The 139180-nt window shown below is 49.2% G+C and overlaps 5 protein-coding genes and 1 long non-coding RNA gene across 15 annotated transcripts in view; 2 read left to right on the top strand and 4 right to left on the bottom strand.

The window, feature by feature from the left end:
- Positions 1 to 50917, top strand: part of YLPM1 (YLP motif containing 1) — a 56393-nt gene extending 5476 nt beyond the window's left edge. The window contains exons 2-21 of one of the 6 annotated variants that reach the window (XM_060181288.1): positions 3169 to 3402; positions 4646 to 4825; positions 6432 to 7411; positions 24282 to 26405; positions 28953 to 29070; positions 30322 to 30742; positions 30863 to 30955; positions 32155 to 32263; positions 33109 to 33227; positions 34164 to 34318; positions 36611 to 36673; positions 37092 to 37211; positions 37513 to 37689; positions 37848 to 37931; positions 38183 to 38266; positions 38721 to 38801; positions 42077 to 42128; positions 47931 to 48061; positions 50030 to 50212; positions 50533 to 50917. In XM_060181288.1, coding sequence (XP_060037271.1) covers positions 3169 to 3402; positions 4646 to 4825; positions 6432 to 7411; positions 24282 to 26405; positions 28953 to 29070; positions 30322 to 30742; positions 30863 to 30955; positions 32155 to 32263; positions 33109 to 33227; positions 34164 to 34318; positions 36611 to 36673; positions 37092 to 37211; positions 37513 to 37689; positions 37848 to 37931; positions 38183 to 38266; positions 38721 to 38801; positions 42077 to 42128; positions 47931 to 48061; positions 50030 to 50176 — 5472 coding nt within the window. In that variant the 3' untranslated portion in view covers positions 50177 to 50212; positions 50533 to 50917. Of the gene's footprint in view, positions 1 to 3168; positions 3403 to 4645; positions 4826 to 6431; positions 7412 to 24281; positions 26406 to 28952; positions 29071 to 30321; positions 30743 to 30862; positions 30956 to 32073; positions 32264 to 33108; positions 33228 to 34163; positions 34319 to 36610; positions 36674 to 37091; positions 37212 to 37512; positions 37690 to 37847; positions 37932 to 38182; positions 38267 to 38720; positions 38802 to 42076; positions 42129 to 47930; positions 48062 to 50029; positions 50213 to 50532 lie in introns of those variants that run through there. The other 5 variants (XM_060181287.1, XM_060181290.1, XM_060181291.1 and 2 more) reach the window with 5 other exon arrangements.
- Positions 50918 to 61495: 10578 nt separating this feature from the next.
- On the bottom strand, positions 61496 to 72174 carry PROX2 (prospero homeobox 2; the record flags this gene model as incomplete). The annotated part of the gene is made up of 4 exons (XM_060180903.1): positions 61496 to 62347; positions 63522 to 63716; positions 66665 to 66766; positions 71350 to 72174. Coding segments are annotated over 4 exons (1308 nt in total), but the record flags the coding sequence as incomplete, so codon positions are not given.
- A 31-nt stretch (positions 72175 to 72205) lies between these two features.
- On the bottom strand, positions 72206 to 81304 carry LOC132535455 (uncharacterized). Its single transcript, XR_009547267.1, has 3 exons — positions 81122 to 81304; positions 77630 to 77839; positions 72206 to 72432 (listed from the first exon to the last, which is right to left on the bottom strand). It is a non-coding gene; the product is annotated as an uncharacterized LOC132535455 (long non-coding RNA).
- Positions 81305 to 83239: 1935 nt separating this feature from the next.
- DLST (dihydrolipoamide S-succinyltransferase) lies at positions 83240 to 106887 on the top strand. Of its 2 annotated transcripts, none has more exons than XM_060181277.1 (15): positions 83240 to 83371; positions 83782 to 83815; positions 86228 to 86276; positions 90466 to 90518; positions 90639 to 90713; positions 91413 to 91468; positions 92095 to 92227; positions 93912 to 94064; positions 94394 to 94470; positions 95753 to 95850; positions 101378 to 101508; positions 102424 to 102497; positions 103430 to 103513; positions 103815 to 103982; positions 105511 to 106887. In XM_060181277.1, the coding sequence occupies exons 1-15, from the start codon at positions 83309 to 83311 to the stop codon at positions 105643 to 105645; spliced, it is 1383 nt and encodes a 460-aa protein (XP_060037260.1). In that variant the 5' UTR covers positions 83240 to 83308; the 3' UTR covers positions 105646 to 106887. The 2 variants fall into 2 exon arrangements, with proteins under 2 accessions (XP_060037260.1, XP_016048325.1); XM_016192839.2 differs by having other exon boundaries at positions 83242 to 83371; positions 92095 to 92206.
- A 1569-nt stretch (positions 106888 to 108456) lies between these two features.
- RPS6KL1 (ribosomal protein S6 kinase like 1) lies at positions 108457 to 120454 on the bottom strand. 2 transcript variants are annotated; one of them, XM_060181276.1, is made up of 9 exons: positions 119187 to 120454; positions 117456 to 117562; positions 116978 to 117070; positions 112997 to 113044; positions 112645 to 112777; positions 111591 to 111680; positions 111369 to 111451; positions 109522 to 109617; positions 108457 to 109356 (listed from the first exon to the last, which is right to left on the bottom strand). In XM_060181276.1, exons 1-9 carry the CDS (start codon positions 119464 to 119466, stop codon positions 109240 to 109242), a joined length of 1047 nt encoding a protein of 348 aa, XP_060037259.1. In that variant the 5' UTR covers positions 119467 to 120454; the 3' UTR covers positions 108457 to 109239. The 2 variants fall into 2 exon arrangements, with proteins under 2 accessions (XP_060037259.1, XP_060037258.1); XM_060181275.1 differs by lacking the exons at positions 108457 to 109356; positions 109522 to 109617; positions 111369 to 111451 and adding an exon at positions 111823 to 112158 and having other exon boundaries at positions 111529 to 111680.
- A 5284-nt stretch (positions 120455 to 125738) lies between these two features.
- Positions 125739 to 137277, bottom strand: PGF (placental growth factor). 3 transcript variants are annotated; one of them, XM_007533828.3, is made up of 7 exons: positions 137078 to 137275; positions 136060 to 136102; positions 132762 to 132958; positions 131772 to 131848; positions 130591 to 130620; positions 130444 to 130506; positions 125739 to 126259 (listed from the first exon to the last, which is right to left on the bottom strand). In XM_007533828.3, exons 1-7 carry the CDS (start codon positions 137207 to 137209, stop codon positions 126232 to 126234), a joined length of 570 nt encoding a protein of 189 aa, XP_007533890.3. In that variant the 5' UTR covers positions 137210 to 137275; the 3' UTR covers positions 125739 to 126231. The 3 variants fall into 3 exon arrangements, with proteins under 3 accessions (XP_007533890.3, XP_060037257.1, XP_060037256.1); XM_060181273.1 differs by lacking the exon at positions 125739 to 126259 and adding an exon at positions 126599 to 127037 and having other exon boundaries at positions 137078 to 137277; XM_060181274.1 differs by lacking the exon at positions 130444 to 130506.
- Positions 137278 to 139180: the final 1903 nt, after the last annotated feature.

Here is a 139180-nt window from a genome sequence, read left to right as displayed (position 1 = left end):
TTATTGATATCAAAGACTGAAGATATTTTAACGCCATTCTTGTAGAGTTTTAGAGTGTTTTGATATATGTTCTATTTGTGGTGGTCTGGTTGTTTATAGGAAACCTTTCAGAACTTCTTTCAAGGCAGGCTTGGTGATGGTTGCTTCCTTCAACTGTTGCTTGTCTGAGAAGGTTTTGATGCTTCCATCTAGTCTGAATGACAGTCTAGCAGGATATAGTATTCTTGGCTGAAAGCCTTTCTCATTGAGCACTCGATAGATATCTTGCCATTCTCTTCTGGCCTGTAGTGTTTGTATGGAGAAGTCTGCTGCTAATCTTATGGGTTTTCCTTTGTAGGTGACTCTTTGTTTTTCTCTTGCAGCCTTGAGGATCCTTTCTTTATCCTTATTCCTTTCCAATCTAAGTATGACATGTCTTGGTGTCTTTAGGTCTGGGTTAATTCTGTTTGGGACCCTCTGGGCTTCTTGAATCTTTATGTCTTTGGTGTTGTCTAGACTAGAGAAGTTTTCAGCTATTATGGCCTGGAGAACGCTTTCTTCCTCCCCTTCTCTTTTTTCCTCTGGTAAGCCAATAATGCGTATATTGTTTCTTTTGAAGTCATCCCATAGGACTCTGTTGTTGTTTTCAGCATCTCTTAATCTCTTTTTGAGATCTCTTACTTCTTCTTTAGTTGTCTCTAATTCATCCTCAATCTTGCTAATTCTGTCTTCAGCCTCATAGATTCTATTCTCTCTGCCCTCTACTGCTTTCTGGAGTTCATCTATTTTGTTGCCCTGCTCTGATACTGTTTTAGCTTGTTCAGCTAGTTGCCTTCTTAGCTCAGCAATTTCAGCTTTCAGCTCTCTAATAACCATGAGATTATTAGAATTTTCTTCCATATTCTCATTTGTTGTTCCTGCAGTTCTGATTACAATTTTTTCAAATTCTTTACTCACTCCTGTTATTATTTCCTTAGCTAATGTTTGGATGTTGAACTCGTTGTTTTGTGCTTTGCCCTCTGGAGGACTTTTAGCTGGACTCTTGTCCTGGTTCGAGTCTCCATTATTTTTTCTTGTTGTTTTAACCATTTTATATAAGTTAAGAGGTTTTTCAATCCCTGAGTTGGAGTTCAGTGGTGTAAAAGCCTTTTTTTTTCCCCTGTAGGCTATGGTAGCCTGAGGGCTTTTAAACTATCAATAGGCTTCTTGGCTTAATCAATGACTCCTGACCAAGAGATAAAGCAGGGTGTGGCAGAGATAATCCAGTGGTTATGCAAAGAGACTTTCACAGCCCTTCAGCTATGCCACCGAGGTATAGGTCTTCTCCTGAGTTTCCCGGTTAGATCTCTGTGCCCTGGTGTCCCTCCCTGTTGCTGCTCCAGATTCTGAGGGTAGTAGCAATAGAGACTCAGAGTTGTACTTGGTGAGTCTCTGGGGAGTCCTTTCCTCCCTTCAGCTGTCCCCTTGTTGGTGGAGCAGACTGGAGGTGGTGTCTCCACTGACAAACTGTCGAACTGTTAGCAGTCACTTAATCTCTCCTTAGGCCCCTCTCTCCTCTCTGTCACCAGCCACGCGTGTTTGTACTCATGGGTGATTTACTGGGTTTCTGTGGTCATTCTAGTCCTGTCTTGTTTCGGTCCGGGTGGTCTCCTTTGGTATTCCTAGTTGATCCGGGAGAGGAGAGGAGAGGAGAGAAAGCGATCTGCTGCTCGTAGCTCCGCCTCCGGAAGTCTAGCCTCTTTTTTTTTTTTTAATTGTTGTATTATTATCTTGATTTATTGGATAGAGACAGCTAGAAATCGAGAGGGAAGGGGAAGAGAGGCAGAGAGACCCCTGCAGCCCTGCTTCACCGCTCGCGAAGCTTTCTCCCTATAGGTGGGGACTGGGGGCTCAAACCTGGACCCTTGCACACTGTAACACATGCACTCAACCAGGTACGCCACCTGGTTTGTTTGGTAGGCTTTTATTTAGGAGCCAGGCAGCGGCGCAGCAGGTAGAGCACACCTAAACCCCAGGTTCAACCCCCTGCACTACCTTAAGCCAGAGCTGAGCAGTGCTCTGGTAAAAAAAAAAAAAAAAAAATGCAGGGAGAGGAGAATCTGAGTGGCCATACACTCATGATATTGCCCAGATGACCGTGTCAAGAACCTGGGTTCAAGCCCCAGCTCCCCACTTGTAGGGGGCAAGTGGTGAAGCAGGGCTGCAGGTGTCTTTCTCCTTATGTGGCCCTCCCCTCTCAATTTCTCGTTGTCCTATCAAGTTAAAAAAAGATAAAGTGGGGGGGGGGGGGCGATGGCTGCTGGAGCAGTGGATTCATAGTGCAAGCACCAAGCCCCAGCGACAACCTCAGTGACAGAAAGAAACGGGGCTGGGCGGTAGCGGGTAGCTGCAGGGGGTGGCTCCACAAACAGTGACGCAGGTCTGCAGGCGTCTGTCTTTCTCTCCCCCTCTGTCTTCCCTCCTCTCTCAGTTTCTCTCTGGATACAATAACAACAAGAGCAGCAGCAACAACAATAATGGGAAAAAATGGCCTCCAGGAGAGCAGTGGATTATCCGTGCAGGCACTGAGTCCCAGCAATAACCCTGGAGGAAAAGAAAGAGAAAGGAAAGGGAGAAGTGTGGGAGGAAGGAAGAAAAGAAGGAAAGGGAGGGTTTCGATGACCACCCCCCCCCCCCGTCTTGACTCTCCGTGAAAATGTTAAATATGATGAATTTAAGATACGTTCTTTGCGGAAATACAGATTGACACTTCACTGAGAGATGAGTTGGATTGCTGTTTCAGGTCTTGTCATGGCTGCTTTAGTATCCGCCTTGTCCTCTTGGTAGACAGCACTCTGCATGGGGGTGAGCACACACACACACATAGAAGTGATTTTCACCATTCGTGAGGCAGGGCTGCAGATGTCTCTCTGTCTCTCTCCTTCTCTGTCTCACCCTCCCGTCTCAATTTCCCTCTGGCTCTATCCAGTAGTAAATAAATAAAATGAGAAGCGCATTAGTCATACGGATGGCAAAATTTGAATGTACACATTTGGGGAGGAATAAAAAGACTGTGCTCAGCTGCCGTGTTCACATCAGCCTGGCCTTTCCTCGTATGCATACACGAACACCGCCTCAGAATGTGTCAGGACCACATTGCAGAGCTGTGGGAGTCTCAACTGCAAACCTTAAAAATGGTTTTTGTTGTAGGAGCAGCAGCAGTATTGGTATCGACAGCACTTGCTTAGTCTGCAACAGAGGACGAAAGTGCATTTACCAGGACACAAGAAGGGCCTCACGACAGCAAAGAGCTCCCCTGAGCCTGTGAAAGAAGAAGCTCCCATACCATCCAGCAGTAAAGTTCTAGAGGCCACTTCCTCCAAGGAGTCCCCCTTACCGCCACCTAGTGAGGACGTGCCTCCTGTCCCGCCGGAGGAGCCCAAGGTAACCGTTTCATCAGTCGCTTGGTGCTTGTTGGATTGTCCAATTCTTCTGCTCCAGTCATCTGTTCTGTAGTCATACATGGGTCTGCCTAGACTCACATGGTTTTTTCATTGTTGTTAATTTTATTTTTGGTGCTTCCAGAGTTATAGATGGGACTCAGTACCAGCCAGCACTAAGAATCTACTGATCCTGATAGCCATTTTTCTTTTCTTTTTTTTTTTTTGCCTCCAGGGTTATTGCTGGGGTTCAGTGCCTGCACTACGAATCCACTGCTCCTGGAGGCCATTTTTTTTTCCCTTTTCTTGCCCTTGTTGTTTATCGTTGTTGTTGTTGGATAGGACAGAGAAATGGAGAGAGGAAGGGAAGAGAAAGACAGACATCTGCAGATCTGCTTCACCACCTGTGAAGCGACTCCCTTGCAGGTGGGGAGCCTGGGGCTCGAACCGGAATCCTTACACCAGTCCTTGCACTTTGCACTACCTGTGCTTAACCCGCTGCGCTACCGCCCACCCCCCTCTTTTTTTTTTTTAATTGGATAGGACAGAGAGAAGTTGAGAGGGGAGGGGGAGATAGAGAGGGAGAGAGACATAGAGACACCTGCAGACCTGCTTCACCACTTGTGAAATGACCCCCCTCCCCGCAGGTGGGGAGCCAGGGGTTCGAACGGGGATCTTTAAGCCATCTTTGTGCTTCATACTCTGTGCACTTAACCTGGTGTGCCACTGCCCAAGCCCCCACCCCCACTTTTTTTTTTATTATCTTTATTTATTGGATAGAGGCAGCCAGAAATAGGGAAAGGGAAGATAGAGAGGTAGAGAGACAAAGACATCTACAGTACTGCTTCACCACTTGCAAAGTTCTCCCTCTACAAGTGGGGACTGGGGCTTGAACCCTGGTCTTTGCTCATTGTAACATGTGCTCTCAACCAGGTGTGCCACCATCTGGCCCCGACTTTTTTTTTTTTTTTGGGGCCCCGACTTTTATATATTTTTATTTATTTGTTTATTGAATAGAAACAGGGAGTGAGAAAGACATCTGTAGCTCACTTGTGAAGCTTCCCCTACAGGTGTGGGGGATTGAACCTGGGACTTTGGAGCCTCGGGCATGAGATTCTCTTTGCATAACCATTATGCTGTCTCTCCACATCCTAGGTCAGTTTTCTACAACATGTCTATAAATCGTTTTGGTTTTTATTAATCTAGCTGCTGTCTGTGGTTTAATAAATACCCTCTTTGCTCGGCAGTCTGAGGACCCTGAAGAAGACGCCAGGTTAAAACAGTTGCAGGCCGCAGCCGCGTACTGGCAGCAGCACCAGCAGCACCGCGTGGGCTTCCATTACCAGGGGATAATGCAGAAGCACACCCAGCTCCAGCAGATCCTGCAGCAGTACCAGCAAATCATCCAGCAGCCTCCCCACATGCAGGTGAGTGGTGGTCACAGCGATTCATGGAGACAAGATCCTGGCTCCACTCTGGCTTGTGCCGGTGCCAGGTCCTAGACCCGGGACCCTAGTGGCAGAGACATGAGTGTCTGGTGGCTGTCTGTCTGTCTTATCTCCCCAGTCATGCCGCCGAATGGTTAGAGGATTAGTTTGTCATTTATTCCTGCAAGAGGAAAGTGAAGATTGACGATTTGCTGTCTTCCTAAAGCGCTCCCTTGGAGTCCTTTGTCAGGTTACCTTGGGGCCCTGGAAAGAGTGGCATGAAAATCCTCTGGGGGAGGGGCTGCTGCTCAGCGTGCTGACCCAGATACTTGTTGGACTGCTGCTACTCAGGCATTTAAAATGCAGAAATTCTTTTTTCTTTCCTTTCACTTTTTCTTTTTTAAAGATTTTTATTTATCTACTAATGAGAAAGACAGGAGAGAAAGATCCAGAAATCACTGATTCATGTGCTGCTGGGGATTGAACTCGGGCCCTCATGCTTGAGAGTTCAGTGCTTTATCCACTGCACTACCTCTCAGACCACTTTCCTTTCCCTTTCTTCCCTTTTTCTTCATTTCTTCCCTTTTTCTTTTCTCTTCTTTTCTTTCCTTTCCTTTTCTTTTCATTGCTTTATCCACTGAGCCACCTCCTGGACCACGGGGCCAATTTTTTTTCCATTAAATTTTTAAAACACTTGGTACTGATTTATTATTTTTATCTTTGTATCTTTGAGTGCATAATAATAATAATGTTTTTCAAGTTTTATGAGTGAGTCAAGGTAATAATTGAAATTTTGAAAAATACACTATGATAAATACTTTAGTGTTTGACTTTTCTAACTCTTTGATAACTTATATACATAAGGCAAAAGAAGAAAAAAGAATGATTATCATTGAAAGCATTCACAAGCTTTTTAATTTTACTTTGTTGAAAAGCAAGAGAGAACATCAAAACATGGGGCCAGGCGGTTGGTGCATCTGGTTGAGCACACATGTTACAGTGCACAGGGACCCAGGTTCAAGCCCCTGGTCCCCACTTTAAGGGGGGGGAGTTTCACAAGTGGTGGAGCAAGGCTACAGGTGTCTCTCCATCTCTATCTTTTCCTCCTCCTCTCTCAACTTCTCTGTCTATCCAATATTAAATATTAAAAACATACAATAAAATAAAAATTGGGGATATCAGAACATCACTCTGACACATGTGACACTGGAATTGAACTCAGTACCTCATGCTACAAACTAGCCACTACTCCACCTGCTGGGTGGAGCTTATCCTTAGGTTCAAGCCCCAGTCCCCACCTACAGAGGGACACTTCATGAGCAGTCAAGTAGGTTTGCAGGTATCTCTCTTCTTTTCTTTCCCTTTCTCTCTGTGTATCAAAATAAAGAAAAAAAAAAAAAAAAACCCTCGGCCAGGAGCAGTGGATTAATAGTGCTGACACTGAGCCCCAGCAGTAACTCTGGCAAGAAAAAAAATTTTTTTTTTTCTAAAGTCATTAGTGTTTCAGTTTCCTAAGGCTCCAAATACCCTTGACTGATCAATGTTTTCCTTACGACTGGTTCTCTTCCTTGAACGTCTTGAAATAATTGTATCCCTTTATTTGTAGACCATGTCTATAGATTTACAATTACGACATTGTGAGATGCAGCAGCAACAGTTTCAACACCTTTACCAAGAATGGGATCAAGAGTTCCAGCTGTGGGAGGAACAGCTGCATTTGTATCCTCACAAAGATCAGCTGCAGGAGTATGAGAAGCAGTGGAGAACCTGGCAGGGCCATATGAAGGCCACACAGACCTATCTCCAGGAGAAAGTCAATTCATTTCAGAACCTGAAGAACCAGTACATGGGGAACATGTCAGTGCCGCCTCCTTTTGTCCCCTATTCTCAGCTGCCTCCCCCTCCACCCACCATGCCTCCTCCGGTCCTGCCCCCGTCACTGCCCCCACCTGTGATGCTCCCTGCCCTACCAGCGTCATTGCTACCACCTGGCATGCCCCCACCCGTGATGCCACCATCGTTACCGACCTCTGTGCCCCCACCGGTGATGCCACCGTCTCTCTCTTCAACAGGGCCACCACCGGTGCTCCCCCCACCTTCCCTGTCTTCTGCAGGTCCACCACCAGTTCTTCCTCCCCCATCTCTGTCTTCAACTGCACCTCCACCTGTCATGTCCCTCCCACCATTGTCTTCAGCCACACCTCCTCCCGGAATACCTCCCCCCGGGGTCCCGCAGGGGATCCCTCCTCAGTTAACAGCGGCCCCAGTTCCCCCAGCCTCCAGTTCTCAGAGCTCACAGGTTCCAGAGAAACCTAGACCACCACTGCTGCCCACTCCTGTGTCTTTTGGTTCAGCCCTACCCTCCACTTACCATCCTCCATTGCAGTCAGAGCAAGTGAATTCTAAAGCTTCTATGAGCAAATCTTCTCTGGCGTTCAGTCCATTCTCCTCAGAGCAAGGACTTGGGGAACCTTCAGCTGCTTCGTCTCAGCCAGTCACCGCGGTCAAGGACATGCCAGTGAGGTCAGGTGGACTGCTTCCAGACCCTCCTCGAAGCAGTTACTCAGAAGGTCCAAGAGGTCCAAGGTAGGTCCGCCTGATTATTTTCATTTTTGCTTTGCTTTGGTTTGACCTTTTGTTGATATATGCTAATTAGACCTTTACTGGTATGAAATGCTTTGATAGTCTCTTTGTAATACACACACATGGTCTTGGTTTATAATGACTGTTCCTACTATTGTTTGTTCCTAGTCATGGCAGTAAAATCTAGAAATGGCAATAGGCATCATGTAGCTTTCATTTTTTTAATTTTAAAAAAATATTTATTTATTTCCTTCTATTGCCCTTGTTCTTTTATTGTTGTAGTTATTGTTGTTGTTACTGCTGTCGTTGTTGGATAGGACAGAGAGAAATGGAGAGAGGAGGGGAAGACGAGGAGAGAAAGGCACCATGGGAGTCCAGCGGTAGCGCATCAGGTTAAGGGCACGTGGCGCAAAGAGCAAGGACCGGCTTAAGGATCCCAGTTCGAGCCCCCAGCTCCCCACCTACTGGGGAGTCCCTTCACAGGTGGTGAAGCAGGTCTGCAGGTGTCTTTCTCTCCCCTCCCTCTGTCTTCCCCATCTCTCTCCATTTCTCTCTGACCTAACAACAACGATAGCAATACAACAATAACTGCAACAACAATAAAAAATAAAAAACAAGGGCAACAGAAGGCAAACTAAATTAAAAAAAGTTTTTTAAAACTTAAAAAAAAGAAAAAGAAAGACAGACACCTTCAGACCTGCTTCACTGCCTGTGAAGTGACTCCCCTGCAGGTGGGAAGCCGGGGCTCAAACCGGGATCCTTATGCCGGTTCTTGCGCTTTGCCCCACCTGCACTTAACCTGCTGTGCTACCGCCCGACTCCCGTACTTTTTATTATTTTCTTTTAATCTTTTAAAATTTATTATTGGATAGAGACAGAAATTGGAGGGCGAGAAATAGAGAAGGAAAGAGACAAACACCAGTAGTTCTGCTTCACCAGTCATGAAACTTTCCCCCTGCAGGTGGGGACCAGGGGCTTGAACCTGAGTTCTTGCACACTGTGTGTGCTCTCAGCCAGGTGCACCACTACCTGGCCCCAACATCCGCCGTTTCTTTGATGTCATGAAACTTTTCTATGTAGGGCTCTAGTATGAAGTGATGTAGTATTATATAGAAAGGCTTATTTATTTCAGTTTCAAAAGTGATATTAAATATGTCTTTTCATTGGCCAGATAACTGACTTGGTAATTTTTTTTTGTTAAAGGCTAGCTCTTGGAGATACAGATGAATAAAGCGGTAGTCTAGTGAAATAAGGCAGTGATGTTTAGTATAAGCTGAATCTGAAATTATTCATTTGTGTAGCAAATACTAAGTTCTTGATCTGTGTTTGCTACAGTGAATATGACACAACAGATAAAATTCCTATTATCCTCTATTGGGTATTTTTGTTGTTGTTGTCTACCAGAGCACTGCTCAGCTCTGGTTTATGGTGGTGCAGGGGATTGAATCTGGGACTTGGGAGCCTCAGGCATAAGAGTCTCTTCTCATAATCATTATGCTATCTACCCTCTGCCAGTCATTTTTCTTTTATTTGAGCTACTTAGTGTCTTCTTTGATTTGCCTTTTAAAATGATTAAATTTATTTTTCCAAGTAATAGTCTATTTTCTCCCCCAAGTGACTTGAATGATCATTTTCCTATATAAACATTATTTTTAAAGATTTATAATCTGTTTGTATTGGGGGGGGTGGAGAACAAAAGAGACAGAGAGACCACTTGTAAAGCTTCCCCCTGCAGGTAGGGGTCAGGGCCTTGAACCTGGGTCCTGTGCACTGGTGTGTGTGTGTGTGTGTGTGTGTGAGAGAGAGAGAGAGAGAGAGAGGGAGAGAGACACCAGAGTACCCCTCTGTCATATGCAGTGATGAGGATCCAGTTCAGTGCAGTGGCATGTTAGACCTGCTGTCCACCTACTAAGCCATCTCTTAGCTGCAAGATGGAAGGAAGGAAGGAAGGAAGGAAGGAAGGAAGGAAAGAAGGAAGGAAGGAAGGGAGGGGAAGGAACTGTGAAAGGAAGACACCAAAGCACTGCTTCACTATTTTTGATGTTCTCTTTGTTGTTTTTATTTTAATGCAGTGCCAAGGCTCAGGCATGTATAAGTCACATGTATAAGGAAGACATGCTTTCTGTGACTGAGCCATCTCCGCAGTTCTAGAAAAACAATTGATTTTTTCATTACTTTTTTCTCAAACCCTTTAAGCACGATTTATGATAAACAGTATTCTACCAGGTTAGAGGCTAGAGTACCACCCAAGATGTTTGTCCTCCCCATCCGAACAGTAACCACCACAGTTCTCACAAAGCCAGAGTCATCTAGAAAAACATTTTAGTTAGAAATTTTTCACATGTATTGTTAAATGGGAAACTGGGGAATGTTATGCATGTACAAACTATTGTATTTACTGTTGAATGTAAAACATTAATTCCCCAATAAAGAAATAAATTTACAAAAAAAAAGAAAATTTTCACATGCAAATTATAAGAGAACTATTTATATAAAATGTAAAAATGACAGAAATGCCTTTGAAAAAAGTAAAATCCCCCAAATTTCAGCACTTTGAATTTTTCAAACATGTCCTAGAAATCATGCAGATTATATTGTTGTTAAACTTGTTTTTTTTGTTTTGTTTTGTTTTTCTACCAGAGCACTGCTTGGCTCTGGTTGATGGTGGTGCAAGGGATTGAACCTGGAGTTTTGGAACTCTCAGCATTGAGAGTCTCTTTGCACAACCATTATGCTATCTCCCCTGCTCCCCCTATGTTTATTCTTTATAAGCTACGACTGACGGGGTGGTGAAGCTTTCTTAGCTTCATTAGTTGGGAAAATAGAGCCCCACTCTACACACAGTGGGAGCCCAGGCCCGAGTCTTCCCCAGAGCAAAAGCATTTGTTGGCTGTGTGTGTGATGTCACGGTCGAAGGATATCGAGGACCAGTGATTATAGATGCTGCTGTGGGCTACTGTGGCGTATGTGCACCTTGATCAGACTCTCCTGGATTTCTCATTTTAGATCTGGTGGTTAAATTGCTATTAGAGAAGTACATTCCTGTTTGTTTGTGTTATTTATTTATTTGGAGACCTGCTCAGCTCTGGCTTATAATAATTTCTGGGATCTCTGGGGCCGCAGGCTAAAAATCTTTTTAAAAAATAATTATTTACTCCCTTTTGTTGCCCTTGTTGTTTTACTGTTGTAGTTACTATTGTTGTCGTCATTGTTGGATAGGACAGAGAGAAATGGAGAGAGGGGGAGAGAAAGACACCTGCAGACCTGCTTCGCCGCTTGTGAATAGACTCCCCTGCAGGTGGGGAGCCGGGGGCTCGAACTGGGATCCTTGTGCGGGTCCTTGCTTTTTGTGCCACCTGCGCTTAACCTCTGTGCTACCGCCTGACTCCGCAGTTTGTTTGCTTTATCTATTTATTACTTAAATCAGTTTTGAAAGGGATGCAGGTGGCACCACACTAGAGTTCTTTCAGGGTCTTAAAGATGAGTTGACTAGTTTTGTAAAAACTATTTCATTTATTTTTTAATGAGAGAAAGATTTTTTGTCCCTATGTGTTTCAATTCTATGTAGTTCATATGCGTGAAATATCTGGTTTTGTCTTTTTTTTTTAATCTTTATTTATTTGTTGTATAGAAATTAAGAGGGAAGAAATTAAGAGGGAAGGAGGAGACAGAGAGACACCTGCAGCACTGTTCACCACTTGTCCAACTTTCCCCCTGCAGGTGGGGACCAGGGGCTCGAACTTGGTCCTTGCGCACTGTGACGTGTGCTCACCCAGGTGCGCCACCACCCGGCCCTGGTCTTGTCTTTCCTTCACTTCCTTCGCTAAGCATAATCACTTCTAGGTCCATCCACTTTGTCCCAAAGGGCACAAAACTGGCTTTTTAATGGCTAAGTAGTATCCCATGGAGTATAAATCCCACACCTTCTTTATCCTGTCATCTGTCACTTAAACATTTTGACTATTGTGAACAATGCAGCTATCAGCACGGGGGTGCATATGTCCCTTCCAATTAGTGTTTTCATGTCTTTTGGATAAATGCCTAGGAATTGATTTGGTATTTGGTGGATTCTAAGGTATTTCCATTTTTTTGGTTTATGAATTCTCCATAATGGCTACACCAGCATGCATTTCCACCAGCAGTGGAGCAGAGTTCCTCTTTCTCCACATCATCACTGAAATTTATCGTTTCCCATTGTGTTGAAGACGACCAATTCAGATGTAAGGTTAATTCCATTGCTAGGCGGGTCTTAACAGTTATCTAGAGCAGAATCCTCTCTACAGCTCACACTTGAGGTGCATTTTATCTGTCATCTGAGGCTTGCGTTCCAACTTACCTTAGTTCTTCAACACCCTCTGCTGTCTTGTGAGGAAGTAAGAGATGCATTGTCCCACCTGGAGCATCTGTCACCACGAGTCTTGATTTTTATTATTATTATTATTTTTATATTATGAATGACAAGTCTGTTGGATAAGAGGGGTACAATGCCACACAATTTCCACCACCAGAGTTCTGTATCCCATCCCCTCCATTGGAAGCTTCCTATCCTTCTGGGAGTAATGTCCAGAGATCTTTATGGGGAGCAAAAGGTGGGAGTTCTGGCTTCTGTAGGGTGATGTGTGTGTTCACCACCCTCCTCCCCCATCCCCAGCCCAGTTTCTGTTCTGCATTTTTAGAGGGCAGAAATAGAGGGAGAAACATCAAAGCACCAGCCATGGGATGCCTCCTCGGTGCCCCTAGGTGGTGTCAGGGATTGAACCCCAGATCTTATGGTAAGCTTTCTGCTGATGTATTTCTTGGCCCACACATTGCTCTTAGGTACGGGAATTCCTTTCCCAGCCTTTTCACCTACAACAGGGTGGTGGGGTCAGGCTCAGACTGGGATTAATCACGTGGCAAGGCAGCACATGGTTCTTTCTTTCAAGAAAACTGTTATTTTTATTATCTTTATCTATTAGATAGAGACAGCCAGAAATTGAAAATGAATGGGGAGATAGAGAGAGAGAGAGAGAGAAACACCAGCAGCCCTGCTTCATCATTCTGTAGCTGGGGACTGGGGGTTTGAACCCGGGTCCTTGTGCACTGTAACATGTTCGCTCAACCAGGTGCGTAGCCCCGTGTCTTATTTTTTTAAAAAACAAAGCTGGATGGAAAAATGAAACTTGAAAATAACCTTTGGAGGTCTGGCCTTCCAGGATATCAGTCAGTGATGGAAAGCATTTTTAGCCCGTGTGTGAGGCCCAGGCTTGGATCCCGGCACTAGGACAGACAGGATGGGGCAGGTTGTTACAGGTGACAGCTGCATTATGTGTAGATAACAGCCCTTTCTTGAACATCTGGGGTAGCTGTTTTGAAATGGTTTATTTGTCTCATTAGTCTTAAAAGTACCACCCTAACAACAAGGGCAACAAAAAAGAAAATAAATAATAAAAAAAAAAGTTTGAGACATAAAAATAAAAAGTACCACCACCCTAGTAAACTGTCAACACCAGTGACTGCGGGCTCCCAGAACCCTTTATTTTCCAGAACAGTGCACAGCTTGGAGAGTTTTTACAAAGTGAACCCTCCCAGATGATCACTGTTTAAGTCCTCATGCGGATTTCTTGTGGATTTCTGTAAACCACTGACTTTACGCCACAGATGAGTCCTGCCTGCCTTTGAACCTTGTGCACATGGAATCAATCCCATTGCAGCCTGAGAGCTTGTTTCCACCCGGCACGTTCATCTTGATTGTGTAGTTGTAGTGTGTGATTCTTGTTCCTGTGGGCTTCTGCTGGGCGAAGTGTGTTCATGCAACCTAATACTGTGTGTCCATTTCTATGTGTGTGTACTTATGTACGTATGTATAATTACATTTATTTGCATGTATGCAAATACTTGGTGATAAGGTAGGTATATATTCTGCTTTGATCCATATTGTCAGATAGTTTTTACAAAGTGGCTGTTTCATTTTGTACTTTCATCCAGTGTGTGTGTTCTAGTTCTTTTGTATCCTCATGAACTCAACTTTAAAACGTTACCAATTGTGTGGTGGCTGCACCTGACTGAGTGCACACGTTGCAATGCACAAGGACTGGGGTTCAAGCCCCTAGTTCCCACCTGCCAGGGAAAAGCTTTGGGAGTGTGAAGCAGGGCTGCTGGTGTTTCTCTGTCTCTCTCCCTCCCTCCTCCTCTCTCTCTCCCTCCCCTCTGTATTTCTGGCTGTCTCTATCCAATAAATAAATAAAGATAATAAAAAATTTTTTTAATGTGATCAGTTGTAGTAGGAGTTTAGTGGTATTGCAGTGTGCTTTTGTTTGTCCCTGACAACAAGACGACAAGCACGGTTGGCTTCCTTTCCATTTCATTGATAAGTCGGGTTTTCTCTCTAATGAAATGCTGACAAGTCTTTTCCTGGCTTTTTTGTTCCTCTTTCCCTAATGATTTGTCAAAATTCTTTATATACTAGGTATTAGTTCCTCATCTGTCATGTATCCATTGCATGTCTACATTGTCTTGACTGTTCCTTCCTCTGTAGCACCATTTGCTTGCTTCAGTTAAGCAGGAAAGTAGTCCTTACTACTCTTGCAGTTTCCATGAGCCCTTTTTACTTATTTTGCTGCCAGAGCTTCACTGGGCTTTGCAGGAGTACAGTTCTGCTTTCTGCAGGCTTGCCCTTCTTTCCTTCTTTCCTTTCTTTTCCAGTGGGGGGCGGGAGGAGAGACACTAAAGCAAAAACACCTCTGCCGCTTATGAAGCTTCCTTTGTGTACAGCGCTCCCATGTGGTGGCCAGGGGCTTAGACCTAGGCCCTTGCATATGACAGTGCCCACTTAATTTTTTTTTAATATTTATTTATTCCCTATTGTTGCCCTTGTTGTTTTATTGTTGTGGTTATTATTGTTGTTATTGATGTCATTGTTATTGGATAGGACAGAGAGAAATGGAGAGATGGGGAAGACAGAGAGGGGGAGAGAAAGACAGACACCTGCAGACCTGCTTCACCACCTGGAAGCAACTCCCCTGCAGGTGGGGAGCCAGGGGCTCGAACCAGGATCCTTGTGCCAGTCCTTGCTCTTTGCACCACCTGTGTTTAACCCACTGTGCTACCGCCCGACTCCCCCCACTTAATTTTTTTAAAGATGTATTTATTCATTGAGAGCAAGAGTGAGAGAGACCAGAGCACCATTCCGTCACATATAGGGTTTAGGACTGGACCAGACAACATGCATGCAATTTTTGCACTTACTCAATGAATCATGATCCTAACCACTATTTTAATTTACTTAATTAATTAATCAATTAATTAATTTTTGTCTCCAGACTTATCACTGGGATTCAGTGCCAGCACTGCTCATGGCAGCTTTTTAATTTTTTTTATTTTTTTGCCTGAGCCTGATAGGCAAATTCATTAGTTTTTTTTTTAATTCATTAGTTTTTTTTTTTTTTTAAGGTTTTATTTATTTATGAGAAAGAGAGGAGAGAGAGAAAGAACCAGACATCACTCTGGTACATGTGCTGCCAGGGATTGAACTTGGGACCTCATGCTTAAGAATCCAGTGCTTCATCCATTGCACCACCTCCTGGACCACTCATGGCAGCTTTTTCCCCCCTCCTATTGTATAGGACAGAGAGAAATTGAGAGGGAGGGGATACAGAGAGGAAGAAAGACACCTGCAGGCCTGCTTCACCGCTCATGAGGTGTCCCTGCTGCAAGTGGGGAATGGGGGTTCCAGCCTGGAATCAAAGACTAAACCCAGAGACAGCAACGTTTCAGGGTATAATAAAGTCGCCAAGTTGGCCATCTAAGTGCAGTCTCCAACTAGGACTCCTCAGATGGCCATGGACTAGGCCATATTCTCAAAATCAAGATTCAAGTGGATACTTGTGTGTAGTTTAGCTGTGTGTGCTAAACTGGGTGTGCCACTGCACCCCCCCCCCACACACACACTTTTTAAATGCTGTGCCAGGGATCAAACCCCAAGGACTCACTCTACTGCTGGTAACTCTAGTTTCCTATATCATGTATCTGTGCCCCTAAAACATTTCCTCAGCTCAATTTTATTTTGCTTATATACTGTTTATTGCACCAGGGAATGAACTCAGATTCACGAGCATCCATGATATTTCTGAGTTTCCTCCCAGGCTCTTCACTCTCTGTATTTAGAGCACAGGAGAGCTAGGAGAGACGACGCAATAGCCTTCCTTCGTCTGTGGTGCTGTCCGTGGTGCTGTCCACGGTGCTCCCATGTGGTACCATAACTGCACTGAGGGCATTGCATTGGTGAGACACATACTCTACCAAGTGAGCCACTTCCCAGCCCTATTTGATTATGAGAGAGAGAGTGAGAGAAACAGCAAAACAATATTCCACCATCCGTGGAGCTCGGTTTGTTTAGTCTTGGTGCTGGACATCAAGCCCAGGCCCTCAAGAATGCAATGCACGTGCCCTACCACTGAGCCACCTCCCCCTTAATAAAAAAAATTAAAAGAGGAGACCTGGTTGGCACACATGTTGCAGTGCACAGGGACCCAGGTTCAAGTCCCTGGTCCCCACCTGCATGGGGAAAGCTTTGCGAGTGTTGAAGCAGTGTGGCAGGTGTCTGTCTTCCGTCTTCCTTCTCTTTCACCCCCTTCCCTCTTAATTTCTGGCTGTCTGTCCAATAAATTAGAAAAAAAAAAAAAAAGAGTGAAAGCGCTACATCAAGTAAATTCTTATATACAAACATCCTAAAAGATTAAGTTGTCATTTTTTTTTTTAAGATAAATTTATGGAAAGAGTGGGGCAGAACATTACACTGACATGTGATGTTGGGACTCAAAACTTTTTTTTTTTTTTAAAGATTTGATTTATTTGTTAAAGAGAAAGATAGGAGAAGAGAGAGTGAACCAGACATCACTCTAGTACATGGGCTGCTGGGGATTGAACTCAGGACCTCATGCTTGAGAGTCCAGTGCTTTATCCACTGCACCACCTCCCATGTGACAGAAGATGAAATCATTTCAGAAAAGTTAGGACAGCACATGTCAAAGTAGAATAGCGTCACTGCTTCTTGCCACAGAGTATCATGTGGTGAAGTTCTTCTTTAATAGCTAAGTGAATAATAAAGCTCTGTTGCCTTTGTGTTCTTTTTTTTGCCTTTGCGTTCTTACAAGTATCCACTTGAATCTTGATTTTGAGAATATGGCCTAGTCCATGGCCATCTGAGGAGTCCTAGTTGGAGACTGCACTTAGATGGCCAACTTGGTGACTTTATTATACCCTGGGTTTTTATACTCTGGGTTTAGTCTTTGATTCGTCTAATAATTTTGATATAACTTCTCCATCATTTTTCTCCTTTTTATTACTATAGCAGGAAATGAAAAATTCTGAATACTGTACTGTGGTCAATAAAGACTAAAAATTGACTGCATGTTTCAGCCAACGCATCCTTGTTTCATACTTGCGGACAAACCTATCATTCTTATTTTAATTTTAGCATATTGGAGATGATTGGTAAGCAGTGAGGAGTGATAATGAATTCTAGGATATGAAAACACAATGTTTCAAGTACTAGGAAAAAAAAAGCCTCTTAATATATCTTAGAACTAAGAAAGGATCTAATGAAACCATATAACTGCAAAATAATTGAAGTTTTATTCTGTTGTTTTTTTTTTCCCCACATAAAGTAACAAAGCTATTAACCATTGTTGGCCAGTGTTTACAGTAAACAGTATATAGTTGGATAGTGGTCTGATGACTAGCTATTGTTTTCCCTGGTTTCTACTGAACCGTTAACTCAGATACTGATAAAATTGCCTACAAGTAAGAAATGAGTTGGGTTAAAGAAAATGAGTGCAAGAGTTCATTCTCCCACCTGTACAGCAGGTCCAGAGTTGCTGGCTTCACTTAAGCCCTATGTGGTCTTTTAGTCAAGTGGCCCAGGGAATTTTTCAACTTTTTTGCAGGGACATGGTTCATTTAGGAGCCTGGAGAGATAACATAATGGTTCTGCAAAAAGAATTTTTCATGCCTGAGGCACTAAAGGTCCCAGATTCAATCCCCACCACCACTATTAGCCACAGCTGAGCAGTGCTCTGGGAAGGAAGGAAGGAAAAAAAGGAAGAAATTGAAAAAGAGAAAGATTCACTAAAAGGACTTTTAGTTGCTGTCTTAGCTAAGTTTTGTTTGACTGAATTAAAACCCACCAGGGTTCACGACCTGGGAGGTGGCACTGGGGCTTAGAGTTTTGGCTTTATGAGCATCAGGTCCCAAGTTCCATCTCATCTGTTCTCACGTAGGTGGCGAGGTTGGTGGTAATGGTGAAGTTTCCTCCCCGAGGCTTTGCAGCCAAACTTGTATTGACATGGTTGTAGATATGGATTCTGTTAGGGCTACACTGAATTTGTCTGAAAATTGTCCAGTTACAAAGCTGTTTAATTTAAAATTTTAAACTTCAAGAAAATTTTCAGTTTAACTTAATTAACCATTAGGTTGCTCAGGATTATTCATGATTGTAAAATGTTTTTTTTTTGATTCGTTGAATGTTTTAAAAAACAAAATAAAAACACATTTGTATTTTATGAATATACATACATACAAATCAAATGAGCGAAAACTCAAAAGGCCCTTAGGTATGTGAGGTTTTTTGTTTGTTTTTAATAACCAAAGCACTGCTCAGCTCTGGCTTGTGGTGGTGCAAGGGATTGAACCTGCGATTTTGGAGCCTCAGGCTTGAGAGTCTCTTTGTATAACCATTATGCTATTTCCTTCGCCTGGTATGTGAACGTTAAATGCAAATTCTGTTTGAGTCATGGCTCCAGAACTTTCCTTCAGTATTTAGAAAAGCTCTTCTAATTGAGAATAAATAACATGCCAGGGTATCAAGCGTTCTTATCTGATATGGGAATCCACTGCAGGAAGTGTTTATGGGCCTGGAAGGTTAGCTAGAGCCTGGGGTTAGAGCCCTGGTACCACTCAGAGCCCCACAGCACTGGGCTGCACTCTGCAGACAGTGTCGCCATGGTGAGTCAGTTTCTCTCTTTTGCAAAAAGAACAAGCAAGTTGGCCCAGGACTAGAAGAATCAGAATCATGAACATGGAACACCCCAGCATTTAAAAAAAAAAAAAAAAAAAAAAAGATCAGCCTTATTTATTCAGAGTATAGCCAATGTTATAAGCACAACACAACTCCCATCGCTAGTGCTTAAAATGAACAAATCAAACTTTATTTTAGTCTAATAAAAAACTTTGGTTGTCGTCCTTCACATTAAGAAACAAACAAAAGCTCAGTGGGTAGGGCACACACTCCAGGTTTGAGTCCTGGCCAGCTCCACACAAGAGTACCATGATGCACCTTCTGTGTCTCTTGGAATGAAAGTGTTAGCCCGGGGCAATGAAATCACACATCCACAAGACCCCAGCGTCAAAAAAATTATATCTGCACATCTCCAGGACCCATTTGTCCATCCATTCCTCCGTCCTTCCATCCAAAAGGAGATTGAACATCATCTGAACGTGGGTCTCAAGTTGTTTTTCCTAAGATGTCTAATTGTATAACTTCATTTTTGTTTCCTTTGCTAGCACTGAGTCTGCCTCATCTAAATCTCTTCTTTTTAAATATCTATTTCATCTTGGATAAGACAGAGAAATTGAGAGGTAAGAGGAGATAGAGGGAGACAGAGAGACACCTGCAACACTACGTCTCCACTTAAGCTTCTCTGCTGCGGGGGGGGAGGGCTGGGTGGCTTGAACCCAGGTCCTTGCGCGTGGTAATGCGTGTGCTCACCTGGGTGTACTGCCTGCTAGCCCTCACCCACCCCATCTGTTAGATCTTTGAATGCTGTGAGAAGCATTAGTTTTCCTCTGTGACACCAGCTACTTACTCAGTGTCAGAACTGCTGGCGAGGTTTCTTGCTTTGTCCACGGAATATCTGTTCTTCCTTCATCTGTTAGCCTAAGACCCCTGAATGAAGGATTTTTTTCTTGTGCCATCTTTTTCTAGACAGTATTTTGAGATCTAAGAGATGCTTTAATCAACTCTGAACATTATTTTTAATTATTTGGTTCTGGAATCAAACACAGGCCATCATGCATGGTAAGCATTATGATCTAATGAGCTACACCCCCAGCCCCAGGTCTGCCTCTGTTTGCTTTTTCTCCCCTGTCTTTTGGCCAGAACACACTGCTCAGCTCTGGCTTTGGTGGAGCCAAAAAGGTCTCAGACATGACAGTCTGTAGTGTAAACCTCTGTGCTATCTCCCTCGCCCCTGCTGTTTTAATTAAATAATTAATGCTTTGCCACTAGAGCTATCACTGGGACCTGCATAACTGCATTTGTTTTTCTCTTTTAGGCAGAGGGTGAAAGAGAGGAGACACCTGTAGCATCACTCCACACTTGTGAAGTGTCCCTTCTTGTGGTGGTCAGGGACTCGAACCTAGGCCCTCTTGCCTGTAATATAATGTGCGCACTCTACTGCACGAGCCAGCCTCTGGTCCCAGTAAGCGCTCTCTATTCTTGGCTGAAAAAAGTGGTTCTATCTAAGGAACTCTGGTGAATCACAAGGATTAATGGTGTCTTGATTATTAAAAGTTCTTGACTTCAGGGCCAGGTGGTGGTGCACCTGGTTAAGCACACACGTAATAGTTTGCAAGGACCCAGGTTCAAGCCCTTGATCCCCACCTGCAGGGGGAATGCTTCAGGGTGGTGAAACAGTGCTGCAGGTGTTTCTCTGCCTCTATCTCTGTCTCCTCACTCAGTTTCTCTCTGTCTCTAGCTAATAATAAAATTAATATTAGGGAGTTGGGTGGTAGTGCAGGGTGGTGCAAAATGCAAGGACCAGCGTAAGGATCCCGGTTTGAGCCCTTGCTCCCCACCTGAAGGGGAGTCACTTCACAGGCGGTGAAGCAGGTCTGCAGGTGTCTCTCTTTATCTCTCCCTCCCTGTTTTCCCCTCCTCTCTCCACTTCTCAGTCCTATCCAACAACAATAACATCAATAACTACAACAATAAAACAACAAGGGCAACAAAAGGGAATAAATAAATAAAATAAATATAAAAAAAAATTTAAAAAAAAGTTCTTGGGAGTCGGGCTGTAGTGCAGCGGGTTAAGCGCAGGTGGCGCAAAGCACAAGGACCGGCATAAGGATCCCGGTTCGAACCCCGGCTCCCCACCTGCAGGGGAGTGGCTTCACAGGTGGTGAAGCAGGTCTGCAGGTGTCTTTCTCTCCTCCTCTCTGTCTTCCCCTCCCTCTCTCCATTTCTCTCTGTCCTATCCAACAACGACAACAACAATAATAACTATAACAATAAAACAACAAAGGCAACAAAAGGGAATAAATAAATAAATATAAAAAAAATTTTAAAAAAAAGTTCTTGAATTTCATTAACTGTCCCAACTACTGGCCTTTTTTCTTTGGCTAATGCTATTTGTGTTCTGTTTGAGAACTCTTTATTTAATTTGACCTTGAAGGTCAAACACATTATCCTCATTTGTCACTTTTACTTTTTACTTTGAAATCAGTTATTCAGATAGAACTGAATTTGTGGTTACTGTGTGGAATGCAGAACAGGGCAAGGGCCATCATTTCCTCCTTTCAGTTGACACCACCGCCAGTATTTGCTCAGCCTTTGCCACCTTGAGATGTTTCCTTCATCACAGACAAGTGACTTGTTTTTATTCTGTGAAGCCAGGGCTTTGTGTATGGGTGATTTCACCACTCCCAGGCCACTCCTTAATTCAGATAGAGACAGATCACAGCCACCACCCTCCCCAAGTGGTGTTGGGCTCCATCCTGGGCTTCGTGAGCTTGTCAGTGCATGGATCCTGCCTAGTGGATTCTCTTCTCTCAACACCCCAGTCAAAGGGTTGTCTAGTTATTTTGTTTTAGTGTCCTTGCACTAGTGCCATCCTGTTTTGAATTAAATTTACAATCCATCCTGGTTATTTATTGGTGTGAAGTCTTAATTCTGTCTTAGAGGTTGGCAAATTTGGGGTGGCAGGAATCACTGGTAAATATCTCTTAGGCTTTGTGAACCATGCTTGAGCTCAAGTTTGATCTCTTCGTTAGCTCCTGATGTCCACTGCTTGACTGCTCAGATTCTTTTCATTTCCCAGAGACTTAGAATCAGCTCGTCAGTTTTCAGAAATTTGCTGGACTTTTGATGAACGCTGCATGGAATCTGAAGAAGCTAGCCTCTTTCCAGTAGCAAGACTCCCCGCCTCCGCCCGACCGGAGCCCTGCTCAGCTTGTGCCTTACAGTGGGGCTGGGGATTGAGCCTGGGCCCTCTGCCACCTCCGGTGTGGGTGCGTTGTGCTGCCGATGGTGCTGTCTCCCCAGCCCAGCACCAAGGCTTTTCATCCGTCCTGCTTGCTTGCTTTGTGGGCTTGAGATTGTGGAGCTCTTCCAATTTGTAGTCATCCCAGCAGGGTTGGAAAGCATCTGAAGGCTGTAGTTTGCCGTCACCCTGCAATTTGTCAAGCTTGACTTCTTCTCTTTGGGGACTTTTATTTTAGGATATTGGTTATATGTTTTTGTTTTTTTTTTCCTCCTCCAGGGTTATTGCTGGGCTCGGTGCCTGCACCATGAATCCACCGCTCCTGGAGGCCATTTTTCCCCCCTTTTATTGCCCTTGTTGTAGCTTCGTTGTGGTTATTATTATTGCCCTTGTTGATGCAATTCGTTGTTGGCTAGGACAGAGAGAAATGGAGAGAGGAGGGGAAGACAGAGAAGGGGAGAGAAAGATAGACACCTGCAGACCTGCTTCACCGCCTGTGAAGCGACTCCCCTGCAGGTGGGGAGCCGGGGGCTCGAACCGAGATCATTACACCGGTCCCTGCGCTTTGCGCCACATGCGCTTAACCCACTGCGCCACCGCCCGACCCCCTGGTTATATTTTTTTTTTTTTTTTTTTAAAAGCGTTATTTCACATCAAAACAAACACGTTGCAAGAGTTTGATTCTGAGATTTAATATATGTAATTCCCATTGTTCGGCTTGTTTATGTAAACATTGAGATATCAGACATTGCTTTGTTTAAGGGTCTGTTTATTTCTGCATGCCTCAATTGGAGGTCTTATACAAAGGTTTGAAATTGTTGGAGTAGCATTGGTATATAACATACATTGAGACTTTTATGTTTAATTCTAGTGATTTTATTTATTTATTTTAAGGATTTTTAAAAAGTATTCCCTTTTTGTTGCCCTTGTTGTTTTATTGTTGTAGTTATTATTGTTGTCATCGTTGTTGGACAGGACAGAGAGAAATGGATAGAAGAGGGGAAGACAGAGAGGGGGAGAGAAAGACAGACACCTGCAGACCTGCTTCACTGCTTGTGAAGCGACTCCCTGCAGGTGGGGAGCCGGGAGCTCGAACCGGGATCCTTACGCTGGTCCTTGCATTTTGTGCCACCTGCGCTTAACCCGCTGAGCTACAGCCCAACTCCCTATTTATTTATTTTTTTAATATTTCATTTACTTATTAATGAGAAAGATAGGAGAGAAAGAACCAGACATCACTGTGGTATGTTTGCTGCCGGGGATTGAACTCAGGACCTCATGCTTGAGTGTACAGTGAGTGCTTTATCCACTGCACCACTTCCTCGACCACAATTCTAGTGGTTTTAATGCATTGTTGTAGGATTTCTGTTTTTAGAGACTTACGAAATACTCAGCATGTAGATGAACAATTTCAAAATACTTAAGCACTAAGTGCTTGTTTTTCTTTTTCTCTAAGCAGTGCGCATCCTTTCCCTGTGGCTGTGTTTAGTGAATATTCACTGTGTGATTCATTCCAAGTGTCTGTTTTGAGGCCTTTGAAAGGCTGCAGATTGGTAGTGGTATTGCTGGGCGGTAGGGCGTTTGCTCTTTATTCCTGTTCTGTGTCTAAGGACTCCCCGTACTGTTTCCGTGGGGGCTGCCCCAGTTTGCTTCCCCACCACCTGTGTCTCAGTCCTTTTTACGCCACATCCCTGACAGTACTTGTTCCCAGTCTTTCCTGACATGGGCCGTTCTCAGACAGTTGCTGGGACTGGCGCTTTCCTCCACTGCTATGGTAACTCCCGGTGTGAGGGCTTAAACCCAGGCCACTATGAGGGAGCGCGTTGGCTCCCATAGCGAGCACACCCTCTTCTCCCCATACAGCCTGGCAGGTGTGGTGCTACATTAGACAGTGGGTCCTCAGCAGAAAACATCTATTTACACTTTTTTTAAAGACTAATTTTTTATTATCTTCATTTATTTATAATAAATAAATATCTCAGATAGCGACAGCCAGAAATCAAGAGGAAAGGTGGTTGATAGGCAGAGAGAGACACCAGTAACCTTGCTTCACCGCTCTTGAAGCTTTCCCCCTGCAGGTGGGGACTGGGGGCTCAAACCCAGGTCCTCGGGCATTGTAAAATGTGTGCTTAACCAGGTATGCCTCCACCTGGCCCCTGTGTTTGCACTTTAAAATGCCAGGACACAATATTAAACTGCCTGTTCATGTTAAAAAACAAAAAAAAAACTTCATCAAATCGTCAAGATATACTTAAAATCATCCTGCCATTCTTGTTTCATGTTTTGTTTTTAGTTATATTTTAATCCTAGCGTTAGCTGTAGAATTTGTCCCATTTAAAATGAGCGGACTTCTCTGTTTAACCAAGGCACAGCATTTATAACTGGTTTTGACAGTTCAGTGTATCAGTGGCTTGCTGCAGGAGATGTGAGCTAGATAATACTGACGTGACTTCCACAACCTGTCCTCCCCCCCCCACCCCCATACTGGTCTTGAGATCCAATGGCTCATGATTTGTTTAATGACAGAGTCCTTGTTATGAACAGATTCTAAGGCCAGAGTGCCTGAAATATTCTTACATGGCGAATTTTTTTTCCTGCTTTACTGTCTTGAGTAATATCTTTTGTTTTACTTGTAGATTTGATGGTCCTCGAAGATTTGAGGATTTAGGTTCAAGGTGTGAAGGACCGAGACCCAAAGGGCCTCGTTTTGAAGGAAATCGCCCCGATGGGCCGAGACCCAGATATGAAGGTCAGCCAGCAGAGGGCACTAAGAGCAAATGGGGGCTGATTCCCCGGGGGCCAGCGTCTCAGTTTTATATTACCCCCAATACATCTGTAAGTCCTCGACAGAGTGGACCTCAGTGGAAAGCCCCCAAAGCAGCATTTGGACAGCTACCGCAGCAGCAGCAGCCTGAGCCACAAGCAGAACCTCTTTCAGGAAACAAAGAGCCGTTAGCAGACACCACTAGTAACCAGCAGAAGACTTTAACCATGCAGTCAACTGCCTTTCCCAGTGCAGCAGATGCAAAGGAGGCCAAGGAGGCCAAGGAGGCCCAGTCAAATGAGAATCTAAGCGGCTCTCAGCAAGAGTCACCCAAAAGCAAAGTCTCCAAAGGTCCCATAAAACCTTCTAAGTGGGACCAGTGTCCCCAGAGTATGGCGATGGCAGCAATGGACAAAGCCCAAACTGTTACTCAGACTGTACCCCTTGCAAATAAACCTGTACTTACTCAGTCTTCTTTTTCCTCAAAAGCAGGGGGGATGGAGGGAGGACCAGCAGTGGCAACATCATCATCGTTAACTGCAGATAATGATTTCAAACCTTTGGGCCTGAGTAGTCTGCCCCATTCAGAAACCAACCAAGAAAAAGGGCCGCCCTGTCCAGATGACAGAGATAGTAGGGTAGATGGCAGTCGAGGCAGCAGCTCGTCTTACAGAGCTGCTGGGCAAAGCAGAGTGGAAGACTCACAGGACAAAGGACTAGCAGGTAGAGGGCGAGACCAGCCAGTCAGCCATGACCCAGGGCTGGTCAAACAAGAAGACTTCCAAGATACGATGGTGACTAGGAAAGAAGACAGTCGAGAGAAGATGAGCAGAGGGGAAGGTAGCCGGGACCGAGGGCTGGTGAGGTCAGGGAGCAGTCGGGAGAAAGTACCAGGTAGTCTGCAAGGCAGCCAGGACAGGGGGAGAGCTGGCAGCAGAGAAAGGGGCCCAACCAGGAGAGCTGGGAGCCAGGAGAGAGGACCCCCTCGAAGGGCCGGGAGCAGGGAAAGAGCACCAGCCCGGAGAGCTGGGAGCAGGGAGAGGGCACTGCCCCGTGGACCTGGCAGTCGGGAAAGAGGGCTGGGGAGACCTGATTTGGGCCGGGATAGAGGGCCGTTTAGACCAGAACCTGGGGATGGTGGGGAAAAGATGTATCCCTACCACCGAGATGAGCCTCCTTGTGCTCCATGGAGTCACGGAGAAGACAGAGGGCACGAAGAGTTCCCATTGGATGGCAGAAATGCTCCAGTGGAACGTGAAAGACTTGATGACTGGGATAGAGATAGATATTGGAGAGAATGTGAACGAGACTATCAAGACGACACCCTTGACCCATATAACAGAGAGGACAGGTTCTCAGCACCACCGGCCCGTTCTCACGATGGAGATAGACGAGGCCCTTGGTGGGATGACTGGGAGAGAGATCAGGATATGGATGATGACTACAACAGGGACATGGACAGGGACGTGGACCGGATCGGAAGACCCATGGATGTGTATGACAGAAATTTGGATAGTGAGTGGGACAGAGATTATGGGAGACCGATGGATGAACAAGAATCACAGTTTCGTGAACGGGACATTCCATCTCTTCCACCTCTGCCACCCCTTCCGCCTCTTCCACCTCTGGATAGATACCGAGACGACAGATGGAGAGAAGAAAGAAATCGAGACCATGGCTACGACCGAGATTTCCGTGATAGGGGTGAGTTGAGGATCCGAGAGTATCCAGAAAGAGGAGACACGTGGCGGGAAAAGCGCGACCACGTGCCCGACAGAATGGACTGGGAAAGAGAGCGGTTGTCAGACAGATGGTACCCGTCTGATGTGGACAGACATTCCCCCCTGGCGGAGCCCATGTCCTCACATCGTTCTTCTGAAATGATGGGGTCGGATGCAAACTTAGACTCTGACCAAGGCCTTGGAGGGGTAATGGTTCTCAGTCAGAGGCAGCACGAAATCATTTTGAAAGCTGCACAAGAACTGAAAATGCTTCGGTAAGTTGACCACTTCAGCTCGCTCCTTTTAGTCCAGACCACAAGTAGACTGCTCTTTGTAAAGTGCTGTGGTGTATGTGAGTGGAGTCATTTTCCTCCAGGCTCTTTCCACACAGCTTCTCTCTCTCGATGCTCAGTGCTGTTTGAAGTCAGAGATGGGTATTTAGGAACCAACCGTGTTCTGTTATAAACTGCCTCCTGCTGTGAGAAAATCGAGAGCCTTTCTTGACTCTTGTGGGTGTGTTACACACACACACACACACACACACACACACTCCCCACCTGTGCATGTTTCTGTTGTTAGGCTGTAGCTTTTCAATGCTGTGGATCTCACAGAGCTTGTCAATAACAGCCCCACCCTGCCCTGAAGTGGTTTGTTCTATGCTATTAGAGCCAATAGACTTCTGACCCACTAATCTTTGGTAGGATTTTGTAAAATACTCATTTCCTCTGTTGAAGCTAGGAATGATTTACCTGGAAGCGTCCTCAACGTTTGTCTAACCATTGATACATTGGGGGTTATCTTTCCTTACAACTAAAACTAGGTACTTGTATTTGAGGAGGCTGCATATTTCTCCATGATCAAGTATTTGTGAGAAGGGGAGTAGAAGGTGATTTTTTTTTTTTTTTTACTTAACTATGTGTAGCTGTCTGCGTGTCATACTTACCACGTAGTAGCAATAGTAACAAAAGCTAATGTTAATGCATGCTTGCTGTGTGCCAGGAACTGTAATAAGTGCTTTGTGTATGTTCATTTCATTCCTAAACACATCCTGCAGTAGGAATTGAAGGGTCAGTGACAGACTGCAAGTGCATTTGAGTAATCCCATGCATGGGAGCTAGCAATGATTTGAGCACATCAGTTAACTGGTTTTGATGCATTTCAGTGTATCGTGCTTCCCTTATTTTTTCCTTCTGGTCTGCATTTTTGGATCATGCCAACTAAAGTTCTAACGAAAGCTTCAGGACTAGAAAATACGGCGAGAAAAACCTGTAGGTAAATGTGAAACCTCAGGGGCCTCAGGCAGCAAATATTTCCGTGGTCTGTAGGAAGTAAGTCCTAGGAGATCTGATTTGTTTGAAAACACTTGTGAAGAAGCTGTGCAGAGCATGGCATAAAGCAATTAGTACTGTCTCGCTCACTTTTGAATTAACGGACACCTTCCACCTAACACTTGTTGTGTGCTGGGCACTGTGCTAATATTTCAGCATATGTTGTCTTCAACCTCCCCTCTCAAATCCTTGTATTTCAAAGTCTACAGAGATTATCCTCACCTCACAACGACACTAAGGCTTAGAGAGGTGGAGTCCACTTGGTCAGTGAGTGGCAAACGAAGAATTTGAAGCTAGTCTTCAAGTTCTAGTGTGTGTTTTGTTTTTGGAGAATGCCAAGCTGATTGGTGTTGCTATGTTGCCCAGGTTCCTTTTCCTTTACTTTAAAATGTTTTTCTTTCCATCCGTTGTTGTGTTGCACGGAAATGCTGGATAAAAGGTACTTGATCAGCCTTCATTTTTTTCTTGAAGTCTTTCAAGCAACAAATGACAGATAAGAGTGATCACAGTTGAATTCAAGTTAGTTGTGGTGTACAGTCACGATATGGTTCATATGACGCAGAAAATCATCTTTTTGTAGACTTTACCCTTATTATGTGTCCATCTAGTCGTTGTGCTTGACAGGATGTAGGGAGCAATGTATAAAAGTTCTGGGGTGTTCCAGTAGGTGTTCTGTATGTTTACTGAGCATCAGAAGGAACAGGAAAAGAAATTTGGCCAATGAGTTTATCCTCTTTGACCCAAGGAAAAACTTACGAAGTTTTACATAGTTACTCTTCAAGACTATGAAGTATTGTTTTTAATGGTATAAACTGGTTTGTTTTTTTTTTTTCACTGTGTATAGCAGGGACTGTAGCCCAGAATGCCTACAAGGCCCAGACAGATAACAAATGAGTGAGAGTGAGCCAGGTGTGACTCTCCTGGCAGACTTTATCTAAAGTGGATGCCCCTGCTCCACGCCAGCTGATTGGCATGAGGGAATGTAGGTCAGGTGGTGCCAGTTTCTTCATATGTGAAATATTTTGCTTTGGGCATAACAACAGCTAACTTAAAGACATAAAAATTGACATGAAAGCTAAGTTAAGAAGCACCCAGGCGATACGTGATTTATGGACCATCAGTTTTCAACCTCTAGTTTATAATGAATTGAGTAACATATACACAGAGAGGGGGAGGGAAGGAGAGAATGCTTACGCAAGAGCAAGAGAACGTGTTGAATGATAGAAAAACGGCAAATAGATGAGATATAAAAATAAACTGTTTGAGGCAACTTGTAGAACCGTCCCTTTGTGATCTTTAATAAATTTATAATTAGGTCTTAAATGGCAAATCAGTTAACTACTTACAAGCAGGAGGGGACGTTACCCCAGAGGAGCTCTGTGGAAACTGGAGTGTTTTTTTAATAAGACTTGGAGGTACTTTTTTCCTTCTGTATTGTCATGTAGAAATGGAGTAGACATGCTTTATATACGGCGACAATTTATTTGTTCACAGGGAACAGAAAGAACAGCTTCAGAAGATGAAAGATTTTGGATCTGAGCCCCAGATGCCCGACCATCTGCCACCCCAGGAGTCAAGATTCCAGAACACATCAAGACCCGCAGTGTATCTGGTATGGGGAAACGTGTGCTCTGAGCAAGAATAGTTTCTCCTGTGTCCAGAAGTGTGACAGAAATGCCTTCTCTCGAAGGTTTTGATAAGTACACAGTACACACCTGCACTGCATTGCTTTGTGTTTATAAACTTGTCGTTTTCCTAATAATTCTTTTGCTCACATGGTACCGTCTTTCCATTTGAGCAGTACACAGTTTGAGAAAATGTTATTTCCCAAAATGGCTATGCTATCTTCCCGTCTCAGTCGTGATCTGGGAGGGTTCTTACTTTTCTGTGTCCTGGCCATTATTTGTTACTGTCTATTGTCTTAATTGTTGGCTGAGAAATGGCATTCATTCTGGTCTTAATTTGTATTTACCTAATGATGCCATGTGTCTTTCATATGTTTATTGTACTCACTATACTTACTATTCTCATATCTTCTTTGAAGAAATAACTATTGAGACATTTTGTTCATGTTTAAAGCATTTTTGTTGTGTGTCTTGTTAGATTATATTATGTGATTTTGTTTTTGTTTCTGTTTTTTTTTTTGCCTCCAGGGTTATCTTTGGGGCTCAGTGACTCATTTTTCATTTTTATTGGCTAGGACAGAGAGAAATTAAAAAAGGAAGGGCAGGGGCTGGGTGGTGGCCGCACCTGGTTGAGCGCACATTACAACGCGCAAGGACCTGGGTTCAAGCCTCCAGTCCCCACCTGCAAGGGGAAAGCTTTGTGAGTGGTGAAGCAAGGCTATAGGTGTCTCTCTCCCACTCTATCACCCCCCCCTCTCTCAATTTCTGGTTGTCTCTATTAAATAAATACAGATAATAAAAAAAATCTTTAAACAAAAAAGGGAGAGAGAGAGGAGGGGGAGAGAGAGAAAGATAGATACCTGTAGACCTGCTTCACTGCTTGTGTAGCGACCACACACCCCCCTCACAGGTGGGGAGCCGGGAGCTCCAACTGGGATCCTGGCTCAGGTCCTCAACCTTATTAAGCCAGTGTGCCACTGCCCAGCCCCATACTGTGTGAATCTTTTAGTATCCTGACCATTCCTTTACCAAGGACAGGACTTTCATAAAGTCTCACCTGCTTTGTGACTTGTCTTTTCAGATTCCTAATGGTTTGACTTGGGGCACAAATGTTCTGAGTATTGAATAAGTACAATTGGTCAAGTGTTTTCTTATATAGAGTGAAAGCTGTGCTCCTATTGACGTGTGAGAATGTGCTGGTGAGCTTGTCTGCTGAGCCCTCTCCTCTTGTTTCCTAGCCTCCAGGGTCCTATAGGCCACCCCCTCCTCAGAGTAAGCCAAAGCGGCCAATCCTAAGGCCGTCCATCCTAGCAGCAAGATTGTCTGCGCCTGTGACCCGGCCGCCTCTCCCAATACCGCCACCCCTGCCCCCACCTCCCCCTCCTCCGCCTCCTCCAGCCATGATGAAGCCACCGGCATCAGGTATGGAACAGGAACGCTGGGATGAAGACTCTTTCTATGGCCTCTGGGATACAAATGAGGAACAAGGACTGAATTCAGAATTTAAAGCAGACGGTGCAGCCATCCCATCTGCGGCAGTGTTGCCACCCCCACCCATACACCCCTCCATCCCGCCTCCTGGCCCACTGCCCCTGGGCCTGCCGCCCATGTCCAAGCCGCCGCCAGTGCAGCAGACTGTGGACTACGGCCACGGCAGAGGTGGGTGGTGCGGCAGCTCATGTCTGGGTTTCTGAAGGAATTAGCAGCTTTAGCATTACTTCCTTACAGTTCATTCTTACAGTGTTTTTTGCCCTTAACTTCTGTTTTTCTTATTCCCAGACATGCCCACTAATAAAGTTGAACAGATACCCTATGGAGAAAGAATAACTCTGCGCCCAGATCCAATACCTGAAAGATCAGCTTTTGAGACAGGTAGGAGCCCCAGAGAGATTACTGTTGTTATTATTATTACTACTGCCACCAAAGCACTACTCAGTTCTGGTTTCTGGTGGTATGAGGGATTGAACCTGGGACTTTGGAGTGTTAGGCATGAGAGTCTCTTTGCATAACTGTTATGCTTCTCCCCTGCCCTTTATTTATTTATTTATTTTATTGAGTGGGAAAAACCAGAGCATTGCTCTGTTCTGACGTAACAGTGCCACAGATTGAATGTGGGGGCTCAGACATGCAAATGTTGTGTTTTAGGGGCAATCTCAGGTTGGCAAAATAGCCCACTTGGGGAGTGTGCAACTTCGCCATGAGCATGATCCAGGTTTGATCCCAACCTCCACCACACTGGAGGAAGCTGCTGTGCTGTGGTGCGCCCCCCCCTCCCCCCCTTGGAGAAAGTCAGCCCAGAATGCTAATGACAAGAAAACAAATAACTTTCTGAAAGATCAGTATTTTCAAACCTCTTAAGGCCTAATTATCGCATATTTCTCCTTAAATTTATTTTATTAATGATTTAATAATGAACAACAGGATTGTGGGATAAGAGGGGTACAGTTCCATATAATTCCCACCACCAGAGTTCTAGATCCCATCCCCCTTCATTGGAAGTTTTCCTATTCTTTTTCCATTTGGGAGTATGGGCCAAAGATCTTTATGGGGTGCAGAAGCTGGGAGGTCTGGCTTCTGGAATTGCTTTTCCACTGGACATGGGTCTTGGCAGGTAGATCCATATCCCCAGCCTGTTTCTATCTTTGATAGTTTTTTGCTTTGATGCAATACTCCAAACTCAAATTCTACTTTGCATTTCCCTTTCTGTTTTTCTTTCTCAACTTCTGTTTATGAGTGAAATCATCCCATATTCATCCTTCTCTTTTTGGCTGATCTCATTTCATATGATTTGATTCCTTCTAGCTCATCCAAGATGGGTCAGAGAAGATGGGTTCATTATTCTTAATAGCTGAGTAGTATTCCATTATGTATATATACCACAGCTTTCTCAGCTACACATCTGTTGTTGGGTACCTGGGTGTTTCCAGGTTTTGACTATTACAAACTGTGCTGCTGCTATGAACATAGGTATACACAAATTATTTTTGTAGAGCACATGGGTCAACGTGATCGTTACGATAGAGACAGAGATCGTGAGCCTTACTTTGATCGTCCAAGTAATGTCATGTCAGATCATAGAGATTTCAAAAGAGATCGAGAGACACATAGAGATCGAGATCGTGGTGTTATCGACTATGACCGGGATCGATTTGACAGAGAACGCCGGCCTCGAGATGATAGGTATGCTATGAAAAGTATCTTTGCAGTGGTCTTGGAGGTGGTGCAGTGGATAAAATGTTGGACTCTCAAGCACGAGGTCCTAAGTTAAGTCCCCGGCAACACATGTGCCAGAGTGATGTCTGATTCTTTCTCTTTCTCCTCCTATCCCTCATTAATAAATAAATAAAATATTTAAAAAGAAAAATATCTTTGCCAGTTGCACAAATTATTGTATCGAAGTTCAGCAAAATCAGTATCTAGAGAGATTCAATAAATAATATATTAGGCGTGCCTGTGTGTGTGTGTTTTGGAGAAAGGAAACTATTCCTGGACCAATTTCTAGGGAAGTGGTTTTATCTGCTTGGATTTCAGAGAATTAAATGGGAGATAGAGCTAGCCATAAAAGAAAATAGAGCATTACTAGTAATAAAAGCATGGTCATTAGTAATCACTAGGTTAACAACTGATTTTTGCCAATTATTGAGTTCTTTAAATTTGTATTTACGAAGATCTAAATGGAAAAGTAAAATAAAAATGTAGGAAAAAAAGGTGCCTGGTCTGTGGCGCACCTGGTTAAGTGCACGTATTACAGTAGTGCACAGGGACCTGGGTTCAAGCCCCCAGTCCCCAGCTGCAAAGGGGAAAGCTTTGCAAGTGGTGAAGCAGGGCTGTAGGTGTCTCTTTTTCTCTCCCTCTCTATCTCCCCCCTTCCCTCTTGATTTCTGGCTGTCTCTATCCAATAAATAAGCCAATAAAAAAAAGTAAGCAATGACTGTGTGCAAAACCACCCATAAAGAAAATCGGGAAGCTAACATGTTGTTATAAGGTGGAGACCTTACCAAAACACTCCCTGGTACATCTTTTAGGACTCAGTCATATCGAGACAAAAAAGATCATTCCTCATCTAGAAGAGGGGGCTTTGAGAGACCATCTTATGACCGGAAGTCTGACCGACCAGCTTACGAAGGACCGTCCATGTTTGGAGGTAGCATAGCGTCTCATTACCTGTTAAGGGTGTTGGGAATGTAAGCAGTGGGAGAGGATTTCTGTTGGAGCTATGAAATGAAACTCTTACCCGTATCCAGCTTTTGTAATCCTTACTTTGTCTGACAAGGTTAGCCTTGGAGTGATTGAAGGAAATGAAATAGGAAGTAGGGGAGGGAGGGCTACTCAGTTCTGACATTTGGCAGTTCTGGCAATTGAACCTGGAACCTTTGGTGCCTCAGGCATCAAAGGCTTTTTTGCATAACCACTGTGCTGTCTCCACAGCCCTCTTTCCAAAAAAAAAAAAAAAAAGAAAGAAAGAAAGAAAGAATGGTGTCACATGGAAGAGTAGTGGCACCAAATGAAATTCTGATGCTGTAGTCAGTCCCTCTCCCCACCCACCCCCTTTTTTTTCAAGTAAAAGGAATGAAAAAGTTAACCCAGAATGCCAGGCGTGCACATAGCCCAGCACAGCAGACACAAATAAATACCTTTATTGGACATTGACATTTATTTGCTTGTAGGCTTTCACTGCTACAGATTGCACGAACACTTGAAGCTCATGACTGTTTCAGAAGCTTTCCTTACTGGTGACTCTTGTTCTTAAAACCATAAAAGGGATATTACAGAACTGACCATAAATCATAATTGGGACCACCCAGTAAAGTATAAATGGGTCTTTTCTGTCCTGTGCTTAACCTTTCCCCTCCATTTCTACAAAAAAGGGACACACTTAATATTTTTCAGAACATTCTTGCCTAAAATTACACATTTTCATTTCAATTTATATTACCCTAAGCTTTCTCTACTTAGGGTTTAAAAATGACCCCCCAAGTCATCTGAATTATATTACCCAAGGATGGAGGAGCAAAGAAGCTAATCTTTGAAATAGCTGCTATATAAATAATAATTTTTTTCCCAATTGCTGGACCCCTAGGAGAACGAAGAGCATATCCTGAAGAGCGAATGCCCTTACCTGCTCCCTCACTGAGCCACCAGCCCCCTCCAGCTCCACGCGGTGAGAAAAAGCCTGAATCTAAGAATGTGGATGATATTCTGAAACCACCTGGCCGAGAGAGCAGACCTGAGAGAGTAAGTCCTATGTAGTCAACTTGTTTTCTTTTTTCTTTTTTTTATATTTATTTATTTTCCCCTTTGTTGTTTTTTATTGTTGTAGTTATTATTGTTGATGATATCATTGTTGTTGGATAGTACAGAGAGAAATGGAGAGAGATGGGGAAGGCAGAGGGAGAGAGAAAAATACCTGTAGACCTGCTTCACCATCTGAAGCAACTCCCCTGCAGGTGGGGAGCCAGGGGCTCGAACTGGGATCCTTGTGCTTTGCGCCACCTGTGCTTAACCCGCTGCGCTACTGCCTGACTCCCTCGACTTGTTTTCTTTCAGCTCAGCAGCAAATCAAAAATCTTTTCAATGTCCTGAGCAGAATTTGTGTTGTTTTGTTTTTAAAATATTACTTCACAAGAGAGACACAGAAAGAGATAGGTCAAGAGAGCCAGAGTAGAGAGTGGGGGTAGATAGCATAATGGTTATGCAGAGAGACTGTCATGCTTGAGGTTCCCAAGTCCCAGGTTCAGTCCCCCACACCACCATAAGCCAAAGCTGAGCAGTGCTCTGGTTAAAAAAAAAAAAAAAAAAGCCAGAGTAGCACCTTTGGCATATTTGATGCCAGAAATTGAACTCAGGACTTCATGTATGCAAGTCCAGAATATTATCACCACTTAAAGACAATTTCTTAACTTTCTGAACATAGTAACATCAGATTCTAGACATCTTTTTTGTTTCATAAGACTACAGTGGAAATTTATTATAAGTAACTTAGATGTGTAAGTGGTAGCAGCCTAACATTTGAAGTTGAAAATGCTCAGTGAACAGGTTGCTGTGATTGGGGCCTCTTACTGTAGTTGTGACCGCTCTGCATGTGCTCTGGGACTAGCAGGTAAACAGGATCTTTGTGTGGTCAACATGGAATCCTCCCCCCAGGGTCTGTCACTATGGAAACTGAATTCCAAGGGGCTGGGCAGTGGTATACCTGGCAAAGCGCTCACAGTACACAGGGACACAGGTTCAAGCCCCTGGTCCCCACCTGCAGGAGGAAAGCTTCATGAGTGGTGAAGCAGGCCTGCAGATATTTCTCTCTATCCTCCACCCCTCTCAATTTCAGTCTCTCTCTGTCCAATAGTAAACAAACAATAATATTAAGAAAAAAAAAAACACCTGAATTCCAGTAATGTGTCTCCCAGAACTCCAGCAAACCCTCCCAGTAACAACCTCCTCTCTCCAAGTCTACCAGTTTGCTGCTTTTAATTTCTGCAGAGTTTTTGTGAGACCGCAGGCCTAGTGTATAGCAACCAGCAGCTAGGGGAGGCTCCTTGCAGAACGTACCGTCAGTGACATTGGGAGCTCAATTCAGTCTCCCTCTGTTCTGCAGCTCTAAGCTCCAGGCAAGCCTGCACTGGTGAGCTGCCACCCAGTCCCTTCTCTCTGCAGTTCTAAATTCCTGTGCACGTTGTTGCAGACTTAGAGCAATGGAGGGGTGGCAGATTTCAGTTCAACCTCTGCTGCTTGCCAGATCAGAGTCCTGTGCCTTAGAGATCTCTTCTATTTGTGATGTGTTGTTGCTTGGCAGGTATTTTTATCTCCTTCCTTCCTTCCTTCCTCCCTTCCTTCCTTCCTTCCAATTCATTTTCAGGACCTGTTATGTGGTCTGTCCTAGAGAATAATAGGTCATTGTTAATGGTAAAATGTCACTGCAAAATATATATGTGTGTGTGTGTGTGTATGTATATATACATGATTAAAAAAAACTTTATTTAATGAGAGAGACGGAGACAGAAATAAGATCTCCAGTATATCCATTGCTGAGTTTCAAGCCCGAAGCCTCATGCCTCAAGCTTGTTCCCACTTTCTGTTTGTTTGTTTGTTTATTATTAGATAGTTTCAGAGAGGAATTGAGAGAGGAAGAGGAGTTAGAGAGGGAAAGAGACAGATACCTGCAGCCCTGCTTCACCATCATGAAGCTTTCCCCCTGCAGATGGGGACGGAGGCTTGAACCTGGGTCCTTGTGCACAGTAATGTGCACCACCACCTGGTCTCTGTTTCCTCTTTCTCTGTCTCACCGTGTTGATGGGGGGTTATATTTTATTTCTCTTACTTTTTTTTAAAGATGTGTTTAATTAACTTGCTTATTATGAGAGAAAGAAGGAGAGACCAGAGCACCGCTCAGCTCTGGGACTGTGGCGTCAGACATGCAAGTTAGTGTCCTGACAGACTGAGCTCTCTCCACGGCCTCGTTTCTTTGATTTGTTTCTTCTTTGATTCATTTGATAGGTCTCCTCACGTTTTTGTGCTTCCATTGTGTTTCAGATCGTTGTTATCATGAGAGGGTTACCTGGCAGTGGAAAGACACATGTTGCAAAACTTATTCGGGTGAGTGAGCAGGAAAACCTTCCCTTCTAGCACACAGCACAGCCTGGGTAGTGCTGGTGACTCTGTTGTAGCTGGCACAGGTGGCATATGCTACCCTCTATATATTTCCATAAATGAGCCATAAACTTAAAAAGACAATAGAGATTTATTTACTAATGGGAAAGAAAGGGAGAGCCAGAGCATTACTCTGGTACATATGACTCTGGGGATTGAATTCATGTCTGAGAACCCAACATTTTACCTACTATGTCACCTCCCAGGCCACCCACCACTTTTCATCTGCTTGGAGAAAGGTTTTTGCCTCTGTTTGATTGAAAATAGCCAAAGGATTGTATGCGTGTTTTTTAACCACCAAAAAAGTAACTCTGGCATGAGGATTTGTTTATCCTTTTAACTTTCTTGACTCTGTGATTATTAGGATAAGGAGGTAGAATTTGGCGGCCCTGCACCCAGAGTTCTAAGCCTAGATGATTACTTCATCACTGAAGTAGAAAAAGAAGAAAAAGATCCAGATTCTGGGAAGAAAGTGAAAAAGAAGGTACTGTAATTATTCCCCTTAGGTTATATTTGGTTTACAAACTTTTTTTTTTTTTTTTTTTTTTTTTACTGTTTTCAGAGAGGAATGTAGCTCTTCTGAAGAAACTTTTTTTAAATTGGGATTAATGGTTCACAGTTAAGTACAGTGGTTGGTACCTGTGTAAAATCTCTCAGTCTTCAGCACAAACTCTAGTACTCAGGGGTGAAGAAAGTCAGACTCTCCAGCTGGCAGCAAGGAAGGAGAGCTGTCTAGAGGTGACTGCTTGCTTTTGTTAAGTCTCCTTTCTTTTGGGGGCTCTTAGGTGATGGAGTATGAATATGAAGCCGAGATGGAGGAGACCTACCGCAGCAGCATGTTCAAAACTTTCAAGAAGACTCTGGATGACGGCTTTTTCCCCTTCATCATCCTGGACGCCATCAATGACAGAGTTAGACATTTTGACCAGTTTTGGAGTGCAGCGAAGACCAAAGGATTTGAGGTACAGACTTACTAGAGCTGAACTTCACGGAGAGACACCAGAGCCCCACTTCTACCCAGAGTTTGATTCTTTTAAATTATGTGTCTGTGAGACAAAGCAAAGCACCATTCAGGTAAGTGCTGAGTTTATTTGTCTAACTGTTGCTCATTCTTCCCAAGGTATATTTGGCTGAAATGAGTGCAGATAACCAGACTTGTGGCAAAAGAAATATTCATGGAAGAAAGCTAAAAGAAATAAATAAGGTGATTTTTTTTTTTTTAAATATAAAGTGTTGTATTCTAAATTTTATTTTTGTCTCTTGCCAGCATAGTTGTCCAGAAATTCTTTTACTTTTCAACGTATGTTTTCTGTCTCCTCTAGTCAGTGTTTCTTATCCACTGTGTGTAGGTGAAAGGTAGTTTAGCGTGTTATACTTCACAGTATAAGTTAGAACGTGCTCACTCAGACTCCAGTGCTGTCCAGAGATGACTTGGCTTCCCAACTCTCTCGCTAGATGGCTGACCACTGGGAGGCAGCGCCTCGCCACATGATGCGCCTGGACATCCGCTCTCTGCTGCAGGACGCTGCTATTGAGGAAGTGAGTGTTCCCCGGCTCAGCTGCTGCACTGTAGGAGCCTCCGTTCTTCATCTGGAGCAGTTTTAATTTAATTCGCGTGTGTGTCTGTAACAGACAGGTCTCCACACATAAGCAGTTTTGTCACTCCTGGGCCTCTTTTTCCTTGAGACAGATAGTTCCATGCACCTCCCCTGTATGGTACTGTGGCTCAAACCTGAGCCAGGCCCAACAAGGCAGGCATCCTGCCCAGTGAGTTCCCCCTCACCTGGCACCTCAGATTTCACTGAGATTCACCAGTTGTTGATGCCACGCATCGCCCTCTGGATGTATACTACTGTTGTTCCTATTATTGTGGAACTATGTAAGAGTAAAGTTACAGAGCTTAGCACCTTTCAGCCCTGAATATTTCAGTATGAACTCAACATTTTCCTAAATATTAACTCAGTCTTTTTAAAAATATTATTGGGTGATATAGGTAGAGATGGAAGATTTTGATGCAAATATCGAAGAACAGAAGGATGAAAAGAAAGATGCAGAGGAAGAGGAAAGCGAACTGGTAGGAGACAGACCAACCACTTTGAACCAAGTGTCTCTATATTCAGATCCTTAAGGGTTTAGATTCAGGCCTGGTTCCTAGTAGTGCCTCTGATATGTATGTACCCTGATGGTACAAGTTCCCGTAACTATCTTCAAGGAGACTTTTGGGTGGGTAAATTTAATTTTTCCCCACCAGGAAAGAAAGAAAGAAAGAAAAAAAAAAAAGCCAAATCCCTTTTCTGTGTTGTTACGAGAAAACTTTAGAATACTAAGCCTCTTACCCTGTACTCACTCCTCTGTTTGTGGGTGGCTCTAGGGGAACACATATTTAAGAGAATCAGTGACTACACCAGGGCATCCTTACATGCCGGCAGTTACGTGGCTCAGCACACCCAGCATAGGCATTACTGTCTCTTCTTCGGTACTGAGTTTCTGTCACATCAGTAAGGCAGGAGAACTTACTGAATGAAAGAGGAGGCAGAGGGTTGCCACTGGCTGCTGGACTTGTTCTGCGCTTTATCCTGCTAAGTGACGGGGAGATGATTTGACTGTTCAGGCCATGCATTTTGCTTAGGCTGAGTAGAGGCTTGCATAGTGTGAGTTGAGTTTGCCCATGTACCTGCTGTAAATGTTGTTTACCACACCTTTGTAGAGATGTTTGCCTTACCTGTCATTTAAGAATGTAGTTACATTGCTTTGCAGTGTTTGCTAATGAGGCGCAGAGATTAGCAATGCCTTTGAATAATGCTGTTTTTTTTTTAACCCAAAATATTATTTAGCTTGTCTAGTACTTTAGCCCTTGCTAAAGCTGCTTCTCATATTCTGAAAATGTGCACAGCAAGAACCCTGGTTGCTACCCCCTAGAAAATACAAACTCTCTAAAAAGTGGTTCTATCAATCCCATGTGTGATACAGAGAACTCTGGATAGAAACTGTGTTTATCAATATAGAGATGGTGTCAACCTCTGCATTTCCAGTTTTCATATGTGGATTAAAAAATAAGCTGTAAAGTTAATGGTAATTGAGTCTCAGTATTTTTTTTTCCTTTAAACAAAAATATGTTCTTCTTAACTAGGTTGTATTTTAACATATATGGTCTAAAACATAGGCAGAAATTCACTCAAAGGTCCATGGTGTTCTGGAATATAGCTTGTGGCCTCTTCCTATTTACACTGTGTGTACTAGCGGATGGTGTTGTGAGGACACTATCATGTCAGTTTTCTGGAGCTCCATCGTCTTTTTGTGGAGATTTCAGTTCAAGATATTATTCATAACAGCTGAGTTTCTCAGGAACCGCTCAAAGTTTGGGACTTTCAATGTACTACTATTTTTAAAATGACATACTCTGTAGTACTCTATTTCTATGTCAGCGACTTGACAAGGAAATGGGTTCTACCCTGCTGGATCATCTCTTTATTTCCGAGGGTCCTAATACTTCATGAAGAGGGATGTCTTAAAGAGGATGGTGCTTCCAGCAGGGGGGAAATTGATAGACTAATTTTGCTTATGTTGATATCATAAAACTTCTCTTAACCCATTCAAAAATGTAAACTCTAGATCTTCTACTATTGGGTTCTTTTCCAAGAGTAAAAGATTCTCAGAGAATTTTAGCCAGAGGGTTAAGAGTTAAGTCTCACATTACTCTAACCATTTTGATGGAATTCCAATCAACTTTGCATTTTCTGTTTTGTACCAATTGCTACAGCTGGATGATATCCAAACTTCTCCTGGTTATAGAAACCTTTTATTAAGGGATCACTGGTGTGATGTTTTGCCTCACTGGTGCTCTAGTGAACCTAGTAGACATGCCTCAGAATTTACAGCTATATTATTCTAGTGACGGTTAAGTTTTTCAGATGAATTTTGAGTTATAATTTGTGTAACTTTCATCCACACCCAGCTTTCAGCACCATTACTTCAGCATAGTTCTACCTTGGTTTGTCCTAAAAATGTATCGGGAAAATAATGGTAAATGTATGGCCTAGTAAATTGAAACTGAGCGGTTAGTCCGGCTTAAAAGACTAGAATGATGGAGTTCTTCCACAGAAACTACTGTCGTGAAATACTCCACACTTTGCACTTTGCCTGTGTCAGTCTGTCCTCTAAACTTGAGCATCCCCTATAGTTGAAAGAAGATGCTGACACCTTTAGTGAGTCTGTCATGCAGAGTAAGTCCTGATAGATATTAAAGTTAGTGTATTAGGATCCAAGAGAAAAGTCCAAACTACGAAAAAGAGGAGTCACAGTCACCTGCTGGAGTGAAGCATATTCTTGCCACTTGAATAAACTACTCCACAATGACACAGACACATCAGGATATCTGGAAATCTTATGGGACTTTGAAATCGAATACCCAATTATTTTATGAAATAAAAATTGAATTGCTTGTGGAGGGTTCTGGTTTTTCATGTAATAGAAAAACTGTCATTTATTTTGCTTTTTAAGGAAATTTTAATTTTAAAAGTCATCAGAAACAATAATCTAGTTTCCAGTTAATGAAAAAGAAATGCTCTGAAAAGGATTCTGTAAACTAAGCCTTTGGAAGACCGAACTGGCCAATGGATTCAGTCATTTTAAAAATGAAGTTGAACATTACATCTGGGTTCAGTAATGCCAAGTTTCTTCTCTCTTTGTTGCATTTGAAATTACAGTGGTATAAAAAGTAAAACTTGTCCTTTTTTTTTTTTTTTTTTTTTTTAAGATTTACTTTTTCTTGAGAGAGAGAGAGAGAGACAGACAGACCGACCGACCGACCAGAGCACTACTTAGCTCTGCTGTAGCTAGGAGCTGGGGATTGAACCTGGGACCTCTGAGCCTTCAACATGTTAGTTTGATGTAATACCACTGTGCTATCTTCCCAACCCCACAAAAATCATCTTGAAGAACATCCTTTGTCCCTCGTGGCTGCTGTCACATGAAAATAGCTGTTGGGTTCTGAAAGTCACCTCGCTGGCATTGTAAGTCTCCCACTACTGTGAGTGATATGAGAACTAGCACAGTAGCTACGAGACATGCTCACCTTACTCGCTGTACACTCACAAGTGAACTGTAGCTTCCACACAGCGCCTTCATGATCTGATTTTAAAGTGACTACTGAGCAGTCTGGGTAGTGAAGTTCGGTGAATTCAGTTTCTTCAGAGATAATGAGACTGTGTTTTTTTCCCCAAGGATGTATTTATGACTAGTGAGTGGAGACTGAATCCATTCCCAATTTTAATGCTTTTCCATTCAAAAGTGATATGCATGTATGTGTCTCTTTCTAACCCTTCGAGCTTCTCTCTGTGTACAATTTAGGGTTACATTCCGAAAAGCAAATGGGAGATGGACACATCTGAGGCAAAGCTAGGTGGGTATTTCCTTTTTCCTGTTTTTATATGTGGTACCTGGTGGTAATGGTCATAGATCTTTCAGCTGAGACAAGAACAAGTTTTCCCAGATTTCTGCATAAACCAAGATTTGTGGCCTACCTTACCTATTCCGGTCTATCAGTTTTCAGTTTATCAGCTAAATCTTCTGACAGAGTGGAAAAAAAACATATTTTAAAAGCATTGCCTTCCAATACCATTTTGACCTGCTAAAGAAGTAAAAACACGAAGGATCTAGCAACAAAATACTGTCACTTCTAAGGTCCATTCTTTTATATTTAATCAGAATTTTTGGTGCTGAGAAGATTGCTTCTTTAAAAAAGTAGCCGGAGTACATAGTTGATCCCGATTGTGAATTCTTTGTGCACATTGATGTTTAAACCCTGAGTAAAAGACAATTCCCTTCTTCATACACTAAGATACAATTTCTAGGTAGGGGAAGGTAGACATTTTAATTCATGTTTTTGAGGATACTACTTTCTGTGATTTCATTTAAAATTTCCTTTACCTAGTCTCTAGTGTCAGATTATGAGTTAAAATAATTGAAATGAGTATTTAAATGAGCAGAATTGTTTAATGTGAGGTTATTGGTCAAGCAGAAAATCATCCATAGTCAATAAATTTTTTCTCATCAGTTTTCAATGGCGGTACTGATTATAGCACTTTAATATGTTTTTTGGTTGTTTGAGCTAACTTAGTCATCTATCTAGAGTGTTTACTAAAGCAGATTAATTTAAAAATAAAAACACATGAACATCTTTCTCTAGAAAGATTAATCTTTTTAATGTGTGAAGTATGTCTGTTGTTCTCTGCATTTCTCTTACCTTGCTGTTACTCCAAAACTGAAGTAATTAGCATTTTAAGTAAATTTGTCGAGTAAATGTGGATAATCTAGCTGCTTCATTCTCTGGGACACACTGTTTCTGGTATGGAGTATGTGTAGGGAGGTATGTTACATACACATAGACTCTGCCTTTCATTTCGCCCAACTAGTTAGTTCTGTTAGCAACTGATGTTGGCCAGGTTCCTTGTTAAAAGAAAGTCCCATAAACTGTAGTTCCATAAACATAGGTGCTTTGTTGCGAAGTGTAGAAACTTTACCCAGTGTATGCCATATGAAATATGTTTGCTGATAGCTTCTTCCATGAGTCTTTCCTCTGTAGAAATCTTTATAAACCTCGGATCTCCTTCTCTGCATCCCAATAGATTTATAAGTATCAAACACAAATAAATTTATAAGAAAACAATTGAAAAATTACTTTTTTGAAAATAAAAATGCCTTAAATATGCTTATTTTGATATCAGACCAAGTTCTGTGCTATTAGAATAACCTACAAACTAAAAGACTTTCTTATGGTTCAGTGTCACAACATGCTTGTCTTTGAGACAGAACTAAGGCAGACCCAAGGGGGTTGCAGGAGTGAATAATAGTCAACTAGCGTGCATCCTTCAGAGGCCTTATGTAATACATGATGTAGGGTCATGCTTTTCAAAACTTGAGCCAGTCTGTTTTCTGAAGACAAAGGAAATGAGTTCTGATGATTTGACAAGTTACGATATTAATTTTGGCATTGACTTCTGGGGAAACATTTCTGGTCATCTGCCACTTGCTGCTCAGAAAGAAAAATACACTTTGTACAAATTTAGTGACTGGGGGCCAGGTGGTGGCACACCTGGTTAAGCACACACATTACAGTGTGCAAGGACGCAGGTACAAGCCCCTGGTCCTCACCTGCAAGGGAAAGCTTCATGAGTGCTGAAGCAGGGCTGCAGGTGTCTCTCTATCTCCCTCTCTATCTCCCCATCCCTCTCAATTTATCTCTGTCTCTATCCTGTAATAAGTAAATAAATAAAATTAAAAAAATAAATCTAAAAAAAAATTGTAGTGACTGAAAGATTCATTAAACAGCGAATTCCAGAAATGGATTTGCTACATAAATCATTGCAGTTAAAGACACTGACTTATCTAATAAGGAACTTAGAAAATCAGTTTTCATGTCCTTGTAGTTGGCTTGCTTATTCTTTCTTTTTTTGTTTTTAATTGGGGAATTAATGTTTTACATTCAACAGTAAGTACAGTAGTTTGTACATGCATAACATTCCCCAGTTGGCTTACTTATTCTTTATGACATGTCGCTTAATGACTTGTACCGTTGTCATCCTGAGCGCTGATACAGCTGTAGATGGAAGTAAATCGAGGGTGAAATTTCTTAAAGGTGCAGCTACTTAACGCTTCGATACTGACCCCTGGAGTCAGTTGAGAAGATTCTTCTCTGTGTTAGAGGATCTTTATCTGAGAATTGATCTGTTTATGTTGCCTTCCTTTTAACAAGTTCAGTAGATTACCAAGCATGATCTGTTTTTCTGAATATCAGCATAAATTATCCTTGCTAACATAATTATGCTGAGGAGTATCATACATGAAATCAGAAGAGCTAAATCTCTGAGAAATTTTGATTCACAAGTGAGTCCACCAACGAGAAAAGACCAACCTAGTCTTCTGTGCATTTGGTTAAATCTCATTGCACATACTCGATCTATATGTCTATACCCTCTTATTCCTGTTCATATACACATATGTAGCCCAGCCTGTGTGTGAGTGGTCGTTAGAAGTGGTATGATGGGGGAGTCGGGCTGTAGTGCAGCGGGTTAAGCGCAGGTGGCGCAAAGCACAAGGACCGGCATAAGGATCCCGGTTCGAACCCCGGCTCCCCACCTGCAGGGGAGTCGCTTCACAGGCGGTGAAGCAGGTCTGCAGGTGTCTATCTTTCTCTCCTCCTCTCTGTCTTCCCCTCCTCTCTCCATTTCTCTCTGTCCTATCCAACAACGACAACAACAATAACAACTACAACAATAAAACAACAAGGGCAACGAAAGGGAATAAATAAATAAAATATTAAAAAAAAAAAGTGGTATGATGGGAGTCAGTAGCGCAGTGGGGTAAGCACACATGTAAGGGTGCCTGTTCGATCCCCTGGCTTCCTACCTGCAGGGGAGTCGCTTCACAGGCGTTGAAGCAGGTCTGCAGGTTTGTCTGTCTTTGTCTCCCCCTCTCTGTCTTCTCCTCCTCTCTCCATTTCTCTCTGTCCTATCCAACAACAGCGACATCAATAATAACTGCAACAGTAAAACAACAAGAGCGACAAAAGGGAACAAATAAATATTAAAAAAGAAAGAAAGAAAGAAAGAGGTGTGTTGCCAGAGTTGGTAAAGATTGCTGGTGACCCACCTTGAGTCACACCTGACTGGCTCCTTGCTGGCCGGGAGGTAAGCGCCCCAATTCCGGGGCGGTGGGTGTTACGTGCCATAGCAGATGCTAGAATTCAGCACTGCAGCTACTTCAAGTGTTGGGAATCAATTCATCCACATCAAGTACTTCTTCTTTTTAATCTCTTGTCATCTGTGTCGGCTAACAAGTTACTACTATGTAACTTGTTTGACATGTTGGCAGTACAGTCGTCTCATACAGTTACTACTAGTAAAGGCGCTCAGCCCTTGCATGTTCATCATGAACACATACTGAGAAACACCAGTTACTTTTAGAAAATATACAGCTGTATCAACTTCCCTTTTTTTTTTTTTTTTTTTTTTTTTTTTTTTTAGTATTAGTGCTTTGAAGGGCATTAAACTTCTGTGACCTGCCAAGTTGGATATTAAAACTTCAGAAGTCATCTTTTGAAACTCAGATCTCTAAACATCATCAGTGTGACTGTAACGGACTCCAGTTGTTTTCTGTAATTCACACCCCAGTCTCCTCATCTTACATCATACATCTGTGTGTCTGAGTTCTCAGGGTGCCATGTGGAAAAAGTAGGAATCTTTCTTCAGTGCCAAGAAGGAATCTTTAGACATGCACAGTAAAATTCCAGAGCAAACATTTCAAACAAGGGCGTTCAGACTAGAAGTTACTTGCCCATCTCAACTCCCATGTTGGCATTTCAATGTGAGACTCTGGGCCTGTGATTTCTGTCAGGTACCCAGAGCACAAGGAAAAGTTCTTATAATATTCACGCTTCCTTTCTGGTTTGCTTGGATTTGAAACATGATTTTTTTCTTTGAATTATATTAATGTCCAAGTTGGACCTTACATTTGGAAATACTCTGAAGTTTATTTGATAAACATGTTGGAGCTTCCTGCTCGAGTGGTAATACTGTTAAACTAAGACAAGTTTTGTGTGTGGGACATTCTTAGACTTTTGAATTCATATCCTGTGTCCGTCCCTGTGCAGTCACGGGATCCCTTCCTTAAGAACTTTTATGTTCAGCCTCCCACCTACACGTAGTCAGAGCCTTTGGGGCAGCGCGTGGCTTACAGAGATCAGGAAGCTGTTTCTGTTGAATACAGCTTTGTCAAAATTATTCCAAGGTGATAGGATAAAATTTTCTCGAGTTTTGTAAAGTGTTGTTGTTTGTTTTGATGACTTTCCTATGACATTGGAAACACTGTTAGAAAATAAAAACTTTCCAAGTATGCAAAATCCCCCTAATTTCTGAAGCCCACAACGCATCATGCAGTTAATTGTGTGTGGAACTTTTTACATCTGAATCATGAACTCACCTTCCCTCCTCCCACTGTGCTCATTGTACTCTTCTTTCCACATAAATTCTCTCCTGCTTGGTACCTCAAAACACCCCCCCTTCCCCATTTCTCTTTTTACACAGCATGTATTATTAGTGAAATCATGGAGTTTCTGGAGCTTTTAGGTTTTCTGGAGTTTTCAGATGTTCCTTCACTGATATGCTATATAGGTGTAGATTTTAGAAGTTTAGTGTTTCTTCTCTTTTGCTCGTTTTAACTAGAATGCAGTTCAGCTCTGCTTTGTGGTGTGGGAAATTGAGCCTGGGACTTTGGAGCCTCAGACATGATAGTCTCTTTGCGTCACCTTTATGTCATCTTCCCCTGTCCAAAAGTTTAGTGCTTGAATGTTGCTAAGATATGTAAATATCATAATAGTATTCCACATGTAAAATTTAAAATCTGTACTGTTGACAAGTAAGAAAAGAGACCACCCACTGTCATTGCGTGTTCTTGGAGTCACCAATGCATGTTTCATAGTAGCTGAATCATCAGACCCTCCTCATTGAATAGACCCAGTCTTACACCTTGGAAAGCCCAACACCCTCACTGTGATTAGTCAGGAAATTGAGGGCTGGTTGCTCTGGTTGACTGGTCTCTAGCTTCAGAATGGTCAACAACTTTTTTGTAGTATAACAAAGATAAACTCTGTACCTAGCTTAATCCTGAGCATGAACTGTGGGGAATCCTTGCACAGCAATCAAAACAACTGGTTCTTTGAATCTCTGTTGGCATTAGCTTCACGCATTAAGTTCTGGGTTCTACCTGCTGCTCATGTGGCACACGTATTAGACTGATGGTGTTCTTAACTGTTGAAATTTAAAAGAGTGGGGGAAATTGTTGTTAGAAAAACCCAATTTTGCATTTTCCCTCAGGAAATGAGAGCTGAAGTATGATGGGGTGGGGACAGAGAAGGACAAAAGGCGAGAGACAAGTACCTTTTTTTTTTTTTTCGGTCTGCATTTATTACTTAAATCAAAATCGTATAGTGTGATGGATGTCAGTATGAATATCAGACAAACCACGGAAATTTCACAGACCCTGATATTATCTCAGCCACGAAGAGAGTTTGGATCTACAATTCCTGCTTCTCTCAGGAATGCAGGCGTGTCCTCTGACAGTGCCCCAGTCTTCTTTTCCCATGTTTGTATGATGTTCGTCAACCCTCACTCTTCCTTAATGCTGCGGCTCTGTGTTTGTCCCTCAGACAAGTTGGATGGCTTGAGAACTGGTACTAAAAGAAAACGTGACTGGGAGGCGATCGCCAGCAGAATGGAGGACTATCTCCAGCTCCCTGATGACTATGATACCCGCGCTTCTGAGCCTGGAAAGAAGAGGGTAAGAGATCCCCTCAGTAACTCAGCAGAGGAAGGGACTGTTTATGTGTGAATGCTGTTTTTACAGTGTGTATCTCTCATGTTACATACAAAAATGGGTCAAAACTTAACAAATTTATGGATCAAAATGCACAAATAACAAAAATGGAGAACAGAAACTTGAGATTAGCATGTTGTCAGCCTTAAAGGAGTTGGGAATGTTCACCTGGGCCATTTTGGTGTAACTGGCGGAGAGTCAAGTGTGGAGTGGAGAATTCAGAGGGCCTAAGGACTTCACAGTGCATTAGATGCATTGCGTCTGGGAGTAGAGAGGCCAGAAGCACCATTTCCTCAACTAGAGAAAACTAGAGGAATCTTAGGTTTGAAGGTGAAAAGTGAGAAGGTGAGTGAAAAATCAATTAAGTTAGAAGTGATAATAGGACTTGGTAGTGACAGTCCTGTAAATCAACATTTCCTCAACAAAGTGATTTAAAAAAAATAGTTATTAGATAGAAATTGAGAGGGGAGGGAGGAGACAGAGAGACACCTGTAGCTCTGCTTCCCCACTTGTGAAGCTTTTCCCCTGCAGGTGGGGACCAGGGGCTTGAACCTGGGTCCTTGTATACTGAGTCCTCGTACACAGCGCTTAACCAGGTGTGCCACAGCTTGGCTCCCTACAAAGTCATTTTTTAAAAATGTTATTTATTTATTCCCTTTTGTTGCCCTTGTTGTTTTATTGTTGTAGTTATTGATGTCATCATTGTTGGATAGGACAGAGAGAAATGCAGAGAGGAGGAGAGAAAGATAGACACCTGCAGACCTGCTTCACCACCTGTGAAGTGACTCCCCTGCAGGTGGGGAGCTGGGTGCTCGAACCGGGATCCTTAGGCACTTTGCGCCACCTGCGCGTAACCCACTGCGCCAATGCCTGACTCCCTACAAAGTGATTTTTAAAAAGAAGAATATTTAGCGTGTGGAGACAAATGAGACTCCTAGTCCTTGATGTAGGTGTTTGCGGTCTGTCATGGGTGACAGGGCAGGGCAGGCATTGCAGAAGGTGGCCGGGAGCTCTGAGAGCCGCACAGCAAAGAGCCGCCCGGGAATATCTCCACAACCTGCGTGCCTTCCTTGTTTTCTGGAGGTAGGCAGAGGATTTCAAACAGATGTGAGTCACAGATGTGTGTGTTTTAGGAAGTGCACTCTGGCAGAACAGATTAGAGTGAGTGAGGATGGAGATAGGCAGATGAGGTAGATGTTAGTGCTTCACTTCAAATTTTAAAATGAGGTCCAGTGGTCCAGGAGGTAGTGCAGTGGATAAGGCATTGGACTTTCAAGCATGAGGTCCTGACTTCAATCCCTGACAGCACATGTACCAGCGTGATGTCTGCTTCTCTCTCTCTCTCTCCCTCTCTCTCCCTCTCCTATCTTTCTCATTAATAAATAAAATCTTTTTTAAAAGTCCTGGGGGTCAAGAGGCGGTGCAGTGGGTTAAGCACACATACTACAAAGTGCTAGAACTAGCCTGAGGATCCCAGTTCGCCCCCAGCTCCCCACCTGCAAGGGGGTCTCTTCACAACTAGTAAAGCAGGTCTGCAGGTATCTCTCTCCCTCTCTGTCTTCCCCTCCTCTCTCAATTTCTCTGTGTCCTATCCAACAATAACAGTAACAACAATAATGAAAAAATCCAGCAGCAGTGGATTTGTAGTACAGGCACTGAGCCCCAGCAATAACCCTGGAGGCAAAAGGGGGGGGGGGGTTGTAGATGAAGAAGATGCTTCCTGGCTCGTGGCTGATTCACAAGCTGGAGATTGTTGGGACTTGGTGAACGGCCAGAGTGTTTGTTCTGTGACTTTCTGTAGCTCTCCCAGGCTAGCGTCTGACTGGTTTCACATCAGTCATCCTACCCCTCCTACTCTGGAGAGAGGAAAGAGGCCCTTTGAGTAGTTTTTCTTTTTTCCTGAAGCCCAGCCTAATGCTGTGTTCTTTTTAGGTGAGATGGGCAGATCTGGAAGAGAAGAAGGATGCAGATAGGAAAAGGGCCATAGGTTTTGTGGTCGGACAGACTGATTGGGAGAAGATCACAGATGAAAGTGGTCACCTGGCTGAAAAAGCCCTCAATCGAACCAAATATATATGAGACTAAGTTTTTGAATGGAGTCATTGTTCCTCTAAGGTAAGCGTACCCATTCATACAGATAGCCTTCTGTGTGGTTGATATGCAGAGTGTGAGTTAAAGACCGCAGCATGCTTCACTAAAAAAAACCCCTTTCAGCTCACCTAATTTCTTCTTATGGAGTATGTGTGTGCTGGTTGCCAATGATTACAGCACAGTGTGTTGAGAAAGGAAACTTTTTTGGCAAACTGAGTGACTTGTAAAGATAGAAAGCTCAAGAGAGCCTTGGATTCTGTAGATCTGGGGAGGGGTGGCTTGGTGGGGCTCTCGGGTCTCCTGAGCTGTGTCTTCTGGCCGTGACCGCCTCTCTTTCTTTCCAGGTGGTTCGCTGTGAGGTGACTGAAGCCACGGGCCCTGCAGCTTCGTTGTGTGTCACCTTGCTTCTACGTTTTCAGTTTTGATTTTGTTTCTACTACTTTAGTTTTTTAAGCCCTCCAGTGTCCCCAAGAGGTATTAGCATCTTGCTGTACCCAAGCAAGACATGATTTTTCTTTCTAACTACTTTGGGGAGGGGGAGTAGCGTAACTGCTGACCCAGGTGGGGGTCTGCCGGTGGATTCCAACAGAAAGCTGTTCTTCCTCCGCTGTACAGTGTCACAGACCCTCTCTCACCCTCGCTTTGTGGCTGTTTTTGTTTTTTTACTGTATGTAACTGGTAGCTGATTGTACTAGTATTAAAAACAATAAACTTTCACTATAAAGCCAATGAGATTCATGGGCTATATACAGCATGGGCCCCTTTTATTTTCTTTTTTACAATAAGCTTTTTTGTTGATATTCTAAGTGCTAACTACATGCTAGCTAGCACGCTGCAAACACAAAGCTCAGAATGTTCAAGACACACACCTTTCTCTTACAGCTAATTTCTTAGTCTTTGTTGTCTTGAAAAATAGCAAAAACAGTGTACTATTTATCGGTTCCCCAGAGTCCATGTATACTGTGCCATGCTGGTTCATCCTTTTTATCCTCTCTGCCTCTCTCTCTTTTTCCCTTTTTCCCTCTCTTCACTTTCTCCCTTCACGCTGTGCTGTGTTCTGATTGTTCCTTGATAATGGCTGTGACACACAGTGGACTGAACTGATGTACTCTGTGGCAACCAGAAGCTTGTCTCTGACCCTCCAGAGCTATCTGGCATGAACTCAGCCTTTAGCCTGTGTTTTGTTTGTTTGTTTTAAAGAACTTATTTATTTATTCACGAGAAAGATAGGAGAAGAGAAAGAACCAGCCATCACTCTGGTACATGTGCTGCCGGGGATCAAACTCAGGACCTCATGCTTGAGAGTCTAGTTCCTTAGCCACTGCGCCACCTCCCAGACCACAGCCTGTGTGTTTTCATGGTCTTTCCAGGTTGGTCGTTACTGTAAACGATGGCCCTTCTGCACAGAATTTATTTTCTTTTGGCTAGTACCAGCTGGAACGTAGAAACATACAAAGCTTTAAAAAGTAATGGAGCTGTTTTCCCTTTTTCCTTCTGCCACGGAAAACTCATTTTCTAACATTAGCGAAGACAGAAGAGCCGTCATCCGCAGCATGGTCTCCGCTTTGTGACCCAGCCGCCAGTTTATCTGTTAAAGGCGTGGACACTTGAGTGTTCACTCAGGCTCCAGGCAAAAAACTTTCAGTATTATGACCTATTTTAATACTATGCCAACAGAGTTAATACTAACTTTCAAAAAAGAATGTTTTGGGTTTGAGGATTAGAACTTGTAGTACTTACGATTCCAGTTTTAAAATCCTAATAACATTCTGTACTTTTATCTTTCCAGAATGTAAATAGAAAAGGGTTTAAGTTCATTAGCAAGTCAGTAGTGAATAATTTCGACACTGTAGTATTAGCCAACTGTTTCAAGTGTGTACTGGCCCACAGTACATCTTTCTCAGCCGCCTTTTGACAAGATAGTCAATAGCATTTTTTCCTCATCCAATAGGATTTTTGTTTTTACAAGCTACGGAGTCTACCAAATGTCCTCATCAAAAGCAAATTTTCCAAAAAGAAAAAAAGAAAGAAAAGAAATAGAAAATCTCCAAACTGTCTTTTCTTTCTTCCATCTGTTTTTTTTCTGGGGCTTCACAGCTACATAACTACACAATTTCTGGAGGACTCCTTCTTCTTATAAAGGGGGAAGAGAGGGAGAGAAAAGAAACATCACAGCACCACAAGTGGAGCTTCCCTTGTTCACGTGCTCCTATGTAGAGACCAAGGTCTCAAACCCAGGACCTCAATAGTATTAAAGTGTGCATAGGGGTTACCTCCCAGCTCCAAAAACATGTTTTCAAATTCAGACAAAAAGAATGTATTATGTATGTTCTTACAGAGAATATTTTGTGTTCTGACAGTACAGGTTTCTAAGAGCAGAAGACAGTGCTACCAGTGCAGAGGTCCCCCTGGAGCATGGTGCTAAGGAGGCGGCAAGAGGCAGGCCTTTTGTCCTGGGAAACCAAGCATGACAGGATGGTAGAGTGGCCAGACACACTGATGGTCCGCCACTGACTGACTTGAGAACTCAGGGCCTCTGTGCCTGGATGCTGGAGCTCCTGCCCTTCAGGTCAGGGCACCATCACTTGGCATCTAGCCCTGTCCAGGCAGCACTCCTGTGACTTATGTCCTTAACTGAGCATTTGTTTTCTGTGAAGGGAGAGCTCTGACTTTGTTGCTTGTACTTAACGAAGCTTGAACTTGCTACCAAGCTTCAATATCTTTTTTTTTGATACTGTCCATTCTCTGGTCTGTTTCTGACAGTGAGCTGCTAGTTCTTGACTGTGTCTGTGTTGATTTCTTCTACAGCCTCCATGTCAGTGCATGGCTCCTATGTCTGCAGAGTGAATACACAGAAGGAGGTCATCCATGGCTCAGAGTCCAACAGGGAGTGAGTGAGGCAGAGAGGGGAGCTGCGTCCAGCTCAAGGGAGGTGGCTCCTGCCCCTGACACAGGTCCTGGCCATGTAGGAACATGGGCTTCTGTTGGTAGATTTTCTGAGTTTCCAAAAAGAGAGAGAGAAATCTGGATTTTTATGTGAGGTCTTATTTCAGCAACAGGGAACTTATGTTTTGCTGTGTTTCGAGTTCTTTGTGTTTTGACAAGCACCATCTGCCTGCGACTTGAGGCTTGAAGGCTGCACAGTCTCTGACATAGCAGCCTGATGGCAGCACAGTCCGGCTCTTGGCTTTCCTGACCCGTTAACTGGGGCTTCACCTTTCTTAACTTGATCTTGGTCTAGACTGGCAAGTCCTCCCATTTTAGTGTGTTATTTGCATACTTAACTACATTTTTTTGTGTGCCTAGAAGTGCATTCTGATCTAAATACATCTGAAATCATCTCCTTGGAACAAAAGGACATGTCAGCTATGTGGCTGCAATCTTTCTTCTTTCCTTTTCTTTTTTTTATATATATAATGATGAACAATCACAGAAACTTAGAAGTCTTAACTCTCAGATTATTCTGACAGTGAGTTCTTATTTCTTTCTCTGCCTTTCTCTTTCTCTTTTTGTATGTGTATGTAGGAGGTGTTATTTATTTTCATGAGCTCTCCCTGCTCAGCTCTGACACATGGTGTTGCCAAGGCTTGAACCTGGGGCCTCAGGCATAGAAGCCTAGTGCACTGTTGTTGTACTGTCTCCCTGACCCCGAGTTTCTGCTTAACTAGGCATGTCAAAGGTTGACTTTCTTATTTACTTATTTATTTATTGGATAGAGACAGAGAGAAATTGAGAGGGGAGCAAAAGCTAGAGAAGGAAAGAGAGAGAGAGAGAGAGAGAGACCTGTAGGCCTGCTCCTCCACTCGTCAAGCTTCCTCTCTGCAGGTGGGAACCAGGGGCTTGAACTTGCATCCGTGCACACTATAACGTGTGCACTCAACCAGGTGCACCACCATCTGGTCCCTCTTTCTTTTTAAAAAGAGATCATTAGTGAGAGAGAAGAGCATCATTCTAGTATGTGTGATGCCTGCGAATACAGTACTTTAACCCCTGCTCCTCTCCCAGGAATAGTTAGACTAGGCTATCATTGGGGGCTCTGTGCCTATCTGGCTCCACTGCTCTTGGCTGTCTTTTTTTTTTCTTTTTTCTTTTTGATAGAGGTTGAGAGGAGACAGATAGCAGGAGAGACAGAGAAGACACATCACAGCACTGCTTCACCACTCAGCTGTGAAACTTCTCTCCTGCGAGAGCTTCCATGTGGTGGCAAGGTCCTGGAGGGTGTATGTACTGGCAGAGATACCACCCAGGCCTGCAGCTTGGCTCTTTTACCAGCATCTAGCTGAGTACTTTAATTATTGTCTAAAAACTGGGGTTTTCTCCGGAGGATGCAGAAGTCCGTGAATTGTTTGGATAGCTTATCGATATAACTTTATTTTATATAATTTTAAATTACTATATTTTACAATCAGCCTGTTTGTTTTTTTAGATACAGTGACAAGCATTTTACTTAGAATTTTCAGCTGGAAGTTCCCTATTACCCACCTTATTTAAAATTTTGACTCTATTATAATTTTGAACTGGAGTTTTGAAGCCTTTAAAGAATCTATTTATTTATTAATGAGAAAGATAGAAGGAGAGAGAAAAATACAGACGTCACTCTGGTACCTGTGCTGCCGGGGATCGAACTGGGGACCTCATGCTTGAGAATCTAGTGCTTTATCCACCGGACCACCTCCTGGACCACTTGACCAGTATTTTCCTAACTGCATATTACATTCTATCACTTCATCAGAAGCACACTTAGTAAATAGATAAGGAAATGATTATGTCTCATGCTAAATATCCACTTGCTCATTTTCTTGGCACATCTGACACTCCTAGCCTGTTTCCTCCTCTTTTGGTAGAGATACAAGTACAGGTATTAATTATCTCCCTAGTTCAGCTTTGAGAAAAGCAACTTGAGAAACAGTATGTCAGTCTCAGTGTCGGGGAGAAATCAGAACCTGGTGCAGAGAAGGACAAGTCCCGTGGAGTGCTGTCCCTGCGAGTGAGACGGTCCTCTCCTCTCCAGCCAGTAACTGCTGTGCAGCAAAGTACACCCAAATCTTTGAGAGGAGAATCTTTTCATGCTCGATTTCCCTGCTCCAGGCCTCGGCTTTCAGTTACATATCAAGGCAGAGAGACACTATGGCACCCAAGTTTCCCCATCGCCACAGCTCCTCCTGTCTGGGGGGCAGGACTTGAACCTGGGCCGCATGCGTGGCGGTGCGGACTCTACCCAGTGAACTGCCCTTCCAGCACTAAAATCCATGCTCAGATCCTGAAGGGACAACATAGCGACAAAGCAAACCACACCTGGAGGCCACATGCTTATCCACAAGCCTTAATTTGAGGACTTGTGGTATAAAGAATGGTGACAGGTCTGAAAGACAAATTACTGCAAAGGAGGCACCTAGATAAGGAAAACATTATTTCAGAGATCACGTATAAATGTTCTGACCACACCATTTTGCAATGGACAGTTCTCTTCACTGAGCCAGAGAGTAAAACACACGCAATTCATTCTGATCCACTATTTGTTTTCATGCGGACACATGTCAACATATCACCTCCCTTCTTGGCTGGTATCTTCCAAGTGCCACCATTTATTTACCAAGAGGCACACCTGCTGTGTGCACAACTTAGTGGCTGTTCTCCTGGCCCAGAGGAAGAAGACGAGCAAGAATGCCTTTTGGTTAAAAGGCACACAGATTTGACCAGAACATTCTGCCCTTGAGACTCCGTTGCTTTCTGCTCTTTCCACTGGGGAGAGGAAGAGGGTCCCTGGAGCCTCTCTGGGCTCCCATCAGTGTCGAGGTGGGTGTACACCTGCTGTTTTCTTTATGTCCTGGGGCACTATCATTCTTAAGTTAATTTCACCCATAAAATGTAAATTCTCACTGTTTTCTAAAGTTAAAATGTCGTGGTGACACTTGACACTCCTTGAACAAAAATTTGTTGAATATTAAGGGATCATTTCTTCCCATTTGGAGTGTGACCAGTTCTTTTTCTGTGCATGTGTGTTACCTGTAAGGATGTAGTTTTGCTATTTTTTATATAAATGATAGTTCTACAAAACCATTATATCTAGTGTGTGTACACATATACGTGTGTATTCTTTGCTATGAGTCTAGCAGATTATTTTCCTACATTTGAAGTTTTTCACTGTTATAATTTCAGATTTTCTAGGGTAAATACAAGCTAATTTATTACTGATCCATAGAGAAATAATTTCTCTTTTTGCACATGTGATCTAGAATCCCTGGTGTATCAAAAAATAGCTTTTCTTGTCATTTCAGGATTTCAGTTTTGCATGCAACTTTGACTTGAACAATTTGGAATTGAGTGTAACACTTTAGCCATTTTGAATTGATATGGATGAGCTAAACAGACTGAGTAATAGGCATGCTTCCAAACTAATAAGCTTTGGGGATTGGTGCTGTGTTTCAGTGGTAGGAAAAATAGTCAGTTGAAAAAAATAATAATCTCCCTGTATCGAGAAGTTCCTTTTTTCAGATCTTCCTCAACCCCACTTGAAATGATGACAGCAGTGTCCATGGGTGATTTTGAAAGTTATTCTTACATTTCACATCTTTAATACTAGTTGAATAAAACTGGAATTAGATACGTTTTGATATACTCCTTGCTTTAAAAAAAAAAATCTGGTATTACAGAGGTTTGGATATACTCTAGCCTTGTTTGCTTTTTTCTTAAGCAGTATTAGTCTGTAATGTCCACTTTTCTTGAAAGGATCTAATTCTTATTTAAGTATTAAAACTTACATTAAAAGAATATTCTCCACAAGATTTACTGGCATGGAAATGAAGGCAGGGACATCACGTTTGGTCTCATGGACAGTAAAAGGATAGCAAAGGAATACTATGGAAATTCTCTCCACAGACCTGACAACCTAGATAAAATTGACTATTTAAAGGCACATTCTGTCAAAACTCACGCAAGATAAAAGTAGTGGGATAGACCTTTTTCTGAGAAATTGGATCAATAATTTAACCTTCTGAAGCAAAGAGCAGCCAGCCTAGATGGATTCACAGGGAATCCTACCAAACATGTAAGGAAGAAGCTATACCTGTTTTCTAATATTTCTTTTAGGAGATAAAAGCAAAAGGAGTATTTCTTTCCAACTGAATATCAAAGCCAAAGACATTACAAGAGAACTAACTACAGCTTTCTTGTGAAAAGCCATGCAAAAATCCTGAACAAAATATTAGCAAGTCTAATCCAGCAATGCATAATAATTATGTTTCATAATCAAGTGAAATTTATCCCAGGCATGCAAGGCTGGGTCAAAATTGAGAAACTTATTGATGTCAACAGGCTAAAGGTAAAAAAAAATCACATGATCATATAAATAGATACAGAAGCATTTTACAAAATCCCACATGGATTCATGCAAAAAAAAAAAAAAAACTCAGTAAACTAGAAGTAGAGAAGAACTTGCTTGATAAAGAATATATGACGTCATGGTCCAGGAGATGGCACAGTGGATAAAGCATTGGACTCCCAAGCGAGAAGTCCTGAGTTCTTCCCTGGCAGCACGTGTACTAGGGTGATGTCTGGTTCTCTCTCTTCTGGTCTTTCTCATTAATCTATACAATCTTTACAAAAGAATGTAAGAAGTCTATGGCTCTAACATTTTGTGATGCTCCATAGCAGGTCAACTTGGAACTTCACTACTGAGATCAGGACAAGTAAAGAATGTCCCCTCACCACAGCTTGTCAACACTCTATTGGAAATCATAGCTAATAAAAAAGACGAGACAAAAAAGATATACAAAGGCAAGACTTTGTCCACAGGAGATATGATTGTCTTGAGTTAAAAAAGAAAAAGTGCTGTTTTTTTTTTTTTTTTTTTTGACAGTAAATTTTCAGCCTGGCAAATCAACATTAAAAGTCATTATTTTTCCTATGAAGTTTGAAAGTTAGGGGAATACCATGTATTAGAACCCCAAAAATAAAATACTAAGCTGCACATTTACCAGACATGTACAAAACCTACATGAGAAAACTATAAAACTGATTTAAAAAATCAAAGAACTAAATAGATATTTCATGTTTATGGATAAGAAGGCTCAACTTTGTTGACGTAACAGTGACAAAACAATCTAGATTCAGTATAATCCCAGTTTTTTAAAAACAGCACTTTTTTTTTTTTTTTTTTTTTTTTTTGGGTAGATTGATTCTAAGACTTATAGTTAAGGAGAGACAAAAGATCCAGGAAGTGGTCTGGGAGGTGGCGCAGTGGATAAAGCACTGGACTCTCAAGCATGAGGTCCTGAGTTTGATCCCCGGCAACACATGTACCAGAATGATGTCTGGTTCTTTCTCTCTCTCCTCCTGCCTTCGTAGTAAGTAAGTAAGTAAATAAATAAATAAATAAATAAATAATCAATCTTTAAAAAAAAAATCCAGGAAAACCAATCCAGTAGTAAAAAAAAAAAAAAAGTTGAAGGACTGATACTACCAAACTGTTAGGACTCCAGAGGTACAGTGATCCAGACAGTGTGGAGTTGGGGAAGGGGTAAGCAGATAGAAATGGAAGAAAATCAAGACCTTGCAGTAGATACACACCATCAGCTAATCTTTGATAAAGGAGGAGTCCGGTACTGTGGGACATGTTTTCAAGTGGCACTGGAACATCGAGACAGACCATAACATCTTTCACAAAAATTAATTCAGTGTATCATGGAACTAAATGTTCAGCACACACCAAAAAAGTAGAAATCCTAAAAGATAATGGGAACAGAAATCTAGCTGAGTAAACTTAGGTTTGGTCATGACTTTAGATCACCAAGCTACAGCCCATGAAAGAAAGAATAAATAGGATTTCATTCATATTTAGGTTCATGCCTTCCAAGGACACTGTCAAAACAAACAAAACAAAACAAAAAACAAGCCACAGGCTGGGAGGAAATATTAGAAAATCTAGGAAATATTAGAAAAATCTAATAAGGGACCATTACCCAGAATATCCACCAAATTCTTAAAACTAAGTAAATAAAAGAAGTAACTTGATGTTTACGCTGCATCACTGATGATGTCTCCTGAAAGTAGATAGATGGTGAGCGAGCATCTGAATCAGTGCCTCATATCACATGTCCACATTAGGACAAGATGGCCTCCGTGTGGAGCACTGACTGCAGATGCTGACAAGAATATAAAGCTGGGAGTCGAGCAGTAGTCCAGCAGGTTAAGTGCATATGGCGCAAAGTGTAAGGATCCCGGTTCGAGCCCCCGGCCCCCCACCAGCAGGGGAGTCGCTTCACAGCTGATTTGCAAGATTATTCAGCAAGTTCTCACAAAAGTTAGCATTCTGTTACTGTACGGTCCAGAACTCATGTTCCTGGGTTGGTTTACTTGCTTTGATGCAGTGCATGAATCAAGGTCATCATACATGCACCTTACTGCTAAGTGATCTCCACAGACTAATTTAAAAAAAAAAATTAATTTTTAGTGGGAGAAGGCGATGCCAATATACCATTTCACCATCATGGAACAACCGCCCCTCCCCAGGTAGTGTTCATGGTGCGCTTAGGTGGGGCCAGGGGCTAAACCCAAAGCCTCACACGGTATGTTGTGTGCGCTTTACCTCCTGAGCTGTCTCTCCACCCTGCCCCTTGGCACATACCCAGGACACTATGACAGTATCTGTTGCGTCTCTTCATAATTCATAATTGCCAGAGTTGGAATCAGCCAAGATGTCGTTCCGTAGATAATGGATACATTGCTTACATCCAAACGACAGAATACTGTTTTGCAGTCAAAGGAAATGAGCTTTTGCGTCATCCGTGTGGACAAGACTTGAATGGATATTATAAAAGTCTGGAAATGGTGCCTATTATAGCATTCCAACTATTTGACACCCTTGAAAAGGTAAAACTACAGAGGCAGATGTGGTGTTTGCTAGAACACCAGAATGGTGGGAAGAATCGGAGCCCTGTTTACTTGTACCCAGAGCGATCCTCATGGAGACTGGACCTGGGGGTGGGTGGTGCTGATGTGTTGCTGCCGGTGTATCAGCTGGAACAAAAGTCACACGATGGGGAGTATCAGTGCCGGGCGTATGTGCACATTTGGAGGCTTGGTATTTGTGGGAAGTTCCAGTGTGTGCTGCTCAATTTTGCTGTGAACCCAGTATAAAATAAATAGTGTCCTTTTTAGGCAGCAAAGAAGACTTTTGTGTATTTTTTTTTCTTTTATCACATAATCTTTTTTTTTTTTTTAGTTTTTTTTTTAATACTTATTTTCCCTTTTGTTGCCCTTGTTATTTTATTGTTGTAGTTGTTGTTATAACTACAACAATTTTTAAAAAAAGGGCAACAAAAGGGAATAAATAAATATTTTTAAAAAGAAGAAGTAGTAGTTTCTAAAGGGAGTATCTCGGCTTGGATCACAGAGGCTGCCCCTCCTCGTACCCCTCCCTATATTCTATACTCCATCATTAAAACAAAAACAGTTGCTCACAGGTCAACCAATTCCCCAGAACCCTGCTCAGCTCTTGCTGATGGTGCTGCAGGAATCGAACCTGGGGCCTCAGCTCCCAAAATTTTTGCAGCCGTCATGCATGCTCAAGGCTCCAACTCCGCAGGGAACTTCAGTTTTGTTTTGTGTTCAAAAGACAGAGATATATGTTGTATGGATACATCTTGAACGAGTTTAAGGGATTCTGTTTCCTCTTATTTAGCCCACCCACAAAAGTCAAGAAAGTGGGGTAACTGAATATGGAAATTTGCTTCGTGTAGCTGGGAAAGAAGTGAACTTGTCAAATGATAGACACCCTTTAATCAGAACACTAGCCCCCAAACTCTTGACTCCCACTTCAGCCTGTGTTTACGGAGACTTGCTTCTTGACAAGCTTAGAACACAGATGCCGGGGGGCCAGGCGGTGGTGCACCTGGTTGCAGTGTGCAAGGACCCAGGTTCGAGCCCCTGGTCCCCACTTGCATGGGGAAAGCTTTTCGAGCGGTGAAGCAGGGCTGCAGGTCTCTCGCCTTCTCTATCACCCCCTTCCCTTTCTATTTCTGGCTGTCTCTATCCAGTAAATAAAGATTAAAAAAAAAAAAAAAAAGATGTCTCCTCTCAGCTTGGCAGCTGCCCTGCCTATGTGCTCAGTGAGTCACACTTCATGTTGGTTCCATCCCCTGCGTCTCCCAAAGCCAGAGCTGAGCCATGCTCTGGTAGGAGAAGAGGGAGGGGGAGAGAGAGAGATGGGAGGGAACATGTTAAATTAGCAATACACAAAAATCCCAAATGTGATGATAACTTTTCTGAAAGTCAGGGGACAGCAAACTAGCCCCACAGTCCCACTTGACAGATACAGTGGCACCTCGAGGTCCCAAGCTTCAGGCCAGTAGAAACTCAAGTCTTCTGTTTCTTTGTACAGTTGGTTACCAACACCCTTGGTTGATACTTTTTTTTTTTTTCATTTTATTGGGGGTTATTGATTTATAGCACAGTCACTAACACATGGTATGATTTTTCATCTCGCCATGACATGTCTGCAGAATACTCTCACCTCCAGCTAAGGGGATGGGAGGGCCTGGTGCATGATGAAGGGGAAGAAACTTATTTTTTATTGAGAGGGAAAAACCAGAACGCCACACTGTCTTTTTTTTTTTTTCCCCTTCTACATTCAGTAGAGACAGAGTAAGAACAAACTTCTTCAGTTGCCAGAGGTCTTCCCATGGGCGCCAGGGCTTGCGATTGGTTGGCACACCGGGCAAGCTACACAGTGAGCTATCTCTCTGGTCCCAGATATTTTTGAATGTGATGCCAGGGATCAAAATCAGCATCACACAGGCAAAGCAAGAGGCTCTACCACAAAAATCACCACCAAAGCAAAACAAATGATCAAACGGCAACAATGCCTGTTCCGGAATTTCTCCTTATGCCCTTCTCCCATGACTAGACTTCACTGACTGCCACTTAAGAGGAGCACTGGAAACCCTGACCAGTTACTCCTCACTTTGTGGGAGCTTAATTCTGAAACGGCTCCTGGGGATAGCTGGAAGATTTAAATATCTCTGGGATGTCACGGTCCAGTTTCGAAATAATTTTATAAATGGGTTTCTTCCAGGAAGGATCTGAGTCTTTCCCTGCGGAGACAGCCCTGAAGAACTCCTGGAGAGTCACGCTGGCGATTTCCAGGAAGCAGTCTGGGACCTGCATTTCCAAAGACACCGGCAAGTAAGGCGAGACCTGAGGCAGAGAAACACTGACCCCACACGCCCTCGGTCCCGGCTGCCCCCGGGAGGCACAATGGTCAGAGCTGCCTTGCTCACTGGCCTCTGACTCAGGCAGCGCACAGAAGAGCCTGCCCCTCAGACATGACCCTTCACACCGTCATGCCAGCCAGGCAGCCGCAGGAGAAAGCATTCTGAGGACAGCCCCTCAGGTTCCACCCAGAGGTGATGCTTCACTAGTGAGAAGCTGCATCTGACTGAGTTGAAGCCTGTGGCTTAAAAGGGCTGTTTACAGGGCTGGGCAGTGGTGTACTTGTTTAAGTAAATATGTTAACATGCTCAATGACCCAGGTTCAAGTCCCCACTCCCCACCTGTGTGCAGGGGGTCACTTCATAGGTGGTGAAGCAGGTCTGCAGATGTCTCTTTCTTTCTCTCCCCCCTCTGTCTTCCCCTCTCCATTTCTCTGTTCCGTCCAACAACAAAGACAACAAAATGGGAAAAATAACCTCTAGGAGCAGTGGATTCATGATGCAGGCACCGAGCCCCAGCAATAATCCTGGAGGCAAAAAAGTAATTAACTAGTTAATTAATTAAAGATCTGTCAAGAGCTGACAAGCCTAAATTGTTGTGAAGAAAACCAAGACTGGCTACTATAGCTGAGCTCAGCATTTAGTCCAGGGCCTCCTTAGTATCACTAAGGCAAAAAGATCAGCTAGTCACAAAACTTGATACTGGGGCCCATGGGGGTCGGGTGGTAGTGCAGCAGGTTAAGCGCAAGTGGCGCAAAGTGCAAGGACCGGTTTAAAGATACTGGGGCCCTGACTAAAATGACAGACACCCAGGGGTCCCCTGTCTGCATCCGGCTGGACACTGACGTCACCTGTTGCTGAGGCTATGAGGCTGACCCCAAACGGCCCGGCCTCTCAGTGATGTAGGACAGATGGAGAGAGACAAAGAGTGGAAGAGCCCACAGTACTGAAGCTTCCTCCGGTGCAGTGGGGGCCGGGCTTGAACCTGGGTCGCGCACACGGCAATGCAGCACAGTGTCTGGGTGAGCTATTTCACCAGCCCCAAAGGAAACTTGTTTCTACAAGACCGGCCAGAAAAAGAAGGCGCCCGTCAGCTGTCCTGGGGGCCGGGCACACACGCTCACCTCCAAGTCATCTCCCTTGTTATAGTGCGTGTTGAGTGCTCGAAACAGTTCGGAGTCACGAAGAACCACCAGTGCTTTGGGATCCGTGACACCATCGGAAACGGCTTGTCGAGCTGATCTTTCCATTTGGATGTAATAAAACTCTCGGAAGTTGCTGAACCACTTGATCATCTGGGAGGTGACGCATCGGTTGAACTGTACAAACAACAGCAGGGGCTCTCAAGTCACACGCAGAACCACCATGTTGCACCTGCCAGCTTCCAGCTCAAGAGAGGTTCATGGGGCCGGATGGTGGCACAGCGGGTAAAGCACACACAGTACAAAGCGCAAGGACCGGCACAAAGATCCCTGTTCGAGCCCCCGGCTCCTCACCTGCAAGGGAGTTGCTTCACAGGTGGTGAAGCAGGTCTGCAGGTATCTGTCTTTCAGAGTCCACAGGCAGACTACTCTAACCTGGCAGTGTAGGTGTCTGTCTTTCTCTCCCCCTCTCTGTCTTCCCCTCCTCTCTCCATTTCTCTGTCCTACCCAATAAAAAAAATTACAAAAAAGTCTCCTGGAGCAGTGGATTTGTAGTGCCAGCACTGAGCCCAAGCAATAACCCTGAAGGCGAGAGAGCGAGAAGTTCATATGAATAGTTTCAACCAACATGAAAAAATAAGCTCCCACTGAAGAGGAGGAGCCACTGCTATTTTCCAAAATCTTTTTTTTTTTTTCCTCCTCCAGGGCTATTGCTGGGCTCGGTGCCTGCACCATGAATCCACCGCTCCTGGAGGCCATTTTTTCCCCTTTTGTTGCCCTTGTTGTAGCTTCGTTGTGGTTATTATTATTGCCCTTGTTGACGCAGCTCGTTGTTGGATAGGACAGAGAGAAAAGGAGAGAGGAGGGGAAGACAGAGAAGGGGAGAGAAAGACAGACACCTACAAACCTGCTTCACCGCCTGTGAAGCGACTCCCCTGCAGGTGGGGAGCCAGGGGCTTGAACCGGGATCCTTACGCCGGTCCCTGTGCTTTGCGCCACGTGCGCTTAACCCACTGCACCACCGCCCGACCCCCTATTTTCCAAAATCTTAATGAATCTCATTGCCCACTAGGGAATACAATCCTTTCTTTCTCTCTCTCCATTTCTTTCTCTTTCCTACCGGAGCACTGCTCAGCTCTGGCTTATGGTGGTGTGGGGGATTGAACCTGGGACTTTGGAGCCTCAGGCATGAGAGTCTCTTTGCAGAACCATTATGCTATCTACCCCTGCCTGGTTTATTATGTTTTTCACCCATGGAAAGCTTGTCAGGGTATCTATGGGTGACTTTGGGAAGGACATGCTTAATTAAGGCCAGCTTTGGGGGCTCCTGGGCAGATCACACGGCCATCCCGATGCCTCCTGCCTGAGAAAGGGCCAAGGAAAGGCATGAAGGTGCAAATTGGAAAACAGTTGATCCTAACTTGCAATTGTAGAATGAGTTGAAACCAGAGCTTGGTTCAGGATCAACTGAGCAACTGAATGTGAGGGGAAGACGCCTGAAGGAATGGGAAGGATAGGCACCAACCCACAGTCAGAGCCCGTTAGGCGGCAGCTGACCTTGGAGGTTGATGGGAACAGACAAATCTGATCACAGACACAAAGTGTGACACTTGTTGCCACACTAGATGTGTGCAGTGACCTTCACTCAGTGAGGCTCAGCAAGCCGAATGGAAGGAAATTGCACTCTGGGTCCTTGGTTAAGCGCACATAGTACTAAGTGCAAGGATCCAGGTTTGAGTCCCCAGCTCTCCACCTGCAAGGGGGACACTTCACAAGTAGTGAAGCAGGTCTGCAAGTGTCTCTTTCCCTCTTATCTCCTCTCTCCATTGCTCTCTATCATATCCAATAAAATGGGGGAAATGGCCTCCAGGAGCAGTGGGTTCATTGTGCTGACACTGGGCCCCAGCAATAACTACAGGCAAAAAAAAAAAAAAGAAATTGGACCCTGTTGGAGTCTTTATATGTTCATTTAAAAATAATGTCTCGGGAGCTGGGCAGTAGCAAAGCGCAAGGACCAACATAAGGATCCCGGCTCAAGCCCCCGGCTCCCTACTTGCAGGGGAGTCGCTTCACAGGTGATGAAGCAGGTCTGCAGGTGTCTTTCTCTCTCCCTCTCTGTCTTCCCCTCCTCTCTCCATTTCTCTCTGTCCTATCCAACAATGATGGCATCAATAACAACAGTAATAACCACAACAATAAAAAACAAGGGCAACAAAAGGGAATAATTTTTTTTTTAATTTTAAATAAAAAGAAAAATAATGTCTCCCGGGAGTCGGGCAGTAGCACACCAGGTTAAGCGCAGGTGACACAGAGCACGCTCAAGAATCCTGGTTCGAGCAACTCCCCTGCAGGTAGGGAGCTGGGGGCTCAACCGGGAACCTTATGTAAAAAATATTTTATTTGGGAGTCATGTGGTAGCCCAACGGGTTAAGTGCAGGTGGCACAAAGTGCAAGGACCGGGTGTAAGGTTCCTGGTTCAAGCCCCCGGCTCCCTACCTGCAGGGGGTCGCTTCACAGGCGGTGAAGCAGGTCTGCAGGTGTCTGTCTTTCTTTACCCCTCTCTGTCCTCCCCTTCTCTCTCCATTTCTCTCTGTCCTATCCAACAGCAACGACAATAATGGCAACAAAAGGGAATAAATATTTTAAGTATATATATTTTTAAAATAATAATGTCTCAAGGGGGGCTGGTTGGTCATGCACCTGGTTGAGCACACATGCTACAATGCCCAAGGACCCAGGTTTGAGCCCCCAGTCCCCACCTGCAGGGTGAAAGCTTCACGAGTGGTGAAGCAAAGCTGTGGGTGTCTCATAAATTTAAAAACAAGAACTCAGAAAATATAGTAATAAAATAATGTCTCCAGCATGGACAGAGAACCAGGCCAAAGACGCCATCTGCTTTTTCTTTCCTTTCTCCACCTTCTCTCTGCATGTGTGTGTGTGCTCGTGTCTGGCTCTAACTTAAACTTAAAGATTCTGAAACTTGAACTTATCCCAACGCTCTTCACTGGGTTGGGTGGAAGATCTGCCCAGAACGGATCCACCACATGAAAGGGGTCTGACGTGTGCTGGCTGGCAGAGGCTACTACTTTGAAGAGGCTAACGCTCGGCTAGCCGCATGACTTTACCTGAACGTCGGGGAAGTACGCCTTCAGGAGGCTGGAGCTGGGGTAGCGCGTGAAGAAGAACATCAGCTTGGCCTTCTTCAAGTGGCCAGGACTCAGGCCCTCCTGAACGCACCCTGGTGTCAAGGGAAACCAACGCTCGTCCACCAAGCAGGCTTGTCAGGCTGTCCAAGCTGTGAGTGGGCCTGTTCTCTAGGGTTTGATCTTTAATTTTTTTTTTCAGCATATGTGCCCCCCCTTTTTTTTTCTGTAGCAAGTCTACTCAAATTACTACAGATGTTGAATACAATCTATGTACAGCAAAGTTGCAGAATTTAGAGACCATTTGATATGAAAATTGGTATATACGTTATCAAATGCCATACATTTCATGCCTGCTCTCAAAATGGCAAGGAGAGAGAAGGCAGCTCTGTTCCTGATACACCATTTCAAGCCCTCACGTAGAAATGTACTGCCCTTCTCTGCCTCAGTTTCCCCACCTGTGAAACGACAGGAGTCAGCTCAGTGGTCCTCTTTCTTATGAAGGCTCCTAACTGCCTCCACAGTGTTCAAGCCGGCTGAGGACCCAGAGTAACTCTGCTTGGGCTCAAGAAGCTTAAACTAGACTGTATCTGATCTGTCTGCCTGGTGGGACCATCTCTGGTCCCTCCCACCTCAGCCCAGCAGCTCTCTCCTCTGTGAAGCTGCTCCCTACAGAACCAGGCCTGCCATCCCTGGGCTGCCACGGCTCCTTGTAAGACCTCTGCGTGGCTGTTGGCTTACTGCAATTGCTACTGCGTGCCTGTCTCCCCACCAGGCTGAGCTTGTGGGTGAGGACCTCATCTTTTCCTCCTCGTGCTCCACATGGACTAGGAACATAGTAGGTGCTCAATAAATGTTGGTTGGATGAAGGATGAGTGAGTGAATGATCAGTCATCTTGAATCCATACAAAAATATGGGATTATATTCCGACCCGTACTCACTATGCCTGCTGTTCTTGTTTTAAAAAATCTTTCTTCCTTTCTCTCTTTTCTTTATTCCTTTTTCATTTTTAAGTTAAAGGAAGAGAGGTAGAGATAGACAAAGCCAACACAGCACTGAAACTTCTTTCCGTGCCCTGAGGACCGAGCTTGAACCAGGGTTGTGCATGTGGCAAAGTAGTGCACTCCCCAGATGAGCTATTTCACAGAGCACGTCCCACCTCTAACAACAGTGACCTGTAGTAGTGTTGTAGTGCACTCAGAGGGAAACAAGGATTCTTGTGGTCCAGGAGCTTGTGCAGTGGATAAAACTCTGGACTCTTCAAGCATAAGATCCTGACTTCAGTCCCCGGTAGCACATGTACCAGAGTGATGTCTGGTTCTTTCTTCCTATCTTTCTCATGAATAAATAAAGAAAATTTTAAAAGGATTCTTATGGGAGAGCACTTAGCAATCCAGGAAGCCATCCTGGGGTTGGGGCGAAATGTCTCTGTCTCTTACACACATACACAAACACCTGGATCTTAGGGCTGACAGCTGAGGCACTGAGACGGTTCAGCTCTCAGATGTTAGCAGGTGTCTCACCTGGTAAAGCACACACATTACCATGAGTAAGGACCTGGGTTTGAGATCCCAGCCACCACACTGGAGTGCCTGCAGGGAGGAAGCTTCATAAGCAGTGTAGTGCTGTGCTGTCTGTCCTCTGTTTGTCTCTCTGTTTGTCTCTCTGTCCCTCTCTGCTCCTCATCCTCCATCTAGAAGGAAAAAGAAAGGATCTCTGGGAGCCGTGGAGTCTTTGCAGGCACTGGAGCCCCAGTTGTAACCCACAGAGCAAGGCCTGGCAACTGGGAAACTGCAGAGAATATTCGAGACTGAGTTGTGGAATTCTGCCTTTGCCTGGCATTGGGGAGTCAGTCGAGTGGCCGGCCACTTAGCAAAGTTACAGACTGCTAGCCGGTCGCCCGGCAAGGAAGTCTGTCTGTACTGACGCTTCTGCACCAGCAGGCAAGGAAATTTGTGCAGCGAGCCACGGCCTCGAGGGCTTCCAGATGTGCGCGCGCTGCCTGCCGGGAAAGCACCGGCGCTGCCCCGACTGGGGCGCTTCTCTCCCTGCGGCCAGCAGGGGGCGCTCAGAGCATGGCGGACACAATGGCAGCACCCCACCCTACCTAGCTGGGAGACTCGAGAAGCGGCAGCACCAGCCCAGAGACCCGTCCTGGGGCGGCGCAACGTCCCACTTGCAAGGAGCGAGTCCTGCAAGGTGCTGATGGGAGGCGGGCACTCGGAGCCGCGGTTCTCAGCTTCATGTCCCACCGAGTCGGTGCAGGCTCTAGTGCTTTCCAAGGCCATCCACTCGCACGCAGAGGGAGGTTTGCAGTGGGGAGAGTGCAGCTTCCTTGGGGTTAGGACAGGGCGTCACCATGAACAAGGACCGGGGTTCAAGCCCCCGCTCCCCATCTGCAGTGGGGAAGCTTCACAAGAGGTAAAGCGGGTCTGCAGGTGTCTGTCTTACTCTGTCTCCTCCTCCCTCTCTCAATTTGTCTTGTTAAACAAAATAAAACAAAGAAAAAAATGGGAAAAGATGGTTACTAGGAGTAGTGCATTTGTAGTACAGGCACTGAGCCCCAGTGAAGCAAGTCTGCCGGTGTCTCTCCCTCTCTAGCTCCCCCTCCCGGGGTTGGGAAGACAGCAGAGTGGTTATGCAAAAGCACTTTCATGCCTGAGGCTCCGAGATCCCAGGTTCAATCACCTGCCCCACAATAAGCCAGAGCTGAGCAATGCTCTGGCCTTTCTGTATCTCTCTCTCTCCCATTAAAAAAATAAATAAATAGTGGTCCAGGAGGTGGCAAAGTGATAAAGCTTTGGACTCTCAAGCATGAGGTCCCGAGTTCGATCCCCGGCAGCACATGTTCCAAAGTGATATCTGGTTCATTCTCTCTTCTATTTTTCTCATAAATAAAAAAATAAAATCTTTTAAAATAAATAAATAAAAAGACTCCAGGGCCCAGCAAAGTGGCTCACCCAGCAAAGTGCACATGATCACACTTAAAGACCTGGGCAGAAGCTTCACAAATGATAGCACAGTACAAGTGCTTCTCTGTTGCTCTGTCTCTGTCTCCCTCTCTATCTTTTTCTGTCTCTCACTATCACTAAAATTAAAAAGAGGAAAGAGACCCTACAGATCAACCCACTCTGGGGAGACTTCCTTTCCCTTACACACCCACCTCTGGCTTCAGTCCAGTCTCCACAGCAGACCTGCCCCTTCCGTCAAATTCTTGGATTGAGTCTCAGAAAAACATGCCCAGCTTTCTTCCCGGGCAGTTTCTGGTGCCACTTATCCTCGCCCAGGGTTATCTAGACAGTGCAGACTTTCCAGCCATAGCACAGGGCAGCTGGAGAAGCCCCGTCTGATAATTCTCTCTGCCAGCTCACAAGCACACAGGGGCCTCCCAGGCCATCTTAGCATGCTGGGGAAGCCCCCTGGAGTTTTCATTTTGTTTTGTCAGAAGCCGGGCCTTATGCAGGCGTGATCTCACTTCTCTAAATCTCTCTCTTTTTCCTTTCTTTTTTTTTTTTTTTTCCCCAGAGCACTGATCAGCTCTAGCTTATGGTGGTATAGGGGGATTGAACCTGGGACTTTGGAGCCTCAGGCAGGGTCTCATTGCATAACCATTATGCTATCTACTGCCTAGATCTTTGTTTTTTTCTTTTTCTTTCTTCCTTCCATTTTATTTATTTATTTATTTATTTGCCACCAGGGTTAGTCTTACTGCTGGGGCTTGGTACCTATTCAACTTCACTCTTCCCTAGTGACTTTTTTTTTTTTTTTTGATAGAGAGTGAGCAAGAGAGACAGAGTGGAAGAGAGAGCCAGAGAGAATGAGAGACACCTACTGCACTGCTCCACCGCTCACTAAGCTCCCCCCCCATACACAGGTGGGGTTGGGGGTTGAACCTCAGTCCTTGAATGCAGTAATGTGTGTGCTCTGCCAGGTGCATGACCACCTGGTCCCCAGGTCACTTTTTCCTTCAGACAGACAGACGAGCCCAACACGGAGGCACCACAGCACTGAAGCTCTGTCCAGGCCCACGGTGCCTCAGCTATAGTGCTGAGGGTCAGCCTGCATCATGCACACGGCAGTGCAGGGCACTCAGGGCAGTGAGCTGTTTCTCCAGCGCCCGTTTGAGTTTAAAGACAAAATCCGCCTCTCAAAGCCTAGGGGGTAGAAGAGGATGTGTCATGGAAGAAACCTGGAGCTTTCCAGCATCCCTCAGGTCCCAGAACTTGGCCACGATTTCTCAGGGACTTATAACTGGGAGCCACAGGGAAGGCACATCAAGAAGGCCTTCGGGAGGTGGTGTGGTGGGGAGAGCACTGGACTTGTGAGGTTGGGGCACCTGAAGTCCCAAATTCCAGCCCCGGCCAGGCTCTGACAGAGATTTGTGACGCGCCTCCCCCTCCTCTGGTGCCCTCCCTCCTCCCAGCCCACGCCTGGTAAAGGATATGTGGAAAGAAGGTGTGTTGAGGGCCCCTTGCAGGGGCCCCTGCTCCCTCTTCACCATGGTGGGGAGGGGCAGGCTTTTCAAACTGAGCGGAGCCAAGGGTAAGCAGGTCTGATGCCGACTCAGGACCGAGGGGCGCAGCCCGGTGGCCCCCCAAGGCTGGAGGGCCGGCTCTGAGCTAGGAGGGGGGCAGAGGCCAGCGCGCCAGCAGCCGTGGGCGGTTACCTGCTGTCCCCGGGTGTGGGGAGGCGCCACTGTGGGGCAGCTGGCTGGGGGACTCTCCAGGGGCTTGAGGAGCACCATGGGCGAGACAGGATACTGTGGGGCATCTTGAGGTCTGGCCAGTAGTGAGTGTCCCCTTGGGCCACCCACCTGAGGCAGGGCCAGAGGGAGGGGGTCTTGGGAGGTGTCTCCCTCGGGTGGAGGGGGCCTGCTCCTGCCTTCTGGCTGCAGCTCCCCGAGGGTCCTGTCCAGCTGGGTCAAGGGCCCTGAGGGGTCCAGGAGCACCCTGTGCAGTGCCGAGTCCAGTGCCCTGGCCAGCTCCCCCCTCAGGACCTGCAGCAGAGACCAGGCCTCCCCGGGGAGCAGGCTGGGCCCCCCGTGTCTCTCCGCCCCAGGAAGATCCCTGCTGCAGCTCTGGTGGGGCTCACTGTCCCCTGCCCAGGACTCAGGGACATCCATCTGCGACCTGCTCAGAGGGCCCCCAGAGCCCAGGGCCGAGTCCCCACACCCGGCTGCCCGAAGCACATGCTCCTGAAGGTGTGTCAGCTGCTGCCTCAGCAGGTGCAGCTGCTCTCGAACCCGGGGCCGCCTCTGCCTAGTGCTTCTGGGCCCAGTCAGCGGCAGGCCTTGCTGCACAGGGAGCTGCTGCTTTCTCCTGCGCCCCTGGGCCTGCTGCAGGCGGGATCGGCCTCCCCCTGCCCGGGAGTTAGCCGGTCCCAGCGGGTTGGCAGGGAGGCACATGGCCCGCACGATGGTCTCCACCCTGGCCCGCTTGGCCTGGACATGCTCATCCCTAGGCCAGTTTGGGCAGGGGGCCCAGCTCCAGGGGAGGGGGACAACCTGGCCCCGCTCTGGGAGGGCTGAGGGCCCCTCATCTTCCACACAAGGTTCTGCTGATGGGGAGCAGGCCACCGCTGGGCGAGAGAACAAGCCTGCGCTGGGCTCCATCTGCAGCGAGGAGGAAGTGCACCTCGGGCTGGGGGGACGCAGCAGAGGACGGGCTCAGATCCCAGACGTCAGGCTGGTGAACGTGCTGGGCAGTTTCAAGTCAGACACAGGGACAGCTGTGAGCCGTGCTTTCCAAACCTGAATGTGTGAAAAATAAAGTGTTGGCCTCTCTCTGTCTCTCAGTGAGAGAAAGATACAGGGACAGAGCCAGAGCCCTGTTTAGCTCTGGCTGATGGTGGTGTTGGGGATTGAACCTGGGACCTTGAAGCCTCGGGCAGGAGAGTCTTTTGCAGAAACCTGTGCTGTCTCCCCAGCCTCATTAGGTTCTCTAATGAGGACCTGAATCTGATCCTCCTCATAGCGTGGGCCAGAGTGATTCTCTGCTTCTCCCTCTCTTAGAATAACTAAACAAAACCTTAAAAGTATATAATACAAATAGAGCGAGGATAGGGAGATAGAGAAGGAGAGAGAAAGAGAGACACCTGCAGACCTGTCTTGCCTCTTGTGAAGTCTCCCTGCGGGGTAGAAGAAACATTTCGGGGTGGGGCGGTAGTGCAGCGGGTTAAGCGCACATGGCGCAGAGTACAAGGATCGGCGTAAGAATCCAGGTTCGAGCCCCCGGCTCCCCACCTGCAGGGGAGTCACTTCACAGGTGGTGAAGCAGGTCTACAGGTGTCTATCTTTCTCTCCCCCTGTCTTCCCCTCCTCTCTCGATTTCTTTGTTCTATCCAACAACGAAATGACATCAACAACAATAATAACCACAACAAGGCTACAACAACAAGGGCAACAAAAGGGGAAGAAAAAAAAAAAAAAAGGCCTCCAGGAGCAGTGGATTCATGGTGCAGGCACTGAGTCCCAGCAATAACCCTGGAGGCAAAAAAAAAGAAACATTTCACAGCTTCCTGTGATCATCTGATAATGAATTTATGTAAGTTCTACCATATGAAAAGTTTACTTTAAAATCAGGATTTATCATGTGATGAACATAACTCAATCATTAGACACACGTGCATTAGCTGCTTGTTTTTCCCTTTTCTCCCCTCTCGTTTTCTGACAGTCTCTAGCCAACAAATAAAGATAATTAAAAAATATATATTCACTATCTAAATGTTATTTATAAGACTAGAGGCTGCTTAAGTAAATTATAAAGTGTGATATTATCTTTGTGATGCTATTATCATGTATCCATCCTTAAGAAATCTTTCTGGGAGTCGAGCTGTAGCTCAGCGGGTTAAGTGCAGGTGGCACAAAGCACAAGGACTGGCATAAGGATCCCGGTTCGAGCCCTGGCTCCCCACCTGCAGGGGAGTCGCTTCACAGGCGGTGAAGCAGGTCTGCAGGTGTCTGTCTTTCTCTCCCCCTCTCTCCATTTCTCTCTGTCCTATCCAACAACGACGACATCAATAACTACAACAATAAAACAACAAGGGCAACAAAAGGGAATAAATAAATAAATATAAAATTAAATTAAAAATTTAAAAAATTTTAAAAAAAGAAATCTTTCTTAGGGGGCTGGGTGGTAGTGCAATGGGTTAAGCACACATGTTGCAAAGCACAAGGACCAGTGTAAGGATCCTGGTTAGAGCCCCGGCTCCCTACCTGTGTGTGGGGGGAGTGCTCCCTTCATAAGCAGTGAAGCAGGTCTGCAGGTGTCTATCTTTCTCTCCTCCTCTCTGTTTTCCCCTCTTCTCTCCATTTCTCTCTGTCCTATCCAACAATGACATAAACAACAATAATAACCACAATGGTTAAAAAAAAAAGTGCAACAAAAGGAAAAAATAATGGCCTCCAGGAGCAGTGAATTCGTGGTACGGGCACTGAGCCCCAGCAATAACCCTGGAGGCAAAAAAAAAAAAAGACAAAAAAAGAAAGAAATCATTCTTAGAGCTTATAGAAAATTCCCTTATAATAAATGGATATGATCAAATGACATATTGAAAATACAATAAAAAGGAAACATCCATTAAGGTGTTAGCAATAGTTGCTTATGGGGAATCAAACAATGGATTTTTGTTCTTCCCCTATTTCCTTTTGTACTTTTTTTTTTGTATTTTCCATGTTTTCATTTTTCTAATTAAAAGTGTCTCTGAAAATTGAAAACTTGTGTATCTGGAAGAGGCTGTCTGTGTGTGAGCACAGGGATATGTTTGAGATCTCAGTGCCTTTTGTTTGGTTTTGTTGTGAACCCCAAAACTGCTCTTTAAAGAAATCACACTTATCAGAAAAACTGGCCAAGTTTGCTCTGACTGACCTCAGAAGTACATCCCCCCCCCCCCCCCCCGGGAAGCAGATTTGGCTGGGAACATGAGCCCAGGACACAGGCTCCTGCATGAAGTGCCAACTCCTGTAGCATTTGGTCATTAGAAAATGTAAAATGAGGCGAGGTCCAGTGTTCAGTAAAAAAAAGAAAGAAAAAGAAAAGCTAAAAGCTGTGTGCTGTCTCTTCAGCAACGGCTCTGATGTGAGAAGTGCTTCTCCCAAAAGCATCCATGGGGTCTCTGAGGAGGCCCAATGCTTTGCTCAGGAGAAGAACATAGGGGACAGATGGCAGGGGTCGCCTGACAGGCAACACCTCCCTCCTGTGAGGTGTCCACAGTCAGGCCACAGCACAGCCCACTGGAGCAAGTCTTGCTGACTCAGAGCAAGGCGGGAATCCTCAGCGCCAGGCAAAGCCAAGTGACTGCTCTCGCTCACTCCAGGTATATTCCAGCAAGTCTGCCATCACTTCCTGCTAAACTTCCTGCCGGGTTCTTGCGGGGGGAACTTGCTGTTTCCCTTTCAGGGCTTCCGTGCACATCCTAGGCATGACTGGAGAAAAGCACCTTGTCCTGGAACAGCCTCTCCTCTGCAGCTACCGCAGGACTTGTGGTGGTAATACTCCAGAGGGCTCCCAAGCCACGCCTCATCCAAGCAACTCAGTAGGACTCGCGATGTTAGCTGCCAAGTTCAGACTCAGGGCAGCACAGTCAAGGTCACAAGACAGGTGTGTGTGTGTGTGTGTGTGTGTGTGTGTGTGTGTGTGTGCAAACTCACCTCCGTTTCATTCTCTGAGACCCCACTTCACCCCCGTGTGTCTGTGGCCTGAGCAGCCCTGGCCCTCCAGCCCCCAGGCTGACAGTGGAAGTGGGGAGAGATCACACTGAGCCCAGTTACACAGTCCTCTAAACTGGCAGACAGATACAAGCAGGTCGGAGGGTCTCCTGGACTTTCTCACTGGTCCCATGAGCTCTGGAAATAGCTACCAGGCGTTGGACTTGAGTCAGCTTCTAGTTTGTGTGTGATCTTAGGAAATCAACGTTGCCTCTGCCCCTGCCTCACTTCCTCTATAAAATGGGCCTGGTAGCCAAGCCAACTCTAAGGGCTGTGGTGAGAATTACAGCACCCCACAGCTCTGTAAGCTGCGCTTTCCTTCCCGACCCAGGGCAGGGCAGGGAGGGGGTCCTGCAGAGCAAGATTTGAATGCTTGAATGTTGGTGATGTTTGATTTGAAGGTAAGGGCACAAGAAACCAGCATACAAAAGACAACTATCTACTGTCATCTTTAGTTTATGTTAGAAGGAATCTAAGGGCTGGGAAGACAGCATGATGGTTCTGCAAAAGACTCTCCTGCGTGAGGCTCCGAGGTTCAATTCCCAGCACCACCACCAGCCAGAGCTGAGCAGGGCCCTGGTTTCTGTGTGGTCTATCTCTCTAATTAAAATAAAATAAATTAAGTATAAAAAAAGACATCTTAGCCACTCTATGTAAACTGTTAAGAGGATGGACACAACACACAAACAAATGTAGCGTTGTCATGAGGGGTGCTGCCGGTGTCTGTCTCTCCTCCCCTCTCAACGTCTGTTTATTTCTTTTTTAAAAATATCTTTATTCATTTATTATTGGATAGAGACAAAGAGAAATTGAGAGGGGAAGGAAAGATAGGGACATCTGCAGCCCTGCTTCAACACTCGTGAACTTACACCAGCAGGTGAGGATGGGAGCTTTAAGCTGGGTCCTCGTGCACTGTAATGTGAGCACTTAAGCAGGTGTGCCACCATCTGGCCCCAATGTCTCTGTTTCTACCCAAAATACTTAGATAAAATTAGAAAATAAAACATTTTAAAAATAACTGTTAGGGAGTCAGGCGGTGGTAGTGCAGTGGGTTAAGTGCATGAGGTGCAAAGTGCAAGGACCGGCGTGAGGATCTCAATTTGAGCCCCTGGCTCCCCACCTGCAGGGGAGTCGCTTCATAGGCGGTGAAGCAGGTCTACAGGTGTCTGTCTTTCTCTCCCCCTGTCTTTCCCTCCTCTCTCGATTGCTCTTTGTCCTATCCAGCAACGATATCAACAGCAATAATTACAACAACAACAATAAAAACAAGGGCAACAAAAAGGAAATAAATACAAAAAAAACTGTTAAAAAAGAAAGGAGGGGCTGGGTGGTGGCACACCTGTTTAAGCACACACATTACAGTGCACAAGGACCCAGGTTCAAGCCCCTGGTCCCCACCTGCAGTGGGAAAGCTTCACGAGTGGTTAAACAGGACTGCAGGTGTCTCTCTTGTCTCTCTCCCTCTCTATCTCCCCCTGCCCCTCTAAATTTCTCTCTTGTCTCTATCCAGTAATAAATAAAAATTTTTTAAAAAAAAGGAAGAGTGGTCCGGAAGGTGGCACAGTGATAAAGCTTTGGACACTCAAGCATGAGGTCCTATGTTCGATCCCATGTGCCAGAGTGATGTCTGGTTCTTTCTCTCTCCTTCTATTTTTCTCATTAATAAATAAATAAATAAAATGTTTTTTAAAAAAAGGAAGAAAGGTAGCTTTGCAAGAAGCTTTCATGTTTCATGACAGCACTTGGGCTCTTCGTACCCAAGATATAAGCAGGGAGTTGAAGGGACATGCCTAGGTCACTCAGCCTCTAGCAATTGAAATTGTGGTCTAGAAAACACCCCTCAACATGGGAGATTCAGTCACAGGGCTGAGATTGGGGTACAGGGCTGGATTCTATCCCCAACCCTCTGCCCTCACCTCAGCCTTTTCCACCTGGTCCGTCTGTCTCCGATGGGGAGATCATTGCCCCATCACTCAAGACCAGTGAGAACCTAGTGACAGAGTGTCACGGGCCTCTGGAGACACAGGTGAGGAAGCGAGAGGGATTGTGGAGGGAGGTCTCGGTGTCAGCGATGGACCTGAAACTGTCTTGGTCCCCCCCCCCCCAAAGCAATCCAGGTGATAGACAGAGATGGGTATCGTGATACGTGAATTTTTTCATAATAAACATTCCATTGTAAAAAAGAAAGAAAGAAAGGAAAGACAATGCTCTGGCAAGTGGAAAGGGAGGGGAGGTTACTCACTGAGAAGAGGCCCTCAGGAATGTCCAAGCACTGGGCTCCATGGCCAGGTGGGACTCAACACCCCAATGCCCCGGGAGATGATCAGGCCCCTCTTACCAGCCTTGGCCAGACAGAAGCATGGTCAGGAAGTGAGGCTGGTTTTCCTGCTTCCTCCTCAAAAGGCCTCAGGGAAGCCTCCTGGCCCTTCTCAGGACTCAGCCCATCTGCCGCCTGGGGAGGGGACGGTGGGGACACTAATGCATCCAGCCCCGGGGGCTCATGAATATGCAGAGAGGCCGAAGCTGGTTGGCTGCGCCCATGTCTCCCACCCTCCTCACCTCAACCCAGACGCCTAGAAAAGGGCCTTCTCACCCACCCCTGCAGAGCCCCTGCAAAACATGGAGACTGAGTCACCCAGCTCTGCAAGGAGCTTCTGGCCTCTGCCTCCAAAGTCTCCAGCAGGGTGACAGCTCCCAAGCCAATATCTTCCTCTCTAATTCTCAAACCTTCCAAGGAAGCAGCTCAAAACCAAAAATATGGTCTTCCCTTGCTCCAGTGCTGAGTGCTGGGTCACCGGGCAGAGATGGGGAAAATTCCAGCCAAATGCACCGACCTCATCCCTCGCCCCAAGTCCCACCTTCTTTCTGGTGGGACAGAGAGCGGGGTCATAAAATATAGGAAATGAAAATATAGGAAATTAAAATCGGTTTCAGGGGCCAAGTGGTGGTGCACCTGGTTAAGCACACACATTACAGTGTGCAAGGACCCAGGTTTAAGCTTCTGGTCCCCACCTGCAGGGGAAAGCTTCACAAGTGGTGAAGCAGGTCTGTCTGTCTCTCTCCCTATCTCCCCCTCCTCTCTCAATTTCTCTCTGTCTCTATCTGATAATAAATAAATAAGAATTTAAAAAAAGAAAGAAAATTAGTTTCAACTCCATGCAGGTGATTGCTTAAAACATGATGTCAAGCAAAAGAGGGAAGGCTCAGAATGATACAGGCATTCGCTAGCGTAGGAGCCAATATGACTCCATTAAAAAATCATGCATGTGTGTGGGGGGAGGTAGGGTGAAACTGATCGTTAGTGCGCTGCTTTGCCACGTGCATGACCCGGGTTTGAGCCAAGTCCCCACCACACTGAAAGAAGCTTTAGTGCTGTGGTCGCTTTCACTCTTCTCTCTGCCTCTGTCAAAGAAGAAAAAAAAAAAAAAGCAAGTGTGTCTGCATGAGAGACAGAGCACCATTTTGTCATTTATGATGTTCTATTCACTTAAAATATTTATTTTATTTTAGTGAAAGAGAGATACAGAGAGAGACCAGAGCACTGCTCAGCTATGGTTTATGTTGGTGCTTGGGATTGAACTGGGGACCTTGAAGTCTCAGGCATGAAAATTATTTGCAGAACCATTATGCTCTCTCCCCTGCCCATGTGCTGTTCATTTGTCTTTTGTTTGTTTGCTTCCAGGGTTATTGCTGGGGCCTAGTGCCGGCACTAGTTTATTTCTCCTAGAGGCCATCTTTTCTCCATCGTTGCTGTCTCTCTCTCTAGCTTCCTTTAAGCCATACTTTATCAATCATATGCAGTTTTTGATGTTTTTTTTAGATATTTATTTCCTTTTGGTTGCCCTTTTTTATTGTTGTAATTATTGTTGTTATTGATGTCATTGCTGTTGGATAGGACAGAGAGAGATGGAGAGAGGAGGGGAAGACAGAGAGAGGGAGAGAAAGACAGACACCTGCAGACCTGCTTCACCGCTTGTGAATCGACTCCCCTGCAGGTGGGGAGCTGGGGGCTCGAACCAGGATCCTTATGCTGGTCCTTGCGCTTTGCCGCTGCACTACTGCCTGACTCTCTTGAGATATCTTTTACAATGAAAAAAAAATGTGTGTCATTTCTTTGATTCTTTCTTTTTTTTTTTTTTCCTCCAGGGTTATTGCTGGGGCTCGGTGAGGAATCCATTGCTCCTGGAGGCTGGTTTATTTTTTCCCTTTTGTTGCAAAGGTGTGAAGGAAAAGCGACACTTCTGCGCTGCTGGTGGGAATGTCAACTGGTTCAATCCCTGTGCAGAACAATCTGGAAATGTCCCGGAACATCAGAAATGACTCTACCATACAATACAGCTAGTTCTCTTCTAGGGATTGAGCCAAAGAATATAGGAACGCCAATCCGCAGAGGTCTCTGCACACCCTGTTCATAGTGGCCCTTTTTCTAACAGCCTAAATTGGAAAACTACACGGATGTCCAACAGTTGAGTGGTTAAGCCGCTGTGGTCTAGATACACAAAGTTCCGGGAAACTGGTCATCTGTAAGAAAAGACATCTTCTCTTTTGCCACATCTTGAATGGAGCGTAAAGGAATCAAGTTAAGTGGATCAGCCAGAAGGAAAAGGATGAGTACCAGATGACATAACATGTGGTGGGACTTAAGGGAAAACTAGCGCAGCGGCTTAAGCGCAGGTGGTCCAAAGTGCAAGGACCAGTGTAAGGATCCCCACCTGCAGGAGAGTCGTTTCACAAGCGGTGAAGCAGGTCTACAGGTATCTGTCTTTCTCTCCCTGTCTTCCCCTCCTCTCTCGATTTCTTTCTGTCCTATCCAACAACGACGACATCAATAACAACCAACAATGAAACAAGCAAAACAAAAGGGAATAAATGAATAAATATTAAAAAAGAAGGGGAAAACATGAGCTAAAACTTAGACTTGGGGTCGAGTGGTAGCATACCGTGTTAAGTGCGCATAGTACAAAGCTCAGGGACCCTCACAAGGTTCCTTGGTTTGAGCCCCCGGCTCTCCACCTACAGAGGGGATGCTTCACAAGTGGTGAAGCAGGTATACAAATGTCTATCTTTCTCCCTTTCTGTTTTCCCCATCCTCTCTCAATTTCTCTGTCCTGTCCAAAAAAGAAAAAAAAGAAAAAGATGGTCACCAGGAGCAGTGGATTCCTAGTGCCAGCACTGAGCCCCAGCAATGACCCTGAAGGCAAAAACACAAGACAGACAGACAAAAACTTAGACTAGCTGTGGTCCATTGCCACAGGCACAAGGACTCCACAAGGGCGAGGAGGTGGAAGGGGGCTGGAAGGGTGTTGGGACTCTGTGCACAACAATGGGAGGAGGCTTATACTGGTGATGGGAGCCATGAGCAGACACCAGTCATGAGGAAGTGAGAAATCATACTCATGTGACGGCAATTTTCATAAGTTCCCACCAATAAAATGTAAAAGTAAAATCAGGGGTTAAGAGATAGCTCAGTAGGTAGGGTTCCTATCTTGTTCTGTGTACAGCCCAGCTTCAAGCCCTGGCAATACATGGGGGTGCTGTGGCCCAGTGAGATGTCCAGAGCTGTGGTGTCCTCCTCCTCCCCCCACAAGCCCCCCCAGAATGAAAAGGTTGGTCCAGAAGCAGTGAAATCTTGAGTGTGCAGGCCCTTTGATAAGAATCTCAAAAAGTGGGGCTGATATTGCACTTGGTAAAGCACAGGTACTCAGGGACCCAGGTTCAAGCCCCCAGTCCCTACCTGCAGGGGTAAGTTTCACAAGTGGTGAAGGAGGGCTGCAGGTGTGTCTTTCTCTCCTCTAGCTTCTCATTTCCTCTTGATTTCTCTCTGTCCTATCAAATAAAGAAAAGAATCTCAAAAATTGATAAGTGTGGTCTGGAAGGTGGTACAGTGGATAAGGCATGGGACTCTCAAGTGTGAGGTCCTGAGTTCAGTCTCCGGCAGCACATGTACCAGAGTGATGTCTGGTTCTTTCTCTCTCTCCTATCATTTCTCATGAATAAATAAAATCTTTAAAAATATATTTTAAAAATTGATTAGTTAAAACTAAACAAGCTCGTGGTCCGGGAGGTGGCACAGTGGATAAAGCATCGGACTCTCAAGCATGAGGTCCTGAGTTCAATCCCCGGCAGCACATGAACCAGAGTGATGTCTGGTTCTTTCTCCTTTCTCTCCTCCTATCTTTCTCATGAATAAATAAATAAAATTAAAAACAAAAAAAACTAAACAAGCTCAGCAAGAGGTAGTAATAGCGCCCTCTAAAGTGGTTGCCACAACTTTAGGACTCTAACTGCATGTAGCAGTGTTGTGAGCAGGGCAGTGTAAGTCACTCCCCTGTGCTTAGTGAGTACCCCAAGAGTGCAAGGAGGCACTGTGCTCTGGGCAGGGGGTTTAGAGTCACCTTTTTCAAGAGTCACGGCTTTTTTCTTTTGTTTTAATTTTATTATCTTTATTGGTTAAAGTCTTGATTTCTGAATCAAGAGGGGAAGGGAAGATAGAGAGGAAGAGAGAGAGACACCTATAGACTTGCTTTGCTGCCTGTGTTCCTCCCAGCAGGTGGGGACTGACGGCTTGGACCTGGGTCTTTGCACATTGTAACATGTGCAGTCAACCAGATGCACCGCCACCTGGCCCCCGAGTCACCTCTTTTCTCTAGCTGCTCTGCCCAGCAGAGGAGATGGGTAGGTAGACAGGATGTTACGACAACATACAATGTAGGGTTCAGGCACAAAGCTTTGTAAAGACTAAAAAGGTGTCATCAGCTCTGCCAGAGGGGACTAGGAAGGGGTCCAAAGAGATCTGGGAGATGAGTGGGTGTCTGTAGGTAAATAGGAATCACAAACAGCTGCACAAAGATGTGGAAACACGAAATAGCTCACGGGTGGGGTGGGGTGGGGGGGTGGGGTTGATATCGAGTGAAGGCGCTGGATCTGTGAAAAGCAGGGATGGATCACTGCCAGCTTAGCAGGTGTCTGTTGAGTGGGAGTTTGGACTTTCCATGTCTGACCTAAAGAAGTAGTTTAAAGTCTTTAAGCCAAGGAGTGGTCGGATTAGATTTGACTTTCAGACGGATCTGACTCAGGTGTGGAGCAAGGTTAGAGATCAGAGGGCGACGCTTCTAGGAAGCGATCCTGGTGCTGCTGGGCTCAAGCTCGGTTTCCCTGTTTCCAGTTAAGGCTTCAGCCCCCCCTCCCCATCCTAATGGAAGTGTGTTCAGAGGTGGGGTGAGCAGGAGCACCAGAACATTCCTGAGGGCTCAGCTGAGACAGACACCAAGCTATCACCATCTCCAGCACCAGCACCTCCACCACCTGGCCAGCACACAGCCCGCCCGGGGTCCTGAGTCCCAGCGCGTCTCCCCGGCCCCGCATTCAATTCAGTTCAGTCCAGGTTTTCTAGAAAGCGGGCTGGGGGGTGCTGGCCAGAGGGTCTCCTGCTCTTCCGGAAATGTCTCCTGGGAGTCCAGGTGGGAGCAGAGAGGGACAGAGGGACAGGGGGCTGGGGTGAGGGGACAGACGAGGGAGGGGGTGAGGGACGAGGGTCAGGAGCCAGGGAGACAAGGGGCAAGGGACAGGAGGGCTGGGGGACGCGAGGACTCGGGGGCAGAGAGCCCCTTCCCCGCCTCCGGTGCCCCCGGGAAGTCGCGGCCCCGCGGCCCGCCGCTCACCAGCCCGCACGCCCCGCGCACCCCGCCAGGGCTCCGCCTCGACCGCTTCCCCGGCCCTCCCGCCCCGCCCGCGCCCGGGGCTCCGCCCGGCCACCCCCCAGTTCCGCCTGCAGCCCCCGCCCCCAGCCGGGCCAAGGTTCGCTCTCCCGGCACCCCGCCCTGGCTCCTTCCCGGCCCCGCGGCGGCTGCGCCCGCGCCACTTCCGGTCCGCCGGGCCCTATATCCGGTGTCCGCCCGCCCTCCGCGCCGCCGCCGCCGCGATGCTGTCCCGCTCTCGCTGCGTGTCCGGGGCGCTCAGCCGCTCGCTCTCCGCCTTCAGGAAGGTGCGGCCTGGCCGCCGGCGCGGGGGCGGCGGGGGCGGCGCGGGGTCGGGCTCCGCCGGCCGGGCGCCAAGGACACCCGGACATGCAGGCCGCGGCGCCCGCCGGGGAGGCCCGGGGACCCCCAGGGGGAGGGCGGCAGCCTGGGGAGGGGTCCGGGCCCAGGGGTGGGGGTCACCCCGAGAAGGGGGTCACCCCGGGAAGGGGTCAGTCTTTCCTAAGGGAAGGAGGGGGGTCACCCCGGGAAGGGGTCAGTCCCCCCATGGGAAGGGGGTCACCCCGGGAAGGGGTCAGTCCCCCCATGGGAAGGGGCGTCCCCCCAAGCGTGTCAGCCCCCAGGGCAGGGATGCTTCCCCCCCACCCCGGGTACCATCGGGGTCCCCCCAGCGCCCACACCTCTTCTCTCTCCGCAGGGGAACTGCCCTCTGGGGAGACGCTCCCTGCCGGGTAAGTGCTGCCCACCCGGGACCTCTGCCCCTGGTCTGGCGGGCGGGAGGCAGACCGACGCCGGTGAGCTAGTTAGTAGCCAGGGAGGCCTCGCCCACGACGCAACCTCTCCACTGGCAATTTTGTCTCCGGGAGCTTGCGTCCCAGGACGGGTCACACCAAGTGTCAGTCGTAGCCGAATGAGGAATCTTGGAGAAGGCGGAGCAGGAAGCAGATGGAAGGGACAGAGCTGGGCAGGCTGCAGGGCAGCGCGACTTTGGGGGCTTTGGGAAGTGGCAGGCGGGAGTCACCCAGCGTTTCGTGTGGTCGACATAATCACTTGTTTCTGCAGGTCTTGGGGGAGGGCAGGCAGGAACCCCGGGTGCTTTCTGTGCGTTTTTTTTTTTTTTCGGTTAGTCATCAAAAGCCCTGCAAGTCCTGTCCAAGTGCAAGTCCTGTCCACAAGTGTAACCCAGGGCTGAGAGAGGTCAAGTGCACGGGCCAAGGTCACTCGGCCAGCTGTTGGTCAAGCTTGGTCGGCCTGCCTCCTCAGCCTGAACTCTTAACCCACATCATCACGTCTGCCAGTGTGCTCAGCGGCTTTGCTTCTCTGTTTACTCTGGAGTCCATTTCACCGACCCGGGTACCTTTTCATTCAGAGGGACACCACAGTGCCTTGCCAGGCACGTGGCAAGGTGTGCACCCTACCCGCTGGATTGTCGCAGCCCCCTTTCTTGAGAGACGGGAGCTCTGCTTAGTTCTGGCTGTGGAGCCACCAGGAGCCAGACCTGGGCCCTCAGTCTTATGCTGCTGCCGCACCAGGCTGCCTCCTAGACTTGAGCAGATGTGTAGGAACCTGGGGTCGAGCCCTTGGTCCCCACCTGCAAGGGAAAGGCTTCATGAGTGGTGAAGCAGGTCTGCAGGGGTTTCTCTGTCTCTCTCCCTCTCTAAACGACCCCCCCCATTTGTGTCTATCCAATAATAAATAAACTTAAAAAATAGTATTTCAGGTCAAGGAAAGTGCTTGAGCTCTCAGAGAAACGGAAAGGAGACCCCTCTATCTGGCAGAGTGCAGGAGTGTGTAAAGTTGTGACCTTTATTCTAGTACAGTAGGTTTGGGGGAGGGGAATGGGAAGAGGGGATCATTGACATGGCTTCATGCTTTGGGCTGACTTCTGAAAGAAGTGGGGAGAAGATACCCCCATGCTGAGACTTCCTTCAGTGCGCTGGGGACTGGGCTTGAACCTGGGTTGCGTGCAAGGCAGAGAGGCACCGTGTCCAGAGAGCTGTTGTCCTGGCCCCGGGTCCTAGTCCCACCTGCAGGGGAGCTTCATGAGTGATGGAGCAGTGCCGCAAAGGTCTCCTCTCCTCCCCTCCCCCCACTTGTTCCTGTTAAAATATGAAAAGATGGCCACTAGGAGTAGTGGCTCAGTTGTACAAGCAGAATCCCAAGAACTGTCTGTGAACACTTTCTTTATATTGTCAGGACAGAGAAAACCTTACTACTTTTTTTTAAAAAAAAAATATTCCCTTTTGTTGCCCTTGTTTTTATTGTTGTAGTTATTGTTATTGATGTCATTGTGTTGGATAGGACAGAGATGGAGAGAGGAGGGGAAGACGGGGGTGGGGTGGGGGGGTAGGGTGGTGGTGAACGATTCCCCTGCATGTGGGGAGCCGGTGGCTGGAACCAGGATCCTTACGCTGGTGTTTGCACTTTGAGCCACCCGCGCTTAACCCACTGCACTACCACCCGACTCCCAACTTACTGCTTTTTGCGTGGGGGCTCAGGGCTTCACCTTGGGCTTGTCATTTAATCTTGGCAGTGAGAGACAAAAATCAAGTTGAGGTCATTATTCGAAAGCTTTTTAATTCTTTCTTTATTGAACGGTACCAGCCAGAAATCAAGAGGGAAGATGGCACCTTGCGGGGGTGGGGAGTGATGATGAGCTTGGTCCTAAAGCAAGCGGAGCCTGAACCAGCTTTCAGGCGATTCTGACTCCAGCTTTTAAGTAACCAGAGAAACAAAAGCCCAGGCTAAGTCCTCCCCGTCCCCCAGCTTCTCAGACTGGGCTGAGTGCAGTCACAGGGCCAGCCTGCCTATCTCTTGTCAAACTTCAGTTGTATTTGCAGTAGACATACCTCTAAAGCACACAGGACCACGAAAATATCCTTGCTTTAAAGTAGGTTAAGACAATACAACTGCTTCAAGCTGTGTCCTCAGAACACTCCCTTTTCTTCCTCAACTCTGCCGCTAGTGACTTCAGTGGAAAAGTTGGAGAAATAGGACTGTGTGAGACCAAGAATCCTGTTGGAGTCTGCAGGCGACGCTGCTCTGTCTCAGAGTTAGGGGGCGAATAAACTCGTTTTCCATTCCCAGCAGGTATCCCGTGCAAGATAAGAGTTGGTGGTTAAGAGTTGTTTTGTTTCTTGCAGGGGTCTCCTTATGTCAGGGACCAGGGTACCCTGACAGCAGGAAGATTGTGTAAGTATCCGGGGGGCACCGGTGTTTGAGACACGAGTTCTAAATCTGATTCTCTGATTCCTTCATTGGCTTCCAGACCTAGAAGTCACAGCGCTTGTTTTGAGTCTCAGCCTCATCCTGGCGTTAACTTCTGTGTGATGTACGTACGTTAGAGCTTCAGTGTGTGTCAGGTAACTGGACCAGGAGTGTGTCTGTTCTCGGGTGTTTAGATTTTTTTTTTTTTTTACCAGAGCTCTGCTCAGCCCTGGCTTATGGTGGTGCAGGGGATTGAACCTGGGTCTTTGGAGCCTCAGGCATGAGAGTCTGTTTGCATAACCATTATGCTATCTACCCTCACCCAGAGGATTGAACTTGGGACCTCATGCTTGAGAACCCAGTGCTTTATCCACTGTACCACTTCCCAGACCATTCCCCTCTCAATTTCTGGCTGTCTTTATCCAATAAATAAAGATAATTAACAATAAAATTTTTTTTTTTTTTTAAATAACGACTGTTTGAAAACTTAAGGGCTGGTAGGTGACCCGCCTTGCAGGCTGTGTGCCTTGCCTTGTGCAGGCTCTGGGACTGAACCTGGGAAAGCCTTAGTGCTGTAATGTCTTCCTCATCTTTCTCTTACTTCTGTATGTATATCTGAATAAAAGGAATGAAATACACCAGCCTAGGAGCAGTGGAATTGGCATGCAGGAGGCCCCAGTGCCACCAATAATAATAATAATAAACAGTAAAACCCCCTGACTTTTGAGGGGTGAGATCTCACTTAAGGGTAGCTCCCTAACTTAGGCTTTAGTGTTCCGTGTCATTTTTTCCGTGAAGAAGAGACACGTTTTTCACTGAGGTTAATGCCTGGGACCTCATCCCTGTGAAGTGTGGACTCTGACACTGAACTGCAGCACATCCCCTAGCCCCATTTTTCTGTCTCTTAGTGACTTAAGAGTTTTGCACATGATTTCAGAGGTAGCTTTCACTCCCCTACATGGCCAGTGTGTGTCTCCCACACTCAGCGAAGTCTGTGCCCCTGCTCTGCCCTCCATTTTCAGGAAGTCCAACAGCGAGTTTGATGCCAGTGTTACTTTGCAAGTTGGCTGGTTTCAGTCCTCTATACTCCATATAGGAGTGAATCCATCGGTGGTTTTCTTCCACATTTTATATCACTTAGCATCATGACCTCCAGTTCCTTCTGTTTTTCTTTTTCTACACTGGTGGTGGTGCAGAGGATTGAACCTGGGACCTCGGAGCCTTAGGCAGGAGGGTCTTTTTGCAGAACCATTATGCTACTTGCCACACCCCTCATCCGTTTTGCTTCAAATGATAAATTTAGTCTCTCTTTGATTGCAGAGTAGTGTTCCGTTGAATATATGCCCCATAATTCCTTTTTAAAATAACTACATTGCCTTTTAAATTTTTATTTATTTGGGTAGAGACAGAAATTGAGAGGGAAGGGGGGAGATGCCTATAGCACTGCTTCACCACTCGAAGAGCTTTGCCCCTGCAGGTAGGAGTAAGGGGCTTGAACGTGGGTCTGTGCATTGTAGCATGTGCGCTCAAACCCACAATTTTTTTAAAGACTTTAGAAGGAGCGAGAGAGAAGGAGCCAGACATTCTGATACATGTGCTACTGGGGATTGAACTCGGGACCTCATGCTTGAGAGTCCAGTGCTTTACCCACTGTGCCACCTCCAGACCACAGTCTCTAATTTTTGTATCTAGTCATGTCATTGGGCATTTAGGTTGCTTCTTTGTTCTGGTTATTGTAAATAGTGCAGCTGTGAACACAGGAGTTCACATGTCCTTTAGAGATGTGCCCAGGAGAAGTATTGCTGGATTGTCAATTTTTTTGTTAAAAGATTTATTTACTCATAAGAAAAAAAAAAAACACTGATTTTTGTGACCAGAATTATTATTGGCATTCTGTGCACGCACAATCTCACCCCTCCTGGCGGCCATTGTTTTAATGGTGGTGGTGGAAGAGAGGGCCTATAGCACTGCTCCACTGCTTGCAGAGTCCCTGCAGGTTGGCACTGGAGACTTAAACCTGGGTCTGCACGCATGGTAGCATGTGTAGTTGACTGGGTGTGCTAACACCCAGCGCCCTGTTTTTGTCTGTGGGCTCTGAGCTACTCTGCATAGGGACTGCACCAGCTTGCCCCCCACCAGCAGGGTGGCAGTGGCCTTCTCTCCACTTCCTCAACACTGTCAGCTCCTGATTTGTAGATGTGTCATTCTCACAGGCGTGAGATGATAATGTCATTGTGGTCTTAATTTGCATTTCCTTAGTAAGTGGAGCCTTATTTCCTTTTGTTGTTGTTGTTGCCTCCAGGATTATCACAGGGGCTTGGTGAATCTGCTATGAATCTGCTGCTTCTGGCAGCCTTTTTTTTTTTTTTTTTTCATCTTTATTGGATAAGACAGACAAAATTGAGAGGGAAGAGGGAGACAGAGAGACACCTGCAGACATGCTTCACCACTTGTGGAGAGCTGGGGGATTGAACCAGGATCCTTGTATGGGTATCCTTGATCTTCGTACTATGTGCACTTACTTAACCCGGTGTGCCACCACCCAGCCCCAATTTTATGGTATTTAGTTTCTATATTAGTTTTTTTTTGAAGTTCTTTATTGGGAGATTAAAGGTTTACAGTCAACAGTAAAATACAATAGTTTATACATGTGTAGCATTTCTCAGTTTTCCAAATAGCAGTTCAACCCCCAGTAGGTCTTCTGCCTTCAGGTTCCAGGGCCTGACCCCTCTTTTTCAGTTTTTCTTTTTCTCCATGGAGAGAGGAGGAGAGAGGACACACACAGAGAGACCAAAACCAGAGCACTACTCGGCTCTAGTTTACAGTGGCACTGGGGACTGAACCTGGGACCTTGGAACGTCAGGCATGAAAGGCTTTTTGCAGAACCATTATGCTGTGTCCCCTCTCTAAGTGGCGCACAGTTAAAGACCTGCCTACTTAACAGCTTTTGTCTTGCTCCTATGTTTAAATTTGTATAAAACTATTTCTGGTTTTTGTGTCTTCACTTAATTGTTTGCTTATATGGGTCGGCAGTGAAAAGAATGTCCATGGGATTTAGTACCCTTTTTCTGTCCTCCTCACACCAAGCTGTTCTCCCCAGAGGCAGCCAGCCGGCTCTCCAGGTGCCTGCCTGTCTTTACAGAGCTGTTCTCTGTGCTGGCACATCCCCGCATGTCCCCGCACGTCCCCAGGCCTGCCAAAGCCTTTCATTAGGTAAAGGGCAACACATTAGACATTGAGAGGGGCTTTGACCATCAGCGCAGTTGAGGCCAGAAAGGTGAGCAGACAGGCCCACCTCGTCTGCAGCCAGCCACCTTTCCAGGTGGCCTGAGCACTTGAAATGAGAGCAAGTCCCGCTGTTAGTGACAGGGACTCCACAGCACTGAGTCACGGTGGCACAGCCAGTTACACAGACCTGAGCACAAAGCCAATGTCGCCACCACCGCAAGTCACGGAGACACTGCTGGGCTAGGAGACTGCAGAGCTGCACCTCTCGCTGTCCAGAGATGACACTGCCGGCCTGTGTGGCAGGTGGCGCTGTTCTCCAGTTAGTGAGTGTGACGTCAGAAAGCGCCTTCATCTTTTGAGGTCACTTTTGAGTCAGCCCAGACTACGGGTGTACTGTCTCCTAGCAAGAGGACAGACTGTGAGGTACTAGAAAAAGTGTGTGTGTGTGTGTGTGTCTCTGTGTGTGTGTGTGTGTGTTTCCCTAGCATGTAACAGCTTGCTTGATTTGCCAGCCATCTCCTCTCACGGCCATATCTGATCTGAATTTAATCCTGTGAATACTATTATCTCCCATGAGACGAAGTGGCATACATCTGTAGGGCATCCGTTTATCTTACCTGGATTTAGTTAAGAAAAACCAACACTAGTCAGGAAGCTCTCGTTTTGGAGTGTGTCCATGGGCCCAGGACACTGGAGAGGCCAGTGTAAGTCTCTTGTTCTGTGAGAATCGACATTTCACTGCAGCATTGAACCTGGGCTCACCTGACGGGCGGGGGCTTTGCTGCTGGAAGCCCCCAAGCCGCTAGACCGGTCTGCTCAGCTCAGACTGCAGGCGGGGCTGAGAAACTCCCCGCTGTGGGGCAAGAAGCTGACCCTCTCGAGCTGGGTCTACACTGAAAATGGGTCTGGAAAGGCGCTCAGAGTGCTTCTCTGTTTCTCTGTGCAGTGGTGGCGGCTGTCCTCCCAGCGTTCGCTTCTTCAGGACGACAGCTGTGCGCAGTGAGTGGCGACTTCTACCTTTCTTCCTTCTGGGGAATGGCGGTTGGATGAGAGCCGAGCACAGATTCAAAAGGTTAAACTAGGACCTCCGTGTGACCATCTTCCCCGCTCTTTTCCTAGGGGATGAAGTGGTTACTGTCAAAACCCCGGCGTTTGCAGAATCGGTCACTGAAGGGGATGTCAGGTGGGAGAAAGGTAAGATCTGTACTCTAGCGTGACTTCACTCATTTAGAGAGGGAGAGAGAGAAAACACCCGAGCTTACCCTAGTGCTGTGGGGTCTCCCATGTGGTGCTGGGGTTCAGACCTGGGCCTTGCCCCTAAGTGAGGAATACACCCTTCCCAGGGAGTTACCTCTGGCCCTGCACTCTTACTGCTAAATTTTAAATACTTAAAAAAAATTTTTTTTATTACCTTTATTTGTTGATTGGATAGAGGCAGCCAGAAATTGAGAGTGAAGGGGCTGGTAGAGAGGGAGAGAGACAGAGAGACACCTGCAGTCCTGCTTCACCACTTCCAAAGCTTTCCCCCTGCAGGTGGGGCTGGGGGCTCCAACCCCAATACTTTTTCCTTTTATAAGCTTTTCCTTTAAGGTTTATTCATCATGTGGGCTGGTGGGGGCGGAGGGCAGAGTACCGCCCAGCTCTGGCATAAGGTGGTGCCAGGTTTTGAACCTTTGGCCTCTGGGACTTGAGGTGTGCAGGTTGCTGCTCTGTCTGGCTGAGCTGTCTCCCTGCCCTAAATGTGTTCTAAGAGCACTATCCAGCTCCTTTCGGGCTATGTGGAGCTTGTGGCTTCACCCCATCTTCACCCTGTGGCCCCCACAGCACCATTGCCCGAAGGGGTTTGTGGTACTGGAGGCTCCGCTCACAGGTGGCTTGTTGCTGTCTTTCCAGCTGTCGGTGACACCGTTGCAGAAGACGAAGTGGTCTGTGAGATAGAAACTGACAAGGTGGGTTTGTCTGGTATCAGCCCCGATTCTTCATGGTCGGTCCTCCCTGGGCTGCTTAACCTACTGAGAAGGCCAGGGACTCGGCTCTATATTACCCACTAACCACTGTTGGCAAGTGAACGTTAAAATCACACATACACACACACCCCTTTTAAGTTTAATTTTAGAGGTGTGCACGTGCAGTTTCCACATAGCTTTCACTTTGTTACTCCCCCCCCTTTTTTGGGGGGGGCGGCGTGCGTGTTCAATTTCTGGAGACAATGACTGAATATCACCTCAGCCACTCCTGGCAATGGACGGCAGTGGAGAATGACTTGTTCTTACTCACTTAAAGGTGTGACACTGGTGTTTTTATATCAGAACCTTGAATATCTTTGTTGTAACTCGATGGTGTATTTCTGAATTTCTAGGGCCATCGGCTTTGCCAGACAGTGCACTGCCTTGGCTGTGCGCGACCCAGGCTCCAGCCCAGCCCCCGCGCACTGAAGGGAGCTCTGGCGCTGTGGCTCCCTTCCCTTCCTCTCTGCCTCTGGACCTCAGGAAGTCATGCAGAGCTAACAACAGTGTAGATTGTTCTGATGGAGAGAACGCTCGCTCTTCACTCCCCTGTTGGTTTCCCTCTCCAGACATCTGTGCAGGTGCCCTCACCAGCAAATGGCGTGATTGAAGCTCTCTTGGTGCCCGACGGGGGAAAAGTGGAAGGCGGCACTCCTCTGTTCACGCTCAGGAAAACTGGCGGTAAACAGTCTGCTTGGCAAGGTCTCCAGAATCTGCCCCTTGGTGCTGGGCCGGGCAGAGTACTAGTCCCTTGGTACTTCAGAGACTGCGATTCTAGCTGCCCTTCCTTAGCGGATGAGTGGTGACACTTAGGGCCAATAGCGGGGCTTTATTCACTCCGCAAGGTAGGGGAGAGGCCAGAGCTTCACAGACAGCGATGCTGGAGTCAAACTCAGGACCTCACACTTGCAAATCCACCTGTCAGCCCTATATTCCATCTCTGGATACTGTCGTGTGGACTTTATCTTTTCATTTTTCTTTTCACCAGAGCACTGCTCAGCTCTGGCGTATAGTGGGGGGGGGGGATTGAAGCTGGGGTGTTGGAGCCTCAGACTTGAGAATCTCTTTGCATAACCATTATGCTATCTCCCCCCACCATGTGGACTTTAAACCTCAAACTCTAGAAGGGGTTTTAAACCTTGCAAACCTCTGTGCCTACGTATGTCTTATGCCAGACCATTTATTTCCCACCAGGATTATCACTGGGACTCTGTACCTGCACAACGTCACTGTTCCCTGTGCCCACTTTTTCTTTAACTTTTTTCAAATTCCCTTTCTCCTCCTCCTCCTCTTGATACAGAGGGAAAGGGTAGGAGGAGAGGAGATACGTGCAGCACTGCTGGAGAAGTTTCTCATGCAGGTGTGGATCCAGGGCTTAGGCCTCAGTCCTTGTGCAGGGCAATGTGTATGCTCTGTTTGGTGAGCAGTCACTTGGACATAATAAAGGGTGCAAGGAGACAGCATAATGGCTGTGTGAAGAGACTCTTGTGCCTGAGGTTCTGAAGTGTCAGGTTCAATCCCCACACCACCATAAACCAGAGTTGAGCAGTGCCCTGGTAAAAATGAAGTAATAAAAATAAAGATTGGTAGTTTTTTTTCCTTTTCTTTTTTCTCTCTGGAGTCAGAAGGGGGCATAAAATATCAACACAGATGTGTAGACCTCATAGAATTCTGATGAGTCAAACCTGGAGTTACCAGATTTCTGTTAGCGTGGTGTTTCTCTTTGTCTTTTTAAAATGCATCTTGTTAACATGGTGCCAAGGGCTAAAGCCAGGCCCTGGTGTGTGAATTGTGCTGCTGAGCTAGTTTTTTTTAGTTGTGGGTGTGTGTGTGGGGGGGGTGTTAGCTCAAATGGCTGCTCTGGGAGACTCGGAGAGGGAGACCTCCCATAGCACAGAAGCTTTCATCAGTGCAGTGAGGGCAGACCCCGTGTTAATGAGAGGGAGAATGCACTGCTCCTCCATGCCTGGAATTCTGCTCAGCTCAGCCTGCGGTGCTGGGAGGGGAACCAGGGCCTCAGCAGGAAGGGAGATGGAGTGCTTTTCCTGGTACTCCGATGCACGCCAGGCTGAGAGCTGCTACTCCAGTGTGAGAACAGACCACGTTGCGTGGTGTCTGTTACAGAGAATTCAGTTTAGCTCTTCTGCACCTGCTGTCATGGCATTTGTAGGGTGCTTTAGTAATCTTTTGTGAAGAAGTGAGAAATAAGGAAATGAATTGGTGCAGTATAGCGGTCTGACTCTTGCAACAGTAAGCAGTAAACTTCAGCAGCTGGAGCCACACTTGCTGACTGACTGGAGGTAGACCTTTTGCCGCTAGATTCCACTTAGCATGTCGGATTTGTTTTCCATTCAGACAACGTTGTGACTGTTCATTTGTTTTGTAGCTGCTCCTGCTAAAGCCAAGCCAGCCGAACCTCCTGCTGTAGCCCCCAAAGTAGAAACCACCACGTCGGCAGCCCCTCCACCCCCTGCGGCAGCCATCCCCACTCAGATGCCGCCGGTGCCCTCTCCCTCACAGCTTCCTGCCAGCAAACCGGGTACGCCCTCACCTCCTGCGTAGGAGAAGAACGTCACCTAACCTGACAATGTTCCTTCACAGGGCAGAATCTGAGACATAAGCATGGCTCTGAATGGGCAGTGGCTGCTCTGGAGAAAGTTTTAGACTGTGTCGGAAGTGCTGGGTCCTCTTCCCAGCTTTGTTTGTAGTTGTAAGGCTTAGGCTGATTACGTCTTAGTAGGCGGTTCATTTGTGAATATACCTCAGGAGGTTTTGAAGACTAGAGGGCAGTACAGTCTGAAGGCACTGGTGGGTATTGAGTAATTATTTCTTCCTTTCCTGATGGAGCTGTCCCTTCTCCATTTTCAGTGTCTGCAGTGAAACCCACCGCTGTCCCTCTGGTAGCTGACCCAGGAGCTGGCAAAGGTCTGCGTTTAGAACACCGGGTAAGCCACTGAGGAAGAAACCCTTGAGACAAGGCAAAGGGGAGGTGCTAGCGTCAGTGGGGAGCAGGTTTGATACGTCTTGTGTGAGTGGCCAGCAGCTCGTGCCTTTGGCCCTGACAGAGAGGCTGAGTTTAGGAGGTGACGTGCTCATGTTCACGTAACTCAAATGGTGGCGCCAGCAGCCGAGGGCTGGCAGTGCCCAGTGGTTTTTGTTTTTTGCCTCCAGGGTTATCACTGGGCCCAGTGCCAACATTATGAATCCATTGTTCCTGCGGCCTTTTTTTTTTTCTCGTTTTATTGGATAGGACAGAGAGAAATTGAGAGAGATTGGGGAGATACAGAGGGAGAGAGGAAGAAAGACATCTGCAGACCTGCTTCACCACCGTGAAGCTTCCCCCCTGCTTCAGCTTCAAGGGAGCAGGGGCCTCACAGGGGATCCTTGTGTGGGTCTTTGTGCTCTGGACTAGACGTGCTTAACCTGGTGTGCCGCCACCAACCCCATCCCCCCGGTGGTTTCTGCCACTGTCGTATTTCTACCATCGCAATAACTTGGGCAGGTCAAATATTTACAGGGGCTGGTAGCTTAGTAACGCAACCCTCTTTCCACAAGAGCACACACTTCAGAGAGGTAGTCCAGTGAGCTGCATTCCCAGACTTCCGGGACACTAAATTGAGGGCAGAGTAACAGTAGTTGCCAGGGACAGACATGAAACTTCAAAGAAGTTTGGTCAGATGTGTGGGTTCCTTTGTCTGAGAAGGCCTCCTAAAAACACCATAGCCTCAACTGATGAGTGCTTCTGAGTTTCCACTCTACAGGTAGGTGGCTGTTCTCACTCAGGTCCTTACCACCCCAAAATCTAGCCATAACCACACTCTTCCTTTTATAAATCGGTTTTGATTTTTTAAATCAAACCATTTCCTGGGCCTTTGTTCTTGGTTAAACTTTGGGCTCCTTCTGAATGAGAAGCCTGTGTCTATTTTTTATTTTTAGAGGCACAGTGAAAGACCACAGCACTGAGGCTCCCTTTAGTAGAGCAGGCCTTGGCTCGAGCCTGGTCACGCACATGCTCAGGCAGCGCGGCCCGAGTGAGTTCTTGTGGCCCTGCTGCTTGACCCACAGCAAGGCCCCGGCAGGAAAGAGGAAACGTACGACTGTTGTGCTCCATGCCGTGGCCCTTGCCCACTGATTCCTGGCAGGCTGAGTCCTCTGTAACTAGACGGAGTGATCATGCTTGGTCCTAAGAGACCAGATGGCCACTTCCTGTCCCAATTTCACTTTCAGGAGAAAATGAACAGGATGCGGCAGCGAATTGCTCAGCGTCTGAAGGAAGCCCAGAACACCTGTGCGATGCTGACGACGTTCAATGAGATCGACATGAGGTGAGAGCTCGTGTCCTTCTCCTGAGCACCTGCCCCGGCCTGTGCTGGCCGACACAGCAGGGAAGGGTCACCGGTTGACTTGCGCAGAGGTGCTCGGGCTTTCCTAAAACTATGCCTGCTTGCCTTTGTGACTTAAAGAGGTATCCCTTTGGGAGTTGGGCGGTAGCCAGCGGGTTTAAGTGCACGTGGCACAAAGTGCAAGGACCTGCATGAGGATCCCGATTTGAGCCCCCGGCTCCCCACCTGCAGGGGAGTCACTTCACAGGCGGTGAAGCAGGTCTGCAGGTGTCTGTCTTTCTCTCCCCCTCAATCTTCCCCTCCTCTCTCCATTTCTCTCTGTCCTATCCAACAACAATGACATCAATAACAACAATAATAACTACAAAATAAAGCAAGGGCAACACATTTTTTTTTTAAAGAAAGTAGCCTTTTAGGGCAGGGGTAAATATCATAATGGTTATGCAAAGAGACTCTCATGCCTGAGACCCCAAAAGTCCTGGGTTCAATCCCCCACACCATCATAAGCCAGAGCTGAGTAGTGCTCTGCTTACAAAAAAAAGTAGCCTTTTAGACTTTCATACCTGTATCTTATAAGTTCTGATATATGACACTGGTTATAGTCTTTTTTTTAAAAGCACCTTGTATATTTTTTCACATTTTAAAAATGTTTTTATTTTTGGATAGAGAAAAGTTGAGGGGGGAGGGGAGACACACCTGCAGCACTGTTTCACCATTCTGGGGAAGCTTCCCCTGTGCAGGTGGGACTGGGGGCTGGAACCTGGGTCCTTGTGCCATGCACAATGTGCGCCCTAATGGGTACCCCCTCCCGGTCCTCGTATGATGCAGCCCTCTGGTTTTGAGTTGTATGGAGAGTTAGGACAACCAGGCCAACAAGCTCCGTCCTAGGACTTCCCACCTTGAGACTGGGGACCCACTCGGCCTCATGCCTAGGGCAGCACCGTAAAGCCTTGCTCTGGGCTGGGGAATGAGTATAGGGGTTCTGCACAAAGACCGATGCGTGGGGCGCCCAAGGTCCCAGGTCAGCCCCAGCATGGCCGCTCAGTGCCTGGACCTGGTGCGTACTGCTCAGTGACGCAGGGCAGTGCAGGGATAGTCTGCTCTCAGCTTTCATCAGCTTTGAGGGAAGGCAGGTCAAGATTTAGAAAACAAACGTTCAGATGTCGCCCGAAGGGGCTACTTCACTATGCCAAGGTCTGTAGCAAGTGAATTGCTGACCTGTGTAGCCTTTTTTTTAGTTGAGGGATTGATGATTTACAGTAAATGCAGTTACCGGTACGTGTGTAAAACTTCAGTTTCCAGGGCAGGTCCTCCTCCCCCACTGTGTACCAGGACCTAAAAGCCTCCCCAGCCCTGAGTTCTTCACTGTGCCGTAATACACCGAATTTAACATCTCTGGATGGTTATTGTACACAAGATGTATGTAGTACACTTGAGAGGATGCAGAAACGAGTGAAAAGAACCTTGCCCTCCTGGGACTTGCAGCAAACCCAGAAAAGTCTAGAAAAGCATGAGGAGAGGCGATGGATCATTTGGATCAGAAGGAATATGGAACGGAGGGGGAAATGGCGTCATTTAGAAAACCTTCTTGTTAAATATTAAAAAAAAAAAGGGGAGTCGGGCTGTAGAGCAGAGGGTTAAGCGCAGGTGGCGCAAAGCACAAGGACCGGCATAAGGATCCCGGTTTGAGCCCCCGGCTCCCCACCTGCAGGGGAGTCGCTTCACAGGCGGTGAAGAAGGTCTGCAGGTGTCTGTCTTTCTCTCCCCCTCTCTGTCTTCCCCTCCTCTCTCCATTTCTCTCTGACCTATCCAACAACGACAACAACAATAATAACTACAACAATAAAACAACAAGGGCAACAAAAGGGGATAAATAAATTAAATAAATATTTTAAAAAAAAACCTTGTTTTCTCACCAGGGTTATTGCTAGGGGTTAGTGCTGGCACTGTGAATCCAGTGCTTCTGGAAGCTCTCTCCCCCTCCCCCCTCCCTTTTATTTTCATTTTAATGGGACAGAAATTGAGAGGGACAAGGGACAGAGGGAGAGGGTCACCTGAAGAACTGCTTTACAGCTCGTGAAGCTTCTGCAGGTGGGGAAGAGGGGCTTGAACCTAGGTCCTTGTGCTCAACCAGCCACCTAGCCCCTGCTGTCCCTTTCTTTCTTTCTTTCTTTCTTTCCTGTTTTTGGTTTTTGCCTCCAGGGTTATGGCTGGGACTCAGTGCCTGCACTCGGCCACTGCTCCTGGAGGCCATTTTTTTCTGTTGTTGGATGGGACAGAGAAATTGAGACAAGGGAAGAAGGGGGAAGAAAGACACCTGTAGACCTGCTTCACTGCTTGTGAAGCGATACCCCCCACCCCCGCAGGTGAGGAGCCGGGGGCTCAAACAGGGATCCTTGCTCTTTGCACCATGTGCGCTTAACCCGCTGCACTTCCACCCGGCTCCCGAAAGACACATTTTTAATGTGTCTTCATGAGCAGCCTTTTGACACCATGGTGCTGAGCAGAGAGGCCATGCAGACAGTGTTGGAGCTGTGGCCCCAGTGCAGGAGAACACACAACGTCTGCTGGGAGGAATATTTGGGGAAAGAACATTCTAGAGTCTTGTCAGCAGTAGGGTGAGAGTTGGTTGGTTTCATTCAGGAGGTGAAAACCTTCAAGCCACCTCCTGGAAGCTTTGTGGATCTAGTCTGCTGATAGGCTTTTCACTAGAAAACTCTTGAGCTAAGAGTCTAGAAAGTCAGAGATGGGGGAGCGGCATGTTGAGTGTGCCGTGGTCCTGACAGCAGGGCTCTGCGACCTCTCTCGAGTTGCCACCTTCTGTTAAGCTCCCTGAAAAGGGAGGGTGGCACCCAAGTCAGAGATCCCTCCCCTGTGTACAGGATGTGGACATCTCAGGTTTCAGTGCATTAGGACCAGATTGTAGACAAATTGAATTGGACCGAGAAATTCTACCCCACTCCTTACGACAAAGCTGTAAATATTTGTGGCCTGGAGAGGTGATGTTGACCCAACATTTCCAACTAGAAGGTCAGCCGCAGGGCCAGTCAGAATGCCGCTGATTGAGGTCTGGGGTCTCGCCGACGCCGTCAGTAATCTGGTTAGATGAGAGCCCTGTGGATCTTGTGCTGATCAGCTGACCCTTAAAGGGCCCTTCTGAGACCACCACCTCCCCGCCTCGCCCCAGTCTGGGCCTCCCAGGGCAGAAGTCTGAAATAGAAACGATCTAATGGCCAGACAGGAGCATTTGGCCACATTGGAAAGCCCCGATGTTTATCTCTTCTCTTCCCCTCTTCTGCAGTTCCTGCGTCTTGGGAACCGATAATGTCTTTACAGTGGTAACCCTAGCACTAAATGAGGTTAGACACAGGAAAACAAACATTTCAAACCCAATCATTTCCCCTCAGAAGATTTTCAGACGCAAAAGGTCTGAAGGGGAGAGTTAAAGTTAGAGCATCTTAGCTTTCAGGCTCATGTCACATAGAGGCCATTAAAGAGAGGAGTGAGCGAGGCTGAGAGGCAGTGGGATTGGATTTCCCTCAGAGCCGTATTCCCATAAACACAGCCGAGTGCTGAGACTCCACCTCCCACGAACGAGGCCCACAGGAACAAAGCCTTCATGTTGCAAACATGTCTTTGGCCCTGCCACTTAGACTTTGAGAGCTTAGCTCCACGCGGTCCCTTAACTCAGGAAATGAGGAAACCACCACAGCCTCGAGCTTCTTCTTCTTCTAGCGTTTGCCCTTCTTCCGTAGCCAGTCAACAGCGTCAGGTTGAGCCTGATGTCTGCTTGTTGCTGGCTTTGAAAGTGACTGGGATCCATGTGGATTCAGTCGGCTAGGAAGGATCGTCAGTTTCCCCAATAAATGGGTACTCACGGGATGCACCACAAGAAGGTCGATCCAATGCATCCCAAGCCTCGAGCTTAGCCTTAAGGGCAAGAGCTGTGTTCGTGGTGTGTCCTGGTGCTCGGCAGGGCCCTCAGCGTGTGTTGTGAGGGGCAGCTGCTGGCTCTGGGGACATGGAGCGTGACTGCCCGCCTTGCCAGGCACCTTAGAGAACGCTGGGCTGGACCCAGCTGTATGTGACCAAGTCTGGTTCTGCTCACTGAGCATATGCACCGGTGGGATTATACAAAAATGGTTTGTTTTTGTCTTTGTCCTGATATAAATGCCACAAGGGGCCGGGGGGCTAGCTCACCCCGATGGGCTGCATGCCCCGGGATCTTGGCTCACGGTCCAGCTCTGCACCAAGTGGAGCACTGTGCTTGTTCGGCCTGAATGAAAAGGTGACCTTGGGAGTCGGGCGGTAGCGCAGTGGGTTAAGTGCACGTGGCGCAAAGCGCAAGGACTGGCATAAGGATCCAGGTTCCAGCCCCCGGCTCCCCACCTGCAGGGGAGTCGCTTCACAGGCGGTGAAGCAGGTCTGCAGGTGTCTGTCTTTCTCTCCCCCTCTCTGTCTTCCCCTCCTCTCTCCATTTCTCTCTGTCCTGTCCAACAATGACATCAGTAACAGCCACAATAATAACTACAACAATTAAAAAAAAAAAAAGGACAACAAACGGAAATAAATATTAAGAAAAAATTTAAAAAAAAAGAAAAGGTGACCTCAGCTGTGGGGAGATTGTGCATGTGTGGAACCCTGGGCTTTGCCAAAAGTCACAAGGGTGGTCTGGGATGTGGCACAGTGGATGAAGCACTGGATTCTCTTGAGGTCCTGAGTTCAACCCCAACAACACATGTACCAGAGTGATGTCTGGTTCTTTCTCTTATTCCTATCTTTTTCATGAAAAGTCGCAAGGAAGCAGTAATCAGGGTTGGTGTGTGCTCTCTTGCCTTCCCTTCTCTTCCTCCATTCCTTCCTTTCTTCCTTCTTCCTTCTTTTGTTCTTTATCTGATAGATGCTGCATATTTTGTAGACTGTTTCTGCTTGAATTTCTTTTTTTCATGGCTGGAGAGATTGCCCCAGTGCTAATGCATGAGGCTGAGGTCCCAGGTTCAGTCCCCAGCACTACCATCAGCCAGAGCTGAGCAGGGCTCTGGCTTCTGGCTCATTAAAATAAGTAAATTTAAATTTAAAAGAAACAGGGCTTGAGGAGAAAGCACAGTGATTCTGAAAATGACTTTCCTGCCTGAGGCTCTGAGTTTCTAGGTTTAATTTCCAGCGTCACCATCAGCCAGGGCTGAGCAGGGCTCTAATATCTCTCCCATCTCTCTCTCTCTCTCTAAAAAATCTTTTTAAAAAAAGCTTCCCCATAGCTAGAAATCACTTATCCAGGGCAAGGATCTTGGAATGTAATGTGCTATCTTGATTGTATTTTCACTGAGGCCAGAGCTGACTCCTTTGCACCCAGGGTTTGTAAATGCAGCCATTGTGCTGGCGCCTGGTGGATGACTCCGAACCTGAGCACAGGTGGGCGGTGCAGAGTTAGGAGCAGCTGGACGCTTGTCTAGAAAGCAGACAGAGACCACGGTGGTGGTCATCCTGTTGAGTGGTGCGTCTTTCGCAGTAACATCCAGGAGATGAGGGCTCGGCACAGAGACGGCTTTCTGAAGAAACACACCCTCAAGCTAGGCTTCATGTCAGCGTTTGTGAAGGCGTCCGCCTACGCCCTGCAGGAGCAGCCTGTTGTCAATGCAGGTGAGAGAGAGCGCGAGGGAGTAAACAGTCACAGAGATGAGGGTCAGGAGACTCTGGCTTTTCATTTTTTAATTTCCCCAGGAAGCTGTGACTGCAGTCTCCAGGGGTGTCCTGGGCCCTGGTTCCTTTGTCACTGGCCGCTGCACAGAGCAGTTTTTCCTAGAACACGCTCGGCGGCTGCCCTGGCAGGAGATGGCCGTGAGCAGCCACGCGGGGCTCAGCTCCGCGGTGACCTTTGACACAGGGCCCCCAGTGGGCTTATTTTGCTTTGTACTCGCCCTGTCAGTGAAGTGTTGCCCTAGCGAGGAGTCCTTTCTCACCAAGGTGCCCTGGGAGACTGGAGAGGGGACAGTGTCACGGCCCCTCCCAGTGAGGCCTGTGCGCTCCCACACGTGAGCCTTTTTGTTCCAGCCTTTTCGTGCTCCCCAGCTCTCTTCACGGGCCTGTCTATACGTGCAGGCATTTCTCACTTGGCACAGTTTTCATAGGTGTCTCAGCTAACAGAACAACACGGACTTTCTCTGTGGAGATTCCGAGCCTGTGCTCCCTCACGTGCACCAGACCTGAACTTTCACCTGTTGGTTTATTGGTGGCTTCCTCCTGAGTCTAACTGAAAGAGGTTCTCTTTTTACCTCTGCAGAGGACGGAAGCCCCTGTCCCCTTTTGCTGATTTGCACTGAGGGGGGCTGCAGTAGAGCTAGTTCTCAAGAACCGTGTGTACCCCTGTCCGCGTGTGAGCCGACCCCTCCTGGCGACACACACAGAAAGGCTGTTCTGCGCTCGGGACCTTTGCGGGTACCCGGAAGGGGCCGCCTTGGCCGGCGCGGAGGGAGAGGGCAGGCTTCTCCTCTGTTGATGTAGGCGGCACCTCACGGCGCTGGCCTGAAACGTGTGTGGTGTGCTTCTCTCTCGCAGTGATCGACGACGCAGCCAAGGAGGTGGTGTACCGGGACTACATCGACATCAGTGTGGCCGTTGCTACCCCGCGGGTATGTCACAGGAGGGGTGCTGGCCCCGGACTCGCTCTTAGCTGGGAGAAGTAGACCAGAGGAGGGATCACTTGCTGTGATTGTGTCTGTTTTTAGAAGGCAGTACAGGAGAACCTCATTTTTGACCATTTATTTCTTTTAAAGGTCGATCTGTTTCTTGCCCAAGGAAAGAGCTCAGTTCATAGAGCCTGGGATTTGTACGCCTGAGTTTCCCGGTTCCGTCCCTGGGGCTCATCTACTGGAACAGTACTTGGGCTTTGGTTTCTCGTGTGAAATTCTCATACGAAATAAATAGTAAAATTATCAAGAAAAGGAAAGACTTGCAGCCTGAGAGGGGGCATAGCGGGTTCTCGGCGTGGTGCTTTGGCTCTTTCCTTCTTTCCCTCATATATGAAGAGATCTTTTTCTTTGCCTCCAGGGTTGTTGAAGGGGCTTGGTGCCAGCACTATGAATCCACTGCTCCTGGAGGCCATTTTTTCCAATTTACTGGCTAGGATGGAGAGAAGAGGGAAGATGGGGAGAGAAAGACAGATACCTGCAGACCTGCTTCACTACCTGTGAAGCGACCCCCCCCCCCCCCCTGCAGGTGGGGAGCCGGGAGGCTCGAACCGGGATCCTTACCCTAGTCTTTGTGCTTTGTACTATGTGCCCTTAGCCTGGTGTACCACTGCCCGGCCCCCATGGCTAAATCTTTAAAACAAACAGGTGAAAACACTCACTAGCGTGCGGAGTGCGAATTCATCATGTGCTGGGGCTGGAACCTGGGGCCTCACGCATGTGGTCTGCTGAACTGCCTCTTCTGCTGGGGTGACCGTTTTCATGTCAATCCTAAATGTTAGACTTTCTGCGCATCGCACTGAATCTTGACCCGGGGGGTTGTGACTGTAAAAGCTGCGCTGCATTTGTACTGCAACCGCTCTCCTTCTTTCCAGGGTCTGGTGGTTCCTGTCATCCGGAATGTGGAAGTTATGAATTATGCAGATATTGAGCGAGCCATCAACGAGCTGGGAGAGAAGGTACAGTCGGAGGCTCAGGGCTGGGGCCTCACTCTGCTCCACAAGCTCCCGGAAGGCAGGTGCCCACAGCCCCACACGGGTTGCGTGGGGCTCAGTGCTGTGAGAACAGCCTGAGAGACCTACCTGCTGGGAGGGTGGCACAAGGCCCTGTGGCCTTGCCTCTGAGCCTGACCCTTTTGTCTGGTGAAATGAGTCATAGGCCTCTCTGAACAGCTGTGACGAACTTGATCTGTTGATCTTTCTGGACTTGACTGAGGAGCTGCCTGGGTTGACTCTATAACGTGTGAGCTCTGTTTTCTAGGCCCGGAAGAACGAGCTGGCCATTGAGGACATGGACGGCGGGACGTTCACCATCAGCAATGGCGGCGTTTTCGGCTCACTGTTCGGGACGCCCATCATCAACCCCCCCCAGTCTGCCATCCTGGGCATGCACGGCATCTTCGATCGGCCGGTGGCCGTGGGGGGCAAGGTAGGTGTCGTCACTGCTGTGTCAGATCCAGTAGTCAGGCGCTGACCACACAGGCTCACTCCGAGGTCACTCTCCGCTCCATCTCCCGGCTCTAGTTAATAGCCGGAAGCACTGCTTCTCACAATTGGCAGGCACATTCTTGAACCCCCATGCCAGACCTCACTGAAGCATTAAGCGCAGAGGGTCTCACGTACGTTAGTTTGAGAACCTCAGGGCTCTAGAGGCCAGAGCTCCTTAACCTGGGGCCCGTCAGCAGGCTTCGCGCAACAAGCTGCAGGGACTGGGAACAGTGGGAGACACCACAGACATGCCGTGAGCTGCTGAGGTGCACGACCAGGGCCTGGGGAATCTGCTCAGATGTCATCAGGGAAACGCCTTCTGAAACACCTTTTTTTAAAACTTTATTCCCTTTTGTTGCCCTTGTTTTGTTGTTGTAGTTGTTGTTATTGATGTCATTGTTGTTGGATAGGGCAGAGAAATGGAGAGAGGAGGGGAAGACGGGGAGAGAAAGACAGACACCTGCAGACCTGCCTCACCACCTATGAAGTGACTCCCCTGCAGGTGGGGAGCCGGGGGCCTTCGCGCCACCTGCGCTTAACCTGCTGCGCTACTACTTGACTCCCTGCAACATCTTCTTAAGAGTCTTTTTGGGTGTCAGTAACTCCTTCACGAATGTGTCAATTCTAGTTTTCCCCTAAAAGTGCTCAGACATCCAACTGTGCATACAGTTTCAGGGAGTCTGGACTGCAGGTTTAAAAGATGCTTTTCTTTTTAAAATTATAATGCTAAGGGGCTAGGGTAGACAGCATAATGGTTCTGCAAAGAGACTGTTATGCCTGGTGCTCCAAAGTCCCAGGTTCAGTCCCCTGTGTCACCATAAGCCAGAGCTGGACAGTGTGCTCTGGTCAAAAAAAAAAAAAATTATAATGCTAAGAAACCCCAGGCAACTAGAACTAAAGGGAAAGTTTTTTTTTTTTTGCTTCCAGGGTTATCGCTGGCACTTGGTGCCTACACTATGAATCCACTGCGCCTGGAGGCTATTTTTCCCATTTTGTTGTCCTTGTTGTTGCCATTGTTATAGTTGTTGTTGTATAGGACAGAGAAATGTAGAGAGATGGGGAAGACAGAGAGGAGGAGAGAAAGATAAACCTGCAGACCTGCTTCACCGCCTGTGAAGTGACCCCCCCTGCAGGTAGGGAGCCAGGGGCTCCAACCGGGATCCTTAGGCTGGTCTTGCGCTTTGCACCATGTACGCTTAACCTGCTGCACTACCACCCAGCCCCCTAGGGGAAGCTTTTTTCAAACCGACAAATTACAGGAGTGAGCATAATTCTCAGAAAGGCAGCTGTGAATTCAGGAGGCCCCTGCTGACTAAGATTGTCTGAGTGGGGCCGTTTGCGTGCAGGTAAGTCTGACAGGATTCACCAGCCGTGAGCACTGACCGTGGGGAGACTTGGGGGCTGGGCTCTTCCCCATGGACCAGGTTTTCTCTGCCGCTCTGGACGGATGTGTGGCCTCTCCTCTCCAGGTGGAGGTGCGGCCCATGATGTACGTGGCTCTGACGTACGACCATCGGCTGATTGACGGCAGAGAGGCAGTGACTTTTCTGCGCAAGATCAAGGCAGCGGTGGAGGATCCCCGAGTTCTCCTGCTGGACCTTTAGGAGGAAGCCACATGCCCTACCATCAGCCATGCAGGAACTGAAAACCAGTCTCCTCCCTGTCCCCTCACTGTCCCCAGCTCACCTGGCGACAGGCACTTGCTGTTGGCCTCAGGCGAGGAACCGGGGCGCTATGTAACCAGCATCCGCAGGTCCTCGATGTTCTGCCAGGCTCTCTCCCGCTCTGCACCCTTCTCGAACACTCGACGGCCTGCTTGGCCCCGAGGGGGGGAGAGAGCCTCATGGGCGCTCACCCATCCTCCTCCTCCCCCTCCCACCACAGCCCTCAGCAGAGATGGCTTCGCCTCTCCCTTGTGCCAGCACCATAGAGAAGCCGCCAGGGACCATGTGATTTCAGTGTGTGTCCTGTGAAAGTAGACACCTAGGAGGGTGCTGTGCCCACAGGCTCAGAGCTGCCTCTGCCCTGGCTGTGCGTTTGGACTTGTGTGGAGGGCCAGACCCCAGGCCCAGGGTCGTCGTTTAGTTACTAAAGCGGTACCTTCAACCCTCAGCTGTCGTCGACTTCAAGATGCCTCTTCTACCTCTTCCAGGAAGCACAGGCAGGGAGACTCGGGGCAGACCCCCCATCCCACCATATTTTTGTTAATAGCAGAAACCCAGACCTGCCATCATGCTCAAACCAGTAACACGGTTTGGGCAGTCACACAGCTTCCAGGCCGCTAGGACCATTGTCGCACGGCGTCCTCGCTCAGCAGACTCCGGCACGTGAGGGCAGAGGGGCCTGGCGGCCTCCAGTGCACTGGGTCAGCGGGCTGAGCTCTTAAGACCCCACTGGGAGAAGCACGCGAGACTGAGGAGGCAGTCCCGTCCTTCCTGCACTGTGGCTCTCAGGCTGAGGCCTCGGCTCTCCTTCCCCCTGCAGCACCCGGGCTGGGGGACAGTGGCCTGTGGTGGCAGCCAGCCCCACAAGCTCATCCACCGTGGGGAGATGACAAGGTGGACTGCCCTGGTGTTGAGCCGTGGGAGTCCCTCCGGGCGTGGTCAGTGCAGTGGTGAGGGCTGCTGGGCTGGTCGCCTCGCAGCCGAGAGCGTTCAGGCTTAAGGCTGCTGACGCGGAAGCCAACAGCCCCTCTGCCACCCTGAGAAGACCCCAGGCCTGGGGGTGAGGGCGGGAGGGAGGGAGCCAGTACTGAGCGCCTGCAGCATCGCTAGGACTTCACTATCAGAACTTCAAAGTATTTAAAGAGACTGATTTCAAATGCAAATTAAAGGGCAAATCTCAAATTTCTGCTTTTGGTCACTGCTTTGTGCTCGCCTCTGGCTCTGTTCTTGGCATTCAGCATCTCCCCGTGGCCTTTCATCGTCCTGTGGCAGGCCACTTGACTTGACCCCATGTGAAACCAGCAGCCCCAGGTCAGTAAGAAGAACTGAGGGCAGGTCAGCTGTGAGCAGCAGGCGGGCAGCCTCACTGGTCTGCAGCCAAGCCACCTCGAGGTCGGGGGGCGGGGGGGGGGGACAGAGGGTCTCAGAGCAGAGCACCCGTGACTAGGAAACAACGGGGTGAGCAGGGAGACAGCTCACCCACTAGGGCACAATCCTTGAGACACCATCATCGCCCCTTTCTCACAAAAAAAAGGGAGGGGGTGGCCTGGGGAAATGAGTTGTGTTCTCATAGTTCACTCACACACAACACACCACTGGCTTCAGGGAAAGCAAGGATTTGAAGCTGAGGAGGGTACAAGACATGCATGTGGGAGCCCAGGCCAAAACCACATATTCTGGGTGCTCTGATCTCATCAGATAAGTAGAAGGATTTTAGAATTAAGACCTGAGGTAGCGCAGCAGGTAAAGTGCTGCTGGCGCAAAGCACAACAACCGGCGTAAGGATCCCAGTTCGAGCCCCAGGCTCCCTACCTGTAGGGGAGTCGCTTCACAGGCAGTGAAGCAGGTCTGCAGGTGTCTGTCTTTCTCTCCCCCTATCTGTCTTTACTCCTCTCTCCATTTCTCTGTCCTATCCCAACAATGATGATATCAATAACTATAACAATAAAACAAGGACAACAAAAGGGAATAAATGTTAAAAAAAAAAATTGAGACCTGAGGGGAGTCGGGTGGTAATGAAGCAGGTTAAGCACAGGTGGCACAAAGTGCAACAACCGGCATAAGGATCCCAGTTTGAGCCCCCGGCTCCCCACCTGCAGGGGAGTCATTTAACAGGCGGTGAGGCAGGTCTGCAGGTGTCTGTCTCTCCCCCTCTGTCTTCCCCTCCTCTCTCCATTTCTCATATCCAACAATGACGACATCAGTAAGAACGATAAAATACAAGGACAACAAAAGGGAAAATAAAAAATTAAAAAAAAAATTGAGACCCGAAGACACAGTTCTTGAAGCTTCAGTCTCTCTAGTAAACCTACAAAAGATGGTAGTCTCATTTTATCAGAAGGAAGACCAAGCCCACAGCTGGTGTCAGTGTTCAAGACCCGGGCTCAAAAGGCTGCGTGGTGGCACCCTGTGCAGTGCAGGGGTCACTCAACTGTGTTTGGGCCCCCAGCCCCCACCTGCAGGGGGAGGCTTTGTGAGCAGTGGAACAGGGCTGCTGGTGTCTGTCAGCAAGTGCCAGCTGTGTGGTGTTGACTGCGGGTAGGCCCAGAGGTTCCCGTGGTTAAAAGTGGCCCCGGGCAGCCTGGCTTAGGCTGCAGTGGGCGGAACACACCCGCCTACCAGAATGAGGGGTGGGCATCCCTCCCTCCCCTTTCTGTTTAACAAGCCCGGGCCCTGCTTCCCCACAGACTCCTCGCTCCCCCCCGTGTCCCCCTCGACAAGGACAGTGTCGCTGCAAGGATGAGCCCAGTGTACCGTAGGCAGCAGTAGGGTTTATTGGGGTGGCTCTCTGGGTGAGCCCCAGCACAAGGCAGGACCCGCCAGGGTCAATCCTGTGTCCTGTGAAGCGGGGTCACACTGCCATCTAGTGGTGCACCTGGACAGGAAGGAATGGGGGCCAGTCCGGGGCTCCAGCTACACCCAGCACGTGGGGGACAGGGCGGTCCCCAGGCCATGGACAGCTTGCCCCCAGCTCTTCAGGGACCAGCAACGTCTCACTCTGGCTAAAAAAGGAGCAGTCACCCCCATTAGTGGCCTCTCACCCCAGATGGGGGCACACGGGCAGTGAGTTAGGTGGCTTTTCAGGACAGCGCAAACGGCCGGTGGGTGGGTTAGGGTACATACACCTTAGGGTCTTCAGCTTGGACTGTGCTCTCAGCCCCCTTCCCCCCCGTGGGCGCCTCATTCTGTCGGCATCAGAGCCCTGCATCCCCACCCCACCGCATTTTCATTTCCTCTCCATTTGTTCTCCACCATCTGAAGTCACACTGTTGGGACCAGGGTCACAAGGGAAGTGTCCCCTCCCTCACCCTAGGCCACCACAGACATCTCGCCTGTCCCCGCCCACCCGGCCCCTCATGGAAGAGCTGTGGGCCCCGGGGCAGGCACCCCGAGCTGAGTGACCAGGCCGAGAGCTGAACTGCCCAGGGCGCCAGGCCGGAGGAGAGGAGGGCAGGCAGGTAGGCGGCGCTCAGTCCCTCCTGTGGCCCAGGCCCTTCAGGGTGCCCGGAGGCCGGCGTCTGTTGCCTGGGGTCCTCAGCTCCCAGGAGAGCCCCCCGCTTGCAGCAGCTGACTCCACTGGACGCTGCTGAAGAAGGGATGTGACCGCAGGCTCTCCACGCCCAGGCGCCGGGCAGGGTCAAACTGCAGCAGCTGGGGGAGCGGGACAGGGGCGGGGCAGCTCTCAGGGGCCATGGGGTGATGCCCTCAGCCTGGGATGACCCCCAGAGGCCATGCACCCCCAGTGCCCCAAGGCCGTCCACACCTAGTGTTCCCCCAGGCCGTCCCCCTCCCTTGATGACTCCTGTGGCAACTCACCTCAGTCAGCAGGGAGGCCGCGGGCCCGCTGAGCCAGTTGGGCAGCTGGAGCTGGGTGTGGGGCTGGATCCCCGAGGGGTGGCTCTGGGCCAGGGCCTGGGGGTCAGGGAAGTGGCTGGGAGGGCACCCCAGACAGATGGATACCAGCACGCACCCACCCTACCCCAGCTCACCCACTGAGCTCAGGGAGGAAGCTGGGTCCTCAGCCTCCAGGCCTGTGGGGAATCTCCCGCCTGCCCCCCCCCCCCCACCAGCTGGCAGGACAGATGCCTCTCAGAGAGCCTCCCAGCTCTTGGGGAAGATCGCGGTCTCTCCTCACAGCAGGGCTGCAGGCACCAAGCTGGAGGAGGATGCTCTGGGAAACAGAGGCCCTGTGGGGATGCCAAGGGCAGCAGAGGGGCCAAGAGGGGGCAGTCCTGGCTGTTGAGGGGAAAGCTCCTTGAGAGAGAACCTCCTGGTGGGGGGACCACATCCGGGCTCCCAGGGGCTTGGGCCAGGCGTCCGGGATGGACCCACCCCCTGGACTCCAGTCTGCATCAAGCCCACTGCTGCCCCTTCCTGTGCCTGCCCTGCCAGCGGGGCAGTGCTGAGCTGGGGGGGACAGTGGGTAGAGAACAGCCCCCAAGAGCAAGAGGGTAAAGAGGAAGAGCAGCACCGAGCTCTGGGCAGTGCACCACACGGCATGTGTGAGACTCGGGTTCCAGTCCAGCCCCCAGCACATGGAAGGATGCTTTGGTGCTGTGGGCTCCCTCTCTCTCTCTCTCTCTCTCTCTCTCTCTCTCTCTGCCTTTATGGTTTTTGTTTGTTTTTTGCCTTCAGGGTTATCCTTGAGGCTTGGTACCAGCACTATGAATCCACTGCTCCTGCTGGCCTTTTTTTTTTTTCTTTCATTTTATTGGATATGACAGAGAGAAATAGGGAAGGATGAAACAGAAGAGAGAGACAGAGAGACACCCACAGACCTGCTTCCTTGCAGGTGGGGAAGGGGGGGCTTGAACCCACATCCTTGAGTTGGTCCTTGCACTTTGTACTATGTGCACTTAACCTGGTGTGCCACCACCTGGCTCCCTGCCTTTGTCTCTTTAAAAAGTGTTGGGAGGAGTCGGGCATTAGCAGCGGGTTAAGAGCACATGGTGCAAAGCGCAAGGACCGGCATTAAGGGTCCCGGTTCGTGCCCTCGGCTCTCCACCTGCAGGAGAGTTGCTTCACAGGCGGTAAAGCAGGTCTGTAGGTGACTATCTTTCTCTCGACGTCTCTGTTTCCCCCTCTTCTCTCCATTTCTCTCTGTCCTATCCAACAACAACAGCAATAACACTGATAAATAACAAGGGCAATAAAATAGAAAACACGGCCTCCAGGAGCAGTGGATTCATAGTGAAGGCACCGAGCCCCAGCGATAACCCTGGAGGAAAAAAATGAAATGAAATAAATAAACTTTATTTAAGTGATAGAAGGGCACTTAGGCTCTGGGCTGAGAGGGGCTGGAAGGGCAGCTGTGTGGGCCGAGGACGCCCTAGTCACAGTCTGAGCGTGACATCCCGGCAGGCGAGGCCAGTGGACTTCTGGGGAAGGTCAGTGTCAGAGTCCGCCTGTGTCCACACCGGGGCCCAGGCCTCCCGCTGACCATCCTGGCTGGGCTCGGGGTCCTAAGGCCTCTGTCCCTCCTGCCTGTGCTAATCAGCCCGAGTTGGGGGGCTCCCCGTGTCCCTCTGGGTGGGGCGGGTTGGAGTTGGCAATGGACATCAGTCAGCGATGAGCCCCCGACACTGGCTGGGTGGACCGATCCCAGCCCACAGCACTCACACTCAAGCAGTGAGCGATGGCCGCGCCTCCCCCTGGGGCCTCACCGTTCCGGTCAGCAGCTCATACAGCAGAGACCCAAAGCTCCACCAGTCACAGGCCTCCGTCAGCTCCGTGATGCCGCCAACCTCTGGGGACGGGGACCAGCCTCACCTGGCCGCACCTGCGCCACCTGGGACCCCGCCTCCCTCTCACCCGGGACCCCCCCACCAGGACCCCACCTCACTCCCAGGCTGACCCACACAGGCCGGGTCCCAGCCCCCACTTGCCTGGGGCACAGTAGAGCTTGTCGGCAGCCTCCCGGCAGCACTGCGGTTCCACCTCTGCCCACTGGCTGAAGAAGGTGAGCCGGAGCTGGCCTTCATCCGTGGGGAGAGCAGGGTGGTCGCCTCCTAGAATGTCCCCTCCCCTCCCGCCCCTCCCCTCCGCAGGGGCCCTCTGGAGAGCCGACCCAGCCCCCCCGCCGCCACCTGCACCCTGCACGCAGCCACCCCCACCTACCGGCCTGGTCCAGCAGCAGGTTCCGCGGGTTCAGGTCCCGGCACAGCAGCCCCTGCTCGTGCAGCCCCGCCAGGGCCAGCAGCACCTGGGCCGCCCACAACCGCACCTGCTCCTCCGCCGGCGCCCGAGCCCCCAGCACCCGGCCTGCGCCCGCCCGCACCCACGGTGGACCCCAGGAGGGGCGGGGGGCTGCGGGGGGGCCCCTGGGGGCCAGGCCGGGCCAGGCGGGGGGCCGGGGAGTCAACGGGGCGGCTGGGCGCTGAGGGGCCTTCAGCTCCTCCAGGTGACGTCTGAGCCCAGGGCGTGGGGGGCACAGGCGGGACCAGAGCGGGCCTCCTTGGTGGACGGACAGAGGACAGACAGGGGGGCAGAGGAGGACAGACAGATGACGGGCAGGGGGAGGATGGACAGGAGGATGGGCAGTGGGTGGCTGCCCTGGACAGGACCCCAATGTCCCTCCTTCCGGAAGGTCCCCTCCTCTTGGGCAGGACCCTCTGCCGCCTCTCCCTCCTCCCTCCTTCTGGAAGGTTCCCTCCTTGACCCGATTCACCCAAAGGATCCAACCCAACACAGGCACTTCACTCGGACACGCGGTCACTGTGAGCCCGCGGTCTGGGGTGGCCTTGCTCAAGCCCAGCACGTGGCGGACAGGCCATTTCTTTTCACAAAGGAGCGAGTGAGGCTGGCGACCTCACTGGGACAGGAGAGCCCGGAGTCGCAGGAGCCGGTTCCTGTCCCCTGAGGCCTATGGGGGGAGGATGGCACCCAGGGCCCCGGGGGGAGGGGCTGGTGCCCAGGACCCAGGGCGGGCTGGCATCCCACCTGGCACGTGCTCCAGGTGCAGGAAGATGGAGTCCTCACTCACGAAGTAGCGCAGCAGCTTGGTCATGTAGGGGACACCGCGGGGGATGATGGTCAGGCGCTCTCGGCTGGCCTCAGGGCTCCGCGGGAGGCTCTGGGGTGGGGAGACGCTCAGCCGAGGTGGGGGGGCCTAGGCTGAGGAGCAGCCACCCCCAGCACCCCTACTCCCACCAGGGAGAGCAGGCCTCCGCCCTCCAGGATCAGATGCACGTGTGCGGCTATCTGTCCATCTGGGTATGTGCAGGACACACAGGCAACTGTGGGGTTTCAGGGCTCTGCAGGGAGGTGGGGGGCAGGAAGTGGGTGCACCTGCCTTCACCACGAAGGTCCCTCCGCTGTCTGGGTCCCGGACCAGCTGCACCTGTGAGGCCCAGAGGTGCAGGTGAGGGTCCGCTCTCCCTGGTCCAGCTTTTGCTCCCAGGCGTCTCCCTGTGACAGGGCTGGGGGAGCCATGAGAACAGCCCCTGGGCTCACTATCGATGCTCAGAGGCGGTTGGCCTCTCACACCCACAGCACACACATGGCCATCACTGCCAGTCTAGGGCAGACACGCCTTCCTTCATCACTAGAGTATTTCTCTACACATAAGTTATGGCTGATATATGCTGTTATATCTTTTATATAAATATAATAATAGAAACAACACATAATATATAAAATTATTAAATTAATAACATCTATGAATAAACTTATATACAAAATGCATGTGTTGCATATCATATATGAATTATATGTAACATGCATATATTATTTTGTTATATATAATATTAAATCTTTTATTTCTGATAGAGACAGAGATGAGTAGGGAAGGGGAGAGAGAGAGAGACACCTACAGCACTGCTCCAACACTCCTGAAGCTTCCCTGCTGCAGGTGGGGGCCAGGGACTTGAACCCAGGGCCTTGTGCATGGTGACATGTGCACTCAACAGGCCACCACTTGGCAATTGTGAATTTTTTTTTTGCCTCCAGGGTTATTACTGGGGCTCATCTGCACTATGAATCCACTGCTCCTGGAGGCCGTTTTTTTTCCTTTTGTTGCCCTTGTTATTATTTGTTGTTAGTATTATTGTTGTTGGATAGGACAGAGAGAAATGGAGAGAGGAGGGGAAGACAGAGAGGGGGAGAGAAAAGACAGATACCTGCAGACCTGCTTCACCGCCTGTGAAGCGACTCCCTTGCAGGTGGGGAGCCGGGGGCTCGAACCGGGATCCTTTCTCGGGTCCTTGTGCTTTGCGCCACCTGCGCTTAACCCGCTGCGCTACAGCCCGACTCCCTATTTCAGTCTTTTATTCCAGCCACACCCGAGTGGCTGGCAAACCATTCTCGCTGAAGTGACACTGTGCACTGACCTGTCCTACTGCGGAGGGCACTGGAGTTTAGAAAGGCTGTGGGGGCTCCTGCGGAGGGGTGCTGGGGCCAGCGCGGAGCCTGGACTCAGCTGTGATGGTGGGCACACCGCCGACACACCGCCGACACACCGCCGGGTGCAGCTCACCAAGCCGGGGCCTGGGCTTCCCCACCAGGCCTCCTCCTGCAGGCGCCCCTGAAGCCACCAGAGGGCGCTCTGTCCACGCTGGCCTGCAGGCACCTCCCACAAGCGCCCTTGAGGCCACTAGAGGGCGCTCTGCACACAGCCGGCCTGCAGGCACCCCCTGCAAGCTCCCTTGAGGCCACCAGAGGGCGCTCTGCACACAGCCGGCCTGCAGGCACCTCCTGCAAGCGCCCTTGAGGCCACCAGAGGGCGCACTGCACACAGCCGGCCTGCAGCCAGGACCACACTTGCGCAAGGCTTGGACAAGCAAGGAGAAAATGTGGGTCATCTGGGAGACTCGTTTCCCACAAGTGCAGACACCCGGATAATTCCCCACTGCCCCTTGCCAAGCGGGGTTTCCCATCACCAGCCCTGGGCGAGGGCTCAGGCCTTGCAGAGTCAAATCGAAAGTCCAGCAGGGAAGGTGGGAATCAGGGAGACTGGGCCCAGGAGACAGTTCCTGTTTTATATATTCATTTTTAAACTGTATGGGGGGAAGGGTTGGGCGTTGGTGCACCCAGTTAAGCACACATAGTACTAAGCACAAGGACCCTCACAAGGATCTCGGTTCGAGCCCCTGGCTCCCCACCTGCACAGAGGAAGCGTCACAAGCAAGTCCGAGGGTGTCTTTCTCCCTTTTTTTTTAAATCTTTTTTTAAAATTTATTTTTTTATTCCCTTTTGTTGCCCTTGTTGTTTTATTGTTGTAGTTATTATTGTTGTTGTCGTTGTTGGATAGGACAGAGAGAAATGGAGAGAGGGAGGGGAAGACAGAGAGGAAGAGAGAAAGATAGATACCTGCAGACCTGCTTCACCGCCTGTGAAGCGACTCCCCTGCAGGTGGGGAGCCGGGGTTCGAACCGGGATCCTTATGCCAGTCCTTGTGCTTTGCGCCACCTGCGCTTAGCCCGCTGAACTACAGCCCGACTCCCCTCTCTCTCCCTTTCCATCTCCCCCTCCTCTCTCAATTTCTCTCTGTCCTAATCCAATAAAATGGGGAAAATGGCCACCAGGAACACTGGATTTGTAGTACCTGCACAGAGCCCCAGTGATAACCCTGGAGGCAGAGAGAGACAGAGAGACAGAGAACCACAACTCTGAAGTTTCCCCCAATGCAGTGGGGGCCGGGCTTGAACCCAGGTCAGGCACACGGCAACGCAGTGCACTGTCCAGGTGAGCTGTCTTGACATTACCCTTGCGACCAACTGATGTGACTGCAAAGCCAAATAGGGACACAGAACTGATGGTGGGAAAGGTGTGGAATGATAAACCTGTTATCTCACAATTTTGCAAATCAATATGAAATCACTGATAAAAAAAAAAAGGAAAGATTTTCCGTTTTTTTTTTTTTTTTTTTTTGTGAGCCCCAGAAAGGTTGGAGAAATGACTTAACCAGCAGTGCCAGGCTTGCAGGCTGAGGCTCCCGTTTCAAGTCCCTGAACAGCAGGCTCTGGGGCCGGGCTCCGGTTTCTCTCTGTTGTAAGGGAAACTCTCTCCCACAGGTAAGGAACTAAATCTTTTTGAAAATATAATAATGATAAGCCTAGGGTCCTTGGGACAAGGGAACAGCTAATGCTTTGGAGAAGCACGTAAACTTGTTCTTTCAAAAGGGGTAGGGAGATAGCATAATGGCTATGCAAAGAGACTCAAGTCCAATTCCTGTATCACCATAAACCAGGGCGGAGCAGTGCAGGGACCTGGCCCCTCTCCAGATGGGGAAGTTGGCGTTCGTGGCATGAGGACGCACAGCAAGGGGACAGGATCTCAGCTGGAGTGAAAGAAGTGTCAGCCAAGGTCAGGAGAGCTGGGCTAGGGGTCTGGCAGTGGCACATCCAGTCAAGTACACACATCACCATGCCCAAGGACCCAGGTTCAAGACCCTGGTCCCCACCTGCAGGGAAGAAACTTCATGAACAGTGAATAGGTCTGTAGGTCTCTCTGTCTGTTCATCTGTATATCTATCTATCTAGGTATCTATCCCCCCTCTCCTTTCAATTTCTCTCTGTCCTATCAAATGAAACGGGAAAATGGATTTGTAGTGTTGACATTAGTCTCAGGGATAACCGTGGTGTCAAAAATAAATAAATAAAATGAGGAGGAGAAGAAAGAAGAAGAGGAGGAAAAGGAAAAGGAGGAGGAAGAGAAGGAGAAAGAGAAGGAGGAAGAGGAGAAGGAGGAGGAGGAGAAGGAGGAGGAGGAAGCAGAGGACTTGGGCTTTCATCCCTACCTTCCATAAGCAGAGGACCCAGAACACAGCCCATCAGAGGAGGCTTTGCGCACGCAAGTCCAGGGTGAGCACTTTGGGGAGCCCTGTCCTGCGCCTCCCCCTTCCAGCCCCGGGCCGTGAGCGCCAACATCAGCCGGAAACCAGAGCAACGCAGCTGACTCAGTGTTGCCCCACCCCACTGCTCCTGTAGCAAATGAGGTGTCAGTCATCTCCAGTCAGCTCAGTGCTGGAAGCTGGGTGTCTGAGTGCCGTGCAGGGCTACCTCTGCACCTCCCCCCATGGAAGCTTTGGACATGCTCAGTGGGAAACTGCAGCCAGGGATGCCGGGGTACAGGGGGCCTGTGGGCGCAGGACATGGGCGCAAGCAGGCATGGTGTGCCTGAGGGAGGGTGTGCCCTAATCCCAGCACAGCTCTCCTGGGTGCCCGCCTGGCAGGTGGGGCTGCAGGGCAGAGCAGAGGGGCCTGCTGCTGTGCTGGGACTCAGATACACGCCTACCACCTGGGACCTCCCTCCCACCTGGCCCTCCTATACTCACCTTCCCAAGGACCCCGATCACTCGGCAGCTCCTCAGCTGCTCCAGGGCCGAGCTCAGTGTGCGGATGGGCCGGAGCCGTAGGCTGCTGAGGCCCTGTGGGGGGAGCAGCTCAGTGGTCCCAGGAAGCCACGAGCATGGGGCCTGGGAGTGACATAAACTCTGAGCGCCTGCTGGTGAGGAAACAGGGGGCACGTGTGCAAGTGTGTGTGTGTGTGTTCACGTAGCAGTGTGTGCAGAGCTGTGCGTGTTCACACACACGGGGATATTGGTGTCGACAGTGTGTCCCTTCCACACAAACAGATGTGTGTGTGTGTGTGTGTGTGTGTGTGTGCGCCTGTACTCTGCAGGTGTGAGCCTGGACAGAAATGCTTCAGAGAGTCTGAAAGGAAGGTGAGAGGTGCCTGCCAGGTGCCTGCCCCCAGGAGGTGTGGGGTTTGGCCTCGCCCTCCCCCCCCACATCCCTGGGCTAGGCCCTCACTGTGCCGGAGCCCTCGTCCAGGTGGTAGGTGAAGATCTCCTCAGCCCGCCGCAGGTACTTGGATATTTTCAGCTTGACGGCTTCACACCGCTCCTTGTTGGGGTCAACTGTGGAAGGAATGGGGACCGTGTATTCCTGAGCCCCGAGGTGGGAGACAGCCTCAAGGGAGCTCTGGTTCCCCACCCTACTGCACCTGGCAGCTGGCACCCACCACCTCGAGGGCCACCGTAGCACCGGGGAAAGCCCCCGGGCAGGGATCTCCAGGCCCCATTCCTGGAGTGAATAGTACTCCAGTGAGCACAGTTGGTGGAAGAGGCCAGAGGAGGGATGGAGATTCCAGGACAAGGGAATCCACTGCTCAGACGCACGCCCAGGGCAGGAGGGCAGGAGACCTGGCCTACAGGGCACCAGGGGTCTCCAGCAGGCCCAGGAATTTGCTCATCCTGCAGGCTGAAATGCCCTCCTCCCACTGCCCCAAATATGCCCCCCTCCCCTCCAGGTCTCCTGGGTTTTTTCAGGGGCACAAACTCACATTCCCAGAGCCCAGGGCTCAGACCAGAGTCTCAGCATCTAAAACATTCCCTGGGAGCCGGAGCCAGGTGGTAGTGCACTGGGTTAAGTGCACACAGTACAAAGCGCAAGGACCAGCGCAAGGATCCCGGCTCGAGCCCCCAGCTCCCCACCTGCAGGGCGTTGCTTCACAAGTAGTGAAGCAGGTCTGCAGGTGTCTGTCTTTCTCTCTCCCCTCCCCTCTCAATTTCTCTCTGTCCTATCCAGTGATAAAATAATAATAATAATAGTGAAACCTTAAATAATTTAATTTATTATATTTATTATATTTATTTTATTCCCTTTTGTTGCCCTTGTTTTTTTAATTGTTGTAGTTATTATTGCTGTTGTTATTGATGTCGTCGTTGTTAGATAGGACAGAGAAATGGAGGGGGGGAGGCAGAGAGGGGGAGAGAAAGACACCTGCAGACCTGCTTCACTGCCTGTGAAGGGACTCCCCTGCAGGTGGGGAGCCTTGCCTCGAACCGGGATCCTTAGCCGATCCTTGCGCTTTGCACCATGTGCGCTTAACCCGCTGCACTACTACCCGGCTCCCAATAAGTTTTTTTTAACGATGAGGAGAACCCTACACAAAGATCAGAGTTCCAAGTTCCTGGTCCCTTCCCACAGGAAGGAAGCTTCGTGAAGCTCGTGAGCAGTGAAGCAGGGCTGCAGGTGTCTCTCTCCGTCTCTGTCTCTCCCCTTCTCTCTCAATTTCTCTCTGTCTTATCAAAAAAAGGAAGGGGGGAGGGAAAGTGGCCACTGGAAGCAGTGGATTTGTTCAGCAGGCACTGAGCCTGGGTGGCAAAATAAATCAATAATGAATAAATAAGGAAGAAGAGGAGGAGGAGGGAGAGGAGGAAGAAGGGTGGTAGCTGTGGCGATGGCATAATGGTGATACAGAAAAAGGCTCTCCTGCCTGAGGCTCTGAGGTCGTAAATTCAATCCCCAGCACCGCTATGAGCCAGAGCAGACCAGGGCTCTGATAAAAAGAAAAACAAAACGAAACAAAAACCAAGAAAGAAAGAAAACGTTATCAGTCTCTACTTAAGGTGGGAGAATACATAGCGAGCAACAGATATAACAGGTTCTTTTACTCTGCTCGCTGCAGGCAGAGGGGCCTGGGCCCAGCCGGGGATGGACAGACAGACTGCCGGACAGCCCACAGCCCGCCGGTCTCACCGTGCACGCCGCGCAGCAGCACGTCCACGCTGTTCTGGTAGTGGTTAAAGGCGGCCTCGTAGTCCTCGCCCGCGTCGCGTTCCAGCGCCAGGCGCAGGTGGGCGGCCGCCTCCACCAGGTAGTCGGCCGGGGCGGGGCCTGCGGGGCCTGCGGGGCCGGGCGCCAGGCGGGCGCGGAGCTGCTCCAGGTAGCGGCGGGCCTGGGGCCGCACCCGCCAGCAGGGCTCAGGCTCCGGGCCCGGGCCGGGGCGGGGGGCGCTCTGCCAGGCCACCAGGCTCATGGCTGCGGTCGGCGGACACCGAGTGAGGGGGACCCCCTGCACCCCGCACCCCCCACCCCGAGCGCGGGGACTCAGGGCTCCTCGGGGAGGGGGCACTAGCAGAATATCGGGGCTCTGCTGATTCAGGTTCACTGCAGCCAGGATTTCCCCAGCACCTAACCGGCCGGGGCTGGACAGCTGTGACCCCGAGCTGAGCTGCCCTCACAGTGGGTGGGGGGACCCCGACCCCAAGGCTCACAGGACGCCCCATCTTTCCCCTTCCGGTTCTCCTCCACCGCCTGTGAAGCTTCCCCCTGCAGGTGGGGACCAGGGGCCCGAACCTGGGTCGTTGCACACTGTAATGTGAGCGCTCAACTTGGTGCGCCACCACCCAGCCCCCAAGTCTTTATTTATTTATTTTTATTTCTTTATTTTTAGCTTTGATACAGTGGGCCTAGTCTCCCGGCACATTTAACCTGCACCTTCTCCCCCTGCCCACACATCCTGCACCCACGTGGACCTCAAGGCTCCTTTGGGGTACAGTACAGCCCCCCCCAACTGGTGGCTTCCCTGCCTCCACGTGTTTGCTTAGGTCTTGAAATAAGTGATGAGAACGGGGGACCTTCAGCCCCCAGCCAGAAACCAGCAGCCAGATCCACGAAGTCAGGTCTTCCGGCCCATGGGCTGGGGAGATAGCTCAGCCGGGAAGGCACCTGCTTTGCCTTGCCTATGACCCAGGTTCGAATCCCTAGCCCCCGTGGCACTGAGGGAGGCCTGGGTGTGGGTCTGTCTGTCTGGGTCTGAGAGCCGGCCTGTAGCTGTGAAGCCCCTGGTTGGAGTCATGGGTGTTTGGCAAGAGCTGAGGAGGGGGCTGCTCCATCCCCGGGGACCTGCCGCCCCTCGGCACCCGGAAGGCCCTACGGCCCAAGCCTACACCCGGCCCTACGCCCTCGGGCCCTGGGGAGAGGCCTGAACGCCCCGGGAAGGAGGGAGGCCCCACGTCCCTGCGGGGGGGTGCACCCCACCCGGCTGCGAGGTGAGGGGGTGGGGGCGCACCTGTGCTCCGCCCGGGGTCCTTCAGCTCCTCGCCCAGACGGGGAGGGGCAGGGCCGGAGCCCCGGGCGCCCAGGGTGCAGGCTCCCCGGGTTTGGGGTGTCGGGAGGGGGGAACGCCCCACCCTGGGCGGGGACACCCTGGCTGGAACACCAGAAGCGGGGAGGAGTCCCCACTGGGTGGGGACATGGGGTAGGGGTCCCTCCTGGGCGGGGACAAGGGCAGGGGGAGCCCTGATGGGGGCCATGGGCGGAAACACGGGGCGCCCCCACTCCTGGTTTGTGATATAGGGGGAGGGGGCGCCCTACCTGCGAGCTTCCCACCGCCTCCTCTGCGGCTCCCCGAGCAGGTGCAGCGGGAGGTGCTGCACTGCCATTGGCTGCCGGTGACCTCACCCCTTAGAATGAACCACCAATCAGAGCTCGGCCCGGCGCCCGCCGCCCTTAAAGCGGTAGCACCCGTGCTGTGCAACCCTAGAGTTGGGGTGCCGAGAAGGGGCCAGAAGAAAACTTTACAAACCTGAGCCCTTGTGCACTGTAGTATATGCGCTTAACCAGGTACACCACCGCCTGGCTCCCCCTTCCTTTCATTTTTTTAATGAGATTTTATTTATTTACTAATGAGAGAGACAACCAGGCATTATTCTGGTTTATACATTGCCAGGGATTGAATTTAAAACCTTGTGCCTGAGAACCCAACACTTTATCCATTGTGCCACATCCGGGTTGCTTTTTTAAAAATAGAGCGTGAGAGATAAAGGGTGGAGAGAAAGAGAGACAGAGAGAGAGAAGGAGAGACAGCACAGCACTGCTCCATCACTCATGAGGCTTCCCCCCTGCATGTGCTCTCATGAGGTGGCCAGGAATAGAACATTTAAAGGGGTGAACTTAATGGCTGTGCTCAACCAGAAATCACTCCAACAGTAAAGAAAGAGAAGATGAGTTCTTTATCCTGTCCAGGAACCTTCTCTACCTTAATGCCTCGGGACAACTTTTCAGGCCAAAATCCTGAAGCTCTCCTGTTCCCTCATCTCACATTCCAGAGCCAACCTGTTAACAGGACCAGAATGAAGGGCCAGGTTGCCATGTGCAGGGACCTGGGTCCAAGCCCACGCTCCCTACCTGCAAGATGGGGGAAGCTCCACATGTGGTAAAGCAGCCTTGGCCAGCCCCAGCACATCACCATTTATTGCTCAATAAACACTTGCTGAAGAAATTAATGGACTCTGTGGGGTGAGTCAGAGTCAGTCAGGAGGGCAGGGGAGACAGCATAATGGTTATGTAAACAGACTCTTATGCCTGAGGCCCCAAAGTCCCAAATTCAATTCCCAGCACCACTGTAATCCAGAGCTGAGCAGGGCTCTGCTGTTCTGTCTCTCTCTCTGCATCTCTCAAAAACAAAATATAAACATAAATATATAATAGGCCAGAGCTACTGCCTGACCCCCCCCCCAATTTTTTAAAGTCTTTATTGGATAGTGACAGGCAGAAATAAAGAGGGAAGGGGGTGATAGAGAGGGAGAGAGACAGAGAGATACCTGCAGCCCTGCTTTCACCACTTGTAAAGTTTTCCGGGAGTCAGGCAGTAGCGCAGAGGGTTAAGCACACGTGGCACAAAGCGCAAGGACCGTTGTAAGGTAAAGCTTTCCCCATGCAGGTGGGGACCAGGGGCTTGAAGCCAGGTCCTTGAGCATTGTAATACATGCGCTCAGCCAGATACGCCACCAGCTGCCCCCCTTTTTTAAAAAGGGAAAAATTGGGGGTTTGCAGGTAATGGTATTTATACACTTTCTCCATATTGGGGAGCTACTCTCTTCCCTAATCCAGCTTTCTAGTCCTGTTTTCAACACTGAGGTTTAATTCTGGGGCTTTGCACAAAGTAAGGCATGCACTCTGCTGGGTGAGCTACACCCCGGTCCCCTGAGCCTCTTTGGATGGTCTGGTCTGAGCATCTTCAGAAGCTGGAATCTTCTGGATTTGGATGCAGGGCTTGGGAATTGATGGGGGGGGGACAGCTCCAGGACACCCCCACCCCGGGCTCTGACAGGGCCCCCACTCGCCCGTGTGGTGACCGCCCTGAATCTGCAGAGCTGGCCCTGGGCCCGCAAGTGACTCAGCTGGGGCAGCCCAGCCTCTGTCTCCGAATGAGGCAGCCGGGCCCAGCTGTCAGCACACCGTGGCCCTCCAGACTCTGGCTGGGTCTCTCACAGGGCCTCAGCCCCACAGCTTGACTGGAGAGCATGGAGCCTGGAGAGGTCCAGGGGGTTGTGGGGGGACAGCTTCAGAGGGACAAGGAGCTCTGATGGGGAGGGGTCACCAGCCTCCCAGTGTTGAAGCCTCAGAGCCCCGGGGTGTGTGTGTCTCGTGGCCTGAGTGGGTGTGGGACTCCCAACTGGCTGTGGATTTGGGATGGCCCAGGCTGGGTGGGTGGGGAGAGGGGTGTCAGAGGAGAAAGGTGGGAAGGGTTTCATCAGGTGTGCGTGTGTGGCTAAGTATGTGTGTGTGTGACTGTGTATGTGTGAGAACATATGTATAAATGTAAGTGTGTAGGAGTGTGTATGTGTGTGTATGTGACTGTGTGAGTGAGTGTGTGTGTGAGAGAGTATGTGTGTGTTTGTGGGGGTGTCACCTGTCCTGAATCTGATTGAGGACAGGGCCCAGGCTCCCAGGTGCCCCTATAAGATGTCAGGATGGTGGGCCCTCATGAGGGGAGGAGCACAGATTGGGTCCCCTATGCCACATGGTTTCCAGGGCGACAGAGTCCTCTCAGGGACTGGAAATGCCTGGTCTGTCACCACTGACTTCAAGCACTGCCAGCATTCACCAAACCCAAAACATTGCAAATCTCTGGGCAGCTGTGACTCTGTGAGCAGGTTGCCTCCGCCTGGAAGCCTTCCTGGGTCACTTCCCCCCACCTGGGCTTACCTCTTCTTTGAGTCACAAGTACAGACTTGGCAAAACAGGCTGTGTTCCTCCTCCCTCTCCCTTTTCGTTGGGGCTCAGTGCCTGCAAATGAGGCCACTGTTCCTGATGGCCATTTTTTTTTTCCTTTGATAGGACAGAGAAATTGAGAGTGGTGGGAAAATGGAGAGGGAGAGAGAAAGCTAGACACCTGCAAACCTGCTTCACGGCTTGTGACGTGTGTCCCTTGTAGGTAGGGAGTCGAGGGCTCGAACCTGGGTCCTTGCACACAGTGATATGTGCTTTCCCTCCAGGGTTATCGCTGGGGCTTGGTGCCTGCACTATGAATCCACTGCTCCTGGTGGCCATCTTTTTCCCACTGTTGTTGTTTCTGTTACTGCTGTTGTTGGAGAAGACAGAAAGAAATCGAGAGAGGAGGGCAAGTTAGAGAGGGTGAGAGAAAGGTAGACACCTGCAGACCTGCTTCACCGATTGTGAAGCGACCCCCGCAAGTGGAGAGCCGGAGGCTCGAACCAGGATCCTTGTGCAGGTCCTTGAGCCAATGTGCTACTGCCTGGCCCCCTGCCCCCCACCAATCTGTTTTTCAAGTTTTACTTATTTATTATGAGAGAGAGAGATTCGTGTGAGATAACTCAGAGTGCCACTCTGCTAACGTGGTGGTGCTGGGATTGAACCTGAGAATGGAGGAAGGCAAATGCAGTGCTCTTCCGGTTGGGCTCCCCAGCTGTGTATCATGACTTCCCCGCCTCTTACAGCATCTCAGGTGGATGTACTAGCGGGCTGTCAGAAAAACCCACTTTGTTCCCGTCGCTCCTGTTCATTGTAGAGGCCTGGGCATAGTGGGGCATGGCCGGCCCTCCTCCTCCCTCCCTCCTTTTTTCTTCGATAGAGACAGAGAGCTGAGGGGCCAGGTGGTGGCACACCTGGTGAGCGCACATGTTACAAAGTGCAAGGATGCAGGTTTGAGCTCCCTGTCCCCACCTGCAGGGGGAAAGCTTTGCGAGTGGTGAAGCAGGGCTGCAGGGGTCTCTCCCTCTTCCTGTCTCCTCTTCCCTCTTGATTTCTGCTTGTCTCTATCCAATAAATAAATAAAGATAATACTTTAAAAAAAAAAAAAAGAGACAGAGAGAAGGGAGAGAGAGAGACCACAGTACCAAAGCTCCCTTCAGTGTGGCGGGGCCCGGGCTCACACACGGCAAAGCACTCTTCCACGTGGAGTTGAGTGGGGAACTCCTCTCCGCTGTTTCTCCTCTGGCTTGACAGGCACCCACACACCAGCTTTCGGGGTGCACTCAGGCTGTCCCCTGCCCAGGTCTCCAGCCATCGACAGCCTAAGCACCCCCACACTGTGCCCTACTGCTTGTAGGCCTCTCTCCGGGATGGGTCCAGTGGGCCCTTCGTCCCTGGCCCCAACCTCATGTGAACTCTCGCTGGGTGGCCTGCTGTCCTCTGCTCTTTGTCCCCCGAGGCGAGCCCCCACTCTGGAGGTGCTGGGTCCTGTCCTGGCCTCCGCACCCAGCTTCTACTGGGTCTCCGGCTCTGCATTTGAGGCAGGGGCTGCAGGGTGGCATTTGAACCTCACAGGTGGCTGCACTCAGTCTCCGCACAATCTGTTAGAAAGGTCATATGGTGGTGCAGTGGATAGGGCACACGTTATCAAGGTCCCCGGTTCAAGGCCTGGGGGGAGAAGCTTCCAGAACAACAAAGCAGGGCTGCAGGTGTCTCTCTATCTCCCTCTTCCCTCTCAATTGGTCTCTACCCAAAATAAATAAGATAAAATAAAAAGTGAAAATTAGAGCGGTCTCCTGTCCAAGCTGTGGCTCCCGGAACCTTTGTCATCACTTCTGCGTCCAGTCGTTGCCTGTGACAAGTGGCCGAGGCCTGGCCTGCCATGCAGACAGAGTCCCTGGGGTCCCCAGTGCCTGGCACGAGCAGCAGTGGGCACTGCAGCACCCTGTGTGAAGGGCAGGTGGGGCCTGCCAGACCTGAACCAGCGCATCATTAGCCAATGTGGACAAGGGAGGCAGTTCGTCCTTTTCTTCCCAGAAGGCCTGGGTGCAGCAGCTGCCAAGGGCCAGCTCTGGTGGGTTACCTACCTCCCCACCCCTCAGCCTGCACGGCTACCTTCCCAAACCCAACCCCCCACCTCTAGCCCTTGCGGCCTGTGGCTTTGTCCTCGGGGGGCTCCCCACCCCCAGTAGACAGACAGACAGACACAGCTTGGAGACCAGGGCAGGTGCGAGCATGAGCGTAAATGGTAAAGACTGAGGGCCACTGACCCCTCGCTCCCACCAGCAGGCACAGGCCGGGGAAGCTGTCTCCAGACTAGAATACTTTATTCAAGAGAATCTGGCTTGGCAGACAGACAGCTGCAGGGGGCCACTTGCTCCACATCCTGGGAGCAGGGGTCCCTCTCTTTCCCAGGTCCTCGATGCCCCAGCCACATTTTGGGGCCCTGTGTTCCATCTCAAGGTGGCGGGAGTGGGCTGACGGGGATGCGTGGCTGCGACCTGGGCAGTGGCTGCTCAGTGGACCCCAGCAGTCTGGCTCCAGGGGACCCCACCGTGGCCATGGGCTCCCCAAGTCAGACAAGGTAGTGGCCTCGCCGTCCAGCCCCTGAAGGTCCTGGCTTGTCCTGCAGCTCTGAGCAGCCACCTTGCTTCTCTCCTGTCGGGTGAGGCCCCGTCCGTGCCCGGCCCCGGCCCGGTGGTCTCAGCAGGGCTGCGTGCAGCTAATAAATAGGGGTGCCATGGGGGCTGAGTGCGACAGTAATAAATACACGAGCGGATGGGGTGTCCTCTGCAGGGGCCGGCTACCTCCTGGGAGCAGTCTCCCCGCACCTGCCAGAGACCAGAGACACGGGTGTCAGCGGTGTCGGGGTGCAGACCCAAGGGGGAAGCGGCGAGGGGGAAGGGGATGCGGGGGACACGCAGCATTTCTGGCACCCAAGCTGTAAGGAGGCAGCGCCTGCCTTCACCCAGCACCTAGCACTGGTGAGGCTGCCTAGGAAGGCAGGCACTCGGGGCTCAGAGAAGACATGGCTGCCCATGGCCACACGGCTCATGGGAGCCGGCTCTGACTCCTGGCAGGGCTCCGAGCAGCGACGGCCACACAGGATGGGGGGATCACTCGTCCCACGTAGACATGAGCATGTGTCATGCCCCTCCCCTGACTGTACCCCCAGGAAGCGAACCCCCACATCTTGCTTGGCTGTGTTGCTTCTGCAGGGAGGAGGGAGGAGCTGCTCCTTGCCCTCCTGAGTCTCTTATGGGACTGTACCCCCCAAAAGTTCAAGAATGAGAGGCTGTAGGAGGGGGCAGGGGACACTGAGCCAGTGAATGTCTGTGACCCCAGTGCGGCTGCTGGAGGGAAGTGTGGCCAGTGACTGCAGGGGCCTGCCGGGGCTGGCGGAATAGCTCACTGGGGTACTGCGCTGTTCTGCCATGTGCACGACACAGGGTCAAGCCCGGCCTCCAATGCACTGGAGAAAGCCTCAGTGCTGTGATCTATCTGGGTTCAAGCCGCCAGTCCACACCTGCAGGAGGGGAGCTTCATAAGTTGAAGCAGGGCTGCTGATGTCTCTCTGTCTCTATTTCCCCCTCAATTTCTGACTCTGGCCTAAATTAGTAAATATTAAAAAATAAAAATAAGACAAAAGAGGAGGCGGGGCAGCAGTGCATCTGGTTGAACACACACGTTCCCATGCACAAGGACCCGGGTTCAAGCCCCCAGTCCCCATCTGGTGGGAATGGGGGGGAGAGACTTCCTGAGCGGTGGTCTGCAGGTGTCTGTCTTTCTCCCTCTCTATCTCACCCTTTCCTTTCAATTTCTTTTTAAATTTAATTTATTTATTTTGTTAACTTTTTTTTTTTTTTTTTTTTTGCCTGTAGGGTTATTGCTAGGGCTCGGTACCTACACCACTAATCCACTGCTCCTAGAGGCCATTTTTTTCCCTTTTGTTGCCCTTGTTGTTTTATCATTGCTGTGACTATTATTGTTGTTGTTATTGATGCCATTGTTATTAGATAGATAGGACAGAGAGAAATGGAGAGAGGAGGGGAAGACAGAGAGGAGGAGAGAAAGAAAGATAAGACACCTGTAGACCTGCTTCACTGCTTGTGAAGTGACCTCCTTGCAGGTGGGGAGCCAGGGGCTGGAACTGGGATCCCTACACTGATCCTTGCACTTAACCCACTGTGCTACCACCTGGCCCCCTTCCCTTTCAATTTCAGCCTGTCCTATCTAGTGAAAAAGAAAGGAAGGAAGAAGGAGAAGAGGAGGAAGAAGAAGAGGAGGAGAAGGAAGAGGAAGAAGAAGGAAGAAGAGAAGGAGAAGGTGGTGAAAGAGAGGAAGAAGGAGAAGGAGGAGAGGGCAGGAGTAGATAGCTTAATGGTTCTTTTTAGACTCTCATGCCTGAAGTTCTAAAGTCCCAGGTTCAATCTGCCACACCACCAGAAGCCATTGCTGAGCAGTGCTCTGGGGAAAGAGAGAAAAAAAAAAAAAGGAGAGGGAGAGGGAGAGGGAGAGGGAGGAGGAGGAGGAGGAGAAGAGAGAAGAGGAGGAGGAGGAGGAGGAAGAGAAGAAACAGCAGCAGTTCTCATGAGAAGAGCACGTGAGGCTCTGGCCAATAGTTTGGGAGCAGTCCAGGTGATTGAAGGCACCTGATGCCACTTATGCTACCTGGCCTTTCAGTCCCTTCAGCCCGCTGTCCCCAACAGCCCTTTCCCTCTGGCAGAAGCAGCTGTCACTACTGTCTCTGGTGTTTAGATGCAGTAAGATGTGATGTGAACAGCTCACTGGATAGTGCACTGCTTAGCCGTATGTATGACCCGGGTTCGAGCCCAGGAGCAGGCTTCTACCGCATGGGAGGAAGTTTCGGTGCTGTGGTCTCTGTCATTTCTCTGTCTAAATAAAAATTTAAAAATGATGTATATTTGCTCCTTGACTAATATTACTAATAATTATTGTGATGATTCCTTTTGGGAGGAGTTTCCAATTTAAATTTTTATATTTAAAGCCAGGCAGCGGCACACTGGTAAAACTCATCCAGGTTCAAGCCCCTGGTCCTTACCTGCAGGGGGGATGCTTCATGAGTGGTAAAGCAGGGCTACAGTTGTCTCTCTCTCCCTTCTTCTCAACTTCTGGCTGTCTCTATCCAATAAATAAATTCATTTTTTTGCCTCCAGAGTTATTGCTGGGGCTCAGTGCCTGCACTACGAATCCACTGCTCTGGGAGGCCATTTTTTTCCTTTTGTTGCCCTTGTTGTTTATTGTTGTTTTTGTTGCTGTCATTGTTGTTAGGACAGAGAGAAATGGAGGGGGGGGAAGACAGAGAGGGGGAGAGAAAGACAGACACCTCCAGACCTGCTTCACTGCCTGTGAAGTGACTCCCCTCTGCAGGTGGGGAGCCGGGGGCTTGAACTGGGATCCTTATGCTGGTCCTAGCGCTTGGTGCCTTGTGTGCTTAAACCACTGAGCTACCGTTCAACCCTCATAAATGAATTTTTTTTATATAAATGAATTTTTTTAAATGAGTGACTTGAAAAATTAAAATGTTGCAATATCTTTTTGTTAAATAAAAAAAAGAAAAGATGTGGTCCGGGAGGTGGCACAGTGGATAAAGCATCGGACTCTCAAGCATGAGGTCCTGAGTTTAATCCCTGGCAGCACATGTACCAGAGTGATGTCTGGCTCTTTCTCTCTCCTCCTGTTTCTCATTAATAAGTAAATAAAATCTTAAAAAGAGAGAGAGAGAGACAACAACAATACAAGCAACAACAATAAATACAACAACAATAAAGCTCTTACTCTCCATCTTAAAAAAAAAAAAAAAGGTTGCTGGGAGCAGCAAAGTGGTACAGACACCATGGCCTGGTGATAACCGTGGTGGCAAAAAAAAAAAGGCAAAGCTATTAATTAGAGACTTACTTCCCCTCCAGCCCCCTAAGCACTGCTCAGCTCAGGCATATATGGTGGCGTGGGGGGATTGAACCTGGGACTTTAGAGCTTCAGGCATAAGGATCTCATTGCACAACTATTATGCTACCTATCCCTACCTATGACTAATTTCATAGGCCACACCAAGGGAATTATATATAATAGCTTTGAAAGAAATACTAATATTTATATAATATGCTGGGATTAGATCTTTTGTGACCATTAGTGGCTTGGATAAAAGGACATCCTTTGTAATCATTTATGATTTTGCTACAAAAACTCCATGTCAACAAAAACTCCATGTCAACTTAAAAAGGAGCAAAGGAACACATGGGTCTTTCTCTTCCTCTCCTTCCTTCTTTCTTCTTCTTCTTCTTCTTCTTCTTCCTCTTCTTCTTCTTCTTCTTCTTCTTCTTCTTCTTCTATCTCTCCTCTTCTTCTTCTCCTTCTCCTTCTTTTTTCTTTCTTATTTCCAGCCCTGCTCAGCTCTAGCTAATGGTGGTGCTGGGGTTTGAACCTGAGACCTCAGAGCCTCAGGCATGAGAGTCTTTTCTGCAGTCAACTCCTGCCACAAATAGCAGCTGGGACCCAGAAGGGGAGTCGGGCTCCTCTCCCCAGAATCCCTGCCTTAGCGAGTTCTGTGAAGGGCTGGGCCAGTCCCAGCCCCATGGGAGAGGGTTTCCCGGAGCCTTGGAGCTGGGCACAGGGCCCTGGGAGCTGGGCACAGAGCCCTGGCACCCCAGCCATTGAGTGCTGTGATACCTTAGCTCCCCCTGGAGCGGCACACTGCCCTCTCTAGCCCCTCTCTGCCGGCCACACTCAGGGCCCTGGCGCACTGAGGTCTGCTGAGCGGGAAATGGCAGCCCCTGCATGCTGGCCCCTGAGCCCCATTCCACGGGGGATACCAGGCTGGGGTGGGAACTCAGGGCAAGGAGAGAGCCAGAGACCACGCTGCTCCCAGCCAGGAAACCCAGCTCTTGATTCTGCACCCCAAGACTGCCCTGGTCTCCTGCGCACCCCAGGATTGTCCTGTCTGCTGCTGGCAGGGTGGGGTCCCTGCCTCCATCCGGCCCGCCCCAGCACTCACAGGCGGCAGTCTGTGGGTCTCTGCTTCTCTCTCTTCCTCTTGCCCCCGCCTTTGGGTCTCCTCCTGCAATGAGCCGAAGCGTCAGCACCCGGCAGGCCCCAAGCTGGGACGGGATGACAAGAGCCTGCTCCCCGTCAGGCCACTTACCTCTCGGGCTTCATCTTCTCCCGCAGCGGCCTGGGGAGAGAGGAAGGTGGGGTTGGGGGTCAAGAGGGCAGGGCGGGCCCCCTCCAGCAGGGGAATCCGCCCTGGGGCTAGAGCTGCTTCTCCTGCAGCTGGAGCTGCGGCCACTAGGGGGGGCATGGAGCTCGAGAGGCCGCTGGTGGGGGCTCTGCTCCCACTGGGGGAGGACGCCAGTGAGCCCTATGCCCCCTTTCTACACACTGCACCCGAGGTCCCCCTCAGCGAGACACAAAGGCAAGGCTGGAGGAGGGTCACCACAGCTGAGGACGCCTCTTGGGGACAGCCACCACCCCGGGACGGGACACTGAGGGGACACGGAGAGACACCAAGGGGAGACATCAAGGGGACACGGGGGATATTGAGGGGACACTGGGAGCAGCAGGTGAGGATGGTCCTGGTCAGCCTGGCCTTCTGGAAGCTTCTTCAGGCGCCCCCAGAGACTATGTAGTTACAATGGGCGCTGGAGCCTGGGGACAGAGCCCGCCATCCTAGGCCAGTCAGAGGCACTCTGGGACTCTCAATCCCATTTCCTGCCCCAGCAGAGCAGCCTCAAGGGCACAGGTGAAGGTGAAAGGTGCCAGTGGGCAGGGGTTGCCCTAGTGAACTGGGGTCACATGTCCGGGGAGGGAGAGAAGGCATTGATGAGGACGGGGCCCAGTCAGGACATGACGGACTCTCGGGGGGGGGGGGCTGTGGGGATGGAGGGGGGACCTGGAGAGGTGGCTCAGAGCTCACTCGGGCGGGGGCAGCTTCCCAGCCTGTGGAGCTCAGGAGCTGCCTCAGTTTCCCCATCTGTAAAATGGTACAGCAGTCCCCTGCTGGGGAACTGTCCTCAAAGGGGTCTGTCTGCACGGTGCAGGGCCAGGGTGGGAGGAGGGAGGGGCTGGGCACCCAAGGGGCAGGGTGAGTGCTCCCTTCCCTCCTCCAGACAGGGGTCTCCACCGGGGCCCACAGGCTCTAATCCCAGGTCCACAGTACCTCCATGGCGGGGGTTGGGGCGCGCCCCAGCCTCTGCAAGTCTGAGGGGACTTTGTGGCTCTCTGTCTTCACCCCAGTCCCCAATGTCCCTGCAGGCAGGCTGTGCAGACTTCGGCCAGGACACCCCCCAAGATGCCCCCTCAGGGCCCCCCGCCCCCCCTGCCCACCTGCACTCGCAGCTCACGTGCTGTATGAACCGCAGCTCCACATAGGACGGGGGGTCCCCCGAACGGATCTTCAGCAGCTGTGGGGAGAAGGCCAGGACTGGGTGACCCGCACTCTCCCTAGCCTGGCACACGTATGTGCACAGGCATGTGTCACGTGTGCACGCTTCTGTGTGGGCATGTCCACGGAGGCACACACAGGCTTCCGGTGCCAACAGGCATTTCTTGACCTGAACATCCTCCTGCCCCGAGGGCGGAGAGAGCAGAGGCGGGGAGAGGAGGGGCAGGACTGTGGGTGCAGAGCAGGCCAAGAACAGTGGAGCTCAGGGGTCCTCAGAGGGGCTTGGGAGCTCAGGGAGGCATGGGGGGGTCCTCAGAGGGGCTCAGGAGCTCAGGGAGGCATGGGGAGGGTCCTCAGAGGGGCTCGGGAGCTCAGGGAGGCATGGGGGTACTCAGGGGGCCGGGGGAGCTCAGGGAGGCATGGGGGGTCCTCAGAGGGGCTCAGGAGCTCAGGGAGGCATGGGGGGTGCTCAGGGGGCCAGGGGAGCTCAGGGAGGCATGAGGGGTCCTTAGAGGGGGCTCGGGAGCTCAGGGAGGCATGGGGGGGTGCTCAGGGGGCCAGGGAGCTCAGGGAGGCATGGGGGGGTGCTCAGGGGGCCAGGGGGGCTCAGAGGGGACTTAGGAGGGGTCAGAGGGTTCAGGGTCAGGGAGGCTTATGGGGGCTCAGCAGGTCTCAGGAGTCTGGAGGGGGGCTCAGAGGGGCTCAAGGGGGTACAGGAGAGATCAGAGGGCTCAGGGAGGCTGGTGGGCAGCAGTGATGGATGGATGTGGGCTCTGGGGGGTGCCAGTTACAAATATGTGGCCGTGGACCCCCAACTCTGGTCGTTCAGTGAGCAGGGCCCAGACTGCCCAGCGGGGCCCTAGCCATCCAGTAGGGCCTGAATGCCCAGTAGGGCCTGACCGTCCAGCAGGGCCCTGGACGGGTGTGCTCACCTGCATGGTGACGTTGGCTGTGAGCACAGGCACACAGTGCAGGTTCTCGTCACCACAGCAGCCGGTGCAGCGCAGCAGGGGGACGCAGGACGGGCTGAACATGTGCTCCACCTCGCTCGGGAACTCCTCCACCACGTCCACCAGCCGCTCCAGCGCCCGGCAGTAGCTGCGGCCCCACACTTCCTGGAAGGGCACCACTGGAGGGGGGCAGGGGTCAGTAGGGCGGGCTGCTCCTCCAGCCTGGGGGGTCCAGGCTCAGCCTACACCCACCCTCTGCTCCCCAGACCCCAGTGTGGGGGCTCCCACACCGGCAGAGCCCCCCTCTGCTCCAGGCAGGACAGGAAGCTGCAGGAATGACGCCTCTGCTCTGCTCAGACAGAGGTCCTGGGAGCTTCCCAGGCCATCTCACCACCCCAGGGAAATGCCCAAAAGCAGGCCTGAAAGCATGGCTGCTAATTACCACATGTCTGTGCATGTGTGTGGGTGGAGTAGGGGGGCTAGTTAACCTCCCCCTCAGGTCTGGGGTCCTGCTCCAAGCTCCTGGCCAGCCATGAGCCCTCTCCAGGCTCCTAGTTGTAGGGAAGTGATGGCAGCCTAGCGCCAGCCCCCACCCCACCTCCCGGCAGCCTCCAGGTCCTGCCTCCCTGTAACCCGAGGCCTGTCTTATCTCACCAGGCTGCTTATCTCCTGTACATCCCAGTGAGGCTCTGTGATCCCAGCTGGGGACCCAGACCCAGGCCAGTCTCTGAGGATTATCAGGGCCACAGACCCCCTCGGTCCCCACAGTCCTGGTGGTCGAAAAGGAGATCTTAGTGGGGCTGATCTGGAGTCTCTCAAAGGGGAGCAGCTCCTCCAGTGAAAGCCCGGGTCTGGGCCCAACGGACTCACAGGCTGTGAGTGGCATGTCCTGCAGGGTCTGTGTGACCTTGGAGAGGCCCACAAGTCTTTCTGGGCACTTGGGGCTTTGCTGCAGTGGCTTAGTGTGGGCCAGCTCGCCCAACCTTGAGCCGGGACAGAGGGGTGCCTGGGTCATTCTGCCCTGGCCTGGGGGCCACCCTCAGCTGGTGGGGGCTGGATGGACCTGGAGGGGGGCTGCAATACTACTTGGAGTGAGGGCTTCACCCACAACCCCTCATTCCCCGCTCCCCCCATCCCACCCAGGAGATAGGAGGGACCAAAGTGGCACATTCAGCCTGCAGTGAGTCTCAGGGTGTGACCACAAGCCAGACTGATGGCCTGCTGGCTACTGCCCGGCTCCAAGGAGAGAGGCTGTGCACAGACTCACATGGGGAAGCAGGCCCTTGGTGGGGGGGGGGGGGTTCAGAGAAGGCAGTCCCCCAATCCTCAACCTGGGTGTGTTTAATCTAACGTCTGCACAAGCACCAAGCAGCTCAGAACATGGCACAGAAACAGCCTTGGGGAAACAGCCGGCCACCCAGGCTCCCGGGGCTCCTCCCTGGGATGTGTCACCCAAGAGGGGGACAAAGGCTGAGCCCCCCACTCACTGTCACCAGCCAGCCCCACCCACATCACCGGCAGCTCTCCAGCTGGGCTGCCTGCTGGCAGAGGCGTAGCAGACAGGGGTTTCCTCTGCTGTCACCGGGTCCTGGGCTCCCCTCCACACCCGGCCCCCCCTGGAATCCGGACACGTGGGAGAAACAAAGCAGAGGGAGGGGAGGGAGGAGAGCGGTGACCGCTCCCATCGGTAGGCTGAGCCCTCAGGAAAAAGCTCTGCTCAGCTGCTCCCACGGCACTTCCTCTGGCCCCAGACCTGCGCCAGCACAGGGGTGGGGTGACGGGGAGGGCCAGGGCTGGGCGCCCATACGCCGCTCCAGGCACAGCCGCTGGCTCCAGCTGCTGCCACCAGGGGGGCGAGCTGAGGCAGGGGCTCACACCCTCAGATCTTGATAACTGGAGTCCAAAGCCCACTGCCCCACCCCCTGGGCACAAGACCAGAAGACACTCTGGTCTGTCTACACTGCAAGCTCCCACACCCAGGTCCTGAGGAGAAGGCTCTGCTGTCCCCTCCACAGAGTCGGAGAACCCCCAAGTCTCAGAAACGGAGTCTTGAATACTGAGGAGTCTTGTGCTCATACTTCTTCAGGGCTCTGCTACATGAACTACACCAGAAGCACCAAGGAAGTTGGGGAGGAGAGTGGGGGAGACAGCACAAAGGTTCTGCAACAGACTCTCCTGCCTGAGGCTTTAAGGTCCCAGGTTCAATCCCTGGCACCACCATCAACCAGAGCTCAGGTTAAAGGGAGCAAAGTGAGAGGGGACAGGGAGAGGGAGAAGAAAGGAGAGAGAGAGGTGGGGGAGATATCATGATGGTTATACAAAAGAAGACTTTTATGAGGTTCCAAAGTCTCAGATTTAATCCCCCACACAGCCATAAGCCAGAGCTGAGCAGTATTCAAGAGCGAAAAGGGGTGGGAGTGGGGTGGGGTAGGGAGACAGCATACTGGTTCTGCAAAAATATGCCCATGCCCGAGGTTCTGAGGCCCTAGGTTCAATCCCCACACCACCATCTCTGCTCTAGTCTCTCTCTATCTTTCTGCATCTCTGACCCAATAAAACAAAATAAATTTAAAACAAGTTGGGGAGGTCCAGGGGCCTGGTATTCTAAGAGACTGGTGCCCTTGTTGGTCTGGCTACCAGGCAATGTGCAGCTGGGCGGCCCTCAGGGAGGGTGCTCCCCACTTGTGGAGGCTGTCCCTCGAATGCGTGTGCTCGCCCCGACATGCTGCCTCCCCCACGGCTGGTGAAGCCAGGCACCGGTGTGTGGCCTGCCCGCACGTCCCGGGGAGGCAGGGGGCGGGGCGGCCAGGGGCCTGGCACGGCCTCCCGCCTCCTGCACGTCTGTCTCTCTGGCAGAAGTCTCACCCTTTGAAGATTTCCCCCTGATGCAACCAGGAGGAGTGGGGCCAGGAACACTCACTCGCTTGCTTGCTGTCTGTTTGTGATCAGTGAAAGGGCCTGGTCAGCTCCCTTGGTCTCCTGGGCTGAGGCTGCTCCTCTGGACTCATCCAGGGCCCGTTCCTGCCCATCCCTGAAGGTCTCTGACTGTTCCTGACTCCCTCCAGAGTACATCTGCTCTGAGGTGACAGCATCTTGGAAGGCCCCCACTGAGTAGCACCTCAGGGCCCGGCCCATCCTCCCAGGCCCCAGGCCTGTCTCTGACCCAGGACTGAACCCACCAGCTCTGCCAGTGAGGATGCCAGGGGGCTGCATCCTTGGCCTGTACCCACCTCAGCCTGCCTACCCCTCCCTCCTCTGCAACCCAAGCCCAGCCACTCACCTTCTGCCTCAGAAGAGCTGTTCCCCGCAGACAAGGCCGAAGGCTGTGGGCAGAGAGCGAGGTGAGGGCCAGCCTGGGCTCTGTGCTGAGACTCTCTTCTTCCTGCCCCAAGCCTACAGTCTGTCTTGTCTCACAGCTGCCGACTTCTCTCTCTCTCTCTGTCATCACTGAGAGATACAAACAGGCAGAGCCCACAGCACTGAAACAGCCCTCTAAAGTGGTGGCTGCAGGGCTCGAATCCAGGTGACACAGGGCAAAGCAGCACACAGCCTAGGTGAGCCATGTCTCCAGCCCAGCCCAGGTGGGCGCTCACAGCCCAGCGGGTGCACCCAAGGCCGCACCCCTCCCCCCTGGCCTCAGTTGCGTCCCTTGCAGAGACCTGGCGCCCCTTGACTGGCTGGGCCCCCCACGCTCTGACAGTCCTGTGTGGGGTCCCCCCACCCCGGCCGCCTTGGCCGGGCGCCAGCGCCAAGGATCAGCTAGCGGACCCGACTGGAGGCGCCGAGCCGGTAACGTTACACCGCGGCCGGGAGGAGCGGCCGCTCTGTCGGGGGGCTTCCCTGCCGGCTGGCTGGGGGCCGGCCAGCACCCCGGGAAACGGCCCCACCGGCGCCCACCCCCTCCCGGGGCGCAGCCTGAGCCGGGGCGGGCAGGACCTTGACCACCGGGTCGGATCCCGGACCACTAGCTCGGACCCAGTCCACCGGGCAGGACTCTGGACCACCAGCTCGTACCCAGACCACTAGCTCGGACCCGGGACCACCACCCCCCAGTCCAGACCACCAGCCCCGACCCCAGACCACCAGCCTAGACCCTGGACCACCGAGCCGGACTCTAACCACTAGGCTGAGCCCCAGACCTCCAACTCGGACCCTGACCACTAGGCTGGGCTCCTGACCACTAGACCGGGCGCCGTCTGGGCTCCGCGGGCCGATGCTCTGCGGGGTCACGAGGGCTCCGAGGCGCGGGCGCCCCCGTCCCCCGTCCCCCGCGGACAGCAAGGGGTCCTCCGTCCCACCTGGGGGGGCGCGGCGGGCAGCGCCAGGCCGGACAGCAGCTGCAGGAGACAGGCGAGCAGCCGCATGGCCGGCAGGTCCTCGGGCGTCCGGGCGGGCAGCAGCATGGTGAGCGCGGCGCGGACCCGCGGCATCCCGGGCAGGTGGCTGGACCGGCGCGGGGCTGGGCGGCTGCTACTCTGCGCTCTGGGCCCCGGCCGCGCGCGCCTACATTTGTTCGCGACCAGGGGGCGGGGCTCGGGAAGGCCACGCCCACCAGACCACCGGGGCCGGGGGCGGGGCTACGTGTGGCCACGCCCGCTCGTGGCTGGGCCCAGGGGCGGGGGTCCTGGCGGTCCCAGGTGCCTCCCGCCCGCCGGGTGCCGCCCTCGACCCCAAGTCTTCCCGGGACCCTGGGGGCCGGCCGCGTCGCCGCTCGCCAGCCCCGCTCCCCAGATGCAGACGCCGAGGTTCCTGTTGGCCCCCGGATGGCTTGGGACCTGGGCCGAGCCCCTCCCGCTGGGAGGTCTCTGCGTGCTGCGAGAGCAACGAGTCTCTCTGTCTCTCCCTCTGTTGTGTGGGTGGTGTGTTACTGCTTCTGCTCCCCACCAGTGTCTCTGTGTGTCTCTGTTGTCTATCTCTTTTTCTATATGCCTTTGTATCCCTGTGTCTCTGTAACTGTGTATGTCTGTATGTCTCTGTATCTCTGTGCCTCGTGTGTCTCTGTAGCTCTCTGTTGCCTGTGTTTCTCTATTTGTCTCTTAACTCTGTGCCTCTGTATCTCTCTATTGTCTCTGTATCTCTTGTGTTTCTGTTGTCTGTTATCTCTGTGTCTATATGGCCCCATCATCTGCCTGGCTCAAGAGCCCACAGGACTGGGCTGGGCTGGGCTGGGGGCTGAGGGGAACTGGAGGGGTGTCACTCACATTCCAGGGAGCTGTGGCCAGGCCAGCTCTCCCTGGTGACCTGCATGCCGGCCTGGGGCCACCCACACAGACTCCAGCAACGCCCTGCCAACTGACAAGCTCAGGTCGGCCACACTTGGGCTCCCTGTCCCTGGAGGGGCATGGTGAGCACTGCATGCGGACATCTGTGGTGTGTGTGTGTGTGTGTGTGTGTGTGTGTGTGTGTGTGTGTCTGTCTGTCTTCATCTGGGCACTGGTGTGTACTGACACTCTTTGAACGTGCCTTAAGTGCACTGCACACTTCCCTTTGGGCATCTCTGCTACAACCATGTCTGAGGGCTGCTGTGTACTCACTTTAAATGTGTATTTTTTTTATTATCTTTATTTATGTATTGGATAGAGACAGCTAGAAATAGAGAGGGAAAGGAGTGATAGAGAGGGAAACAGAAACCTGCATCCCTGCTTCACCACTCATGAAGCTTTCCCCCTGCAGGTGGGGACCCGAACCCCTGCAGGGGCTTGAACCCCGGTCCTTTGTACATTGTACCGTGCGCTCAACCAGGTGTGCCACCACCGGCCACTGTAAACATGTATGCTTTTAAATAGGGCTGTTGCTGAGATTCTGTGCCTGCACACTGACTCCACCACTCCTAGTGGCCTTTTAATTCTTTCCTTTTCAAAACAAATATTTCGGGAGTCGGGCCGTAGCGCAGTGTGTTAAGCACATGTGGCACAAAGCACAAGGACCGACATAAGGATCCCTGTTCGAGCCCCCGGCTCCCCACATGCAGGGGAGTCACTTCACAGGTGGTGAAGCAGGTCTGCAGGTGTCTGTCTTTCTCTCCCCCTCTCTGTCTTCCCCTCCTCGCTCCATTTCTCTCTGTGCTACCCAACAACAATGACATCAATAACAACAATAATAAAACAACAAGGGCAACAAAAGGGAATAACTTTTTAAAAATATTTCATTTATTTATTTTTTAATGGATGAGGGATACAGAGGGAGAAATGCAGAGAGAGCCCAGAGCCCTGCTCAGCTCTGGCTGATGGTGGTGCTGGGGATTGAACCTGGGTCCTCAGAGCCTCAGGCAGGAGAGTCTTTTGCAGGACCACTGTGCTGTCTCCCCAGCCTCTTCTCTCCCTCCCCTTTTTTTCCCTTCTTCTCTGATAGAAACAGAAATAAGGAGGCAGTTCAAAAGAGAGACACCTGCACCACTTGTA

The sequence above is a fragment of the Erinaceus europaeus genome, chromosome 22 (assembly GCF_950295315.1).
Source record: "Erinaceus europaeus chromosome 22, mEriEur2.1, whole genome shotgun sequence".
Classification (NCBI taxonomy): Eukaryota; Metazoa; Chordata; class Mammalia; order Eulipotyphla; family Erinaceidae; genus Erinaceus; species Erinaceus europaeus.
The sequence above is the reverse complement of the archived record's forward strand: the minus strand, read 5'-3'. Positions and strand labels throughout refer to the sequence as shown.

Bases quoted from the DNA above. Each gene is read 5' to 3' on its own strand.
- PGF (XM_060181273.1), bottom strand. From the start codon at position 137,209: ATGCCGCGGGTCCGCGCCGCGCTCACCATGCTGCTGCCCGCCCGGACG. The intron at 136,103-137,077 runs GTGGGACGGAGG...CTCTGCCCACAG, and splicing joins TGCCCGCCGCGCCCCCCCAG to CCTTCGGCCTTGTCTGCGGG. The intron at 132,959-136,059 runs GTGAGTGGCTGG...GCCCCCCTCCAG, and splicing joins CAGCTCTTCTGAGGCAGAAG to TGGTGCCCTTCCAGGAAGTG.
- DLST (XM_060181277.1), top strand. From the start codon at position 83,309: ATGCTGTCCCGCTCTCGCTGCGTGTCCGGGGCGCTCAGCCGCTCGCTC. The intron at 103,514-103,814 runs GTACAGTCGGAG...TCTGTTTTCTAG, and splicing joins TCAACGAGCTGGGAGAGAAG to GCCCGGAAGAACGAGCTGGC. The intron at 103,983-105,510 runs GTAGGTGTCGTC...TCTCCTCTCCAG, and splicing joins CGGTGGCCGTGGGGGGCAAG to GTGGAGGTGCGGCCCATGAT.
- RPS6KL1 (XM_060181275.1), bottom strand. From the start codon at position 119,466: ATGAGCCTGGTGGCCTGGCAGAGCGCCCCCCGCCCCGGCCCGGGCCCG. The intron at 117,563-119,186 runs GTGAGACCGGCG...TTCCTTCCACAG, and splicing joins GCTGCTGCGCGGCGTGCACG to TTGACCCCAACAAGGAGCGG. The intron at 113,045-116,977 runs GTGAGTATAGGA...TGGGCCTCACAG, and splicing joins TGATCGGGGTCCTTGGGAAG to GTGCAGCTGGTCCGGGACCC.